Source organism: Chiloscyllium plagiosum, unplaced genomic scaffold, assembly GCF_037043375.1.
Source record: "Chiloscyllium plagiosum isolate Xiang-an unplaced genomic scaffold, Cpla_swu_hap1 HiC_scaffold_52, whole genome shotgun sequence".
NCBI lineage: Eukaryota > Metazoa > Chordata > Chondrichthyes > Orectolobiformes > Hemiscylliidae > Chiloscyllium > Chiloscyllium plagiosum.
In genome coordinates this window covers 1,549,527-1,693,705 of record NW_028270190.1, presented here as the reverse complement: position 1 = coordinate 1,693,705, position 144,179 = coordinate 1,549,527, and positions in this window count along the sequence as shown.

The following is a 144,179-nucleotide window of genomic DNA, read 5'->3' as shown; positions in this document are numbered from 1 at the left end:
TATTTTTGAAAGTATGACCTTTTTAATTCGTTCTAAGTTTTCTTGGCAAAATTGAGAACCACCTTCAAATCTCAGAATCTCTTTACCAATTTTAAGAACAATTTCTTTCACTTTTACTTTAATCAACTACAACTCACCGAAATTAAACAATTCATCACGACGAAGTTTTATTTAAAGATCTGGGACACTAACCTGCAAGTGTTTAATCTCTGGGGCTTTTTTGTACCCAAAATCAATTCAAATCTGTCCAAACCTTAAATTGCATCTGTTTAAACATTTTCAAAACGCGAATCCAAAACCCTGCCTGTTCAAATTCTGGCAACGAGCCCCCTAACTGTTTAAATCCCGGACGAGCCCCCAAACGGGGTAAAACCCTCTGCTAATTTAAACCATAAACACAGAAAAAGATTCACCCCGTGCTGCAATCTGTTAAACTTCGAGAGGCAAAGAACTGTCCCCAAAGTAATTATTTAAAGTAAACATTTCAAAGGTTATTCTTTAAATAAAACAGAACGTTCACGAATAACTATTGACAACTTCTTTTTCTGAAACTTAACTTTTACCTCCCTCTCTACAATGCTGGTCCAATAAAAATCCCAATTAATATGTATATGTCGAATGTCGGTTTTCCTGTGTAGAATCTCTCTCCAGGTCGGTTTAAATTTTTTTTTGTTTCCGTGAATACTCCTTCTCCAGATAGGTATTGGTCAGAGAGCCCTGACGAACAGCCGACATCAGTTGGTCTTTTGGCAGTTCTCTTTGCTGCTCTGTCTAACTGTTCAAAATGTCGTATATCTATATCCCAAAACATCGGATTGCTTCATTGGTTTAAATGTTATCAAAACATGAAGTTCAATTTCGTATCTTGGGGCATAATTTAAACAGATTGGCCGAATTTGAAATTTGTTTTTGTCTCATGGCAACTGAGCTACGGCTATCTTTTCGACCAAATGTTCCATTTGTTACTTTGTTTAGATCGCTTTGTTCTATGTCGGGTAGTTTTGCTCACTTTTTGGGTCTCTTCAATGTGCATTTCATCTCTACACCTTCTGATTAGGAGACAGGATTTTGGTTAAAACAAAAGGTTCAAAGGATAAGATGAATCTGTTCCAGCCATTGCCAAATCGAAAGGGATCGTTGCACCTTTCACACAAGAAAACCATTCATGAGGAACACATTATGTAACAGGGCTGGGCAGGAAGCTGCCCATTGAAGCTGCAGTGGTCTGTTTCTGTCGGCAGCATTGGATTGGAGGAAGCTGCGGTTACATCCTGAAGTTTGTCCCTGTTTCACTCCGTGCAGAGCAAGGGGACCGAGAATTATTGATGGTGTTTGTATCCAATCACTTCACAGGTATTAGTCAATTAAATGTCAGTACGTAGTTGGTGGAATTGAATTACCTGAAATAACTGAAGCTCAGTTCATTGGTGGTTTAGAACCACTAAACGTCCAGTTCATTGATGAATACTGACCAATTGAGAAATAGAGACAAGCGCGAACATGGCATGTAAAATCCCTTAAAGCACGATGACGGCGGGGATCTGAAGGGCCGTTGGACAGCTGGAGCTCTCAGACTCTTGTCAACAACTTTCCGACTTCCATCACCGAGCATGCCAGAGGCCTGAGGAGCCGCAAAGACCCGAAGAAAAGAAAACATTGCAGGGTTGAAGTTGCCCAGCCATTTCATGGTAACCGTCCTTGGTCCACCAGCAAGAGAATTGGTAGCAGTGGAATTCAAACCCGTGATTCGGTAAAAAAAAATCACGTATAAATCCAACGGCTTTGACCATCCAACCACGTGAAGCTACACTGCAAACGTTGTTCTAAGTACAAGCTCCTGGCAAAGCCCGGCAGGTCTGGCGACAGGAGCGAATCAGAGTTAAGGTTTTGGATCGAGTCACTCTTCCTCAGAACGGTGTCATATTTGGAACAATTTCACTGTTGTTCTACGAATATGGTTTCAAATTCCATGCTGGTTGCTCCAGGAAACTGATAGGAAATCAACAATCATGATTGACGGGTATTTTCAGTGTGGGATAAGATTTATGCGTCTGTTTGCTGCGAATGACAATCAGAACTAAATTATGTTCATTGGGATTACTCTGTTACTGTTGAAAGGGTACAGCTCATTTATGAATCAAATGCATCAGATTTTTATTGTACATGCAGTGGTTTGACGGTCTTTAATTCTGGAAATCATATTACTTCATTTTGAAGAGCTTTTGTTAAGTTTTGTCTTCTGCATCCTCACCTTCAAATATTGTGACTGTAACTTACAGAATAAAAACTGGTTAACTGGCATTATCTTTTCTGTATCTTCATACATGATCTCTGCTGAATAAGAATTTGATATGGTGAGAGGAGGACGTTTGAAATAAAAACGCAATATGTTGGAAATGCTTAATGGTGTGATAGAGAGAGAAACAGAGTTGCCGTTAATGCTTGCAATTAAGTCAGTGTAAAGTATAAAGTGGTCACCCAGTCTGTTTTTGTCTTCCCATTGCAGAGGACACTGCATTATGAGCAGCGTGTGCAGTAGCTAAAGGGTAAAGAAAGCTGTCAATCATCTGCAAAGACGATTGAAAGTCTCGGACAGTGAAGGGGGGTGAGAAAAATAGGAATACTTGTACCTACTACATCAATATGTAAACATGCTGAGGAACAGACTGGTATTGAGATCTTAAAACCATTCAAATGAAATACCTGGATTTCAGCACACCTGTTCACATAACACAGGAGATCAATTCCACCTTAAAGGCACCTCTCATCATGTTAAGAACAGGAATTAAGTTTGTTACATAAAAGTTAAAAAACAAAAGAAAGCTAGAAACATGAATGCTTGAATCTTAAAATAGCAAGCAAAACATTGCTCTATGCGAGCACAATTCAGCAAATCAATGCTGGAGGGATTGCACCTTTACCTCAAATATTAACATTTTCCGTACCCAATAATTCCAGTTATTTTCTCTGAACTTTCAGATTTTGCGACATGAATACTTGCAAATCTAAAAGCTTGGACATGCTCAATAATTGAATGTCCCATAGATTTCTACACAAACACACCAAGTCAGGAAGTTACAGGAATAAGGACAAACATTGCATTCTAAAGTATTGTGCTTTCCTTGAATTTGACTGTTTTCTAAGTGTCTTCCAAAACTGCCCAAATTGTTTCCATCTCCTGTGTCTCAGAGTGAAAACATATGTTCGATTATCCTGAAACAAACGTGGGCGTCAGTGTTTTCACACCCTGTCCTAAATATGAAATATAAAAATAATCGACCATTAAAACTCTCTTGACATATGCGAATATGATGATATTCCCAAAATGTCTGTAGAACCTGCCTGGCCGTTTTTACAGACGCTGCATAATTGTAATCAAACCCCATGGGCCAGTATTTCAAAATCCAAGTTCTAAAAATGAACAAAAGTATAAAGACGATTGTAATTTGTCTGATATGGATGAGGGTGTATACATTGCCAACGGATAATCATAACTAATATAACCTGTAATTGACATCACGAAGAGATGTTTTACTTCAAGTGTCCGTTTTCTTAAGTGTGTTGAAAATATACAAGAATACATGCAAATCAAGCTTCTACTACATTGATAGTTAACGAACATAGAAATATTTTAAATTGCGAACATATGCATGTAATTTCATCAAAGTTGTTTTGTATGAAAGGTACAAAAATGAACCTCATGATCTGCTGACAGGCGTTCATTAATGTGTCACCTCGAGCGATGAAAATAGATATTGAAAACCAAAAAAAAACATACACAAGTGTCCGTAGAATAGCATCTAGGATAGAGTGGTGCTGGAAAAGCACAGCTGGACAGGCAGCATCCAAGGAGCAGGAAAATCGACGTTTCGAGCAAAAGCCCTTAATCAGGAATAGGGGCAGGAAGCCTCCAGGGTGGAGAGATAACCCAGATAATAATCTAATAGAGATTACTTCCTTCAGATGTGAGAGTAAAGTTTATCTCCCATCATATGGAACATGTCACCTCTGCTCAATTTGGTTCCAGTCAGTACTACAGCGAAAACGCCATCATTTATGGTTCCCTGCTTCTGTCTTATCCAGTCCCGCCAGGACATGACTCCATGAGTCATGTCCGACCTTAGACACTCTACTCTCCGGCGGTAAAAATAAGGACTGCAGTTGCTGGAATCCAGAGTCTAGATTAGAGTGGTGCAGGAAAAGCTCAGCAAGTCAGGCTGCATCCGTGGAGCAGGAAGGTCGACGTTTCGGGCAAAAGCTCTTTATTAGGAATATTCCTGATGAAGGGCTTTTGCCCGAAACGTCGTATTTCCTGCTCCTCGAAAGCGGGTTGACCTGCTGTGCTTTTCCAGTATCACTCTGATATAAACTCTGGTTTCCAGCATCTGCAATCCTCATTTTGCATCTATTAGATTTCTGATGAGTACAGTGAAATTGTCAGTTAATTTGTCACTTGTGGTATAACCCAGATGCTAATGATAGAGAACCATTTACAAGCAATATCGTCTTTATCACTCGTGAACATTGTGTTCAAATATCTTGGCTGTAATTTGGACAAATAGACTAGCTGTGGAATAGAATGGCTAGTTCATGATAAATGACTCTACTTTAGAGGTTTAAGCATTTGAACAAACATGGATATTTTACGCCATTTTAAAACTGAGCTCTCAACTTACAGTGGAGCCCAGCGTTTAAAAATGAATGTATGCAAGAACTCAAAAGCTGAAGCATAAATGCCACTTCAACTAGAATGTGTGTTGAAAAATTGGAACTGGACCAGATGTATAAGTAAGATTTGCAATGCTGACACAGAGAATTGCTATGAAAAATAATATCATAGAGTGAGATTGCTGGAGATGATACAAAATTCAATAATACCATTTCTTCATTTCTGGCTCATTGAATATCTCATTTTTCTGGACCCGTAGTCTCTGTGGGCTCTGTTTGCCGCTAGAATGTGTCTCAAAATCAAAGCATTTCAGCAGCGAAATCAAAATGAATGGGAGGCAGAACATTAACTAAACGAATCATATGCAACCATGCAATGATACGCAAAATATTACTTTTATATCACAGCGACAGGGTACTTCATTCTACCCATGACAACATGGACATGATTCCCATAAATCAAGCTGCTGATTTCTCAGTGCAAGATTTTAAATTCAGTTTCTGAAAACTTTAGCCACAAATCGATTAAAGGCGAAAGCATCAAACAAGCAGAAGTGTCAGTGGCTGCAAAAATGTAAATCATTGTGAAGATTATACATAGCTCTGATTGTCAGTAAACCGCTTAGGAAACAAATCTCAGACATGCGATTTAATACCACAGCTGAGTATGATGAAAAATTCTAACGTTGTCTGAGACAACAAGTAGGAAATGATGCATTTAACAAAACACAGTGTCAGAAGCACAACTAGGTTGGCTATAATAGAGAGAGAAATTGTTAACTAGAAACAAAAATGCTTCTTTGTCTCCTAAAGAAATCAAACGTAAAGAATTGCTTGTAAAGTTTAGAATTTAAGGCTCTCCTCCTGAGGGCATTATGTTTTTCTTTGGGTGAAGTATAGTCATGAGAGTTAAAGTAAACTCAATAAATAGGACAATAATGTAAAAAACAAATCTTGTGATCTCATATATAAAAGAGAAAATTGATGTTCACATGGAAAGCAAAATAAAAATAACACTTCAGGAAAGTTAATCAACTAAAATCTTCGGAGCTGAAGTGCACTATATGAATTGGCTGGTGATGGAAGCGTCTTCACAGAAAGAAACAGATTATCTGTGTTGGACTGCACTGTCTAGAAAAATGACCAATTCTACGCCAATTTTCTAATAAAGTTGTGACAGTCGTGCCATTGAATCGGACAACTTTCTGTTTCGAAGTGAAACAATTTGATTTTAAACCTGAAATATTCTGAATGTGAAAATGAATCAATTCCTGAAGAAGGGCTCATGCCCGAAACGTCGATTCTCCTGCTTCTTGGATACTGCCTGACCTGCTGCGCTTTTCCAGCAACACATTTTCAGCTCTGACCTCCAGCATCTGCAGTCCTCACTTTCTTCCCTAATGTGAACCTCACCCAGTTTCAGTCAGAATCATTCTGAAATAGAAGTTGGATCACTTCTAGAAAGAATCATATTCATCCACATCTCGATTCTGATAGAGTCTGAAAATAAATGAAAATCATTTTCAATATTAAAATAAATCTATTTAAATCTTAATCGGAACTTTTCTCATTGTGAAAATTAACCAAAATCAACCTGACTGTGAATCGGCATCAATTACAGTGCTGCAGAATCATACTGAATTGCGATATTGATCAATCTTGAAGGGAATATTCATACTTCTGAATTAGAACTTGTTTTAATTTTATACATTGATTAATCACAATATTCGGCTGCAAACTAATTACTCTCAGTCTGAGTTTAAAACATAATGAATATAAATTTAAATCAATGGTAGTCAGAATAGTTTAAAATGCGAATCAGAATCATTCTTTAAAAAGTCTGAACTCATTACTGTATAATTCATAATCATTCAGAATGCAGCTGAATCAAGCTGAAATTACACCTGATCAGGAACTGAATCTGTCCTAATATGAATCAATCTGAATGTGAAACTTATTTGATGTGAATCTTGTTACTTTTGAATCATTTTGATTATGAAATTGATTCCATCAGAATGAGAACAGCAATTATTCTCAATGATAATCAATCTTCTTGTCAATCTTAATTCCTTGAACTGAAACGGTCAATCTCAATTTGAAAATGAAACGAGTTGCAGAGGTGTCTGAAGCAGGTTCAAGTGAATTTGAATAATTTCAAACGTAGATTTGCATCAGTCTCAAACTCAGTCGTTCTGGAGGTGTATTCGAGCAATAATAATCTGAATAACTTGCACTCTAAATGCGAATCTGAAGCACGATTCTCTATAATAGTATCAGTATTGAATTGAAGGTTGAATCATTATGGTTTAATTTCGTTTTGATGAAGAGCTGTTTTGTTTTAAAGCTAGGTGCGATACTTTCTGAATGAGGAATGCGACCAGTCAAAAATACGATTCGTTCCTATATATCTAGCAACAGTAGCTGCACTGTAGCGTGAAGAATACATAATAAAATAATCGCAAACTTGTCCAAGGTACAGCAAGGTGATCTTTTTTGGTAGTTAACAATAAAGTGTGGATTGAGTTCATGATGTTGGCACAGATAGCACTGAGTATGATTTCATAGGTTGTTTGACAGACAGTTCTTGAGCAGCACGATATAATCGTAAGCAAAAAATTGACACCAGGAAATAAGTCTACAGAAGTTAACATCACATATAAGAAAGAGCGAGCGAGGGAGAGAGAGAGGAAAGCAGTAATGAGCCCATGACGAATATGATCAGTTAACTCACAGAGAATGTGTAAAATAGTAAAAAGAATTTCGTTACACCGTGATAACAGACTGAGACTTCAGTTTCAAAAACAGAGTCAATGCAAGTAGCCTGTACTTACACTCAAGAAAAGAATTGCCAACTCAATCTGCATTGCATCACAAATCTCAATGAAATTGATTTAAAATATTGTGACACTATTCTAGTTCATTATAAACAATAGTGTCCATAACGGTGCCTAAAGTTTGCATGGGGCGATGTCAGCAGGAAACAGAGGGGACAAAGCATGGTGTTCTCTTTCGATAGTGGATTCAGGTGGGATGTAACAAAAATAACTCTATTCGTTCAGTGACCCAGATTAACACGTTTGCTATTTGGTAATATATCAATAGACATATAATAAAATCTTCTGCTATATACTTTAGATTCAGGAGAAATTTATGAAACCAAAATGTGAATCTTTTACCTCAATGCCTTCTGGCCATAATCGACCAGGCTTTATGATGGCAGGTTTGAAGAACTCGAGTTTCCAGGAATCTGTCACAATCTCAGCCTGAGGTATGCTGAAAATGGTCTCTCGCATTAATACTATCTTTGTTGCTTTCAGTGCACTCCAAAAAGTCAATTTTGCATAAAACTATACTTCAGCGGGCCGTGTCACGTGGTTTCCTATCAGCTGAAAATACTGTTGCGGACTAAACCAGTAAACTTTCCAATTTTCTTCAAGTGCTGTTTGTCACGTCCAATTAACTCTTAATTAATTCTTAACTAGCTGGTTTGAAGATATCATTGTAATCCTGTCCCGACACAAGGTAAATAATGATGGACTGGTCTTGTACTTTGACACTCTCACCGTGTTGAAAACAATTTTCTTCCATTCAGGCAGACGGGTAAGAGGGAATCGTTTCAGTTGTGGCTCAATATTCCCGTCCTGGGGCCCTAAACAGCTGATTCTTCTCTATTTCATGTCCTTGTGGGCAAATGCTCCACAGGTGTCAGTGAAGTTGCATTTTGTTAGAGAGGTTTTAAGGGTATACTTTCAGGTTTTCTTCTGAACTCATATGACCGCTTAGAATTTGGAAACCCGGAATGGAACATTTGTTTGAAAGTCTCGTGTCAGCACGCAGATGATGTGACTTGCCCCGCACAACCAGTGGTAAGTGACTCGTGCCTCAATACTGGTGATATGTTTGCCCTGTTGATAAATCTCTTGAGATTTGACGTGTCTTCAGTACGTGCTTCAAATTCAGGAGGGTGGGTATCTCGGCTGTTGTGTCGAGAATAAGCTTGGTCTGTGATTTATACTCCTGAACTTTGAGTGCTTTATCACTCAGATCATTATCACTCAGATCGTTATCACTGATAAAACCAGACAAACTAGATCATGTGAGTCGAAGGCATACGTAATGGTCTTAGAGCAGTGCTAATTGCAACAATTGGGCAGACATTTGGCAGATGGACGATAATACAAAAAACATGTGGGGTTTGGGAATGTTTTATTATGGAGGGACCTAAGTCTCCTTGCAAGTTAGCAAGCATGTGCAGCGAGCGATGAGGGAAACTAATGTGATGGGGTATTGCAAGAATTGTAAAGCAGTGAGCCAGGGAAATCTTCAAAAAAGCAGAAATGTCAATTCTAAGACAGCAACTGAACAGCTAGTTTGTCAACTCATTACTTCAAGTTTGAATGGAGACAGTTCAAAAATAAGAAAAATTTACTGGCATGGTTCATCACATTGAAGTGCGAAGTTAGAGATTACAGCGAGGTAGATGATTGCTTCTCATTACTGTTAGAGGAATAAGACGTAATGTTACTTACAGGGTGCGTTCTAGGTAGATGAAATTAAAATGATTAATAGTCTCAGATAATTCAAAAAGGCTAACAGTTGCAGTTCAGCAATTAGGTGGCGCTTACTAAGAAAGATGTGAGGAACAATTTCTGTTGTCACATTGTCATTTGGCTTTCGAATTCTCTTGCCTCCACTGCAAAAGGAAACAAAGTTGAGATGAACATATGGAAAACAATGGAGGATTTCGAGCTGCCATAAGGACTGAATTGATATCTTTGTCAAAAGGCCGAATAATCTGAAAATTATGTTCTCAATGCTCGACTAATACCATGCTCATAATGGATTACAGCGGTTTTCTGAAGGCAAGATGCATTTGAATAATCCCTTCTTTATTGAAGAGACATGACAATTTGCATCTATTTAGTTTGCTTAGGTTTTCCATGTTTAAAGGAGACTTGAGTTTTACAAACAACACATTTATAGTCTTTGTCAATATTTGTTTTAAACCATTAAATTTTCGTTGTCATGTCTCCTGTAAATCATCGAATCCTACACAAATCAACCTATTGTATATGTAGCACCCAAATTACGCTACATGCACACTAGTTCCAATATCAAGCATTGTGCCCATAACATTGAATATAATATTCTGAAAATTATCAGTCCACAATAATATTAGCAGTGCTGGTCTACCGTCCATTGCATTGAATATGCCTGGCTGCTCTGGTTCAAATCCTTCCGCATAAATATACCCCCAAAATTTGAAGTGACCACAAGTAATTTCGCTTCAGTGAGAGTGACATGATTTGGAACTATCCTTGCATAAACCTCACTCGTAGTGAATGGAAGCCCGCAAATTGGAATAAATGCAAGTAATTATTAACTGTGAAATACTGGACAGGTTTACATTTATTTTATTCGAAGAAACTAGAGACGGATGTGCAAAAAATGATGGTAATGAATGCATTCTGTTCTTACAGAAAGCAACTGAGCTTCACTGCATCTGTCCCCAGTAAACTGGTGTTGTTAACTTAGGGTGTAATGGCAAAATATGGAGACAGATTGATTCAAAGTATCGAGATGGATGCGTTTACGACAAATCCAGAAGAAGAGAAATAGGCATTTCAAAGGTGAGAGCGTTTTGGTACACAGTTGTATTTTTGGTGTTCTCCTCAGTATTAAAGTGATTGCTGAGTTTTCTTCCATTCACAGTTTGTAGTATGTTGAAGTTTTTGCTACAATCACTGCGTGATGCTATAATCCCTCCTCTGATTTTAATGAAACAACGCACAATATTATCCTCGCTCTGATTTGTGATTTTCTGGGCACAACCATCTTCGGTATAATGCCAGTCTACCAGTGTGCACTTGTGCGAATGATATCTTTCTTTTTTTTCCGTTCACAATAATGACCGGCAATTAACTTTCTAGCAGCAAAATGTGAGCTTATATTTACTTTCCAATTGCACGAAAAGAAAAATGGACAGGAATGTTGAAATATAAATGACTGTACACGACTCCAAAACTGTTGACTGGTTATTCGATTACTTTTACGAGCGAATTCCAGGCTATTAACTTCATCTTCAGACTTCTTTACTCCCTCCAAAGATACAGCTCAATTGGTATCCAACTATCGCTTTTTATCAAGTCACTGCTAATTAAAGAATAACGTATTGGTTTTCAACATAGTATCTCCTCTAGCATGGTTGAGAGCGTAGTTTGTTGTAAATCATGCTTGTCGTCCCATTGACACATCCAAGTATGTGTGATATATAGTTCCGGTTTAACTTGACGTCAGAGTCCACAAGCAGAACTGTGTATTAGGAAATATTAAATTACAATTCATTTCAGGCAGACAGTCAAGAATAGAGAGAGAGAAAGAGACTTTAAAGACTCTGAATCTAACCATGGCAAGATTAATGAAGAACTAAACACACACACATATGCACGCACTCACACATGCACACGCACACACACTGGAAATGTGCATATGCAGCCATAGAGACATGAAGAAGTACAGCACCCTTCGGAAACATACCCTTCGGTTCAACCCGTCCATGCTGACCATGTATTCCAACCCAATCCAGTCCCATCTGCCAGCACCTGGCCCATTTCATCTTCTGTTCTGGTTATGAACTCCATTTTATTCGTCTGGCTCCAACCCATCAGTCGCCAATAGCTGAGGCTGCAGCAGACGTATCACATATGTGGCGACCCATTTGGTCATGTGTTGATTCCCATACCCTGCCCATTCCTAATTGCATCCAATCTGCTGTTTGACCCTTGAGCTGTAAAAGTCAGCTTGATGATGTTAATAATTTGCTACTGACTCTCCCAGCTTTCAAACTGCTGATGCAAATCTGAGTCGATACTCCATGGCCTTTATCCGAACTCACACCGATATCCCATCCACCTGTCATTCTTGTGGGCACTGATCGATATTGTTATTGGTCTGGCCATGCCTTTATTTTAAAAGTTTAATATTCACAAATATATTATCATTTCTGCCCATGAAATGTTCCTCAGTTTCTCTCTGTCGATTACCCAAACCCTTGGCAGTTGCTCATATTTTAAATCCATTCCTCCACACATAGACAGACACACACAGTAATGTAGTGAATGCACAGCAGCATAATACCGGCAATGGATTGGAATGTTTCCATGCTGGCAAGATAGTCCAGTTACTGAACAATATGCAAGCGTAGTCTGCAAAACCCTTCATGTCGGGCTTCCATTCTTTCCCAGATTATGGTGTCTGGGCTGGTTCTGTGATGCAGATCCAGGATTTGATGTAATAAAACAATGCAACTTTACTGGCAATATCTTTATTCAATGTTCTCATTCTTGTGATTGGACCCTGTAATGTCTCACTCCATCAGTTAATTCCACTCCACTGTTTTGTGCACGTTTCCACAACGTGGTCTCAGTTAATTAATTGTCTGTTTCTGTCTTCAAAGTAATTTTTTCGGTCTGTCTGTATCTTTCCCTGGCCTTGAATTTGGCTCCTGCGTGTATCGAGTGCGGTCATTGTGAAGCTCAGAAACATGAAATGGTGTATGTCGGGCTGTTGTTCAATTCTCATTGTGTCCTGTGTTGGACAGGGGCTGGGTTTGAGCAGCTTTGACTCACGTCTTTGATGCTTGGTCTGTGCATGTCCAATGAACGCATGTGTTTGTCCCTCAGAAGTTGATCATGCAGTCAGTATCACGAGGAAACACCGCGAGTATTATTGTAAAGGAACAGGTATCTAACCTATATCTGAAGGGCTTCGGACTGACACCTATTATTGAAAAGTTAATTGAGGTGCTGGGGATGTTTTGCTGGAGGTGGTGCTGTGAACAGACATTCAAGGAATGTTGAGTATTTGGTGACTGCACTCTGGATGGAGCATGGGGACAGTAGTGACAGCTTCTGAGTCTGCATCATGAACAACAAATGAAGCAAAGGCTGCAGAGAGGGGAATCTCTGAAACCATGGAGTGATTGTGTGTCGTGAAACCGATCTGCCGTATCCACCTCGGGGTTTCCAAGAACACCTTCCCAAGCTACATTTAACCGACGAGCAGAGTGGCAGGAAACCCTAATTGAAAATTAATGATGTTAATACCTCGCAACTGTCCCAGCTTCAAAGCTGCTACGGCAAATCTGACTCGATACTCCATGGCTTTTATCCCATCAGCTGGACACAGACTAGTGTCACCTTATACAACACGATCGGCAGCTTCACACCGGGGTGCGGATGCTACAGCCAGTGACTGTAATGGGGTTAGTTTCAATCAGCTTCTATGATCTGCGGCTTCGGAGGCAGGAGTGCGTGGCATATCTATCATCTCCCAGCCCTTCAAAATCTCTGTCACGGTTCGGTGACGGAGGACATATATGGTAGATGAGATGAATACAATGTTTTCTCACTTAGCAGGGAGCTGCCGGCTGTATCCTTATTTTCCTGGTAAAGTGGGATTCCTGATGGTGTATATGGGTCTGCTTGGTCACCATAACAAGGAGGAGAGGTAGAAGAACTAAAAGAACTCACATTCTATTAATTTTGCAGAGTGACCATTCACAGTGAATGAATACCCAATGCCCTGCAGCAGCCACAGCCTCTTCATTCAGAAACCGTCAGCCAATGCCATTGCCTTCGGGTCTCCATGGAGAATCAAAGGATGGCATCTCAGATAAAGGCTCAAAGCACACTCTCTTTCACCACTTCCCACCACCAAACAACCACACTAAAATATACCCTGCAACCTGAGAGCAATGTAGCAACTGGGAAACTTCAGGGCGCACACCATCAGGGAGATGGAGCAACCGTTCTGATGTCTGCACAGGTCTTAGTGAACTCTTCAGTACACACAATAGCACTAAGCTCTGGAATCTCTGTTTCAGTAACATACTGCCTGCCATTCTCTGTGAAAAAAGACAAGTCAAACATTATGTTAAATTCCTTCTGTCGAACTATTATCCATTCACTTTGCCTATCAATAGCCATTTGCAGACACTCCACCTTCTCTTAACAATTTAATTTCATTCTTTTCTTAGTATCCTCACCAAACTTACTTACAGTACAATTGTTCCACTTCTCCAAATCATTGATATAGACTGTAAATATTTGATGACCCAGCACTGGTCACTGTGTGTCTCCACTGGTTACGTCTGTCAAACTGGCCAAGACTAATTTAACCCGACTGTTTGCTTCCTGTTTGATAAACGGTCCACCACCATTTCTATGTAACACATTTCAAAGTCTGAATAAGAATGAGGAACATCTGTCGGCAATTCAGTCCTTTGATGCTACGCCACCATTAAACACAATCATGGCTGATGTCATCTTGACCTTAGTTCCACTCTCCTTCAAGCTCTTCATAACCTTTAATTTACTCTGCGGCAGTGAGTTACACAGATTCACGACCCTTCGACAGAAGTAAGTTCTCCTTACTCCTGTTTTAAGTCTGCATTCCCTTATTATAAGGCTCTGATCTCTTGTTATGGATTGGCTCACATGAGTAAATATTCACTCCACATCGACATTGTCAATCACGGTTAGCATCCTCTGACGTCAGTGAAATCTCATCTTATTCTTCTAAACTCTCGAGAGTGGAGGCTTGAACTGCTCAATGTCTCTTAATACAATAAACCCCACATCTCTGGAATCAATGTAGTGTTCCTCTTCTGAACTACCTCCAATGCAACGATATCCCTCCTGCAGTCAGGGCTCTAAAACTGTGCAGAGTAGTCCAGATGGGATCTCAAAAATGCCTTGTATTTTTGCAGAAACATCTCCCTCTCTTTATAATTTAAGAATAAATGCCAAAATTGCACCTTTTTTCATGACCTGCTGTACCTGATATGTTCGAGTTCACTCACATACCCCATTGCACTGAAGCAGTCTGAAGTTTCTGTCTATTTGGAAATAAGTTGCCTTTCTGTCGCACTCACAAAACGGATACACTCATACTTCTTTGTTGTCAGTTTCATCTGCCAAATGTTGACCTCCAGTATCCATATCCATTTTCAAAATTCTTGCATCTTCATTGCAATTTCACACCAATGTCAGTGTTATCTGAAAATTTAATTTTCGCATGCTATCGCCACAACTAAGGAATGGTGTCGAGTGCAAAATGTTATGGCCTAAGTGTTACGACACGGGGTGAACCCCTCTGCTAATTTAAACCAGCAATACGGAAAAAAAAACCTCTCCCTGTGCTCTAATTTGTTAAAATTCGAGAGGTGAAGAACTATCCCAAAAGTACGATTTAAAGTGAAAAAAATAACAACTTTTTAAAAGTTTAACAGGGAATAATTGTGACACAACTGCTTACAATTCCTTTCTCTAAACTTAACTATTACCCTCCCCTCAAATACTCTTCAAATAAAAATCCCAATTGTGATTTATAATTAAAAAAAAATCAGGTTTCAAAACCAGTCAGCTTTTCAGAGTGCCCTCTACAGATCTTCCTGTGTGTTCTTTTCTCTTTGGGATGCTGCTTCACAGCTTTTGATAGATAAAGGAAACTTTAGGAAAGCGAAGCGTGCTGCAAGCAATCTCTCTCGTTGTTGGTGCTGCCTGCTCTTTGCTGCTCTGGGTAACTTCAAAATTACTGACATTTATACCGGAAAACATCGGATCATTTCATTGGTTTATTGTTGTCAAAACAATTTATTTTTTTAAATCGATTGGAATTTTGAAATTTGGGGCATAATTAATATGATTGACCAAACTCGATTTTGTTTTTCTGTGCTGGCAACACAGCTCTAACCTATTTCGAACAAATGTGACATTGTAACCTTGCTCTGGACCTTGATTCTCTAAGGTCTTGGTGGCTTTTTGACACTGTTAAAAATAGCCTAAACGTTTATGCCGTAAGGACTGAGTTCTATGGTACCCTTAGCGTTGTATTTTGTCAAACACAAAAAGACCGATTAGTTGCATCATACTGCACTTTGTAAGTTACTTTTAATCACTAGCGACCTTATTCTGCAGATTACTCTTTTTAGCCCACTTTATTCAATGCGTTCTGGAACTCAAAACATTACATCTGCAGGATCCCCATTATCCAGCTTGCTTGTTACTCCTTTAAAGAGCTCGAGAAAATAATTGAAACACGATTTGTTCTTCATAAAATTACGTGGACACTGACAGATTGTGGTTGACTTTGCAAATGTCCTTTTGTTACTTCCTGAATAATAGATTCGAAGAGACATTTCTAAATTCAAATGGTTTTATCACTACTTTATTCCATCGTGAAGGTGATCATTCTAAATTGTTAAGTCTCTGTAATTCCCTCTAATCCTGTATAATTGGCATATGACTTGAAATGAACTACACCAATTGCAGTCGAAGAGGCATGAGCGGGTGAATCGACTCATTCTCTTCCATGTGTACAAATCGATGGGCTGATGTAGTTCTGGTATTCCCACATTATCATCTTGATACCCTGAATGTTTGCCTCCTGTGGAAACGTAAAAGGCTGAAGGGTTTCTGAAACCTTCGTGTTGATAAGGAACAGTTTTAAGGGCTTAAGAGCCTCCTCATTCCTCTATAATCGGCTTGAGATACTGAACACTCTTTTCCTGCATCCCTGAAAAGGAACCGAGGGAGTGATTGGTCTTCTTCTGATCCTACGGACCCGTCACATGAGGCGAACGTCGTCGTCCTTTCCCAGAAGAAGCCGCATATAGTTTGTACCATTCTGCAATTCCCCTGCAACAGGCTCGATGGGCTGAATGGTCTCCTGTCATTCCAGTGCACCAAACACCAGCCACTTTGTGACTGCTTCCAGTTTCTGTGTTACAGATCTGAGGAGGCGATATGGAGTGTTCATGTTGCTGTGCAAGGTATACTGGTCCTGCATGGCATACTCTGGGTTCAGTGTTATAGCTCGAGGGGCTAATTGGCTTCCACCTGTAACTGCATGTCAGGCTCCAGGGGCTGAATAGCCTCATCCTGTTCTGGTGTAAGAATGTCAAAAGCCTGAATATACTTTTGATATTCATGTATAACAGGCATGGAAAGCGGAATGGATTCCTCCACTTGCTGTGAAATTGCCTTGTCTTGCTCCCTCCGTCCGGTGTTGGAAGTAAAAAAATAAGATCACCGTTCTATCTTGTAAACTCCAAAGGGTATTGGATCAACCTGGTCATCCTTTCCATATAAGTTAACAGCATTGTGTCAAGCAGTTGAGGGAACAATCTCTAAGTTTCTTCGAGTGTAAAAATATCCTTTCTTCAGTGAGGAGACTAAAGTTGTACACATTACACCAGATCTGATCTCACTAAGTTCCACGACGGCAGCAGCAGCACTTTAACAACCTGCTGTAAGGTTCCCACCCAGGGTCGAGCAGTTTCACCTCTCTGGAGGGATGCAGAGCATTGCTGAAAGATCATTGTTCTTTTCTATTCCACCAGAAGAAGGAAATCTGGTGAAAATCTCACAACAACACTTGAGAGGAAGAGGTGAGGTGTGATCAATAACCAAAGTGTGGACATAGGCCTTGCCAAAAAAAACACAAGCCTGAATCTACCATTAATCACCCCAGAGCTAATATCGCTCAGATTCCACTGAATCTGCTAAGGCGGAGGTTAGAAACAGCAAGGAGAAGCAAACATACATATCAAAGTGAAAACAGCAACACAAATGTTGGGTATGTTATAAAACATGAAATTAAGTATACAGGTTTGAGGTTACCACAGTAATAATGGACCAATTGAAGCTGCATCCAAACTGTGTTAACCCAAGTGAATGCTAATGCTGTAAAAATGAATTTCATGAGCGTGTATGAGATGGTTTGCTTTAACATTATTTTGAGCACCGAGCGGGAGATCAGGCTGTTTTGGAGTTTGTGTTGTGTGATCAAAAGAGCGAATCGCATGTCTTACTGTAATGGAGCAATTGTAAGCCGTGAGCAGACTATACTGAATTTTTAAATGATGTCTGAAAACAATTTTCTTTTGTTTTAATATTACATTTGTAAACCCGACTCATGTAAATCACGAAGATAAGAGGAACAGGCTGGCTTCAGTGAGTTGAAAGTTATATGAAAAAGATTTAATGCAAGGTTGGCAATGTCTGCAATTTATTAAAAAATACTGTGAAGTGAATAGTGTGCGCATATCTCTGAGGTACAAACAGCAAAAGGGAAAGGTGATGCAACGATGGTGAACAAAAGATATTGAAGTTTGAATTCGATCAAAGAAAGTGACTCAGAAAAGGCCAGATGTTTTGATAAACTGTGAATTCACACACTTTGGACGGAAAATAGGAGGACCAAGTCAATGATAAAGAAATCAAAAAGAGGTCAAGAATGTAAACTAACAAGAAATAGAATAAAACCTGCTGAAAAAGCTTCTATCAATATTTGAAATAAAAATGAATGCAAAGTCAAATATGGAACAGTGAATGAGTGGACAAAATAATTTGCTGTAGAGGACAAACAAATAAAATGGAAACTAAAAAGTTGGGTTGTGTCTGTCTTCAAGCAGGAAGATTCTAAAAATCTCCCCAAAATTCCATGTGACCCAAAGATTTGACCCTAAACAAAGACTAAAATCATCCATATCAGTGACGAGGTAGTCTTTGGAAACATAGCTGGATTTACCATGACATATCTCAAGGATTAGATGCACTTCACACCAGAATTTCTGAGGAAGTAGCAATAGATATATTGATTGCATTTGGGATCACGTGTTATTTTCCTATAGATTCTGCAAGGGCAGGAACTCATTCTGGAGAACTGGAAGAAATTATACTAAATAAAACTAAATCAAAGATTTTCAGGGTGGATATTTGCAAATGAATGCGTAAAAGTGAATTCGACCTTCATTTAAAGGGAATAGGAGTATAGAAGTGAAGGCGTTCTGCGCAGGCTGCATAGAGCGTTGTTGAGGTTCGATCTGTGCTCTCTCCTATTTCAAAAAATAAAATGTAGGGTCAGAGGGAAGTGTAAAAAATTACGCACTAGACTGACTAATACAGGGACATGGAGAAGTTGAAGCAGGCAAGACTTGGGGAAATCCCAAGATGTTTCACACGAACATCAGGTAGAACAGAATAACCAGGGAATAGTCAGGCTCTATTAGCAACCAAGGGGGAAATCAATATGTGAAGCTGGAGAATATTGATTGATTGTTACCTGTGAACTTCGTATCTATTTCACTTGGGAGAAGGTGGATGAAAGTCCAGAATTCTAGGAGGTGGACTGTGAAGCTCTCGAACATATTGATACAGGAATCAAGTGTGATTGATGATTTTGGCTTGTGTAAAGTACAGATGTGTTATATCTCAGAATACTTTTGGAGACAAGAGAGGAAATCTCTGACCCAAGTGGGTAAGTCGAATGTGTCCGCAGGGGCGATGTCAGAGGGCTGGTGAACAGCTAATGTGGTCCCACTTTCCAAGAAGTGTCTTCGAGATCGACCAGCGTCCGGTGGTGTACTACAGGGATGAGTGTGGTGTATCTTATATTTTGTGGTATTCATAAATGATGTAGGAGTGAATGTGGAGGGGGGCAGTTATAAGTAAGATTGCGTTTGACAGAAAGATTGGCCAGTTCGTTGGCAGTGAGGAGGAATGTTTTCATTTACAGAAGATATAAAACGAACGGTCAGGTGGGCAGATAAGTGGCAGGTGGACTGTAACCTTGATTAATATGAGCTAGTGTAATTTGGAAGAAGGTATCAGATAGTGGAATACACAATGAAGACAGTAACTGAGGAAGCTGAGAGGGTGTTTCTCCGTAGATCCCTGTACGTGACTAAACAGGGTAATAACGTCATCAGTGGCGACCTCCAAGTGAAGCAATGGTGATGATGTTACCTAGCCAGGTAATGAAACGTCTGGATATCAAACTACAGTTCAGCGAGCAAACTTACACCCTAAATCTCAACTTGAGCTACAAACCTTCGAAAACCTTACTAAGCAGGAATATATTTCCAATTTTGCTGATAGCAGTAAAGGATGTCGGATTCTGAGTAGGTAAGGAGGATGTTAAAAAAAAGCTCCAAAGTGGTTGAGACATTTGGAGTGAATGCGCTATTGCATGGTAGGTGATGAGCAGTGTTCGCAGATGAAAAATAGAATGGCAGCCGACCATTTTTGAAAAGTCATTGGTTGAAAACTGTTACACACTGAAGGGACTTATGCCCCTCTTCGTTTTATTTTCATTCTGCGCAGACTTGCGATGTCCTTTTAGAGCAATGAGTTCTGAAGCAACAAGTCAATACCAGGAATGAGATTGACACTCTGACTAGTGTACGTAGACTCCATCAAGTAGTTATCTGGCGCATTTAAAATGATCTGGATCTCCCTACAGATCAGTGACTGAAAGCAATATTGCAGGAGCAGAAATCTTTGAGAAGGATACATGGTGCATTGACCTTCCTTACTAAGGGATTTGAGAACGTGAGTAAGGGTATCCTAGTGAAGCTGTACAGGGCCTTGGTGAGACTCCATCTCGAACATTGGGCAGCATTTTGTGCAGCTTTGGTCTCCTTTCCTAATAAAGGATAAAATCTGACATTGAGGGAGCGCAGCGAATGGCATGACTGGCTTACTGTGGGAAAAGTGAGGACTGCAGATGTTGGAGATCAGAGTAAAAATTAGATTGGTGCTGGAAAAGCACAGCAGGTGCTTATCCAAGAAGCAGGAAAATCAACGTTTCGTCAAAAGCCCTTCATCAGACTTTTGGATGCTGCCTGACCTGCTGTGCTTTTCCACCACCACTCTAATCGAGAGTTGCTGTAGGAGCAGAGATTGGGTCAATCCATGGGGTGTAGGAAACTATGCGGAGATAATAGAAAAACACATAAAACCCGATAGGGTGAGGCAGCTTGGCAGTAGGAACGATATTTCTCTCTGGCTGAGACGTTTAAATCGAGGGGCCACAGTATCATGTACAGGTATACAACTGTGCATTGAGATGAGAATAAACGACTGCACTTAGAGAGTTATGAACTTGGGGAATTTTCTACCACACAAGCCTATGGAAGACAAGGCGCTTCATATCAATAAAGATTACCAGACACTAAAAAGAGCTGGAGTATGGTTTAGAAATAGAGTGCCAGCTATTTCAATTGTAAAGGAAACTTGATTGACCAAAGGGACTAATTCAGTTCCTATTTGATATTGTTATGATGGATAATCACATTAAAGGATACGTACATTGCGTAGGTGAAGTGCTTTGAAGAGATATTCAAACTGGAATGGGCAAAGGCTGAATGTGATGAATGCCCTACTCCTTTCCCGATGTTTCTGTGCGGTCTGTGGGAAAGTTCTGCTAATGTTTAGATTAGACTCCATCCAGTATGGAACCAGGTCTTTTGGTCAAACAGGTCCACACCGACCCTCTGAAGAGTAACACACGCAGATCCACTCCCCTACCTTATATTTACCCTTGACTAATACACCGCATACTGCGGGAAATTTAGCATGGCCAATTCACCTAATCTACACATCTTTGGATTGTGGGAGGAAACCGCAGCACCTGTCGGAAACCAATGCAGGCAAGGGGGGAGCGTGCAAATTTCGCGCAAACAGTCGCCCGAGGTGAATATCAAACCCAGGTTCCCGATACTTTGAGGTAGCAGTGCTAACCACTGAGTCACTATGCAGCAAACGTTGTTACCATCTGTCACATGGTGGGAAGAAGGTCTCTACAGGGTCGAAAGGACTGTGTTTCCCAATAACTTTTCCGACACAGAGGATGGTGCCAATGCTCATTCCGGTTTCATCCTTTAAGACCTCAGAGCAGCTTGATGCAATTGATGCCTTGCTTGACAGTTGAAGGGACAGTTGAAGAATTTATCATCTGTCTCTGCGTCTGGAGTCATTGTTAGGCCAAACCAGAAAGACTTGCTTCCTGAAAGTACATGGGTGAAGAAGCAAATTGTGCTTAGAATCGACATTTGCTTCAAGGTCACTATTACTGACAGCAGATTTTATATCTCGATGTTTTATTAATTGTTGTTAACTTCCATCAGCTGCTAGAGCATCAGCCTTGCCTGTATTGGTAATTCAGTCATATTTCCACAATAGTATCATCTGCACATGGGGACCTATTAGAAACCACACTGAGCAGGGTACTTCAGTGCTGCTTGACAGTTCTGTCAAAAAGTACTTAGACCGACTTGACTACCATAATGGAACTGAGGTGTGGCAATTTTTTTTTATTGTAATTATTCTTCTCCTCGGGAAGTGGACACTTTTGAGTGATTTTCCACATTGCCAGGTAGATATCAGAGTTGGAGCTGGAATGAAGCAGCTTCCCCATGGACATTGCTGGTTATGCAGTACAATTCTTCAGTTCAATTGCAAGAATGGTGTCAAGGCCAATTGCCGCTCTTGTGGTCTACTGTATCCAACTGCTTCTTCATGTCACATGCAACAGATCGAATTCGTTGAAGACTGGCATCTGTGATTCTGTGGGCGACAAGATGAGGATGAAATAGATCATCCACTCAACACTTCCAGCTGAGGATCGTATATATATGACATCCTGGTTTTTTACACTAATGTACAGTACTCGTCCATTATTTAGGATGGTGATATTTGTGGAGGGTTCTCCTCCAGTAAGTTACTTAGTAGTCCATCACCATTTATGACTGGATGTAGCAAGACTGCAGAGTATTGATCTTGTCTGCTGTTCTTGCCATCATTTCGCCCGCTCTATCAGATACTCTTGCAGCTGTTTGGAATGTAAGCAGAAAATTGCGGTTGGTTGAACGGCTTGTCATTTGTTTTATGTACATATGATTCTGACTCTGATAAATTCACCTGCACTCGTCACTGGACCATAGATTGACTTGTTGGTAATGGTAGACTGAGGGATTATCCTGGACCAAAATTACACATCGTGTTTGAATATGATTCTGCTTCTGCTGTTGCAGTGGTCTTCATTACTTCATCAACTGTAGGACGTCTATTTTGAAAGTAAGGTAAGTTTCATCATTGAAGAGAGTTCTTGACCTCGAAATGAATTGACGGCAACAAAGAATTGGTGATGAAAGTGGAGTTATTGAGTCATAGCTTCTTAGATTCACACAATATGCAAACAAACTTTTGGCCCAACTTGTCCATGCTCTGTAGGTTTCCCAACCTGAACTAGTTCTCTTTGCTTGCGTTTGGCACAAGTCCTCTAAACATTTCCAATTCATGGACCCATCCAATTAACTTTAAAATGTAGTAATTATACTCACCTGCACCACCTCTTCTGACAGCTCATAACATACATTCACCACAGTCTGTGCAATAAATTTGTCTCCGATTTCTTTTTTAAATCTGTCGCATCCCATTTTAAGCCCATGCCCTCTGATTTTGGACAGCTCTACCATGGGGGAAGGACCTTGGCTATTCACTGTTTCCATACCGCTCACGATTTTATAAATATCTATAAGGTCACCTGCCAGCCTCCTAAGCAAAGTGGGAAATAAAATCCCCAGAACGTCGTTATATCTCAAAACGTCCAGCCTCTCTCACATCATATTACCTATTTTGCACCCTTTCCAGTTGATAATTTCCGTCTTATAAGAGAGCAACAAAAATTGAACTCAGTACTCCAATTGTGGCCTTACAACTGTTTTGTACAGCCACAACATGATGCCCCAACTCCTGTACTCAGTGGTCTGAAAGATGCAGGTGAGCCTACCTAACCCCTTCTTCACCATTCTAACTAACAGTGATGCCACGTTAAACGAACTATGTAACTGCACAACTGGGTCTGCTGCTCAACTACACTCTCTGGAATCCTATCGTTTTCCATGTAAATCATGCCCTGGTTAGGCTTAAAAATACAACACGTCGCATTGATCTGCATGTTGTTCAATTTGCTATTCGTTGGCGCACTGGTCCAATTATTCAAGTTTAAAATCACGCAACACCAGGTTATAGTCCAACAGGTTTATTTGGAAGTTCGAGCCTTCGAAGAGCTGGTCCTTCATCAGGTGGTTGTGGGGTATAAGATTGCAAGGCACAGAATTTATTTCGAAGGTTTACAGTGTGATGCAACTGAAATCATATATTGACAAATGTTAGTCCTTGCCTTTCCGAATGCATATAAATCATGTTTCTTGGAATCTCCTCAATACACTAACCCATCCTTGCCCTCAGACTCACCGGCCTGTTGTCCCCTGGCTATTCATTTACAACTTGTTGAAAATAATGTTTGCCAGTCCTCCAGCAGCTCAGTCGTGGTTGTCAATAATATATTTTTTTCAAAACATTGCGGGTTCTGTAAATCAGAAAGAAAAACAGAAGTTGCTGGGAAAACTCAGCATGACTGGCAGCATCTGTGCAGAGTAATCAGAGTTGATATTTCCGTTTCGGTGCCCCTTCCTCAGAACTCTGAGGATTGATACAAATACTTCAGCTAGGGGCCCTGCAATTTCTTCTGTAGCTTTCCACAATGACCTGGGTACTCTTGAACAGGTCGCGGATATTTATCAATGGTTTATACATGTGAAGACCTCTAAGACTTCATCTGCAGTAATGTGAAAGAAAGTGAGGATTGCAGATGCTGGAGATAACAGGCGGAAAGTTTGGCACTTGAAAAACTCAGCAGGTCAGGCAACATCCTAGAAGGAGAGTCGACATTTTGAACGTAAGTCCGTTATCCGAAAATATAATATGTCTTAACATGCATAAACCGTTGATAAATACTCAGGACCTGTTCAAGAGTATCCCAGGCTATTCGGGAAACGGGGGGAGGAACTGAAGGGCCCCAAGTTGAAATATGTGCATCACTCCTCAAAGTACTGAGGAACGGTCCCTGGACCCTAAACATTAACTCTGATTACTCTGCACAGTTGGTCCAGTGCTGCTGAGGTTTCCCAGCAGTTCTGTTTTTGTTTCTGATTCACATAAACTGTTGCTCATTTGTATTTTATTTATTAAGACCTCAAACACTTGGACTGCAGGAATATGAAAGAAAGTCACGGAAATTTGAGGGTTCGTACATTAGGTTTACCTTACATGGGGATCAATGGTCGGCACAAAATCGTGGGCTGAAGGGCCTGTTCTGTGCTGTACTGTTCTATGTTCTATGTTCGAAAGTGAGGATTTCAGACGCTGGACATTGCAGGCAGAAAGCGTGGCGCTGGAAAAAACTCAGCAGGCCAGGCATCACCCGAGGAGCAGGACAGTCGACCTTTCGAGCATGAAGGGTTTATTTCCAAAACGTGGACTCTCCTGTTTCTCAGATGCTGCTTGATCTGCTGTGGCTTTTCCAGCACCGCATTTTTTACTCTTTGTAAAGTGTGTTTTTTTCAAAAGATCACTGTTTGTTAGCGAGTTTTGAGAAGATTTGCAGCTCAAATTGATATCCTGGATGTCGATTTGTTCGATGAGCTGGAAGGTTCTTTTTCAGATGTTTCATCAGCAGCACCATGTTACATCATATCTGAGCCTCTGGGTGAAGTACTGGTGCTTTGGCCCGTTTTCTATTTCCGTGTTTAGATATCGTTGGTTTGGTGATGTCATTTCCCGTGGTGGTGTCACATCAAATGGTGACGTAACTGTTTGTTCTTTTCTCAGATGTTGGCAAATGGGATCCAGGTCAATGTGCTTTTGATGGAGTTCCAGTTGGAATGCCATGCTTCTCAGAAATCTTGTGTGTGTCTCTGATTGGCTTATTGTAGCGCAGTTGATCTTCTGTAATTACACCGGCACCACTCCCCACCTCTTCCTCCGCCACATTGATGACTGCATTGGTGCCACCTCGTGCTCCCGCGCGGAGGTTGAGCAATTCATCAACTTCACCAACACATTCCACCCTGACCTTAAATTTACCTGGACTATCTCTGACACCTCCCTCCCCTTCCTGGACCTCTCCATCTCCATTAATGACGACTGACTTGACACTGAAATCTTTTACAAACCCACCGACTTCCACAGCTACCTGGATTACACCTCTTCCCACCCTACCTCTTGCAAAAATGCTATCCCGTATTCCCGATTCCTCTGCCTCCGCAGGATCTGCTCCCAGGAGTACCAGTTCCACCACAGAACACACCAGATGGCCTCCTTCTTTAGAGACCGTAATTTCCCATCCCACGTGGTTAAAGATGCCCTCCAACGCATCTCATCCACATCCCGCACCTCCGCCCTCAGACCCCACCCCTCCAACCGTAACAAGGACAGAACGCCCTTGGTACTCACCTTCCACCCTACCAACCTTCGCATAAACCAAATCATACGCCGACACTTCCGCCACCTGCAAACAGACCCCACCACCAGGGATATATTTCCCTCCCCACCCCGTTCCGCCATCCGCAAAGACCGTTCGCTCCGTGACTACCTGGTCAGGTCCACGCCCCCAATAATCGACCCACCCACCCTGGGACTTTCCCCTGCCACCGCAGGAACCGTAAAACCTGCGCACACACCTCCTCCATCAAATCTATCCAAGGCCCTAAAGGAGCCTTCCACATCCATCAAAGTTTTACTTGCACATCCACTAATATCATTTATTGTATACGTTGCTCCCGATGCGGTCTCCTCTACATTGGGGAGACTGGGCGCCTCCTAGCAGAGCGCTTTAGGGCACATCTCTGGGACACCCGCACCAATCAAGCACACCGCCTCGTGGCCCAACATTTCAACTCCCCCTCCCACTCTGCCGAGGACATGGAGGTCCTGGGCCTCCTTCACCGCCGCCCCCTCACCACCAGACGCCTGGAGGAAGAACGCCTCATCTTCCGCCTCGGAACACTTCAACCCCAGCGCATCAATGTGGACTTCAACAGTTTCCTCATTTCCCCTTCCCCCACCTCATCCTAGTTTCAAACTTCCAGCTTAGCACTGTCCCCATGACTTGTCCGGACTTGTCCGACCCGACCAGCTCCTTTTCCACATATCCACTCCACCCTCTCCTCCCTGACCTATCACCTTCATCTCCTCCCCCACTCACCCATTGTACTCTATGCTATACTCTCCCCACCCCACCCTCCCCTAGCTTATCTCTTCACGATTCAGGATCACTGCCTTTATTCCTGATGAAGGGCTTTTGCCCGAAACGTCGATTTCAAAGCTCCTTGGATGCTGCCTGAACTGCTGTGCTCTTCCAGCACCACTAATCCAGAATCTGGTTTCCAGCATCTGCAGTCATTGTTTTTACCTTGTCCTAGAATGGATGTGTTGTCCCAATACAAGTGGTGCCCTTACTCATCTATATGTAAGAATACTAGTGAGTGTTGGTCACGTCTTTTTGTGGCTCCAGATCTTTTTGTGGCTTTTGGTGTATCCAGGTGACTAGATTTCTCCCTGTTTGATTAATGTAGTGTGCGTTACATTTCTTCCAATGTATATGGGAAATGACGTTAGTTTTGCTTGCTATCTGTATAGGATCTTTCAAGTTCATTAGTTTTAATGTGTAGTTGGGTTTGTGGGCTTCAATGTTGCCAAGAGGCCTTAGTAGTCTGCCAGTAATTTCTTAAATGTCGTTGATGTAGGGGAGAGTGGCTAGGGTCTCTGGACGTGTTTTGTCTGCTTGTTTGGGTTTGTTGCTGACAAGTCAGCGAACTGTGTTCATTGGGTACATGTTCTTTGAATACATTGCATGGTTGACTTTCCTCTTCTCTTCATTGTTCGTCTGTGTTGCTGTGTGTGGTGGCTTGTTGAAATAATTTTCCAATGCACCTTCGCCATGGATGTTGGGATGATTGTTTCTGTAGTTCAATATTTGGTGGGTGTGTTATTTTCCTGCAGGCACTGGTTTGACGTTTCCCATTTGTTGTTCGCTCTACTGCGACATCTAGGAATGGCAGTTTGATGTTGTTTTCTTCATCTTTCCTAAATTTTATGCCAGCAAGGGTATTATCGATGGACTTGAAGTTTTCTCTAATTTGATTCGTTTCTTGATGGCATGGGGGTCATCCACGTAGCGGACCCAAAGTTTAGGTTGGATGGTTGGCCGAGCTGCTTGTCCTTGTATTACTGCCTCCTTTAGGAACTCTGATATAGGAGATCTCATGGGTTTGTCTGCAGGTTTTTGTTGTTGACAATGAAGGGGGTGGTAAAACATACATCCACTAGCTTGACGATAATGTCCTTGCTGATGAAGTTGGTGGTGTTTGGTGTATGTGTCTTTGATTTTTCTCATAGTGTAGTCAGTGGTTCCTTGACCAGGTTGATGTTGATGGTGTGAACAGGGATGCTACCCCAAAGGAGACTATCATTTCATCTTCTTCAATCTTGGTGTCTTTGATGGTCTTTAGGAATTCGTGGGTCGGAGTGGATTGTGTGGCGTGAGTCTTCTACGAAGTGTTTTAGTCTTTGTTGTAGCTTCTTGTCCAACTTGTAAGTTGGTGTTCCCGATAGCGAGACTATGATTCGAATGGGGTGGGGCTGTGGGGTTGTTTTCTGCTTTGAGAATTTTGGATAATCTGTAGAAGTGTGGTGTGTTGGATCTGTTTGGTTTCATTTTCTGGAATTTGGTATAACTTATTTCTCCAATTTCTAAAGTTTTTTGAGTTCGACTGTGATTCGGCTTCCCAGTTGTGGAGTCGTGTCTATCGCCACTTGTTGGTACGTATTGGTATCTGCAAGTAGTGCATTCGTTTTCTCAATGTAGTCCCTTTGCTTTTCGAGGGCTGTCAAGCGTCCTTTATCTGCAGGCAGGATAATCATTTTTTTATTTTTGTTAAGTCTTTCTCGTGCTGTTTTTCAGGTGTTTTGAGTCTGTTTCATTCCTTTTTCCTGCTTAATCTTGGTCCGACTGTTTGATGGTTTGCTGGTTCTATTCTGTGAGTTGGTTGTTTTTCCGTGTTGATTCTAATGCTGCTAAGAACTGTAACATGCACGACTTTGGACAAATAGGCTGAGAGCTAGCCATCAGGATACATGAACATCAAATAGCCACAAAAACACAAGACACACTCTCACTAGTATCCTTACAAACAGATGAGGAAGGACACCTCTTCGACGGGGACAACACATCCATCTTAAGACAAACCAAACAGAAACACGAACGAGAATTCCGAGAAGCATGGCATTCCAACCAGAACTCTTTCAAGAAATGCATTATTTGGAGACGCCGGTGTTGGACTCGGGCATACAAAATGAAAAAAAAACACCCAAGACCAGTATATAGTCCAACAGGTTTATTTGGAAGCACTGGCTTTCGGAGCGCTGCTCCTTCATCAAGTGGTTGTGGAAAATAAAATTGTAAGACACAGAATTTATAGCAAAAGTTTACAATGAGATGGAACTGAAGTTATATACTGAAAACGACCTGGATTGTTTGTTAAGTCGTTTCGGAGTCGTGCTCCGAAATCTAGTGCTTCAAATAAATCTGTTGATCTATAACCTGGTGTTGTCTGATTTTTGACAAATACGTTGAGTTGGATCCCATTTATCACCGCCTGAAAGAAAAAAAATGACGTCACCACATGAAATGACGTCACCACGGGAAATGTCATCACGAACCCAAGGAAACCTAAACACATAAATAGAAAGTGGGCCATTCGCTAATGCTTCATCCAGAGGCTCACTGAAGACGTTACCAAATATGGTGATGAAACTTGTGAAACGAACCTTCCAGCTCAGCGAGCACAACTCCATCCAGAATTGCTGCTTATTTCCTTGAGTTTCCATGACTCTCTGCACCGTAAGTACTGACGTGACATATTTCTGTGGGTTCTCACCAATCCAGCAGGCCGTAAGACAGCAGAGTATGGGGAGGTCGTGACCTTCTGAGGACTGTGAACCCAGCATGACCAGGCGCTTATGGTATGTGTTGCTGAACTTTTAATTGTATTTCTTTGCTTTTTTACACTTCAACCGGAAGAATGTAAGGTTTTACATGCTACCTTTCTTTTCTTTCTTTTCTGTTCTGCATCGGGTATGTGTTACCTTTGTATCGAAGATTGCGTCACATGTGGAAACTTGTAAACTATTTCACTGTACTCATGTGAGTACATGTGACAACAAACCTAATATATCTAATTAATCTCCTGTGGTTCCGGACATAGATGGCTCCTCCATTCTTAAGGGGCCTTGGTCTCCTCCTAGTTTCTCTTTTGCAGCGAGTCGTGAGTTCATGGAATGCCCTGCCAGTAGCAGTGGTGGACTCTCCCTCTTTATGGGCATTTAAGCGGGCATTGGATAGGCATATGGAGGGTAGTGGGCTAGGTTAGGTTAGGCAGGCTTGGATCAGCGCAACATCGAGGGCCAAAGGGCCTGTACAGCGCTGTATTCTTCTATGCTCTATGTTCTATGTGTACCCAATTTGCCAGCTTGCCTGGGATTCCATGAGATCCAACCTTCCAGAACAGCCTGCCATGTGGAACCTTATCAAAGGCCTTTAGGCTCTATTTCTGTTTCCCAGTTATTATTTGTCCTTCCACTTCAAAACTACTTCATCCCTTTGAATTCCATTTAATTCCCAATTTCCTCGAGGATCTCTTGCTGTGGCATGTCTCCTTTAATCAGCGTCATAATGCAATGCTGGATCCGAAACAGGTACATCCCCAGTCAGTGACCAATGTTGTTGTACCAACAAACACTGACAAAAACGTTCCACAAACTCCATCCAGACGACGCCTGCCGCCCTGCCCTTCTCAACTTTGCTGGTCACTTCATCAAAGAGCTCTAACAAATTTGTGAGGCATGATCTCCCATCCACAAAGCCATGCTGACTGTTCCAAATCAAACCCTGTTCCAAATCAAACCCTATCTTTTCAAATGCATGTACATCTTATCCCTCACAATCCTATCAAGTAATTCACCCACCATAGACGTTAGGCTTATTCGTCTATAGTTCTGAGGATCTTTGTCCCCTGTAATTAGTAATTTTCTTTTTATCTTCCACCCAGAAATTAGAGAAAACATTGATGTAATATCTGTGCCATTCCCCTGTTCTCCCATATCCCCAGGTTTGGGAGGGAGGCTTTTCATTGGGGTACGTCTCTGGGTCTATAAACCCCACCGGTCCCCCCAGGCTACCTCCAGGAGCGCGTCCCCAATCCAGCCGCTCCACGTCACCGCGGCTCGGGGGGAATCCCGCGCCCGCACATTCGAACTCCCTGTCGTTAGCCACCAACCGCCGCAAAATGTGTGTGCGCCCGTCAGAACTACAATTCCCATTAGGCCCCGCGGCCCGATCCTCCACGACACTAAGCTCACCAGCCCTTACTGCGCAGGCGCAGTCTACCAGAGCAGCATGGGTAATGTAGTCCACTCAGAGTGTGCTGCGGGAACTGAGTTGCTGAGGGCAGTTGTATGGAGAGAGAAACAGTTAATGTCTGGAGTCTGATCTAACTCTTATTCAGAACTGGAAGGAACTGCTGGAAGATGCTGGGTTTGTGGTGTAGACCTGAGGGGAACAGATGGTGAGAGTGCCCAGACCTAAAGAATATGCCTTTTTGTTGTATATTTGAGGCTGTTCCTTCCCATGTTTGTCCCTGATCATTTGCAGCCAGACATTTCACTGTTTCCCTGTTTATCTCAGGCAATGCTCCCTCTCAGCTTCAACTCATGGCATTCTGCTTCTGATCCCCAGTTATTGTTTGTCCTTTATGGGGATCACTTTAAAACTTCGTCATCCCTCTGAATTCCATCTTATTCCCAAATTCCTGGAGGATCTCTTCCTGTGACATGACTCATTTCCTCAGCTTCATGATGCAATGCTGGATCTGAAACAGGTACATCCCCAGTCAGTGAACAAGGGTGTTGTACCAACAAACACTGACAACAACATTCTACAACCTCCACTTCGGGATCATTCTTGCCAATGTGACTGACCCAGGCTACATGAAGATTGAGGTCCCCCACAATCGCTTCCTTGTCTTTTAACAAATCCAATAAGTTTGTGTTTAATGCAGTGCTATTAGGCAGGCGCTAAACTGTTCTTCCCTTTGCAATTCCTGGCGCATCGCACTTCCAAATTGCTTTTCTACTGGCTTTATTTCATAACCTGAAGATAAATAATTTCTCAGTCTTGCTTTTGTTATTCCTAACTAAAATATTCCTCCTCGGTGTATTCCCATTCTGCCTATCTGTTTGAAAAATGAATACTCCAGAATATTTATGTCCCACCTTTTGTTCACGTTAATCAAGTCTCCCTGGTGATCAGATCAGTCATTCACTCATGTCCAGCTGTCTTATTGCAGATACTTTGCACATTCAAGTAGAGAAAGTATACGTTTTACTCTTATCAAAAGTTTAACTTGTCCTTCCCGTTCCTTTCTGCTTAGCTTCAGCCACATGATCATGTTATTCCCATTTTTCAATCTTTCTCTTTGTTTTCGGAAATATCCACTGACCTGACACCCTGCTCCTGTGTCACCTCTGTTAGTTTACATCGCTATCCATAATCGTATTCATATGATTGGCCAGGACACTGATTCCAGCACTGTTCTCGTGGAATCCATAACAATGGGATATCTCGCTTTTCCTGAATACTGAGGCCAGGCACCCCCCACCCCCCACCCCCAACATGAATGAAAACCACTTCTGACAGTGTTGTTGATTCCCAAATCTTCCTTCAAGCTTTTGGGGTCAGTCAGTAACTCTGCATGTGGTATCCATCACTGTGTGGGTGGAGCTGCTGCGTGCTGGAGATGAGAGTCAAGATTAGGGTGGTGGGGGAAAAGTACAGGAGGTCAGGCAGCATTCGAGGAGCAGAAAAATCGACATTTCGGGCATTTGCTCCTGCTCCTCGGATGCTGCCTGACCTGCTGTGCTTTTTCAGCGCCACTCTATTCGTAGCTGCTGCCTCAGTCTGCCAATTTCTGTTGCAGCTGTTCTGAGATCGTGGGCCCACATAATTTTCCACTCTTGAGAGAAGAGCAGAAAGATGATGTAGCACAGGCCAGGAATGGAGATTGGGATTCTCCAGATCTCCATGAGACTCAGTACCATTTTATCTGTGTAATCCTCACAACGTCAGTTTAATTTCTGCATCTGTCTATTTCTGCGTCTCCTGTAGCTGCTAGGAATTCCTGACTTAGCAGAATTTCCAACTCTTGTCTCACCCAACACCATATTAAAGACAATGAACCTGCCAGAAAGATGAAGGAGAGTAAGATCTGCAGCCTTCAATAAATTCTACAGGTAACTTCACTTGTGTCGGATAAAGTGGAGATGAATTAGAGGGCTCAAAGCTGTAGGCCCACTAACGTGACACTGCTCGAGGACACTGTCAACAGAGGCCTGCTTTCACCACTGCTTTACTAAAATGCACTAAGACAGCACATGCCACAATTGATGACTGGGATGTTCACAGGCTGTTTTAATGAAGCTACGTTCAACAGGTGAAAGCAGGCCTCTTAGGAGAGGCTGGTAATAAAGTTTGCTATATTTTTATTCTATTCTGTTCGCTGTCTTCAACCCGGTATTTATGTCATGTCTTATAATCCTGTGTGTTTCATCTTTGAAACTTCTATAACAGCCCCAATCTCTGCCACCTCCTCCAGTCCCGACTACTCTCCCTATCTCTGTACCTTGCACCAGTCTCTAAAACGTGCCCTATCTCAGCAATCTCATCTTCCAATCAATGCAATAGTAACTATCTTCCCCTTCTCCTCCAGTCTCTGCAACCTCCGACAACCCTCCTCATTTGAGCACCCTCCTCCAGTCTCTGCAACACTCCTTCCTCCCATCCTACAGCAACTCACTACGTCTGTAATCTCCTACCATTAATACAAACCTCCCGATCTGCTGAACGTTCTCAAAACACAACATCATTCCCTCCATGTGTAACTTGCTCCAGTCTCTACTACATTCACTATTCATATGACCTCCTGAAACGACTTTGACCCTCCCCATGCCTGTCACCTCATTCAGTCTCTACAATGTTCTCTATCTTTCACCTCCTCCCGTTGCTATAGTGTTCCCTATCTCTAGTTCCTCCAGTCATGACTAGCCTTCCTCACGCTGTCATCTCCTGCAGCCTCTAAAACTATCCATGTTCCTGTAACATTCTCTTATTTGCTGTAATCACCTCCAGTCCCCACAGCTGTCTTTTTGTCACCTCCTTCAGTCCTCCATTGTCTACAGCCCTCCATGTCATGAACGTCATCCAGTCTTGACAACCATCCCTATCTCTGTAATCGCCTGCAACCTTCCTATTGTTGTAACCTTCTTCCATCCTTCCAATAAACACTAATTTATAAACCACTTTCTACGCTACATACTATGTCTCCTTCCTCCTCCTGTTCCTGCAACCTTTCTGAACTCTGTAACCTTATCCAGTCTGTACCGTTGTATCTAATTTGTCAACCTGCACTGACCCCATTCATGGATCTATAGACGTGGACGCCACAACCCCTTCGTACTCCACAGGAATTGAGCATTCATTGTGTATGTCCTTAATTTCCATTTGCCAATGCCCTGCCCAATTTACCAGCTGACCAGTATCAGACTGGGACTAGCCTCCTCACTATCAACAGCGTCACCGATTTTTGTGTCTTCTGCAAACTTGCGAATTCCGCCTTCTGCATTCACACAGAGTCAGAGAGTAATACAGCGTGGAAACAGGCCCTTCAGTCTAAAATAGGCCATGCTGACTATAACGCACTCAAAGCTTATTCTAAGTGTCCACAATTCTTCCATATCACTCTCAACTCTTCCAATTCCATGCACCTATAAAAATATATTTTCCAAAAATATTGCTGTGGTACCCGCCTCAACCATTGCCTCTGGCAGCCCAGTCCATATACGCATCGCGCTCTGTGTGACAAAGTTACACCTCAGGTTCGTCGAAATCTTTTCCCCTCCCACCTTAAACCAATGCCCTCTAGTTTTCAGTTCCCCATCCCTTGGAAAACAACTATATGCATTCATCCTATCTGTACCCCTCATAATTGTATACACCTCTGTAAGGTCACCCCTCATTCTCTGAATTTGCAAGAGATAAAGTCCAATACTGACCAATCTCTCCCTATACCTCCGGCCTACCTGTCCGGGCAGCATCCTCAAACATTTTTTGCATTCTTACCAGTCTTCCAAGGAATTCATATAAACAGCAAGCAGCAAGCATCCCAGCTCTGAACAATGTGGCACAATGCTGGTCAGAGGCTGTGTTACTAAGACAACGCTGCACCAACATCCTTTGTCTCATATTTGTGAGCCAAGTTTGAATCCAGTTTGCCAACTTGTTTTGGATCCCTTGACGCTTAATGTTTTGTACCAGCTTTCCATGTGGGACCTTGTCAAATGCCTGACTTAAGTTCATGTCAACCACATCAACTGCACTACCCTAATCAATATGTTGTGACATGTTTTCAAAAACTGAATTAAATTAATCTTCCTCCAGTCCTGTTATCCCTCTTTTTCACTTTGCCTCGTTCCAACTACACTCCCTGCCTCAGTAAATTGTATAATTCCTAATATACTTCTCGTCGATATGAACCTCTGTTCTTGCAATGCTACATATAACTGTAAACTCTTACCATCCTGAGAAACCTTTATGACTCGAACATTTGTCATTCATGACATTATTCCCCATTCACTGTTAACTGCACGAGCCTCTAAAACTGTCCCTGTCTCTCTAAACCGCATCTAGCTTGTACAAACCTCCCTTTGGCTGCAACCTTCCCCTCAGTCCCTACAAAGCTGTCTATCTGAATAATGGTGTCATGCCTCGACAACCCTCTTGATCACTGTAAACTTCCCATCACGACAGCACTGATTATCTCTTGTAACCTCTTCCCAACTCTACAAACTTTGCTGTGTCTGTAACCTCCTCTCGTCCATACACACATCCTACCCCTGGAAGCTTTTTTAGTCTCTCAAATATTCTGTTTCAGAATAACTTTATCGAGTCAATACAATCATTCCTATCTCTGTAAACACCTCTGTAAGCAAGCCTGAAAGAGGCGTTTACTGTTCCTCTGGGAGAGGAACACTAATAGAGGGAGAGAGAAATGAAAGAAAGAGAAAGACTCAGAGAAAGATAGAAAGAGAGAGAGCATCAATGAGTGAGTGACAGAGAAAGTGTGACAGAGAAAGACAGAGTGAGAAAGAATGGCAAAAGCAGAGACCTGGAGAGAGACAGTGGGAGAGGGAGGGAAAGTGGGAGAAGGAGGGACATTGAAAGAGAAAGGTGGGGGGTTGAGAAAGTGAAAGAGATACAGATAGTGAGTTATAGATAGAAAGATGTAGTCAGAGACAATGAGAGTGAAAGAGAGAAAGAAAGTGAGATACATAGAGATTGATAGAGAGACAGTGAAACAGACAGAGAGAGAGAGAGACACTGAGGGGGACAGAGTCAGAGCAGGTTAATAAAAAGCAGAAGGAGTGAGAGAGAGAGACTGGCAGAGTCAGTTAGAGAGAGAGAGAAAGACGGTATGAGAGAGACACTATTAGAGAGACAGAGATCTAGGAGAGAAAGACAGTGAGAGAAACAAGATAGAGAAAGAGACACAGTGTGAGAGAGAGAGCGTGAAAGTGAGAGAGAGAAATCACAGAGAACAAGGCAGACAGAGAGACAGACAGACAGATTGATGATGACAGAGACAGACAGGCAGTGAGTGATATAAAGAGTGAAAGAACAAGAGAGAGTGAGAGCGAGATAGTGAGAGTGGTAGAGCAACACAGAAAGAGAGAGGGGGTGAGGGAGGTTGTATCAAATGGAAACAGGCAGAGAGAGAGAGAGAGAGAAAAGTTTCACCAACCTGAACCACCTCTTCTCTGAATTAATTACCGACTCTGCCCTTGAGTCCTCTATCGATGTCACTGTCCCTGTTGGCCAAAACCTTCGTTTGATTTGGGCAAAAATTTATACATTGCAAAACAATGACCTTGGCCAGGCGAACCACAAACATCCAGCCAGCTCTTGTGTCAACAGGTTCGAACGCCAAGTGCAAAAGATAATTTAGATTGCAGTTGTACATTCCTTTCCTTCTGACCCATTTGATGTCTAAATCCTGGTAACTGTTTCCAGACCGCGCTAAAGCAATACATTAGTTCATTGTTTAAACATGCAATGGAAATAGGATGCCTCTGTATAAGTACTTGTCAGAAGGCAAGTACTTCATCTGAAGAAATACTTTTATGTTGATCTCTCCACTGGAGCATAACCTTCCCTCATAAGATCAGCGATACTGTGCACTTTACTCAAAGGCACAACCCAGCTGACATCTGGCAAGCGGACAACTGACAGTGAAGCATTGCCTCCCCCCGCTCCTGATAATGCGACAGTCTGTATATGCTGTAGTCTCGTTAGCCTCCATTTAAATCGCAAATTTTCAAGATTTCATTATTTGTAACAAATTTGAATTCCAATAATGAGCAAAAGCCTGAAAGCGATGCAGTCGTGGAATACAGGGGAAGGTAAAGAGTGTTGTCAATAAAAGGAAGAGGTGTACAAAGCTGATGGTGGGTTGTGGGGAGCGTTTTGTGGTGCAGTGGTAATATGCTAAATGTATAAAATATATATAAAGCTGACGTTAAACCCCGGGCCTGGGGACTCGGAGCATTTTCTAATTCCATAAAGCAGGGACTAACAAAATAATGCATTGAGAGAGAAAATAACATGGAATTAAACTAGTGAGAGATATAAACATGTGTTTGAAACCACTTTCTGCCTTTTGCATTCGATCCCTGTTGATGCAAGAGGTGGCTGGATGTTTGTTGTTCGTCTGGCCGAGATGGTTGTTTTGCAATATATAAGTGTCTCGCCAAATCAAAAGAAGGAGTGGGCCAACAGGGACAGTGACATCAATTGTGGACTCAAGGGCAGTGTCGGTAATTAGTTCAGAGAAGAGGTGGTAAAACCTTTCTCTCTCTGTGCCTGTCTCCATTTGATACAATGGCCCTCAAGCCTTTTCGCTCTTTCTTTGTGTTGCTCTGCCATTCTCACTAACTCGCTGTCTCACACTCTGACTCTGTGTTGTTCTGTCACTTTTTATATCACTCACTGTCTGTCTGTCTCTTTCATCATCACTCTGTCTGTCTGTCTCTCTCTGTCTGCCTTGTTCTCTGTGTTTTTCTCTCTCACTTTCACTCTCTCTCTGTGTCTCTTTCTCTATCTTGCTCTCTCTCACTGTCTTTCTATCCTAGCTTTCTGTCTTTCTCTCTACTACTGCTTCTCTCACACTGCCTTTTTCTCTCTCTCACTGACTCTGCCAGTCTCTCTTTCTCACTTTTTCATCCCTCCTTCCTGCTTTTTTACCCACTCTGACTCTGTCTCACTCAGTGTCCCTCTCTCACTGTCTCTCTATCACACTTTCTATGTATCTCCCTTTCTTTCTCTTTTACTGGCTCTTTCTCTCTGACTATCTCTTTCTTTCTATCTATTGCTCACTATCTGTATCTGTTTCCCTCTCTCTTCTGCACCTTTCGCTTTCACTGTCTCTCCCTCTCCCACTGTATCTATCTGGGTCTCTGCCTTTGCCATTCTCTCTCTCTCTGTCTGAGTATTTCTCTTTCTTTCATTTCTTTTTACCATCTATTGCTATTCCTCTATCCCTCTCTCACTGTTTTTCTCTCTTTCTCTCTCCCACACACACATTCTTGCTCGCTCTATCACTGTCTTGCTCTCTTTCACTGTTTCTCTCACGCGCTTGCCGTCTCTCTCTCTCTGTCTCTCCCCCACCCTGTCCCCTCGCTTTCTCTCCCCTCACCACCCCGGCATTGAACTATCCCGGAATTATCTGCATTGAACTGCATTTCCAACTCCTAAGCCCGCTTCGGCAGTATATCCAAGTCCCCCTGCAACTGCAACATTCTTCCACACTGTCCACCACTCCACTGACTTCAGTGTAATCTGCAAACTTACTAACCCATCCACCGATGCCTGCGTCCAAGTCATTTATAAAAGTGACAAACAGCAGTGGTCCCAAAACAGATACTTGTGGCATACCACCAGTAAATGGGAAGTTGGTAGGAACAGAAGGTGAATGCACGGATAGGGAAGTTTGTGATGGGAAGAGATGTTTACAGAGATGGAAATGAATGTATCGACTTGAGAAAGTTATTCTGAAACAGAATATTTGAGAGACTGAAGAAGCTTCCAGAAATAGGCTGTGTGTATGGACTAGAGGAGATTACAGACAGAGCAAAGTTTGTAGAGTTGGGAAGAGGTTACAGAGATAATCAGTGCTGCAGTGATGGGAAGAGTTTACAGAGATCAAGAGGGTTGTCGAGATATGAAAACATTATTCAGATCGAGAATTCTGTCGGGACTATGGGGAAGGTTGCAGCCAAAGGGAGGTTTGTACATCCGAGATGAGCTTGCAGAGGCAGGGACAGGTTTAGAGGCTGGAGTAGGCAACAGTGAATGCAATTTACTGAAGCAGGGAGGGTAGTAGGAATGAGGCAAACTAATAAAAGAGGGATTACAGGACTGGAGGAAGATTAACTTATTTGAGTTTTTCAAAACATGTCTCAATATATTGATTAGGGTCGCGCAGTTGATATGGTTTACATGGACATAAGAAAGACATTTGACAAGGTCCCACGTGGAAAGCTGGTACAAAACGAAATGGCCCAGGGATCCAAAACAAGTTGGCAAACTGGATTCAAACTTGGCTTACAAATACGGGGCAAAGGGTGTTGATGCAGCGTTGTCTTAGTAACGCAAAGCCTCCGACCAGCAGTGTACCACATTGTTCAGCGCTGGGATGCTTGACGTTTGTTATTTGTATTAATGACTTGGAAGACTGGTAAGAGTGCAAAGAAGATCTGAGGATGTTGCCAAGCCAATTAGCCCTCAGTGAAAGGGAGAGTTTGGCCAGTATAGGACGTTATTCCTTGGAATGTCAGAGAATGAGGGGTGACCTGACGGAGGTCTATAAAATCATGAAGGGCATTGATAGGATGAATGCATATGAGTTGTTTTCCCAGGGATGGCGAACTGAAAACCATAGGGCATTGGTTTAAGGTGAGAGCTGAAAGATATAAGAAGGACCTGTGGGGAAAGGTTGTCATTCAGAGAGTGGTGCGTAGATGGACAGGACTGCCAGAGGACGTGGTTGAGGTGGGTACAATAGCAATATTTTTGTAAAAAGCATTTTTAAGGCACGTGGATGGGAATAGTTGAGGGGGATATGGAGAAATGTGGGCACTTGAAATGAGCTTTGTGGGCGTCATAGTCAGCATGGCCCAGTTTGGACTGAAGAGCCAAGAGACTGTATTACTCTCTGCAGACACGAGGAAGGTCGTAGGATTTTGAAGAGATTGGAGGCAATTGGAGACTACTGCAATGACTGGAGGATGAGATTGCTAAGATCGGGCATGTTTTAGATACTGGAGCACGTCGCAGAGATAGGGAGAGCAGTCACGGCTGGAGGAGGTTACAGAGATTGGGACTGTTATGAAAGTTTGATTAGATTTAGATTAGATATGATTAGATTACATTACAGTGTGGAAACAGGCCCTTCGGCCCAACAAGTCCACACCGACCCGCCGAAGCGCAACCCATCCATACCCCTACATTTACCCCTTCCCGAACACTACGGGCAATTTAGCATAGCCAATTCACCTGACCTGCACATCTGTGGACTGTGGGAGGAAACCGGAGCACCCGGAGGAAACCTACGCAGACACGGGGAGAACGTGCAAACTCCACACAGTCAGTCGCCTGAGGCGGGAATTAAACCCGGGTCTCAGGCGCTGTGAGGCAGCAGTGCTAACCGCTGTGCTACCGTGCCGCCCCCAAAGATGAAACGCGCAGGATCAGAAGACGTGACCTAAATACTGTGTTGAAGACAGAGAACAGAATAGAATAAAAAGATATCAGACATTTTTATCAGCCTCTCCTAAGAGGCCTGCTTCACCTCTTAAATTGAGCTTCACTAAAACATCATGTGACAATCCCAGCCATCAACTGTGGCCTGTGCTGTCATCGTGAATCTCAGTAAAACAGTGCTTAAAGCAGGCCTCTCTTGGCAGGATGACAATGGAGCCTTTGTGCTCCCACATCAGCCCTCTGGCTATTTCACATTTGTGGGCCTCCATCTTTGAACCCTCCAGTTCATCTCCGCTTTGTACAACACAAGTGAAATTACCTGCAGGATTTATTGAAGGCTGTAGGTCTCACTCTCCATCCATCTGGCTGGTTGATTATTTTCCATGTGGTGTTGCACGAGACAGGAGTTGGGAATTCTGCTTAGTCAGGAATTCCAAGCAACTACAGGAGACACAGAAATAGACAGATTCATAAAAAAAACTGATGTTGAGAGGATTAAAAATATGGAATGGAACTGAGTCTCACGAAGATCTAGAAAATCGCAGTCTCCAATCCTGGCCTGTGCAACATCATCTTTCTGCTCTTTACTTGAGAGCAGAGAATTCTGTGGGCCCAGGATCTCAGAGCAGCTGCAACAGAAAGTGACAGACAGAGGCAGCAACTACACCCACACAGTGATGTATTCCACATGCAGGGATACAGGTCGATCCCAAAAGCATGCCAGAAGATTTCAGAATCAAACAACACTGTCAGAAAAAGTGTTTTTATTCATGGGGGACTGGCATCAGTATTCAGGATAACCGATATATCCCATTGTGATGGATTCCACGAGAACAGTGCTGGGACCAGTGTCCTGGTCAATCATATGAATATGATTATGAATAGCGGTGTAAAGTGACAGAGGTGAGGCAGGCGCAGGGGTCAGGTAGGTGGATATTTCCAAAAACAGAGAAAGATTGAAACATTGGAATAACATGATCATGTGGTTGACGATAAGCAGAAAGGAACAGGAAGGGACAAGTTTAACGTTTCATAAAAATGTAAATTATACTTTCTCTACTTGAATGTGCAAAGCATCTGCAATAAGACAGATTGACATGGGTGGATGACTTGGATCTGATTCACCAGGGAGACTAGGTTAACATGAATAAAAGTTGGGAAATAAATATTCTACAGTATTCTGGATTCCTGATCATGTACTGAGGATATATCTACCTTTATTAATGTTAAGATCTGCAGCACCACCTCCTCTGGAATATGGACTGCTTTCAAGACATCACTATTTATTTCCCCAAGTTCCCCAGCTTCCAAATCATGTTGAGTTTCTGGTGAATGGTTATTGAGGATATTGAGAGTGAGGGTGTTAGTGACGGTAAAACCATTGGATATAAAGGGACAATGGTTAAATTGCTTCATAATGGACATAATTTTGCCTGATATTTATTTGGTGTAAATCTTAAAAATAACTTTTAAATCTAAGTCAGGATATTGTCCAGATCTTTTTGCAAACGAACATGGGCAGCTTCAGGATGTGAGGAATCCGGAATGATGCTGGGCATTGTGATATCGTCGTTGGACATCCCTGCTTTTGAGGGAGGTTCATTCATGAAGCAGCTGAAGCTGGCTGGGTCTAGGACAACCTGAGGAACTCCGCAGAGATATCAGTCTTCTTGCTTATGATATGGTTTGAAGTTTCATGGACATGGATTTCAGCCCCTCAAAAGTCGGAGCAACATAGATTTAACCTTAAAAACTAGTCAAAAATGTTCAACTATTACTCAAATGTATATGGTATTTGTGCATAGAATGATGTCCGCAAAATGTTGTTTTGTTTTTGCTTGGTTTTTTGAACCCACCATGTTAAATGTTAACGACCCCCTGATGCAGAAGCTCTCACACCCCAACTTGTAATTTCTTTCTCATTGTGTATGCAATTGTTTATCTAGGGACATCTATTGTACTTCTCTGGCCCTGTGTAACCTTACACTGTTAAATGTGAAAGTCAAATCTCTCAGGTAACTTTTCTATCCAGAAGCATCTTATTTACAGAGCAGAATCATATCCTGCTTTGACTTCAAAATCTAATTTTATGGGTACTTGTGGAATATAAATTTGCAGGGCCATAGGGAATGCAAATTTATTGGAAATGGGCTTTCAATGTCGAAACTGCAGAAGACGCTGATAAATTAGATTGGTGGAATGCTTCCCATTAAGCCCAATGACGTATGAATTTAAATAAGTACTTATTCTTAGAGACTAACAAATGGAAACATTGCTTCAATACCAAATTTCCAATTTGACCAGATTGTGGTTTCCACATTTCTGTTGATTTATGTATTTCTTCGAAATTGGAATCCTAGTTTTCAATTCATACTATTCTGTGAAATCTCTCTACTCGTGTTTATAATTCTATTACAATGGCATACAATGACAGTGTCTGCATTAATCAGGTGTTAGTGAAATAACCATGCAGTAAAATCAATGAGACACAAAATAATGTTCACCCTTTCCTAGTTGTAATCATGCCCCAGTTGTAATCATGTCTGATTCTACAATACAGGGCTGACCATGCCGGACGCACTGACGGAAAAGGCAAAACAACAATGTTTTACTTGATGTGAGATGCAACGTGCTCAGCTCATGATGAGCTGTGGGGATAATCTTGCTGGATAACTGCACCGACACCGGAAAAGGTAGGAATTAGAAGCAGGAATAGATTATTCAGTGCTGCCTTCCTCCCCCCTCCCCAACCATGAATGAGATCTTCACTGAAACACCACAACACTATCTTCTGGCAGTACACTGTAATATCTTTGGTGGTTTGCATTTTCCACACTTTTATTCATCCACACTTAGCTTGTATTAATCATTTATTGGCGTTTTTATGCTCACCTTGGAATTGCATTCTCACTTTACATCATCAGCTAACTTGTAAATCTTACATTTGTTCACAAAATTCAAACCATGCATACTGATTGGGGATGGTTGGTGTGAAAAGGTTGGTCCTTTTGGAAGCATTCTGGTCACAACAACCTAACCCGAGAATGGCCTACGTATTCCTATTATTTGTTTGCTGGCCATTAAATTATGCTGAATGCTAACAACTTTGTTGTCCATAGTTACATGCTCTCTGTCATATTGGATACCAAACCCTCACTATTTACATTGCATGCATTCTGCCAGTTAATTCTTCCAAAGACGGAGCTCTATCGAGTTTGTGAAACAATGTTTGTCTTGATAAACTCGTGTTGACTCCATCCAATCAGACCATTTTATTTTCAAACGTCCACTTAAATCTTCGTTTTCAATATATTCTGATATTTCACTGGGGTTGATGCCATACCAACATCATAGAACCTGCAGGAATGGTTCCAAAGTTTCCAAAATTTGGAAAGATAACCAGCAACATATGTACGATTATGCACTATCCCTACAACCAATAATCTGCAGATTCACAGATGCTGATCTTCAGATTCCAGGATTATATTATTTTCTCCAGTACTACAAGGCATTTGATAAGTTTCCCCACAGTAGGCTCATTCATAAAGTCAGGAGCAATGGGATACAGAGAGAGTTGGCTCTCTGAATTCAGAATTGGTTGGCTGACAGAAGACAGAGAGTTTTTGTGCATGGAAGGTATGCTTCCTGGAGATCAGTAGTACGTGGGGTCCTCCAGGGCTCTGTTCTTGGCCTCTGCTCTTTGTAGTTGTTATCAATGACCTGGATGAGGAGGTTGAGGGGTGGGTTAGTACATTTGCCAACGACACAAAGGTTGGAGGTGCCGTTGATGGTATCGAGAGCTGTTGCAGGCTGCAGCACGACATTGACGGGATGCAGAGCTGTGCTAAGAAATGGCAGATGGAGTTCAGCCTGGATGAATGCGAAGTGATGCATTTTGGAAGGTCGAACTTTATGCTGAATATAGGATTAAAGACAGGATTCTTGGCAGTGTGGAGGAACAGAGGAATCTGGGTGTTCAAGTGGGTACATCCCTCAAAATTGCCACCGAAGTGGGTAGTGTTGTTATGAAAACATATGATGGATCGATGAGTCAAGTCTATCCCATATGATGTTATCATTCAATGATTTGTAAGTTAACTTTCAGAATTAGTTTCTGTTTTTAGATTAGATTAGACGATTTACAGTGTGGAAACAGGTCCGACAGCCCAACAAGTCCACACCGACCCTCCGAAGAGCAACCCACCTAAACCCATTCCAAGACATTTACCACTTCACCGAACACTAAAGGGAAATTTAGCATGGTCAATTCACATAATTTGCACCTAACTAATTTTTGTCTTCGCTTTGAAGAAGTATTAACTAGTGTACGTTCAAGCTGTTGTGATGGTTACTATACACTTCTGGTTCTGATTCAGAGAATACATTCACAGATAGATGTTGCCAAACGAGTTGCAAAAGTGAATTAAAAGGAAAGCAACAATATAACCATGTTGAGTAGAACACCTCTGAACGAACTCTACAACGAGAGGCATTGAATGACCGATTAGCCTCAGCAACAACAAGTGTCCTCAGCGAAAAGAAGTGCAAAAAATTATATTTTGGGGACTAATTGTGAGAGAAATAAAGCAAGTCTTGTTGGTTGAAGACAACCTGCAATTCGCATTTGAGACCCAAGAGGATCCAATTAATTCAGAAATTGGGTTATTCAAATTGACTTAGTGAAAAACATCATTGAAGTAAACCTGTTGGGATAATTTGGTTGTTGAATATGATTAAAACGTTGAAAGTGTCATCATAATTTCCCAGTGGATATACCACACAATATAAAGTAAAGGCTCCGAAACTGTATTACCCCCAATTCGTAATAATGCTCCAATTCCAACAGACAAAGAGCTGCAGCAAGGGAGAGTTAGTGCCACAAACAATAAAATGCATCTTCCAAGGCAAATGGTCAAAAAAGTTTACCACACCATCATTGCTGTTGTTGGAGTTCCTGGTAAGTCTTGGAACCACTCATGTTGTACATATCTCTGCATCTTCCAATTAGAATTATTCGGAATGTGGGTTCCTATTCAAAGGTGAACAAGTAACCCCAGTGTCCAAGTGTTACTGGGAGCATCACTCAAAGTAAAATTACACTGAGTGTGGGTTACTAACTGGAGGGGAACAACTTACCCCAGTGGCTTTGTGTACGTAGGAGTATCTATGAATATAGAATATAACTGTTTGTGGTGAACCGAATTCAAGTGAATATCTGACTATGTTCATAACCAGGACCATAATTTGACTGTAAACGTGGAATGCTTCTTTCATAATACATTTCTAATTTCTGATGTGTTCACTGATGAAATTGTCATTGTAGATTGTAAATACGATTGAATGCAAATTAGATAAATCGTTGATGTGTATATTTGGTACTAAATTTGCAAAGTTAAATGTTCCATTGGGGGTACACATATGTGACTCATTCGCATATCATGAGAATAACAGAATAGCAATGTCAATTCACTCATTTGTTCGATGGACATATATTGTTTGATATTCCAGCCTGGTTCGGGCAAGCCTGTATCATGGCTACTACATTTCTTTATCTAGACGTTAATAATGAAGGATCTGGACTAACAAGTATTGACACTATTTCGCACCTGTATCTGGTATTAACAATGTTTGAACCGGTTATTCATAATCTAAGCGCAGTTGATATTTAAAGTGATCACTGTCCATTACTTTGTGATGTGTGTCCTCCTTGGGAGGAAGAGGTTTTGTTAAGGAAGTTGCACCAGTTAGTTTTAAGGCAATATTATTAAAAAGCTGAATAAATTTAATAGGAAAAAATTCTGATGCAATAAATAATGGGCATCAGCACTTGCAATATTATAGCTGTGATAAATAATTGAATTAGAGAGGGTTACAGAAAAGAAAGAGAATACAATAAAGAGTGTTGAATAACAATACAGAAAATCGTGAACAAGGTTTTTGACTTCAAGCATATTGGTGAGATTCTGCTGGCCGTTGACATAATTCATGTTACTGGCAGAGCTCATAAATCTAATTTTCCAAGTAGAGAGCATTTGTCTTCTTTTCGTGTGATAATGATAAACGTTCTGACTCTGCCAGATGTCCAACCTCATCACATAACCCCAATTTTTGTTCCACAGCTTCTGACCATTCAAAATGACCATGTGTTAAACTCTAAAGTGCGACAAACTCCGGATTGTTTGCCTTGCAATTACAAAATATTTATTCCTTAATCAGATATTCCTATTTAAATAGATTTTTTTTTATTAACTGAAATAAAATCTCCGCGTTCTTAACGTATAAATTATAAACACATACTGACAACAGGAAGCCTTTAAGAAACTGGAGTCAATGCGATTACAACTCTCTTTATTATTGCACTGCCTACAGATAAGATTTTCCTGGCACTAAAAGGACAATAATCTCAGCTGTCATACATCGATGCACGAATTCTGCAAGGTCGTGTCCTTGGCCCCAAACTCTGCAGTTGCCTCACCAATGCCCTTCCATCCACTTGTCATGTCCAAAGCGAAGATGTTTCCACACAACTACACCACGTCCAGCACAGTTTGCAACTCCTTGTGTCATGAAGACATTTGTGTCCCAAAACTTCATGATAGCGTCCAGCTTGGCATGGTAATTGATAAATAACATTCGCACTCCGCAAACATCAGGCAATAATAATCTTAAGCAGTACGAATCTACCAAACATCCATTGGCCTACAATGCCATTACCATCCCTGAATGCACGATGAGCATCATGGAGTTGTACGAAGGAAACGCACACTTCAGTCAAGCTTATCCATACCGACTAAGTTCTGCATTTCATAGAATCCACATCGTGTGGAAACAGGCAGCTCAGTCCAAAAAGCCTGCATCCAACCCCCCTACGTTATCCCCTGCATTTCCAATGGCTAACGCACCTAACCTGCACACCCCTGAACGCCAGGGAAAATTCAGCATAATCATACCACCTGACATGTGTATGTTTGGACTTTCGTAGGAAGTTGGTGCATCCGGCAGAAACTGACGTAAAACACGGGGAAAACGTGCAAATTCCACATCGACAGTTGCAGTGAGGCTGGAATCTAACCTGACTCCCTTGTACTGTGAGACAGCAGTGCAAACCACTGAATCACTGTGCCATCCAAAGCCCCCTATACTTTTCCTATTCATGTACCTTTCCAAATACCTTTTGAATATTACATCTGTACCGGTATTTATAAATTCTTGCGGCAGTTCATTACAAAACTAAACCACCTTCTGTATGAAACAGTTGCCCATCAAGAGTCTCCGATTCGTTGTTTTGCTGATTCCGGGTGTGTGTGTGTGTGTGTGTGTGTGTGTGTGTGTGTGTGTGTGTGTGTGTGTGTGTGTGTGTGTGTGTGTGTGTGTGTGTGTGTGTGTGTGTGTGTGTGTGTGTGTGTGTGTGTGTGTGTGTGTGTGTGTGTGTGTGTGTGAGTGTTTTGTTGTGGGAAACTACAGCTAGACAGAGTAAACTGTAAAGCAAAATAAATTCCTTCTCCCCACGCACCCCTCACCTGCCCCCAAAAAGACGTATTGAGTACCTGGTCGTTCTCTGAGATTAATTTTCTGCCCATTTGATTGTGTTTGTCTTTTGAAAGTGCAAGTTATTTCACTTGAGAGAAGCTACTGTCGTGGTTCTCATGACATTGTACTGAACAAAAAGAAACCTGAGTTCTAAAATTCAACATGTATCGAGAAAATTTAATGAATCTTTTCTAATCTATTTTCTTCAAAATTCTTTCATCTTACAGTTAGTCTGGTGGCAATTGCATTCTTTTCTCGGAGCAAGTGTGGACTTTCAACATGTTCCACTCGCTATTTCGTAGCCATGGCAGTGTCTGATCTACTGTTCATTATTTGTGATATCATATTTGATGAGTTTGTTTACTATTGTTATCCGCAGTCTTTTCTGGACATCACTCCTGTTTGTAGTGTTGTCCACGTCCTGAGCCGCTTTACTGTTGATTGTTCTGTCTGGTTCACTGTTGCTTTTACATTTGATTGATTTGTAGCCATTTGTATTCATCAGATGAAATCTCAGTATTGCACAGCGAAAACAGCAATGAGATTTCTAGCAACAATCTGCATTTTCTTCTCTTTAAAGAATATTCCCAATTATTTGAAATTTGAATCGGGAAGGAACATTAGAAACATTCCATGGTACTGTTACACAAGAGACAGTTATTATGACAATGTACATTGGGTGAGTTTTACATATATTGAAATATTTTTAACACCATTTCTCCCATTCATTTTTATTCTCTTTCTCAACATTCTGACCGTCAGGCACATCTTTGAGACAGTTAAGGCACGGAAAGGACTGAAGGGTCAGAGAAAAACAGAGAATGACCCAGAGATAGACAGCAGAAAGAAATCTGTGATATTACTCTTTGCCATATCCGCCAATTTTATCCTTCTCTGGTTTGTGTATATTTTATATATGTTCTATCTTGGTGATTACGTGGATGATTTTTATCTCTTTGAACAAGTTGCATACATGCTGCGGAACCTTAGTTGCTGCACAAATGCATTTATTTATGTGGTGACACAGAAAAACTTTAGAGACCAGTTAAAGTATGCCGTGAAATATCCAGTTATAAAAACAATTCAATTGGTGAATAAATCCAAGTGACTGAGAGCCAACATGAGGTGCAGCAGATAATGGAACGAGGTGTCCACGTGAGGATGGACGAAGGGGAAAAAGAGGAGTAGCAACAGGATTTTGTTGTTTTTTCCAATGAGAAAGAAATGACTCCATCCAAGGAGCAACATGGAAGAGACTAGAGGAACAAAGTCAAAGTAAACTGCTGATAGCAATGAGCAGCAGAAGATAGAAAGCTAAACAACAAAACCAAAACCGACAGAGGAATGATTCATGCCTGAGAAAAAAAATCTCCCAAACAATCACTGCACAGTAAGTGAAGCAGACACAAAAATAAACTATCTGGTGAATGTATCATCGCTCACTGCAAGCCAGAGTGGAAACTCTTTCTCACAGAACTCTCGGATCCACACATCTGGACAAATTGCAAAAACACGAGAAGCTTCCAATTACAAAGATTAAATAGCATCCTGTATAAAATATGTTTTTAAATCATAAATGTGTTTCCAGAGATACTTTGTTTCCATTCAGTTCCCCCGGCTTGATCCAGATATCAGTTCCTTCCTTTGATTATTTTTCTCATGATTCATGTAATCTGAGACAGAGGACCGGAAAAAAAATTACTCTATGATCTAATCCATTTTTTCTTTAGGTATTTAGGTATCAGAGGTCATTTGCTCAAATTCCAGGAGCAGCAATGTTTTCTAAGCTGTTGCATTGCTTTGGAAATTTTGGGGAAAAGAAAGATTAGAAGAAAAATGACACTTTAAAAAAAAAAGACAGAGAGACAATGGCAAGAACCTCGTGCTCATGGTATTAAAGGAGAAAGAAACCGACACAACTGTTTCAGGGAAGTATCTTTGGACATCGATGTGTGTCTATGAAAAATTACGCTACAGTCAAATTCCAAAATGAACTTGAAGGAACCTGCGAGAGAGAGCTCGCAGTACAGGAGCAGCTAAGTGCATAGTTTTTAAAATATTTAAAGTGGAACCTTACTGCCTTTTTTTTGGAAGTCTGCAATAGTGAATCGAGTGGGTTCTTTGTGATGATATGTTTATTGAGTTCTGCCTCTTGATTAAATTTAAAAATACAAAATATTGATACTGAAGTTGCCTGGAGCAGTTCTTTATTCCAGCAGTAAGACTGCGCTATTTCTTCTACCTATAGATTGTTCAGGTGCAAAGATTGCCTTTAGGAGAGTGATGTTCCCTTCCTCTACGATGTGAGGGGTGAGGGAGAGTTTCCATGCTACTGTTGAGTATGTTGGCAGTAAGAGTGTTTGGTTATGAATTCAATAAGATTAATCTGATCAGCTGGAACGGCAGGTAGAGGCAGTGAAGAATTTACAGGAGCATAACAGTTATAGGAAGGGAGAAAATCCGCAGATACAGTCATATAGATGGGTTACGTCTATTAAAGTTAGGAAGAAGAGGCAGGTAGTGCTGGAGTTTCTGGTGGCTATCCCCATCTCCAACAAGTATGCTGCTTGGGATGTACTCGAGACGGATCTCAGATGAATGTAGCACCAGCAGTCAAGTTTCTGTCACCAAGCCAGGCTTTGATGTAACGTAGAATGTCAGGTTCCAAGCGATTGGGTGTGATAGGAACCTCTAAATTCAGAGGTACAAATATTCTGCAGGGGATCAAGCGAATGGCTTGTTGCCTCCCCGGTGCCAGGATGAAGACTATCTCTGACAGGGTGTACAATGCGCTCAAAGATAAAAACATTGACTGCAGATGCTGGAAACCAGATTCTGGAATACCGTGTTGCTGTAAAAGCACAGGAGTTCAGGCAGCATCCGAGGAGCAGTGAAATCGACGTTTCGGGCAAAAGCTCTTCATCAGGAATACAGGCAGAGTGCCTGAAGGGTGGAGAGATAAATGAGAGGATGGTGGGGGTGGGGAGAAACCAGCATAGAGTACAATAGGTGAGTGGGGTGGGGATGAAGGTGATAGGTCAGAGAGGAGGGTAGAGTGGACAGGTGGAAAAGAAGATAGGCCGGTCACACAGGTCATAAGGACGGTGCTGAGCTGGAAGTTGGGAACTGGGGTGAGGTTGGGGAAGGGGAAATGAGAAAACTGATGAAGTCCACATTGATGCCCTGGGGTTGAAGTGTTCCGAGGCGGAAGATGAGGCGTTCTTCCTCCAGGCGTCGGGTAGTGAGTGGGGGGGGGGGGGGCGGTGAAGGAGGCCCAGGACCTCCATGTCCTCGACTGAATGGGAGCGGGAGTTGAAAGGTTGGGCCACAGCGCGGTACGGTTGGTTCGTGTGGGTGTCCCAGAGATGTTCCCTAAAGCAGAGCGTTAAAAAAAGAAAGCAGGTGAACCCTAAGGCATAGTAAGAAAATGGAGCAAAAGAGGACAGGGAGTTTCATTTTTGATAAGGGATAGCATTACATCCAAAGGTAGACCTAAGACGAACCAGTACGGGATATGAGAATTCATTGGCGGATCAAGGAACCCCCTAAGGCTATAGCATCATCACGAATGAAAGAATGACGAGAGTAAGATTAGGGCTAATGTAGCATAGTAGTGCAAAGTGGTTTGTGGAGTCAGAGGAGATAGATTCAGCTCGAAATGAACATGTTTCGTCAGTATTCACACTAGAAAAAGACAATGTGTGCGGGGATAATACTGAAATACAAGCTACTAGTGGGCGGCACGGTGGCACAGCGGCACAGCGGTTAGCACTGCTGCCTCACAGCGCCAGAGACCCGGGTTCAATTCCCGCCGCAGGCGACTGACTGTGTGGAGTTTGCACGTTCTCCCCGTGTCTGCGTGGGTTTCCTCCGGGTGCTCCGGTTTCCTCCCACAGTCCAAAGATGTGCAGGTCACGTGAATTGTCCATGCTAAATTGCCCGTAGTGTTAGGTAAGTGGTAAATGTAGGGGTGTGGGTGGGTTGCGCTTCGGCGGGTCGGTGTGGACTTGTTGGGCCGAAGGGCCTGTTTCCACACTGTAAGTAATCTAATCTAATCTAATCTACTAGACCAGATGGGATTGCGGTGCATAAGGAGGAGGTGTGAGCAGTTCTGGAAACTATGAAAATAGATAAGTCCCCCTGGGCTGGATAGGATTTATCCTAGGATTCTCAGAGAAGTCAAGGAGGAGATTGCCCGGCCTTTGGGTTTGATTTTTATATCGTCATTGTCTCCAGATTCGTGCCAGAAGACTGGAGGATAGCAAATGTTATTCCCTTGTTCAAAAAGGGGAGTAGAGACAACCTTGGAAATTATAGACCTGTGAGCCTTACTTTGGTTGTCAGCAAGGTTTTGGAAAGGGTTTTGAGAGACAGGATTTATAATCATCGAGAGATGAATAAGTTCATTAGGGATAGTTAACACGGTCGTGCATCACGAGCTTTAGTGAGTTCTTTGAGAAGGTGACCAAGCAGGTGGATGGTGGTAAAGCAGTTGATATCGTAGGTATGAATTTCAGTAAAGTGTTTGATAAGTTTCCCACTGTCGGCTATTGCACAAAGATGGAGACATGGGATTGAGGGTGATTTAGCAGTTTGGATGACAAATTAGATAGCTTAAAGCAGACAGAAGGTGACAGTTGATGGGAAATATTCATCCTGGAGTTTGGTTATTAGTGGCGTTCTGCAAGGATGTGTTTTTGGGCCACGGTTTTACATTTTTATAAATGGCGTGAATGAGAGCATCGAAATAGTTAATAAATTTAGTAAATTTGCGGAAGACACAAAGGTTGGTCTGTTGTGGGTAGTGGTGAAGGATGTTGTATTTTACAGAGAGATATAGATAAGCTGCATAGTTGGGCAGACAGTTGGCAAATGAAGTTTAGTGTGGAAAAGTGTGAGTTGATTCACTTTGGAAGAAGTAACAGGAATACAGAGTACTGGGCCAATGGTAAAATTCTTGGTCGTGTAGATGAGAAGAGAGATCTTGGTGAAAGGTACTTAAGATCCTTGAAAATTACCGCCAAGTTTGACAGGGGAGGAAGAAGGCAGACAGTTTGTTAGCTGTTATTGATCGAACGATTGAGTTTCGGGTCCATGAGATCATGCTGCAGCTTAAAAAAAAACAACACAGGTACAACCACATTTGGATTTTTGCGTACAGTTCTGGTCACCGCATTATAGGAAGGATGTGGATGCTTTGGAAATGTTTCAGAGGGGATTTGCCAGGATGTAGCCAGTTGTGGAGGGAAGGTATTACGTGAAATGGCTGAGAGATCTGAGGGTGTTTTCATTGCAGAGAAAAAGATTGAGAGGCGACCAAATTGATACATATAAGGCAATCAGACATTTAGCTAAGTTGGACAGTGAGATCCTATATCCTCTGATGGTAATTGCTAGCACGAGGGGATGTGGCTTTAACTTGAGGGGTTATAGATATAGGACGAACATCAGAGGTAGTTTCTTTACTCAGAGAGAAGTAGCGGTGTGGAATGCACTGCCTGCAACAGTGGTAGACTCGCCAACTTTAAGGGCATTTAAATTGTCATTGGAATAGGCATATGCACGAGAATGGAATACTGTCGGTTAGATGGGCTTCAGGGTGATTCCTCAGGTTCAGTGCAAAATCGAGGGACAAAGAGAACGTAACGTTTGATGTTCTATGTACAGAAGGAGGATGCACTTGGTAACACATCCAGGGATGTGGAGCGGGAACTCAGAAAGGAATGATTACCTTATCTGGATTGTACTGTACACCCTCCAATAATCAACTGGAAATTGATAAACAATCTTGCAAGGGGATCGTAGTTATCTGTAAGAATAATACAATGGTAATGGTAGGGGATTTTAACCTTGCAAACATAAACAAAAATTGCCATAGTTTTAAGAGTTTAGACGGAAAGGAATTTGTCAAGTGCGTGTAAGAAAACGTTCTAGTAAATTATGTAGATGTTCCGACTAGAGACAGTGAATAACTTAACTTACTCTTGGAAAAGTAGGTTATACCGGGGAAACTCAGTGGATGTGGTCTGCCTCGACTTCCAAAAGGTCTTTGATAAGGTGCCACACGGGAGGCTGCTGAGCAAGGTGAGGGCCCATGGTATTCGAGGTGAGCTACTGAAATGATTGAGGATTGGCTGTCTGACAGAAGGCAGAGAGTTGGCATAAAATTTTCTTTTTCGGAATGGCAGCCAGTGACAAGCAGTGTCCCACAGGGTTCAGTGTTGGGGCCGCAGCTGTTCACATTATATATTAATGATCTGGATGAAGGGACGAGGGGCATTCTAGCGAGGTTTGCCGATGATACAAAGTTAGGTGGACAGGCAGGTAGTACTGAGGAAGTGGGGAGGCTGCAGAAGGATCTAGACAGTTTGGAAGAGTGGTCCAGGAAATGGCTGATAGAATTCAATGTGAGCAATTGCGAGGTCTTGCACTTTGGAAAAAAGAATACAAGCATGGACTACTTTCTAAACGGTGAGAAAATTCGTCAAGCCAAAGTACAGAGGGATCTGGGAGTGCTAGTTGAGGATTCTCTCAAGGTAAACATGCAGGTTGAGTCCGTGATTAAGAAAGCGAATGCAATGTTGTCAATTATCTCTCGAGGGTTGGAATATAAAAGCACCGTTGTGCTACTGAGACTTTATAAAGCTCTAGTTAGGCCCCATTGGAGTATTGTGTCCAGTTTTGGTCCCCACACCTCAGGAAGGACATACTGGCACTGAAGCGTATCCAGCGGAGATTCACATGGATGATCCCTGGAATGGTAGGTCTAACATATGAGGAACGGCTGAAGATCCTGGGATTGTATTCATTGGAGTTTAGAAGATTAAGGGAAGATCTAATCGAAACTTACAAGATAATACATGGCTTGGAGAGAGTGGACGGTCGGAAATTGTTTCCGTTAGGTGAGGAGACTCGGACCCGGAGACACAGCCTTAGAATTAGAGGGGGTAAATTCAGAACAGAAATACGGAGGCATTTCTTCAGCCAGAGAGTGGTGGGGCCTGTGGAATTCATTGCCGCAGAGTGCAGTGGAGGCTGGGACGCTAAATCTCTTCAAGGCAGAAATTGATAAATTCTTGATGTCACAAGGAATTAAGGGCTACGGGGAGAATGCGGGTAAGTGGAGTTGAAATGCCCATCAGCCATGATTGAATGGCGGAGTGGACTCGATGGGCCGAATGACCTTACTTCCGCTCCTATTTCTAATGGTCTTATGGTCATTGCTGACGGAACGAATGCTGTCGGAAGTTCAATGCTCAGTCGGTGGTAACTTTTGGAGGGTCATTCCTCAGGGAGTAGGTGCTGTCCGAAAGTCATTTCTGAGGGAGAGATCAATGTCAAAATGTCAGTGCTGAATGAGCGAGTACTGTCACATGGTCAGTATTAACGGAACAGGCACTGAGACAACACCAGTGTTCGGGAGAGGGCACTAACAGAGGATCAGTGCTGAGGGAACGGGGCTGTCATAATGGCGTACTGTCACAGGTCAGTGCTGAGGGAGGACTTACTGAGGGAGGCAACACAGTCAGCGGACAGTGATGTGGGAGTGGACGCTGTCGAAAGTCAGTGTTTTGGGAGCGGGCGCTGTCGGAGGGTCAATGCTGAGGCAGCAGGAGCAGTCAGTGCTTTGGAAGCAGGCAATCTCGGAAGGTCAGTGCAAAGGAATTGGGCGCTGTTGTAAGGTCAATTCTGAGGGAGCAGGCACTCCTGGCATGCCAGTGCTGAGAGTTTGTACTTTATCTAATTCTTGCTGATATTTGCAAATAAAAAGAATATGCTGGATATGAAACCTGTGCATCAAAGCATTTCATGGTATGTCTGACATAATTGCATGACGTATAATTTCTCCCATATTTGGAGACATACACAGACCGCCGCTCTCGGTCTCACACACACTTTCACTGTCATTCTCGCATTGTCTTTCACCATCTGTGTTACTCTGTCTCTCAAACACTCTATGTCTCACTATTTCACGCATTCTGCCTTAAACACACACTCTTTTTCTCACACTTTCTCTCTCTCACTCTAACACTCTCTCTGTCTATTGCACATACTCTGACTCACACTCTCTCCCCAGCTCCTACAAGCTCTGTGTCTCTCACATTGTCTAAGTTTCACAAACTCTGTTTGTCTCACACACTCTCGTTCTCGCTCATACTCTCTTTCTGTCTCACACATACTCTATTTCTGCTTCTCACCCTCTCTGTCTTGCTCTGCCTCACACACAGACACTCCCGCTCTGTCTCACTCACGCGGTTTCTCTTTGTTTCACATTCTTGCTCTCTTCGTACAGAGCTTCGTCATTATACAAGGGAGAGAGGGAATGAATCATTAACCGTAGCTGTTGCCTCAAAGACATTTCTATCATCTCACGTGAAGCTCATGCCAATGCTCAGCTACAACCGGACAAGACCTCAGTTCCCACTCTCTCCATTCCTGTAAGCTCCCTGTGTCCAAAACGCCCTCAGTGATATGAATGGGTAACACGGTTTGAACTTGGAGCAATCCAGTATTCACTAGCCCATCCCAATCCCAACTCTGTCTCTGCACTTGGAGCAGATTGACGTGAAAAACCAGTGCAAGACAGAAAGACACAGTGTCAGACATGTACAGCACAAAAAGCAGATCCATTGTTCCAACTCGTCCATACTGACTAGATGTCATAAATAAAACTCTTCTCATCTATTAGCATTTTTTCCATACCCCTTTGAACCATTTCTAATCATTTACAAATCCCGATGCCTTATGAGTGTCTTAATTGTAATGCTCCTACCAGGGAGAGTGGAGCACATAGGTGTGAAAGAAGATTGAAAGGCTGGACAGTTCATGAGGATAATGCTGAGCTGGAAACCTTCGAGAAGGCAACTTCACGGAACATCGCCATGACACCCGCACCAATCGACCCACCACCCCATGGCCGAACATTTCAACTCCCCCTTCCACTCTGCCGAGGGCATGCAGGTCCTGGACCTCCTCCACCGCCACTCCCTCACCACCCGCCATGTAGAGGAAGAATGCCTCATGTTCCGCCTCGGAACCCTTCAACCCAAGGATATAAATGTTGATTTCACAGGTTTACTCATTTCCCCTCCGCCCCACCTTACCCCAGTTCCAAACTTCCAGCTGAGTACCATCCTCATGACCTGTCCCACCTGCCAATCTTCCTTCCAACCTATCCTCTCCACTCTCCTCTCCGACCTATCACCTTTACCCCTTCCTTGTTTTATCTATTGCACTCACAGCTACCTTCTCCCCAGCCCCAGCCCGAGGCTTCCAGCCTCATTCCAGGTGAAGGGCTTCTGCCACACACGTCGATTCACCTGCTCCTCGGATGCTGCCTCACCGGCTCTGCATGGCGAACTCCACTCTAATATTGAAACGTTTGAGTAACGCTGTCTGCAGCTGGTAACGTTATCAAATGCTAAGTAAACGCGTGGGTGACTCGAGAACGTCCAGTGAAATGACAGAGTCAAGAGGGATACACACGAAATATTTCACTCCTTAATTAATTCTATTCCCAAGAAAAATTAAGTACCGCTTATTCCATCACAATAAAAGTCTTTTTCGATGCAGGGCGAATACATTAGAGAGACGTGCTTCTGCAAAGGGTTCAGGGTAATTTGTGTCTGGTGATGTGTAATGTGGCATGCTTAATAATCAGGGTAAAATGATCCCAAGAGAACCGTGATCATCAAGCGGTAGATTGAAAAATATGGGATTGTGGTTGGAGATGTGGTGTGAATCTAGGAGAAAAGTGAGGACTGCAGATGCTTGAGACCAGAGTTGCAAAATGTGCTGCTGGAAAAACACAGCAGGCCAGGCAGCATCCGAGGAGCAGGTGAATCGACGTTTCGGGCATAAGCCCTTCTTCAGGAATTCCTGAAGAAGGACTTATGCCCGAAACGTCTATTCTCCTGCTCCTCGGATGCTGCTTGGCCTGCTTTGTTTTTTAGCACCACATTTTTCAACTCAGGTGTGGTGTGAATTCATGTTTGACATTTTGATTGAGTTAAAATCATATTAGGCCCGTGTTCCACAAGGCTCATATCTCGTGATTTTAAACAAGAATCTACAGAGATTGAGAATGTATTCGTTGTAAATTTCCAAACATCATCAGATTGTTGAATAGTCATAGCAGATGTGGAAATGTCAGTGTGTTGACAAGGTGAGGAAAGGGCCTGGAATCTGACAGATACAAGACTGGGGATGTGGTGTCGCAATTATACGGAGTCTTGGGGAGGACACATCTTAAATATTGCTTGCAGTTTTGGTCTACTTTTCTGGGGAAGGATGCTGTTACTTTCGCGGTAGTGCAGTGACGTTTACCAGGCTGATTCCAAGGATGGATTAAGAGACGTATGAGAAGAGATTGACTGGGTTGGGATTGTTTTCGCTAAAGTTTAGAATAATGAGGGGGGAAATCTCTCGGAAGCATATACAATTCTAAAGGGAAACGCCAGGGGAGATGTAGGGAGCACCTTCTCGATGGTGGGTGTGTTCAGACCCAGGAGTCAAAATGTAAGGATTCAGGTGGTTCACTTAGGAACTGAGGAGACAATTAATCCTCCAACGTGTGGTCGAGCCTCTGGAATTCATTTCCAAAGGACGTAGTTGATGCCTTACCATTGAACGCATTGGAGAGGAAGCTGGATCTCCCACTACGGGTGAATGGGATCCAAGATTATAGGGAGAAAGCAGGATTAGGCTATTGAGTTGGTCGATCAGCCATGATGGTGATGAAAAGTCCAGCAGGCTTCACGGGCCGAATGTTTATCAAACCAGATGAGATAGTGATTCAGTTAGAAGTTCGCCTCTCATTCACTCCGAAAGTTTGGAGGACCATCCGTCCAGCTCGGACATGCTGACCCGTCCCCATGCTACCATTGGTGCAGAATCACCTTTATTCACCTGGAACAACGCTGGATGGAGCTTCCGCTGTGTTGGTGTTGGTTGTCCACTCAGATTCAGATGGAACATCATGGCAGCCTTATCACCCACAGGTTCACAGTGAAGACAGGATGGTGCCAGCAGAAAACTTTCGGAGGTATGTTTAACACGTTGAGAATAATATAACCACTGAAAGCTGCTTAGGCTTTCGCACCAGGGAGGTCGCCATGTTTACACAAGGTCATTGGGGACAATGCGCATTGTCAATCCTGCTGACCAAAGCAATGATTCATTGCAGTTCCTTCTCTTGCCCCAGCCTCACTGCGGCGTCCGGTTCTGTTCTGCGTTCTGAATGTTTAGACGAGAAAGTAATGATCCCCCAAGACCTGCCTCACCCCCGCATCGGTGCGGAAATGCAAGAACAAGCTGCAGCTCCAACAGTTACAATCCCTGGCCCTCAGTAGCAGTCTAATCTTCATGGGCGCTATCTTGATATTATGAGCAGCAGAACGGATGTGGAGGCATCTTATTAATCCAACAGTGGACAAGAGAAATGTATTGAAGAAAGTAGTATAACCAGCAAATTTTGAAGATCACAGCAGGTCACACAGCGTCCATGGAGAGTCAGCAATCTAATGTTTCCAGGCCAGGTGACTCTTCTTCAGAGCCAAAATGAAGTGTAGAGGGGTCGGGGTTTATGGTATAGTTTGGCACGAGGCGTCAGTGTGGGTATCGGATGGAGGATGCTGGCGGAGAACATATGCTAGTCGTCCAGATTAAGAGATTGGACGGTGAGAATGGCGGAACTGTAGTTTTCCTCCTACCAGACCTGAAAAAACAAACAGTTGCACTGTGATGGGGGCAGGGGAGAGAGGACATGATAGCAGAATGTAACACGCAAAAAGAGAAGGAAACAAACGATTCACAAGTCGAAGGCATTCCCATCCATTAGGTTGTGAATTGCCTGGTATGAAGATGAGAACTTGTTCCTCAAGCTTTTGTTGTGATTCATTGAAACACTCCTCTCTTGTAAATCTGATCCCCGATAGACAGTAGCCAACCCAAACTCTGGTTAGATATGTAGACAACATATTTGTAATGAGTAAGAGATCTGAAATCGAGAACACACACTAGACTGTCCACACCATGCTCACAGTTACCAGATTTACGAGAGAGGAGAAACCAACAAACAACTCCCATTCTGGAAATACAGGGGCTAAAGTGTGACTTGACAGTGGTCCACAAAATTATAAGAGTCGTACATATGGTGGATGGTCAGAGGCTTTTTCCCAGGGTGGTAGAGTCAACCTCAAAGGTGTTCAAGGAGAGGACAGTTTAGTAGATAATTAGAGGGAAAATGTTTCACATAGAGGGTGTCAGGTGCGTGGAACGCACTGATCATAGAGTTGGTGGAAGTAGGCATGTCAGCAACGTTTAAGGTGTACCTTGTTAGCCACATGACCGGGGGTTTAGCAGAGGGAAAGTAACCACGTGCGGTCAACAAGTAGCAGATCTAAATGAGGATTAGGAATTCGCTCAGGCCTCTTGGGCTGAAGGGCCTGTTTCTGTGCTATATGGAAAAATATTATACTGTATTAGATAAGACCAAAAAGATCAGAACAGGATGAGGCCCGTTGAACCTTCTCTGTCACTCAGTCGAATCGTGACTCATCTGATATTCCTCAGCTCCAATTTCTGCATTTTCTCCATAACTCTTAGCTCCCCTCCTGGTCGACAACCTATCACAGCTTAATTTAACATAAGGTCTCTGCCCTAACAAGTCTCTATGGCAATGAGTTCCAAGCACTCCCAACCCTCGGAATTGGGAGCTGAGGAAATTGCACCTCAGCTCAGTCAGAAGTTGGCTGTTTTATTTCGAGACTACACGATCTGGTCCTAGACTCTCCCGTGAGGGGAACTGCTCTCAGCGTTTATCCTGTAAAGCCCTGAAAGATTTAGAGATGTTTCAAAGAGATTACCTCTCAATTTCCATGTCGATTTGATGCAATGGGGGACGAGAGAGAGAATAAAGTTTCTTGAACTATCAAAACATATGTTCTGGATTTCTACCTGGTACTTGCAGTAATAACTTTTGTCAAGGTCTTTTACAGGGTATTAAAAGGGGAAGATTAGCAGTCAGAAATCTAAAAGCACAAAAACATCTGAAAAAAATGACACACTATTCCTGAACCCATTCTGTCAGAATGTTATACTCTTTGTATGCAGAATCAAAACCAATGCGATTGCAATATTGCATAGGCATGTATTGACGATTTGTAGGATTTGACAAGGAATTGGAAGAAATGATTTTTTGATATTTTGGATTCGAAGATTGTGGTAAGTGAGATACCACAATGGATTGTCTTGGTCGACAGAGATTCACAATAAATGCCAATTGTTTTCTTGTTTCACGTTTCCAAAATGTCCAGAAGGATGTGAGTGTAGGCACTCTGGACCCAGCAAACAGGGGGGAACAGATCATTAAGGATTTCCATCCTGGAATGACAGGGATAGAGTTTATTATTAAATATATTATGGCATATTATATCATAATGATATTTTGTTATATATTATGATATGTTATGGCAAATATGTCCTTCGAATTCTGAATATGTCGAACATATTGATTTAGAAAGGATGTTTCCATTTGTTGTTCTATCCAACATTGGGGGCCATGAGTAAATGATACAGTGAGAAATATTTTAAAACGATGTATCATTTTTCAACATAAAGCTGATTTCTTTGACGATCCTCAGAATATTAGCGCTGATAACTCGGCTTGACTTTATTAATATGAACAGAACAGATCGAATAAACATGTTTCAGTTCTGGATGTGATTTGCAGCAGAATCAGAAACAACAAGGGTTGTAACTATTACTGTCAGTTGGCTCGTGTTTCAGAACCTCAGAATATTGTTCTGGGAAATGGGATGTGTTGGCTTTTGGGGGTTATGGATTAATGTTAATGAATAAATTGCCCTGGTGTGCCAATGTGTTTGCAGATTGGATCGGAATTCAAACCCTTCCCGCACTCCCCACAAATCCAGTTTCTTGCCAATGTGGCATTGGGTTATTTTCAAGAAAGCCTGTGGCCTAGCAGATTCTCCTCGCTGTGAATGGCGCATCCACCGTCGATGCTTTAAACTCCAACGGTATTGAATTTACATTAAATTAGGCATATCTGTCAGATACTTTTGTTATATTTGGAATGTGTCCTAACTGTACTTCCTCAATTTATAAAACACTGTGGAATTGATCTAAAACAAATAAGAACGTGCGAGAAAACGTACACATTGCAAAGAAGCTTGTCAAATAAAAATGAATTAATCCAGTAATTGATGTTGTTGGCACTATGCAATAGTGAATAAAAAAAGCTGCCGGATTGTCATTAAATAACCAACTTGTTCACTCATGTTGTTCAGTCAATGGATCCTGTCATTCACTCAGCACAGCCATCTATATGACGTAAGAGAGCACAGGGAAGTGGCTGGGAACAGTCCGTGGGCATTTTATACAGTCAGTGACAGAATTTAAGACCTCTGGATAGCGACCTGACTGAGTTTCTTCTTTGCTGTTTTGTTCAGCCAATAAATAATCCAATCAATTTAAAGTAACCCAAAATCAGGAACCAAATCCAAACAATGGAACGGGAAACGTGAAGATGCCTAAATCGGAAAGTGTTTATCAGTGTCTGTGAGACACTTTGTATCCTGAGGGTCCAATATTACTGGAAGGTATCAAGTCTACTGCTGGTCACTGCAAACTTCCTCTCAATGGACAACCAGGCACAGATAAAGTGTCAGAGAAGAAACAGACAGTGCCAGGAAAATCAAATGAAGGCCACAGTTGAGTAAGCTATGACCTTGCGAAATGGGAGAGCAGGCTTGTTGGGCCAAGTGGCTTCACACATTCTCCTATCTCTACTGCTCAATTAGAGTAACCGTCCTCATGCATTCTGCACATTTAGCTTCTACAAATTAGTTCTAACCAAGTGAAGATCATCCAAATTCACAATGGCCATCGCACTGCACAGATCAAAGTCTGGAATATCAGTCATATGTCACCAAATGTTGGGGAGCTGCCTCTTCATGTAAATGCACAGAGGTTGCAACCTGTCAGAGTGAATATATACACGGCTGGTGGATACCTGATTGCAAACTTGACTGACAGCCTGGATGGAAGTGAAGCTGCTAAAAAGGAAGGATAATCCTAATGTTCACGTTCTTGTAAGAATCAAGAATGATGAGGCACCGATGTAAGGCAATTGGCAAGGAACCGCATGTGACATGAGGCAAAACGTATTCATGCAGCAGACGTTTAAGTTTAGGAGTGCACTTACTGCTGTGTCGACCTAAATAGCTTAAATAAAGTGCTATTCCATTATCTGCCACGGGTGTTCACCTAATATTCTAAAAGGGGTCTCTACCAATCCGTGAATGTGAAAAAAAAACACCGGATGGATCATGCAACGTTACCGAGAAGATTGAGATTGAACACCTGGAACCCTTGTTCACCGTAGCGAGTGACGTCAAGCAAGCCAATCTCAAAAATGTGGTCCAACAGTTCCACTAAGCAATCACCTCCAACCAGAGGTCCAAATATTCTTGACAATCAAATATACCTAACATTCAATACCCCACACACATTTCGGATAACCCGACCAGAATGCTGTGTTTCTACTCCCGACTTACACTGGAAATTGAAGTTCAAGGATAATTAACACAAAATACTGAAGTGTTGGTCTGAGGAAACAGAAGTTTTTATTTGGAATCGCTTAGAGAGCGTGCATTGGTTTATATTCAAGAAACCAGTGGCGAAATTGAAATCATTTGCCACTGCCATCACAGACTTCGTTACTCAATATATGGATGACTGTATGCTGAAGAGGTGATTCTGGACGCTCTCCAAGCGTAAACCATGGCTTAACCGAAAGACCTACTTCCGAATTAAGTTGCAATGTGAGGTGTTCATGTTGGTAAAACTGACGTATGCAGGGAATACTCGAAAGATGTTTGCAAGGTCATCAGGGATGCCAAGGAATAACACCGAACTTAACGGCATTAGCCAGACTAAGCAGATGGACACCTAATATTTGAGTCAAAGCTTAACAGTAGACAAATTGAAGTCAAAGAGTATCGCTAGGAACTAATGATGCCGATGCCAATGAGTTCTATGTATTCTATGCTCACTTTGCACAGAATGAAAATTGAATTATGTCACCTGCACAGAGATATTAGGATGCACCTGTAACCTCAGTGACCACGACAGATGATCAAATTGCCTTCTTGAACCTCAAGCCTTGGAATGCGATGGGTTCAAATGGAGTGCTCAGCTGAGGACTCAGACACTGCGTGGACGAACTGACAGGGTATTCACAGACTTTTACAAGGTCTCTTGAATATGACCTGATGTTCCCCGATGAATAAAGAACAAAGAGCAAAGAAATACGAGCACACCAACAGGTCTATTGACCGTTCAAATCTGCGCTGATCCAGAACCTGCATATGAACCTGTCGCCGATTTCCTTAAGTAACCATATCCCTCTGTTCCTTGCCCACTCATCTGTCCGTCAAGATATATCTTAAATTATTCTATAATGACTGCCTCTGGTAGCTCTACGAGCAACGCGTTCTCGGCACCACAACGCTCTGTGAAAAGAACGTTCCACTTAAATCTCCCTTAAACGTCCACCCCACCTTGAACTCCACACCCCTAGTAATATAGTGCTCCACTCAGGGATAAAAAGGAAATCGCCTTGCTCTCCACCCTGTTTATATCTCTCATGATTTCGTCGAGATGAATCAGTTCCGTCCTCAACCTCCATCTGTCTAATGAAAATAATTCTCACCTACTCAAACTCTTATTAGAGCTAGCGGCCTCCATAACAGGCAACATCCTGGTGAAGCTGCTTTGCACTCTCTCCAAAGCATCCATACCCTTTCGGTAATATGGCGACCAGAACTGTAGGCTGAATTCCAAATGTGGTCAATCCTCAGTCCTCTCCAACTTTAACATGACATGCCACCTCTTACACTCAATACCCCGCCTGAACTTGGACGGTATGCCTTATTACTTCTTAACCACTCTAACGAACTGTGTTTGTACCTTCAGAGAACAATGGACCTGAACACCCGGATTATTCTGTACAATAATTTTCCCCATGGTTATTTCGCTCTTTAACTGGATCTTCCAAAATGAATTACTTCTCATTTGCCTGGACTGAACGCCTTCTGCCTTTGCTCCACCCAACTATCTTTTCCATTTCCTATTCTGCTGCATTTTGTCTGACAGTCGCCTTCACTATCTGCTACTTCACCAATCTTAGATGCTTCAAAATGATTACCATCATTACAGTAACGAACAGAAATTATGCAGTTTACCTCGCTGACTACCACTCGGTTGCTCTGATATACACAATTATGAAATGACACGTTGGTTTGGTAATGGTTCACTTGAAATCTCAGATTGCCCTCATTTCTTGTAATTCGCATAATTGTGCAAACGATGCAATGCTATTGTATTTTGTAATACCGTGCAAGGACAGTAGCAAGCGCTACATTGGAGAAGCAGACAGAAAACGTGCCGCCAGAATACATGAACACCAACTAGAGACAAGGTACATTATCCACTAAGTCAGTTCCTGACATATGGATGAGGTAGGACAACAAATCCGACTCGGACAACACATCCATCCGATGTGAATTCATCCCTTAAGCAATTGGCCTGTCAGCCTGACTCTGAACAGCAAAACTCGATGTGAGTGCCATGTACCCTTGCGGAAACACTGAGTCGCTGGCAGGAGAATTCTGAGAAGCATGGCATTCCAACCATTACTCTGTCAAAAAACACATCAAGTTAGACCCCATCTACCACCCCCTTAGAAAAGGAACAGGAAGTGAATTCACCACAGCAAATAACATCACCACAGGAAATTACATCATCAACCCAAAAAACCCAAACACATAAATAGAAAGCAGAAATTTTCAGCATTGCTTCGCCTGAGGCCCACTGAACATGTTACCTAGTAGGGTAACGAAACGTATGGAAATGGACCTTGCAGCTCAGCGAGCGAACCTATATCCAAAACCTCAACTTGAACAACAAATCTTCTCAAACCTCGCTATGAATAAAGAACGTTTCGATGAAAACTGCGTGGTAGACAATTCGAAACATATCTGGAATGCAGCGCCCGATCCTTGCCTTGCAAAAATAAGATATTCCCATAATATTCCCTAGGTGGGAGGATCAGGTGTAGTTGTGAGCTGTTCTGCCTTGCTCTGTAGCAGTAGAAATACCAAGTGAAAGTCTGTCTTGAGACTATGTCTTTCCGGTATGATCACATCACCGGAGCAGACAAAGGGGAATCGTTACATTCTGACTTATCCCTCTCCCATTGCAAGTATATTTGCCATAGTAAGGAGATATATTATTTCAACAACTGACTTTCGGGCATTCACGTCAAGTTAGAACTAACTGAATTCCTAACCTAAGAACGTTTCTCAATCATCTTCTATCTCTCTGGCTGCTCCTTCCTACAATACCCCATAGGTATTTTATTTAAAAAGAACCGTCACTCCATTACGTCCTGATCACTGCTCCCCGCACAGGCACTTCATTCCAGTTGCTTTAAATGTAGCAATGCATGCAAAATACCGTCTTTCCTTAAGAGAGTAAAACAACCAGCAGTGTGGAGTGGTGGTGAAGGGAACAGGGTATGCGGTGTGTGCAATGTGATTTCACTTTTAGAAGTGAAACTCAGACAGTGTGGACTTTTGTCCAGCTATTTCCCCACTGCGGCCACCAGCCATCACCCATTCCCACTCGTCCTCTCCAAATAACGGACAGCCAGAGGATCTAAATTCTAAGCTCTAACCTGAATGCCAGCGACTCAGTGTTTCCACAAAGGTTACATTACAAATCTAGTTTTGCTCTTCAGTGTCAGGCTTACAGGCCAATCGCTTATGGGATGAATTTACATTATTTTGAAAGCTATGTAATATTTATATTCATACACCATTGTATGTTAGGCTTCCAATTAGCAGTTGCAATCAAATAACCAGTTTGTGAAGAATACTTAGGGATTGAGTTTTGTTTAAAGTTAACAATACTTTCGACATAGATTAAGATTTGGCTGTTGAATAAACATAAATGTTAATTGAGAGCCAGGAAGGAGGAGGGCGAATGTGTTGGATTTTGGATAAAATTACAAATAGATTTGATGTTTAATTGGGTTAAGCTATCAAATGTAACATTAGATTGATGGACAGGATTTCAATTAGTATTAAATCTAGTATGAGTATTAAATTAGATTTTCAGTTGCAATTGAACATTGGTTTAACAATGATGGATTTCAATTAAGAACGGACTTACACTTCAGCAAAAATATGTTAAAGAAAGATTCTTAAAGGAAGATTTGTGTTCAGCATGTAACTGGAGTTATTCTTTGTGTGATTCAGTGTTTGTCTAATTTTACATGATACGCTTGATTTTAAGGAAGGTCACCATGAGTTTTCGTGTTGTGCGAAGTGTGGAGCGATTACTTCTGAAAGAAAGAGATGCTAACTAATCCCGGGTAACTGAAGGAAATAATTTATCACGAATGGAAAAAAAAGAATGACGTATTCCAATTAAGATTCATCAAAAACTTTGACAAAAGCAAGTGGTGTGAAGTGTGTACTGGGCACAATCTTTTGGCATTCTCAGCTACGGGAGAGGTGTCAGAAGACTGGAATATTAAAAACACTTTCTTCAAGAAAGGTTGCATGTGGAAGACCAGAAATTACAGGTCGGACAGTTTAATAAACTAAGGATTGAGGAATTGTGGAAAGAATTGCCGGTAACATAGAAAACAGCAGCTTGATTATAAAGACATGTCATGGATTTCCTAAACGAAACTTGGGTCTTCAAAAATCCAAGCGTTTTGGAAGAGATAAAAGAAACATTGGATGAGTGTTACCCAGTCTCCCATCACGTTTTGATGGAATTTCAGAATACATTGTCATGCTTTTAATTGAACATCTCTGACGTGGTTTTAAAGTAATAGACTGAGAGCAATGGGATACGTCAGGAAGCTCCTCTCAAATATTCTGTTTATTAATCAGATGAAGCATTAATTTGATGGGATATTGGATTGCACGCTTCAGCTGCTCTCTGAATTTAGACTGAGTTGCGCCATAAATAAATTTATTCGTGCAGCAACTCAGATTGCACAGCATGAATCCAACTCTTTGTAATATAAATTCAGAATTGTTATAATTCCTTGTACTTCTTCCTGTTATGCTATAATATAAGACATCTATAACATGCACCAACCACAGTAAAATGAAGCTGATGGATATGCTGAAGAGTAAAACCATAGACTTCCTCCTACTCTCCATTTCTGTATCATTACAATTATCTTTGTTATTCTGACCTCTCAGTCTCTTCCGGATGTGACTACTTATTAATATGTGTCTAACTGTGAGAATGTTCAGCCACGAAATTAAAACAAATGGGAGCAATGGTGTTGAAACCACATCGAAATAATTAAAGAATATCCATCCATGATCAGTATAATAGCTAAGATACATTAGCTATTACATATCCAGGTTTTTCAAACAAAGGAGGGCACCGGTGGTTGCTCGAACTCGACCTGCGGTTCTCTCAGTGCAGTACTTTGCTCTTAGGCACTGGCAACAAATGGCCACAAATCGATCAAAGGTGAAATTAACAGTGAACCAGACTGACCATTCCTCGGTTGCCCGACGCAAAGCATGGATCACACTACACACAGGTGTAATGAGAAAGAAAGACGATGGGAAATAAAATTAAGTCATCCGCCACAATATGACCTCTGTAATAATGAATAGTAGATCCACCGTTGCCATAGCCAACAGGTAGCGACTAGTACCCTTTGACAGACCGCATTTTCCATGGGACAGGATCACTATCGCTACTAGATTCACTGTAAGGGAGAGAGAGAGAAACAGCAGTACTGTGTGTGAAGACATTCACTGTTGTATATTGCAGCGCTCTCACTTGTCTCGGGTTGATCACAACTTACACATGCAAAACTCTCTCATGAGGTAGAGTATAAACAAGAAACATGGATTAACAAAACAAATTAAAATAATTTATATGGGTAATTATATAAGCTTCAAGGCCGAGTCAGTGAAAGCTGATCACTCTTGCTCAGTGGAATTCTTGACGGTGATTTGAAAGCCTTAAGAAGGGAATGTTCACTATAAATTATTTGTTTTCTCGTCAGAAGGACTGGAGATAACCAATAGAGTAATTGCAGTTTATTAGAGTCATATAATCATGGAGTCATAGAGTCATAGAGATGAACAGCATGCAATCAGACCCTTCGGTTCAACTCGTGGACCAGATATCCCAACCCAATCTAGTCTCACCTGCCAGCACCCGGCCTATATCCCTCCGAACCCTTCCTATTCATATACCCATCCAAATGTCTCTTAAATGTTGCAATTGTACCAGCATCCACCGCTTCCTCTGGCAACTCATTCCGTACACGTGCCAGCCTCTACGTGAAAACCTTGCCCCCTGCGGTCTGTTTTGTATCTTTCCACTCTCACCCTAAATCTATGCCCTCTAGTGCTGGACTCCCCAACCCCAGGGAAATGATTTTACCCATTTACACTATCCATGCCCCTCATAATTTTGTAAACCTCTATAAGGTCACCCCTCAGCCTCCGACGCTCCAGAGAAAGCAGACTCAGCCTGTTCAGTGTCTCCCTACAGCTCAAGTCTTCCAAACCTGGCAAAGTCCTTGTAAATCTTTTTCTAACCCTTTCAAGTTTCACAACACCTTTCCAACTGGAAGGAGAACAGAATTGCACGCAATATTCCAACAGTGGCCCCACCAACGTCCTGACCGGCTGCAACATGACCTCCCATCTCGTGTACTCAATAGTCTGACCAATAAAGGAATCATCTCATGTTCGCAAACCTCATGAGCTATAACGAAGATATACAACAAAGCACATCAGTTAAAAATGACGTGGGAGTTGATACGAAAGCAAAGTACAGTGAAGTGGATCTTAGATGTATCCAAGCTGCTTGACAGAAGATAAGACGTTCTTTTCTGCAAGGAATTGCGATGAGTCAGTTGTCCTTTGCAATTTCCATAAACAGTGTAAAACGGAAAAGCAGAAACAGATTTTTAAATTAAACAGACTTATAAAAATTGAAATTCTGCTTAACAAGTACAGAAAATGAAACAACTATCCGCATTGTCAATGAATTTTCACAAGGAAAGTTTAAATATCATGCCTTTTGTGCATAAAATATTTTTTGTATGTTGCAAAGATCCAAAGACGAATGTTCCAAATTGTCCCTTGGAATTTTCAGACGTATGAATTAGAATTAGTCACATTACATTCAGATCGTGCAGGTTTCTCTGTCATCCATTCGGTAAATGGCTGATCTAATTGAAAATCAAATGGACATTCACAACTGCAAATGTTAAACTCGATTTTATCCACATTTACCCTAAATATAACTGAGAAATCAACATTTACCACATTTCCAGAGAGGTAAGTCGAATTATTCACGATTTTGAAACAATCATTTATGTCTCTTTAAATAAATGAAATCTTGTTTATCAGAACATTATCATGCTGTTGTAGATGGGCCAGTACGTGAAAACGTTCTTGTAACTTTTATTCTTTATACTGCTATCAGGGTAGCACATGTTTCAAGCAAATCGGCTGAATGTCATAAATCTGAGCGTTAGATCACATCTTACTGCGGCAAGTAGTAGGTTATTTTGCAAGACATTTCCAAAATGTACAGCTCAGTCGGTTCAGGTATTATTCTGATAAACCGTATTGAACTGGCTTCAATACATTCACACCTACCTTGAATAAAGTGAACAATATGAGTTTAGTATTCTGGTGGACCCTCATCGTTCCTCTGTATAACGGCAGATTTCAACATAATTAAATATGATGTGCTACTCACACTGTATATCAGGCTGGTAATCGAACTCCCCTTTTCCCAGTGTCAACATACGACTTTTAATATTTTCGAACACACGAAAACTTCCATAATTTGCCTGACCTTTAGACCCTACTTAATATCAATCGCTGACTAGGTTTTCCTATGACAGGAAGCCATGTTTTGTTTTTAGAAAGGGGTGCCGTGGGCCGGACAGTACCTGCCTTACATCACCAGGAATGCGTGTACAATTCAAGCTTTGTGCGAGTGTCAGTGTGGAATTTACTGCGGTTGCGTGGCTGCCTGGTTTCCTCCCACACTGGAAAGATGTGCAATCTCGGTAGATTGGCTACGATAATTTGGTCTGTGGTGTCCAGGGATGTGCATGTAGATCTAGCCATGGGGATGTGACAGTAGGCACTTTGAATGGTCAGTGAGCAGCGCAGACTCTATCTGACGTGCACGGATTCTATCAACTGGATCCAACTTACAGGTAAACAATTTTATGCATTCGGTACTTAAGATGACATATGAATACTGTAAATTCGAAGTAGCAATTTATAAAATTAAGTTTGCATTCACAACGAATGCAAAGGTTCTATTTTTAGGAAGAGGTTAAGAACGGGAAGCGCCCTTCAGTTGTTTTTATTCTTGCATCTGTTGATGAGATGACCCTTCTGACTCTTCTGCTGGCTAACTGTTTCTGCAGCTCTTTCCATTAATTTTTCAACTGTTTCCTAAAACAGAAGGTACCAGATCAATTATAAATATCCCTGCTTCAGCAGCTAAAAACCATAGTCTAAAGCAATTATTGCACGAAATATAATTTATTTCCTTCTGATATCCAGTAGATTGTGGCAGCAGAAACTCAAAACATTCTTCTCCGAGCTGATGAAGAACTAAATAATTCCTTCCATTAGGATTTCTCCCTCGACCCAGTCCGATTAATTCTATTCGCATCAATTCAAAATTTGTTGACAGGCACACTGTAATGTATAACCGATCACCTCGTCCAGAAACCAGTGGGCTTCTTACCATCAGTAAAGGCTGTATCTCTATAGTCTCTTGCATATAAATCATCTACGACTCAACCTTCAAATAATGTTTGTTCAAAGTATTGGTTGGACAATACGGGCAACGACTACTAGATTTGTTACTTTCTCGGTAAACAGCCATCTCTTCAATTAGAGTGATTTTATAAACAGTTCTTTGTCACTTTTGACCAAAATGTTCATACACACAAAACATAAATGCAGACATAAAAAGTGCAGTGAATATTCTAACATCATTCCCGAATTACTTACTGTACCCACACATGGGAGTTTTGCGGTTCCTGCACGAGGCCGCTCAGCATCATCTGCCTTTCCATGGTCTGCAATAACTGAGCATTCAGAAAATCTGCTGCTTTTCGTATTGTCCCTGCAAAATTTTATAAGCCCAGATTCCAAACAATTTACACGACCTTCCATGTCTATGCATATTGGTGTTACGTATTACATTGTTGGTGTGCTCATCTCTTCACATATGTGAACTATAAGTAGTTGGGATCCCAATCCCTGCATGAAACCACTCATTAAATCTTGCGACGATGAGAAGGACATAATGAAACATATATTTGTTACTGTGGCCAACGAATTAATTAACCATGCCAAATATGAGCACATATAATATGAGCGTTTAATTCCAGCAATAGGTTACTACATCATATCCGATCAAATGCCTTCTGGAAGTCAACATTCATCGACCGATTCGGTCACGTTGACCACAACATCAGTTACTATCGCCAAACATTTCATTTCATTAATTCAGAGAGTCAGGCAACAGGGAAAAAGATCGTTCGGTCCAACCAGCCCACGCTGACCAGAATCCCAAATTAAACTATTTCTACCTGCCTGCGCTTGACCATATCCCTCCAAACATTTACTATTTGTGTACTTACTCAAATGATCAAACGCACTTTCCCTGTCAGAGAATCCTGCCAACTCCCTCTGACGAGCGGTGTGGTGGCTCAGTGGTTACCACTACAGACTCATAGCACTAGGGACCCAAGTTTGATTCCATCCTTGGACAACTGGCTGTGTAGTGTAGCACATTCTCCCCGTGTCTGCATGGGATTTCTGCAGGTTGAACGAGTTTTCTTCGTCACTCTCAAGATGTGCAGGCTCCGTGGATTGGCATTGAAAATTGTCCGTAGTGTTAGGTGCATTAGTCAAAGGGAAGTATATCCGGACGGGCTGCCTTTCGGAGGGTCGATATGGACTTGTTGGTCCAACAGGCCTGTTGCCACAGTGTAGGGAATCTAATCTTATGTGCTGAACATTCAATTATTTGTCTCCTTTTATAATTAACGAGTAACAACAGCTACCTTCAAATAAAATGGAACCTCTCCAAAAGCAAGAGTAATTTGGAACATTTAAAACAATACATAACGGATTCCAAATGCGATTTTGACCTCAGTGCCATTGAACTATTGTTTGAGAGTTTTCTCAGTTCCTCCATCTCTTCCTTTATTGTTTTATTGTGATTTCTTCGAGTCTATTTCTATCTCTTACCAGGAAGATTGATCGAAGCTATCAATTGAATTTATTTGCCTTTTTCAAACGATCCAATATTAACTCTCGAGTGTCTTGTTGCAAAAAACATCTTGCTCAATGTTTTCTTCTTCCACTATTTTTAGTAAAATCTCATTATATACTGATATATTAATGTACATCATCTCCGTGCTGTCATTTTTGATTTTGTTTTATGTCTTTTTGTTCATATATGTTGTCCAATCGTCTGATCACCGTTAGCTTATGCACAATTACGTGGATTTTTCTTACTTTCCAGTCTGGTAAAAAGTCTACTTAAATGATGGGCCTATCACTTGGACTTTACTCTTTCCTTGGTCTTAATGATCTAGATTTTACATTGACCAGACAGTTTGATGATTCTGAATAGTCGTGACATGGAAACAGATAATCATTTTTGATAGAAAACTATTAACATGGAAAGAAATTCAGGACATTTGTTTCCACACAAAAATGTCATTTATTGGTACCTTTATAACGTAAATAGTAAAAGCAGAAATAACGTTATCCAATACACAACGAAAAGCAGGTTCCAGCTCACAAAGAAATTGACAGAAGTTCCATGACCCACTTACCAGGTAAGCCAACAGCAGCAAGTGAACTATAATATATTTTCCAGACATTGTCAATTGGATAATACATTTCTATTGAAGGGATTTGTCGCCTTTTGATGCAGAGAATCTCTCTGTTAACTATGTTAAAGCCTGAGTCAGTAGGCTCTGAAATCATTCAATTTATATGCTGTTGATCTATAACAGAACATACAAGATTAATTATGAAAAGTGGCAGTCATGTATTGTCAGTCAATTCCCTGCAGAGATGAAATATATTTTGTAACGAGTTTCAGCTGTCGAACTCTGATCACAACAGTTAATTATTTGTTTTTTTAACTGCAACATGCTAGCCGAGATGTATTTAGTTCAGAACCAATAGATTCAACTTTATATCTCATGCTGCTTTAGAGAAAAACAAATTAGAGTATGACCATGCAGTAATAACAATGCAACTGTTTGAAATTTCTTGTTCATTGATGTTCTCCGTCAGGCCAAGATATGTTTCAATGCATAAAACGATGAGTTTCTTTCAATATTCGGAGAATGCCTGGAATTCTGCAAAACATTATTAGTCTGGTGTTTCAGGATTGAATATTCAGGAAAATCCGACTTACCGTGCCTTGAACAACAGGTAAAATACATTAGGACTCGTTTTTAAGGGTTTCAGTTACTGTGACCAAAGAGTAAGCTTACGCAATTCAATATTTTGCTCAGGACGTTTTTCTGTAAGTAAAATGTTCAGTGCACTTTGAGAGAAGCTTCTTCGTATTTGATTCTGGAGAAGATGGAACAAAAATATAATTCTGAATGATGGCAGGAACAGAAAGGTACGGAATAGAAAGTGCCAATGATAATGTGGGTGAAAGCCAATTTCAATACATCAAAAATGGAACCGCCCTGCTGGAATAGATAACAATTCTCAAGGGAAAGGTCGCAGTTGGACAATTTGTTAATTTGAACCTAAAATCAGAATATTTTAACTGAAAATGAAGAACAGAATCAAATAAAGTACGATATATGAATAGAACTTTCACATTAATAGTCGGAAAATACATTTGAAATTTAAACATGACTAGAAACGTTGTAGATGGAAAACAAGAAAAAATCCACACAATTGAAATTGGATCATGGATATAGACTATGCCATCTTTTAGTGGCTTCGAATGCAAGTGTTACTTCATGTCTATTAAGGAGAAAAAAAGTGCACGTATTCCACCAGATTAAAACTCTCTAATGCTTATATCGACAGAGTAAAGTATTCTTAGCATTGCTTTGACACATTGCTCTTCCAAACATTTTTTCTTAAACCACATTTTGTAGGTAATAAAGACTTTCCTTTTACCTCTAAATCGCTTCCTGCATCTATGTACAAATGGACGCAATTGCACTAGCCGAGACAAACATCTCTCGAAAACCATTTCTCAAATCTCTCTACATTTAAATAGTTGATGCTACTCTGTTTTTTGCCTTGCAAAATGGATATGTTCCAAAAGCTCCAATTACACTATTGTTTCGTGCTAAACATGTACCGACAACTTCCCCATTCAATGTTCCTTTGTAAAATCTGTCATTCTATCCAACAATTTATTGAACGATTATCTGTATGTATTAAATAATCGAACACTAAAACATTTAGTTCCTTTGTCCAAAGCATTGTCGTAGGTTAAAACTGGCTTAAGATCCCATATTGATCTTTGAAGCATTGCAAAGTGTTCAACTTTTCGACCTGAAAATAAAAAAGGCCTTGATTTTCTTCTTCCTGTTAATCAATCAGAGCTCCTCAGTTCTTAAAGCAGCATAAATGAATTCAAAGATCTTCTGTAGCAATATGTAATGCACACAGACAGCCGAGTGAACTCGTATTTTTTTTTCTGCGTGACACTTTAAAGGACTGCACTGTTTCCTCCTGCCTCATTCTCAAGGTCTGGTATGGCTGAATGCTGTCTTTTGGTTTCACATAATTGTTATCTCTTTATTCGAGCAAACCGTCCATATATTCAGCCTTAGCTACTCTTTGGGGAAGCCATTAGATACGTCCTTATCCTTGTCTGAAATTGCAGACCCAACTTTTCCTTTTTGCATTTTCACTGAATTGCCTTTGCTTTTCCTTGATGACCTTAAATATTATCCAGGATATTCTAAGACTGACTGACTCTGAGTCATTATTTCAGAAATATTATGTGAAACATTCTATTAAGAGCATTCTCGAGAACATTCTGCAACTGACGTTCTGTGGAAAATTCAATAACCTACTTCATGTGGGACCATCTATGATTAACCATTGCTGGAATATTCTACAATCAGTGTTGTAATTGAACGACTGGATGTCATTTAATTGAACAGAACTGAGTATTCAAAGGAATATATCTGTTCCAGGGAGAGGGAGACGGTGTTGTCAATACCACTGAGGCAATTAAAGCTGTGAATATATTTTTCTCGCATTTGCAATATGTTGCAAACAGAATTTAGGCTAGCAGGTAGAAATTTCCATACTCAACCTGTCTTTAAGGAACTGGCAAAGATTCTTTCAGGATAGCAACGTTCACACCTATCGTATTAATAACATCGATATGGTGGTATGCCTGCTTTTGAGTATTCTCATGCATTGGATGTTTCGAAAAAAAATTCTTTCTTACAGGTCAATGTAGACAGATGATGTTTCTTGAACTTTACTTCATTTTGAAACGGTTCAGGCATTCGCCTTTGTTATTTCAACTGCATTTGTTTTAATAAATCACAAAAAAACAGTGGCACACAATTTAAAATCCCAACAGGTCCTCAACGCAACTGCAATCTTTTCCTTCAGGCAGATAACCTTCTTTTTCATTTGTTTACTTTCCACACCAATAATATAGTAATGGTTTCCCATCTGACTTGTCAACACCGTAATTATTTCCACGTGTCAGTCATCCTATTCCATGGCAGCCGCTGATCTTTTCATGGTTATGATCGACCAGATATTGAGACACATTCTGATATTTCGCAATGAATTTAGTTGGCATTGAGGTATGCTGGTTATCGCTGATGCCACACAGTACCAGAACCCGAGAGCCATTTCAGCCTGTCGTGACTGTTCTTGTAAAGTTTGCACTTTATACCCATTTCTGTGGTGGATTTCGTCGGGTGTACCAGTTTCCTTCCACAGTCAAAAGCTATGCCGTTTAGAGTGGCTGAGCCATGTCAAATTGTCCGATAGAGACCAATGATGTGTAGGCCAAGTTCATTAGCTGTGCAACAACGATGTAAAGTAGAGAGAACTTCGTTTGTATTAGGTGGTCTTGAGAAGGTCAGTGCAGGCGCGATTGGCTGATTAGCTTCCTTGCACACTGTGGCGATTCTTATTTTCCTGAGGTGCAATCTAATGTAACGCTCACACATCTTGCGTTAAGGAGTCATCGATTTTTCTCTCTGACCCACTGCTACAGATCTTGACCAGAAGTTGACATTTCAGGGCAGCAGTCTCAAAACAGCGGCTGTGGTTCTGGGAATATTGACCGTGCTGAGCTGTTTTAAGATCATGTTCTGGTAAATTATGCTCAGTTCTCTGATGCAACTGTCGATGTTTATTAATTTGGAGACTGGACCCCAAATGCGTTCCTCCACTGCATTCTAACCCCGACAATCCCATTTCTCTTAATTCTGCGGTTCAGATTTGAAAACGCCAGGCACATTTTAATGACGTTGGAGTCCGCAAGAGACTCTGTGCTCAGAGAAATGATAGTCGAAGATGAAAATCATAAGTTAAAAACTTGTCATCATGACTAATTTCGCGCTTTTAATGTCAACGTTAATGCTTATTCAATAGGAACCGGACGCACAGTTTGTGATATCATTCTGTGCAACTGAATTGGTGTGTGACAGATTTGGGCTTCATGCTGGAGCTCATCAGTTGTTGCACTATCACTACAACTTATACCATTACATACGAAAACGTCAGGCAGAAACTGAGGCATGTGCTGAAATACCCTTTCACTCAAATGAATCAAATCAAATGCAACAATGTAGTAATAAATCAAGGATTTTGTCATTTTAATTCAAATTTTCAGCAGTGAAACGGTCGAGCACTGAGGTAATAAAGTGAAGAGGTTGCATGATTTTCTAAGTGACAACACCCGAATAATATAAGGAGCTGCATGATTATCTGAAACAAATTCAGAACTTGCTCGAGAAACTCAGCAGTTCTGGAAATAAAAAAAAATACCATTTCAATTTGACTCACAGTTTATCTGATTGGCAACAATAAATGTTCACTCTAATTTTAAATGTGAACATCTTAAATAAGGAGCTGTCTTTGCGAGAGACTAACAAGGCACCAGATGCAGGTCATCTCGAAAGATGAAGTGACCATAGTGAATCTCAACGATCGGGCTGTGGATTAAGGTTATTGGGTTAAAAAAACGGGCCATTTCCTTTAACACAGAGGTTGGTGCATGTGTGTAACACATTGCCAGTGGAAGTTTTAGATATAAGTACACTTACAACATTGAAAATATATTTCAAAGAGTACATGAATGGGAAAGACTTTCGAGGGATACGGGTGAAATGCAAACGCATGTAAATATTTCCATTTGAATGTGACTGTTCCGAACGGGCGAGTTAGACTGAAGGATCACTTTATTTGCTCTACAACTGTCAGATTCGAGGAATTGGGGTGAAGTAACTCCCTATTAATTTTCACTGGTCATGTCACGTATTCAAAACTCTCCATGTATATCTCCATTTCAGCTTCTACCGCTCTGTCCTTTATTACAATCTATCCTCCTCCACACTTTCTTCCGTTTTCTCCCTTCTTCACTGAATATCGGAACACTGCCTGTTTATTCATTGCCAGCAAATTGCCTGGACCTAATTTGCCAAAGATTAGTGAAGAGTCAACCCCATTTATTTGTGTGTCTGAAGTCATGTGCAGGCACAATCATGTAAGAATGATGGATTTTCCTCCCAAAGGGACATAAATGAACCTTTTGGAGTTTTCTGCGACGCTCAATAATGGATTCACAATCCGCGTTAAACTCTTAATTCCAGAGTTTCATTGAATTCAAACTTCACGACTAGACATAGTGGCATTCGAACTCCTGTTCTTATAAATTTATCTGAGTCTCTGAATTAACCGTCCAATGATAATATAAAAAGGCCATCCCCTCCCCTGCACTCGATCTCCTGGTGTACCTCCAGGGCTCTGTACTACTCACTTTCTCCCACAACTTCCTCACTTTCTCTTTACCTCTATTCCTTTGACCGTGTTTCCCACCTTTCTTTATTTCTCTCCTTTAATTTTGCTAAAATCTCATAACCGTCACATCTCGCACATATACTGTCACCTTATCAGTCTCTTTCACCTTTTAAAAAGTCCTTTTCACACACCACTTCAAGGTCCATTTCCCTCCCTCCATAGTAGGTTTATTGCATTATTCTTCACTTCATTTCAGCCTTTTCGGAAAGCTGCTCATTTTTTTCCCTGAAAGATGATCCTTTTCTCAAGGGTACTGTCCTGTTGTTCATTTTCAGAGGGGACTTAAACAGTCCGGGCTTCGAAATGACTTGTTTGAGATCAAGATGAAAATGGTATTGGGTAGCCTCTTTGTTTATACGTAAAAAGATGAGACTTTAGACTACAGATTTCATGGTTTTGGAAGCAAACTATGTCATGAAAGGAGGGTTTCAATCCTGAAAGCTGAAGTCTTGTTTGAGTCAGTTCAGTCGTAGGCTGCTTGTATCCCTCTCTTTCTGCCCTTCTAAATTTTGCCTTTGTTTCATTTTTGCTCCGTGTTTCAGGCGTTTGTTTCGTGGGACTGCAGGGATTTTTCAGAAGAGCATAGTTACGTTTAGTTTGGATGGACTGAGTTCTGTGGGTATTCCGTATTCTGTTGTTTGTGTTTCTTTCCGTAATTTTGTAAATACATTTTTATCTGTTTTAAAACCTGGTAGACAGCCTAGGTAAATTATGCCAGGCAATTTTCTTTGTACATGTATCGAAACAATTTGCTTACTTAAGAATCTTTTGAGTGGTCTTGCCAGTCCAGAGCATGCTTTCATCTCCGACTTTGTCGCTCTCTCTGTTTCCATCTTTTAGCATCTCAATTTCAATAGCCAGTCAAACTCCTCAACGTACAATGGGTTATATATACCACTCGGCCATCTTGACTGGGATTCTCTTGGGATTCCGGCAGTAGTGCGGAAACGGCCGGAACTGGAATCTCATTCAACTTACTCATTGTCTCCAAGCCTCGTGCCCAACACAGTTGGGCAAGTCATAGCCTTTTACAGATCTTGGAAACCGGGGTTTACTATTCTTTATCTGACTGGAATTGACTTTGGAGGACCCGACGGCATGAATGTATCATTGATATTTTGTGTCCACCACTAGTTTTTGAAGGTTTGGTTATCTGGTTTCTTGACCTGTTTCAGTCTGTGAGCTGCAATTCGTACCCAATTACCTTAGGAAGTGATTATCGGGATTTGGACTCAAAAGCAATAATAAAAATGGCTACTCAATCATAAATCAGGATGATGAATGGCTTGTTGAAGAAGGTACAATTGTGGTCCTTGCACGTTTCTTTCGTTTCCCGACATGGTCGTTGTCAGCAAGAGTTGGTGCCAGTGAATCAATGGGAGTGAGGCTGCACGCCATTGCTAATGCATTAGGGTGGGTGCAGGACTTCAGACTGCTGATAGTTAAGCAGAAAAGGTTTTCAACCCAGGAAATTCCTCGAGGACCAATGTGCCGGTTGCACAGCACGCTTGGGAAACAGAGGGTAAGCAGGATGCCAGCTTGTTGCGCGGTAAATACTGTTCAGGGTGCGTCCGTCGGCCGAAGGAGAATAGCATGGAAACATTGCAGGAATCAATCATGATGCAAATGGGGACAGAATATGACAGAAACAGCCATATATTGTGGTTGGGTATATTTTAATGGAAAAGGGATTTGGTGCAGAGCAGAAAATTGTGACCTTTGGAACAGAATTAGTTGACTGCTTGGGTCTGTGGCTTGTTGGATAGATTAGGAAATGGGGAACGAGACATTTTTTCTGGGAAATTTACCGGAATGGGACATTAGTCTATTTATATGTGATAGATTGAAAATAAAGAATAACATAATTTCTCTGTGGCATACGTGAATTTGGCCCAAAAATGATTTATCTAGTTCACAGTGTTTAGAGGGCCTGAGAAAGATATTATGCAAATATGAAAGCACAGCAAGTGGAGTTGATTAAAAGGCGAACAGTGGTGGATTGTCACTGGAGTCTGTTGGTCGGATAGCATAGTAGAATCAGGGTCAGCGATTATTGTTCAAGGAAGGACATCAGTGTTAGCAGGGGCATGATTCCAGGGAAGAAAAGATGAAGTTATTCTGGACTCAGTGACTCGATGGACTAAGTGGAAGTGACGGTGGAGCCTTTTCCTGGGGGAAGAGTGTGGAGTGATGCTGAATCCTGTTTCTTTTAAAAAACATAGGAGGAACAAGGCGAGATTCACCTGATGTGTGCTGTCATGGAATCTGTTGCTCAATAAAACGGGAGAGAGGTGGACAAAAGACTGTTGCTCAGGGAATACAATGGGAGTATCTAATCCACTGCTAATCGCTAATGGAAGTGTGTGGCAGTGGGTCGTTGCCTGCTGGTGTGGGAACACTGTTGGGAACAGAATTGCATACTATTTTTTGGTGAATATATTGCCGTGTGGTCTGAACGTGTTTTTGGGAAACACAACAGAATGCAAAATACGAGTCTTTTGGTAAGGGACGGTGAGGAGTGAGTAAAAATCTTTTTATTGTTGTGTCATGCTGGCTGTGAAGTGAGACTGTTACTAGGGAAACAAAAAGGGAATGAGTCAGACATCTGTTGCTGGGAAACTAGGTTTGACGTTGGAGTGGCAATGGGGACACTTGCTCCGGTAAGGGGTGGAATTGGCTTGGGGCACATCAATGTGGAAGAAGAGTGGAAATGGAGGAAAGCCGATCATGGAAATGGAGCAAAATGACATCCCGGTCGGAGAATGTTGGTATTGGAGCAAGGTGGGATTGTGGCTGGGGAATACTGAGTGGGAGCGTCACTGGGGTTAGTTGTTCGTGGAACAAGTACAGTGCTGAGCTGCTGCATATTGTGCAGTATTACAGATCAGGCCAGACTTCCGCCAAACAACTGAAGCAGGGAGACCATACCCTAGTTATTCTAAGCAGGTATAAGAATGTGTAAAGTGTATATTCCGGGAGTATTGTAGATTGCCCACTCAGCTTTAAACAAAACAAATTTCTTTACAGATTACTGACTGAAACACCAACAAAGAGAACCCAAATTAGAATAGCGTCATCGATCTAAAAACCCGCTACACTCGATTGCGTTTTCGAAATGCTGTTCCAAATACTTGAAATATCCCTATAAACACGCCTTTGGTAAAAAGAAAGGAAGTTAAGTGTTAACACAAATTCTTACAGGAGACATGTCAGGATCGACCTGTTTACTTGACGAGCAGTTTCAAACAGACTGCGTGCTAACACTAAACAAAGCCAAACCTTGAATTGTCAGAGTAGACCACTCCGCCTTCGTTGTACAAGTGTTTTAATTGAAAGACGGAAAAGCCTCTCAAGTAGATATTTCCAGATGTTTCGGAAACTCTGCCTGTTCGAGCCTTCATTAAGCTTGTGAAATGAGCAGCATTGTCACATCTGCCCCGGTTACGAAGACATGAATCATCAATATCCAAAGATGGTTTCATTTCGAACCTAAATAATCTTACACTGTTCGTACCCGACAACACAGAGACATTACATTAGCTATAAACATGCAAATGTGCACCACTACATTGTGTTTCATTTGTTTAACTCCTGCAAACCAGCACCTCCATTTCCTGCCACATGCATAATTTTCGAATTGAATGGCTGTAACAAGAGGCTCCACCTTGACAGGCTGGATTTCTGTCCTTAAATGTCTCCACAAACTTGAATGGAATATGATCAGTGTATATGATTGTCGAGGGGACATTATTGGTAACGTGAATATTGAATCACGAATCTCGATGCCTCCTTCTCAAACGGTGAATATTTCTACTGATGAATATGCATTTTCCTGCAGAAATACCCAATAGGTCTTTCTGTCTACTTGGCGTATTCTTGTAAGAGCATGGCATAGACACCAGTATGACTCTGTGGCTGATATTGGAAGAGTAGTTAACGCAACATTCTGGGTGTCAAATGGCTTCGGACAGTCTTTTGTCCACTGAATCATTACGCCATTCTTTAATAACTCAGTGAGTTGAACAGCCACACTGCTAACTTTAGAAAGAATTTCCCATAAAGTCTTTCAATCTCTCGAATCGGAGTCCTACTAATCTTGTCGGTTGGATGGGAAACTCACCAATTTCCTTTATTTTGCATTCCGTAAGGCCATCCGTACATGTCTGAAAACATGGTCGTGGAAAGTGACTTGCGCTTTGGCAAAGTCACACTGAGCCAAATTTATCAAACAGCCTGCCTCCCAAAATCAATTGAACAATTGTGAGAAAGGTTACAAATGTTCCTTCCATGTGTGACTAACAACACCAGTCAGCAGTACAAAATACGAAAATGGCTACTTCTGAAATGAGCTCATTTGTTGGATTTAAAATGTGGCTGGCGGACTTGTCATGCCAAATGGAACAACTTGAAATAAACAATGTCCATTCGGCGTTTAATCAGAAATTGCCATCCCTATTTCGTACAAGAATACCGGCCAGTATGCTATGATCAAATCCAAATTAGAAGTATAAGTTGCCTGTATCACATTTGCAATACAGTCTTCCAAACATGGAATTGGACACGAATCAGATTTTGAAACTGAATAGACTTTACGATAGCCTACTTGTAATTATTGGGTCCCATTTGGTCTTGGCATCATTGCTATGGGTATGCTCCAGTCACTGCAAAATATAATGATCATGTTGTCTTGGAGAATGGGTTTGAACTCCTTTTGTCCCTGAGCCAACTTAAAAGGCTTATGCCGAAATAGATGTTTCTTAATCGGAACAGTATTCCCGATATCTAACTCATGAATAAATAGATTTGTAATTCCCATCATATTTTCATATATGTCCACATGTAATAGGAATAACACTTCCATGTAATTTCGATTTTCCCCTGAAAGTAACTCAATAATTTAGGAAAACTTTGACAACATGCTGAGTGTCGAATTTATTTTGAAGAATGTCTAATTCTAAATCTTGTTTATTTGGATATTGCATCTTAATTACAACCAATAATACAATCACCATTTGCTTTCCTTCCCGGTCAAAATACGTTTTGAACATTTTTGCATGACACATTCTGTGAGATATCATTCTGCCTGGAATCCTTATCAAATAGTTCACTTCACTCAAAGTCCTTCCGACATGATACGTTTCAAGAGCCAAGAGTAAAGTGTAGCTTTGCGTGTCAATTCTACTTTCTACAACTGGTACAGTAAAAACGAGACAGCCTTCCCTAAGACTCAGGTGCTGCATGGACAGCATAAATTACACGATTATGAAGAACATACGACGTGTAAAACACGCAAGACAGCACAGTAATTCCTGCCACGTCAAAACAATAGGCGCACTGGTGTTCAAATTGCATTGTCATGAAAAAATGATAATCATTCAAACATTGTTCCAGCAGCAATTTGAAATCGGGCAAAGAGTTTCAGATAGACTACGGTCTGATCATGCAGTGTTATGTGGTCTGGTGGCTCCACGGAAGAAACTGCTGCATACTCTGCCTGTGAAAGACCAAATGTTCTGGTATCATCTGCCAGAAGGCAGGAAGGAGAAGAATATGTGCGAGAGATATATGGAGACTTTCACCAAGCTCTTTGTCGTTCTGATGCAGTATGTGTTGTAAATGTCTGTAATGGAGGGAGAGAGACACTGATGATACTCCCAGCTGTCCTAATGATCTTTTGTCGAGTTTTACAATCCGAGTGGGTGCAATTCCCAAACTATGCAGCGATGCAGCAGCTCAGGGTACTCTCAATTAAACTTCTGTAGAATGTGGTGAGTATGTGAGGTGGGAGATGGGCTTTCTTTATACTACGTTTCTGAGCTTCCTTGTCTCTGGAGATGGTGTTGACAGACCAGGTAAGATTCCCTGCCAGGTAGATTTTAAGAAACGTAGTGCTCTTAACTCCACGGGGGAGCCGACGATTTCCAGCAGAGAGAGGTCGCTCCTGTCCTCCTGACGTCAATAACCATCGTTTTCGCTTTGCGCATGTTAGAGACAGATTGTTGCCCCACACCCGTCCGTTAGCCACTAAACCACATCTTTGGACACTGACTCGTTCCTCTTAATGAAATGTACTTCACTCGTGTCATCAGCAATCCTAATGGTATGATTAGAGCTGCGCATCGCTGCACAGTCATGTGACAGCACTGTGAACAACAGGTCCAGACCACCCTCCTGCTTAGTGTGATGTCGTTGGAGATGCTGTTCCAAATCCGGACTAACCGAGGACTCTCAGGAAAGAAGTCCAAGAACCAGTAACAAAGGGATATATGTAGGCATAACAGACTCAGCTTTCCAATCAGATCCTAATGAATGATAGTGTTCAATGCAGAACTGAAGCTCCTGAAGAGTAATCTGACAGAGGCGTCCATTTTCGACAGGTGTGTGACGGCCAGACAGAGGATAATGGAAATGGTATCACTTGGTGAATGGTTTGGACGATATATGATCTGCAGGGTGTCCTTTGAGGTGGTCAACAGGGTCTTACCATTCTTCATCACAAGCCTCTCGCAACACTTCATAATGATTGCTATAAGCACAATGGGGTGGTCGTCCTTCAGACAGGATTCTGGCGACTTCTTTGATTCAGAGACGATGGCAGTGGCCTTTAAGCATTTTGCAACTATAGCGGAGCTGACAGAGATGTTCAAGATGTCCACAGATTCTCAGTATTCTATAAATTTCAAACAGTGTTTGTGTAACAATTGTAGATTGGAGAGACGACGACATTTTATCTCTGGAGCATGTGGGTGAGGGGTGATTTTACCGAGTTGTCTAAAATCTTGAGGGGGATAGTTAAGTTAAGTGACAAGAGTATTTACTCTATATTTGGGGAGTTAAAATTATGAGGTATATTTTTTGATTTTGCGAGGGGACAGATTTAATAAAGACATGAAGGGCAAATTTATACACTAAGAGAGGTTCGTGTGTGGAATGAACTTCTGAAGAATGTGATGAATGCGGGACAGTAACAACGTTAAAAAAAGGTATTTGGATAATGACATGAATAAGAAAGGTTTTGCGTAATGTCGGCTAAGTGCAGGTGGAGGTGACCATTTCTGTTTAAATGGACTGTTTGTACCGAAGATCCTGTTTCCATGCTTTATGACTTCATGATTCTGTGACTTGACCATGTTTGGTGAAGCAATTAATTGAGGAGATGGGAAGAGGAGTCTTGTTCATTGTTACAGTGTCTTGTCTGGAGTCTTTTAAATCACTGGAGTTTTGGGAAAGATCACCCGAAGGACAGATCTTCCCAATAAAAGAACGGACTTCTGGAATCGGGGGCATCGAGAAAAGTGAACTTTAAGAAACGCTTATCAGATGAAAATTCAGACGGAGGTCACATTTTCAAAGCAAAAATGGGCGAGTGGAAGTTTCGGTTTGTGGGAGCATGGATGTTGCATATGTATACACTGGTTAGCGATTAGAATTTGCAAGGACTTTATTTTGGGGTCATCGTATGTAAGGTCAAGTGAAAAAGGTGCACAAAAGTTATCGATGTGTTTGGGTTTTAAAGGGAAAATCCAAAATGGGGCCAAGCACGTGAACCAAAACCATGGATATTCCTCCTGAACGATGTGTAAAAAAACAAGAACATTTCAGGTGCTTGAGTCTTAGCACATGTACAATGAGTATCTCCAGTCCAAGCTCCTGAATGTTCGGGATTTCAGAATTGGAGCAATGCAGGGAATACAATGGGACATCTGCGAGGCTGCGGGAATCATCGGTAACACGGACAATGGCGGGGTAATTGTCACATCAAAAGGAAACACTCCAAGGATAAGAAGGAAAATGGCAGAGTAAGATGACTGGGAGGGTAGAAATCCCTCTGTGGCCATTCCCCACAAAAACAGAGGCACCATTAGAGGATTGGCGAAATACCAGAAAACAAAGATTGTCGATAATTTGTTGTTTTTCTGGTTGGCATTCAAAGCTAGTGGTGTGCCTCAAGAATCAGTGTGGGGATCGCAATTGTTTCCAACTTAGATCGATGATTTAGAATTGGCGGCCAAGTGTACTGTGTCAATGGTCGCAGACCACAGTAACATGAGTGACAGAGTAACGTGTACAGGAGAATCTGAAGGTGTACAGACGGACACAGATATGTTAAGTGCATGGCAAAGGGTCAAGCAGATGAAAAACAATATTGGTAAACGCGAAGTCATGCATTTTGGCAGGGGAACAGCAAACTAGACTGTCATTTAAAATTTCAGCATGCTGTTGTGCAGAGGGACCTGGGTGTTCTTGAGAATGAATCACAGAAGGTTGATTTGCAGGTGAAGAAGGTAAATTAGAAGGCAAATTGATTATTGCCCTTAATAGCTTTCTGGACGGAGGTTGAAAGACGGAGGTTAAGCTGCAGGTGTTTAAGGTTCTTGTGAGGCCAGTTTTGGTCTCCTTACTTGAGCAAAGATATATTGGCATTGGAGGGGATGCAGGGAAAGTTCATTATATTGCTTTTGGAGTAGAGAGGTTTGACTGATGACAAAAGGAAGCGTAAACTGAGACTATTCTCATTAGAATTTAGAAGATTGAGGGGAGGTTTTATGGACACAGGTAAAAATATCAAGCCAAAAGATAAGATACGAGCAGCGAAGTTATTTGCTCTGGCTAATGAAACTAAAACTAGGGTCATAGTCTCAAAATAGTCGGACCAGATTACGGACTGAGTTGAAGAGCAACTTCTTCCTCCAAAGGGCTGTGAATCTGTGCAATTCGGTCCCCAGCTACGAATGCTTTTAAGGCAAACAAAAATAGAGATTCGACCAGTGAATCAATCAAGGATTATTGTAAACTGTCAGGGAAGTGAAGTTAAGCACCAAAAATCATCAGTCACAATCTAATTGAATGCCGAAGCAAGCTCCAGTGGCCAAATGAATTATTCCTACTCCTGTTTCTTATATTCTTCTGTTATAAAATTCTTCTCCTACCATCTGGCGTTCTTATTAAATCATTCAGCTCGCCGTACCTCCTTTCATCGAGTCATAGATTTCCAATGCACGGAGACAAGTCATTTGGCACAAACTGTTCTGTGCCGAACAAATTGTAATCCATGATGAATACATTTTTCAGTGGTTGACCCATATTCTTCTAATTATTTCCTAACTGTTTATTTTTCTTAACATACCAACCACAACCAGCTCCGCTAGCAGCTCATTAAATATACATACCGCCTATTGTGTAATGCAGTCGCCCCTTACGACCCATTTATTTTGTCGCACCTAATCTTAAACTTATGCCCTCTCGTTCTCGATTCCTCTACCATGGGAAAAAAGACTGAGTGTATTCACCCTATCGATGCCTCTCAACGTCTTATGCGCATTTGTATAAGCCCCCTCATTCTCCTACACAATAAAAGCACATGTCTAACATCTTCCAATAACTCTGATATTGAGTCCATATAATATCCTTGTGAATTTTATCTGCACACTCTCGACTTCAATAACATCTTTCCGATAACAAGGTGACTAAAAATGAACACAATAGTCAAAGTATGGCTTCACTAACATCCGATACAACTGCAAAATTTCAGCCTAACATTTATACTTAGTGCTCTGACTAAGAGAAGCCAATGTGTCAAAAAGAAAATTCCGTGCCCTGTGTGCCTGTGCTTCCACTTGCAGAGAGCTGGAAACCTGAATGCTAACATTGTTTGTGCGTGTAAGAGTGTGCACATGTGTATGTGTACTTATTCCTTTGAGTTTGAGTATGTATGTGTATGAGCGAACTCTGTCTGATAGTGGGAGTGCGTGCATGTGAGCGAATGTGTATGTTTGTGTGTGAGTACATATGTGTGTTTATGAGTGAGCGGGGGTGAATGAGACACAGTGTGTGAGTGAGTGAGAGTGTGTGTGCGTGTTTATGAGTGTGTGTGTGTGTGAGAGAGAGAGAGAGACAGAGTGAGAAAGGGAGTGCCTGTATGTATATATGTGTGTTTGTGTGTGTGACTGTGTGGTCACCTCTCCCGAAAAACATCAGAGCCTGATTCTCAGGCTGTATCTCACCAGCAGACTGCAACGGAACGTCTGAACTTCACGGACATTCACTGTGATTAATCACAAAGTTCAGCAGAAGAAATGTCCTTGAAATTTTCAGTGAACCCAACGTGGAGCATCAGAGTGCTGAAAGCAGTTATTTGCTCCACTGACCCTGTGCTTTCCTTTAATCTGAACTCGAGATCACACACTCTCCCTCTCTCTCTCTGAAGTACACAAAATGGAGAATGACAACTCAGCGATACAAACCCCACAATTATCGGAAGAGGCTGTGGTCTTTACGCTTTTCGTGACGACCTTTATGTGTTATTTGACAAGTTTGCTCACTGTCAGACCAAGATGCTGGAAAGTTTCGCTGATTGCATTCAAGCGCCTGATACATGTTGTAATTGTATCTGGTTCTATTATTTCCTTTGGAAATTCGGTCGATGCACGTAATACCCTGAATAGAACATAGAACATAGCACATAGAAGAGTACAGCACAGAACAGGCCCTTCAGCCCACGATGTTGTGCCGACCACTGATCCTCATGTATGCACCCTTAAATTTCTGTGACCATATGCATGTCCAGGAGTCTCTTAAATGTCCCCAATGACCCTGCCTCCACAACTGCTGCTGGCAACGCATTCCATGCTCTCACAACTCTCTGTGTAAAGAACCCACTCTGACATCCCCTCTATACTTTCCTCCAACCAGCTTAAAACTATCACCCCTCGTGTTATGTTCCCCTGAATCCCATTCCTCCTGACCTTCTGAATGAGCCTACCATGGGGAACCTAATCAAATGCCTTGCTGAAGTCCATATACACCACATCCACAGTTCAACCCTCATCAACTTTTCTAGTCACATCCTCAAAGAACTCGATAAGTTTTGTGAGGCATGACCTGCCCCTCACAAAGCCGTGTTGACTGCATTTAATCAAGCCATGCTCTTCCAGATGGTGATAAATCCTATATCTCAGAATCCTTTCTAACACCTTGCAGACGACAGACCTGAGACTTACTGGTCTGTAATTGCCGGGGATTTCCCTATTTCCTTTCTTGAAGAGAGGAATTACATTTGCCTCTCTCCAGTTCTCAGGTACGACTCCAGTGGAGAGCAAGGATGAAAAGATCTTCGCAAGTGGCGAAGCAATTGCATTTCTCGTTTCCTAAAGCAGCTGAGCACAAATCTGGTCTGGCCCTGGCGACTTGCCAATCTTAATGTTTGACAAAATTTTCAGCACCTCAGCTTCCTCTATCTCTATCCATTTCAGCATGCACAGCTGCTCTTCAAAGGTTTCATTCACTACAAAGTTCGTTTCTTTCGTAAAGACAGAAGCAAAAAACTCATTTAGGGCTTCCCCTATCTCCTCAGTCTCCACACACTAACTCCCTATGCTATCCCTAATCGGCCCTAATCTTTCTTTGACCATTCTCTTATTCCTCACATAAGTGTAAAATGCCATTGTGTTCTCCCTAATTCGTTTTGACAAGCCTTTCTCGTGCCCCCTCCTGGCTCTCCTCAGACCATTTTGAAGCTCCTTCCTCGCCTGCCTGGAATCCTGTAGAGCTGAGCTTGACCCGAGCTACCTCCACCTTATGTAAGCTACCTTTTTCCTTTTGACGAGAATCTCCACCGCTCTCATTATCCAAGGTTCCTTTATCTTACCACTTCTTGACTGTCTCAGAGGGACATATTTATTCATTATTTGCAACAACCGTTCCTTAAACAGTCTCCACATGTCTATAGTGACTTTACCATGGAACAATTGCTCACAATCCATGCTTCCTAACTCATTTCTAATCGCATCATAGTTTCCTCTTCCCCAATTAAATATCTTCCCATTTTGCCTAATCCTCTCCTTCTCCATAGCTATTTAGAATGTGAGGCAGTTGTGGTCGCTATCACCAAAATGCTCTCCAACAACAAGATCTGATACCTGCTCCGGCTCGTTTCCGAGCACTAAGTCTAGAATGGCCTCTCCCCTCGTCGGCCTGTCAACGTACTGAGTTAGGAAACCCTCCTGAACACACCTTACAAAAACAGCTCCATGCAAATCTTCTGCTCGAAGGAGGTTCCAATCAATATTGGGAAATTTCAAGTCACCCATTACAACAACCCTACTACGTCCACACTTTTCCAAAATCTGTCGAGCTATGCTTTCTTCCATCTCCCTGCTGCTATTGCGGGGCCTGTAGTAAACCCCTAAAGAGGTGTCTGCTTCCTTGCTGTTCCTAATTTCCACCCATACTGACTTGGTAGGCAGATCTTCCTCGACAATGGAAGCTTCTGTAGCTGTGATACCCTCTCTGATTAGTAGTGCTACACCCCTTCCACTTTTCCCCCTCCCTATTCTTTTTAAATGCTCTAAACCCTGGAACATCCAGCAACCATTCCTGCCCCTGAGAAACCCATGTCTCTGTTTTGGCCACAACATCATAGCACCAGGTACTGATCCATGCTCTAAGTTCGTCACTTTTATTCCTGATACTCCTTGCATTGAAGCAAACACAGTTTAACAGATACCTTGGTTCCTTGCCAGGAAAATCCTTCCCACTAGTTGGTCTACCTCTTGCTACTGCCTCATCTGCACCAACTCTCATCTCCGGTGCCCAGCTCAGGTTCCCACCCCCCTGCCATACTAGTTTAAATCCTCTCGAACTACTCATGCAAAACTTCCACCCAGGACATTGGTCCCCTTCCAGTTCAGATGCAACCCGTCCTTCTTGTACAGGTCCCACCTTCCCCAGAAGGCATTCCAATTATCTACATATCTGAAGCCCTCCCTCCTACACCAGCTGCGCAGCCACGTATTAAGCTGCGCCCTCTCCATGTTCCTCGCCTCGCTATCTCGTGGCACCGGTAGTAAACTAGAGAATGCTGCTCTATTAGTCCTGCTTTGCAGCTTCCATCCTAACTCCCTGAAATCACTTTTTATATCTTCGATACTTTTCCTGGCTATATCATTAGTGCCAATATGTAACAACATTTCTGGCTTTTCGCCCTCCCCATTTAGACCCTTATACATCCGATTGGAAACGTACCGGACCGTGGCACCAGGGAGGCAACATACCTTCCGGGAATCCCGATCCTGACCACAAACTCTCCTGTCGATTCCGCTAACTATCGAGTCCCCTACCACGAGTACTTTTGTATTTTGCCCCCTTCCCTTCTTTGCCACAGTGTCAGTCACAGTGCCAGAGCACTGACTGCTTTGGCTTTCCTCTGGTAGGTCATCCCCCCAGCAGTATCCAAAACGGTATACTTATTGCTGAGGGGAATGTCCACAGGGGATACCTCCACTGTTTGACTGTCCCCTTTCCTCCCCCTAACTGTAACTCATTTATCCTTGTCCTGAGCCTTAGGTGTGACCAAATCCCGGTAACTCCTCTCAATTAGTCTTGCTGATATATATGCTTTCCTTCTCGGCTGCCCCTCTGGTCCTCGTCACTTCACCCGCTGCTCCCGCTCCTTCTGTGAAAGGGAAAACACCGCTGTCCGCTACGGGTAAGTAATTTTTAAAAAACTGCCTTACCTTCGCTGCAGTCTTCCGGGTTCGTCTTATCTCCGCTGCTGCTCGCACTCAAAATGCGATTTTATTTTATTTTATTCCGAGTAAAAAAAAAGAAACGTGTTTACTGGGGTGTCTCCACAAACGTTACATTCTATTCCTTTCTGTTTCTTAATCAATCACACAGTTTATGGGCATTTAAACGGGCATTGGATAGGCATATGGAGGATAGTGGGCTAGTGTAGGTTAGGTGGGCTTAGATCGGCGCAACATCGAGGGCCAAAGGGCCTGGACTGCGCTGTACTTTTCTATGTTCTATGTATTGTGTCTGTGATTTTTTGATCCATGGTAATTATAAATGGACCATTTACTTTTGGATTAAGGCCAAATGATCAGAAATGTTATAGCTTCAACATACATAAACTGTGCAAAAATGTGTTTGCTGCTTCAGAAGTATATTACGGAAGTGCAATGTATTAAAAGTAAAACCTTTAACCTTCTTAATTTAGCGAGACGAACGACCAGAGTAATCCATATTTCCTTAACGTGTTCAGAACAGATGTGGCCAGTCACAGTCATTAAATTGACTGTTGTTGTGGTGGAGGAGACTTCAGTGTATTACCAACCTCTCGATTGCCTCTTCAGAGCACAGTTACATGCAGCATTATATGTGGATAATACAGCAGAATCATTTTAGCGTGCAAAGAGTAAGCGTCACCTTTCTACATTGCCTGTACAATTATTGGAATAATTGGAGATGAGCGATAAAACCAACATCAGGCGATGTCAACATTCCACGCAAACCAAGTATTGTTGTCACACTGAAACGGAAAGAGTTAATTGGAGCTGTTGGTTCAGTGACTGTGATTGATAAAAATCTCCACGGATCACAATTATGTGACTGGAGGTTTTCCCTGTTCTATTTATACGGGACTTTTTTTCACTGTGTTTTTCCCCAGTATCAGTGGCAGCGTCATCCTCAACAGGTTTGGAATCAGCAGCTCCACAGAGTGGGAGAGAAAAGGAGCTGAGTAGAATCAACTGGAATGTTCCAGAATGGATCTGAATCTGAGTCAAACAGATTGGGATGTTCTAACAATGAGCAGGGGTTTATCTTTGGGTCTTCACTGGCTTTCTCTGTCTGGAGTATGGTTAGAAAAGCGGATACATGCCATACTGCTGATTATTCAGGCAGGTTATTATCCCATCCTCGCTATTGCTGGTATTCCTGGTAAGTCTATTTATGCCCATTTATTCATTCTGTAAACTAGTTTGAACGCCAATGCTAGTTATGCTTTCAAGAACGATTTAAACTATTGCATTTCCTTTCAGTCACAAACCACATTGCTTTTCTATGAATTTCATACCCTTCAAATACAACCATCAGAGGAGGAACAAACGTGTTCGTGACCACCTGACCCCATTTTGTCCTGAGCTAATTGATGTCTCAATATCCCCTCTGTCACCCAACCTGTCTGCTACCACCTCCATAATATCCTCATGTCTTCACTTCGTCCTCACTGCTGTTTCAGAATAAACCAATATCTGCACCTTGCCGGTTGCAGTTCTCTTTTGGTCATTGATCCAGTTACTTATCCTTGTCTCAACATGGACTTATGCCAGGGGCAAATTGTGAACCCAGTCTCAATCTCAAATGTAGTTGTTGTCGGTTAAAAAAAGAGAAGGTTTCAAATCGAGAAATCAATCAGATGTCATTTATTAAACAAACGCATTTGTGGGACACAGACAGCAGCTTTACATTGCTCAGTTCACTGTATTGTCGGTTTCCATTATTATCGAATGGATGGATTACTCATTCTTTAAACCTTACAGTCTGCTGATGCTCTCTTTGTTGCTTTGCTCCATATGCGAACGGAATTCTCCCAAGAAATAAAAATCGCATAAATCCGTTCCAGAGAAAGAAAATTAAAAATACACAAAGTCGTTTCACACACTTTAAAAACCATGGAATTTTCCATGGCTGCGAGAACAAGCTGCAGGCGTCATCAAATCAGGTTTTGGCCAAGTGTCCCAAAATACCCGAATTCAGCACCCCTCCCACCCACGCCCCCATAGCCCCCACCAACCCGCATCCGGCTTCAAAAGCAAGAAAGAGTGTGGACTCTAGACATTTACAAACAAAGCTCCACTGTTTGCCAATCATCCTTCTGGAGGAGACGAACAGTAACGTCAGAATGTAGACTAGATCTTGTCATAACACGAGCAGTAAGTATTTTACAATATGAATTGAAAAGGTGTCATAAAGACACAACAAACAATTACAATATCAACGAGGACAATCATCACATGGAAAATATAAGCGCTCCAATATCCGCCGGGTAGCCAACCAAGAGAGGCAGGTGGCTTATAATCATGGAATTGACCCCCCCGCTCCCCCCGCGCGTTCTAATCTTATCTGCCTAGTGTAGTGTGTCGTCAGCCAAATTAGTCATATTATGCAAGGCATCCAGAATGTAAATGCATCAGTCGGAGTCTATAAAAGCACGTGTAAAACTCTGCAGGCAAATAATGGAGGACCAGACTTTTCTGCACAGCAACAGAGTGGGTGGCAACAAGCCCAGCCGTAAAATCAGAGATGGCAGTTCTAATATCCTCAACGCCCTCGGCAGTGTTGTTAGCCAATTTTTACGAGATTGGGGTCATATTATTCAGTTCCCCCGCTCCCTTAGCTGTCCTATACACAGGGAAGGCGATCATAAACAATCGCTCAGTCTCAGTTCTGAACCATTTCAAAGGTAACAGGTGGATATTCAGAGGAGGGCGAGCAGACGGGACCACGGAGGCAAGGTAGCAAGTTCTACAACTGTTTGGACGGAGCCGGGGTAGGCGTTTAGGCCACAGACAAATTAGGTACAATTGTCAATTCCAACGTAATCATTCTGAATTGCAATCCAAACTGTTTTCAACATTTTACATGTCATCTTATTTACAAATCCAAGACTCATTATACTCCCAGAGAAAATTGATCGGCGACCGGATGGAGTAAGGAGCTGGGAATGGGATTGCATTGTATTGCCATGCAACCCACGCCTACTCCAACCCACTGAGCATTTGGATTGAACAAAGCACTCACAGACGCACTTATTCAACCAAATCTCCTGCCGTTTCCCCCCCTGCAGGTTCCCCCTGGAACGTTCGCTGGGCACCTAAAACTCCACGTGCAGCAGAAGAAACCCCACAAAGAAACCCCAGTTGTCCCATCCATCTTGCATTGTGGGCGATGCTGTATGGTTGAGGAAGCCTGAACAGCGGGCACAGCGGATAGCTTCCCATGAGTTCAACCCATGCGTGTGATGGGGACAAAAGACAGAATTATGATGACAAAGATGCTTAGTATGTAAGGTCACATTCCCATTCACCACAAAGGGTTCACAGACCCTGATTCCCATGCAGCACAGACTAACATAGCTATATATCTAGGCAATCCATTAACTGCCAGTCCCTCTGAAATGGCAAGTGCAACATCGGTCACTGATCATCGTCTTGGAACTGGGAGACCACCCCCGAGTGAAAGCCCCCTCGTTCTTACAATAAATGTCGAAGTCTTTACTCACACCTGGCAATCCCGTTCTGGGGCTGACTTTAACATGTCTTTCAGTTTTAAAGAGGAGTCATCTTGCTGTTTCGTGCCTTGGGAGGTTAATTGTCCCAATTAAATAAAAACCTTACTTTTGTCAGCCTGTGCTCGTTCGGACTGGCTTTTAACCCTGTATCGTGGAAGTATTTGAGGATTAATTACAGAGCTTCCTGATGTCCCGGATTGGACTCAGAAGGCAGAACAATGAAATCGACACATTGGAGTTTTGTCCTGCTATGGGATAAATCGATGTCGCTACGTACATTACTCATTAGACGTGAAACATGGCTGGACTATTATGTAAACCTTTGGAAGTCTAATCCACGTATATAGTTTATCCAAAAAGATAAATGCAAACTTATGTTGGGAATCACGATGGAAGGCGATAGACCAGAATCCATTTGCAATATCCAGTGCAGAAAAGATTTTTTGCGAAAGGGGAGAGTCCAGTTAAGGTTATGGATGGACTGGCGACTATAATGAGTAATTTATGATGACCTTAATTAAGGCGGTGTAAACAATTTTCAGTCGGTAAATCCGGTCAGGTTTACGGACTGGTCACGTGGGGAATTTGCAGTACACGTCGTTTCCCGGGGAATTCCCTTTTCCACCAGTCCACTTACAATCTCCATATCAGCCCATCAAGCAGACGGTTTTAAAGGAGGTTTCTGATGCAGCTTCTGTTCAGAGCCCTCCACGACATTAGGGTCGATTTTACTGAAGCTTTTCTCTAGTTTACTTTCTGCCCATGCACCGGAGCCACAAATAGCATCAATGTGGTTGTCCTACAGTTGCCAATCACATCCTATAGGGGCTGTAGTTTGGACGGTAGCCAGGTAACTCACATAACTCGTCATTTCGTTTCCTTTTTCCCATCGGAAAGGGGCTAGATTAATTTACCCTTCCCACAATTTATAAGGACCTCGTAGACCATAATTAAATGATTCCCGAATTATTTTTACATACATAAAATCAAATCGGTACATACAGGTTATTGGTCTCTGCTAGAGTGGTTTAGCTCAAATGCACAAGGGTTAGATGTTCGTAATTCCCTGCTTCAGAAACCACTTTGTTCGTTTTGAGCAGTGGTAGATCAGTAATAAATATAGCAACTCCCGTGTCGACAAGCATCTCACATTGTCTGCCTCCAACTAATGCAGACACGTAAATCCTACCTTCCTTATCACTCATCACCGTGGGTGCTGGCGGACGTCAATCTGATGTGTTCTAGTTTGTTAGTTTGCTATGTTTTACCCAACAAGTGTCTTGAGATTGGATGCTTTAGTCACAATACTGATCGACACTTCCAGACTTTGCTTTGCTCTGTCTCGGTTCCTTTCAAGACTTGGTAAAGTGGCCCTTGTTGCCACAATTTCAGCAAGAGCGTTTTGGATTTGTTTAGAGTCATTGCGTCATAGAGATGTACAGCATGGAAACAGACCCTTTGGTCCAATCTGTCCATGTCGACCAGATATCTCAAACAAATTTAGTCCCACCTGCCAGCAGCCGGCCCATATTCCTCCAAACCCTTCCAATTCATACACCCACCCAAATGCCTCTTAAATATTGCAATTGTACCAGCCTCCACCACATCCTCTGCCTGCTCATTGCATACACGTACCACCATCTGCATGAAAACGTTGCCCCTTAGATCTCTTTTATATCTTGCTCCTCTCACCCAAAACCTATGCCCTCTAGTTCTGGACTACCCGACCCCAGGGAAAACACTTTGTCTGTTTATCCTATCCATGCCCCTCATAACTTTGTAAACTCTATAAGGTCACCCGTCAGCCCCCGACGGTCCAGGGAAAACCGCTTCAGCCTGTTCAGCCTCTCCGTGCAGCTCAAATCCTTTCTGACAGGGCGCCCACTCTTTCGAGTTTTATTCGCCCGGGTTTTCTTATCTTCCATCCCTTCGTTAACACCCGATGCACATTCTACCAAGGCTTTGTTGCATTTGAAGACAAGGACTCCCATCTTTAGGATTGCCTGTTACGCGAGTGACATACCGTTCTTGAAAACCTGTATAAATGTTTGGTCAGAGTGATTTGCCTGGGGATTTCCTAAACTTGCTTTATAGACATCAAAGAGTTGTTGCTCATATTCGGGCGGATTACCTCCCTTCTCTTGTTTATTATTGCTTATTTTAGACAAACTGGTGAGCGGTTTGCACAACACTCGTTAGAGTTTGGCCCTACATCTACCAGAAGCTTCTTGTTTGTCCTCCATTGATGTACTGTTAGGGACAACTTTGGCCATCGACCATTACCATCGTCATATTTTCTCTGTTTTACAAAATGACATTTGACAGTCCCGCCGGTGTGAAGCGCGACTTGGCCTGTCGATCCGCAGCCCAGACAGGTTGATAGATATCCTTAAGATGTAGTTGGTGGCGCATCCAAATCATATCTAATTCTGACCAGAATTTGGCATTCACGCAATCGGTCTTTCGGCAGCACACGAGCCATTGTTCACAAGTGGTGAATGGTTTGTGATGGAACTGAGCATTCTCTCCATCGTCCCAAACTTGCATTGGAGTCAACTTTACCTCCTTAGACGGCTCGTTCAATATTGGAAGCGGTATGGATGGAACGTCTCCAGAACTATAAGGTGGCAATGATCTTTACTGATTATAGTCCAAAAACTGGATACACTTTTTCAATTCGCCCATACCGAATTGAAGGATTTTGTTTCCTTTGGTCCATTTCTTTGTGGATTCCAACATTTGACGTATGAGGCTGGTCAATTCGTGAACGAAACAGACTGCAACTTTCTTGGTCCTATCTTTATTTTCGCCCGAGAACAATTGTCGCTGTTGATCTAGGTTTTGGAAGGATTCCTATCTCTCCCTTTCTAATTTGCTTTATCAATGGATGTCTGCCGGTCATATATAGATTAATGTGAAAACCCAGGGTCCACTGTCCAGTCACTGGACAAGAATACTGAACAGTTTTGCAAAGAATCAGACGTCAGTAATTATTGACTTGTTATAAGTGAATGCGAGAGTGGCAGCCCTGTGGCGTCAGATGTGAGAGCAAACAAACAGGGAATCTCTTGACGCTGAAGTAGTTGTCCCCATTTATATTCGTGTTCTGCTCTAATAAGGAACGTTTTTACTCATGCACTTTTGTCCAACAATCGGATTTACCCACTGACCATTAATGTTGTGTGTTTTTGCACCGGCTGCATCTCACTTGAGATCGTTCCTACTGAAATTGATCTCTCCTGGATTGCACAAATTTAATCTGTGTCTATTTCCCAGAAACGAATACTAACACTGACATCAGAATATCATGTCTCCAGTGTCATTTTCCAGTCTCCACTCCTACCTTAGCGTGAAGAGTTTCGCACGGGGTATCTCCCCTTTGAACTACCTCTCGGACTAGATGCGAGGGAAAGAAGTCCTTCCCTGTTTGTTTGCGCTCACCTCTGACACGACAGGTCAAGTCAATAATTTCTGACGTCTGATGCTTTGCAATGTTATTCAGTACTCTTCTCCAGTTACTGGACAGTGGCCAGCTGTCTCGACCAGTAGACAGGATCCTGCCGACTACACCGATTTGTTTCAGATAGAATAAATAATTCCACAAATTTGAATCTGGAAATCAATCAGATGCCATTTACTACACACAAGCGTTTTTTGGAAACACACACCAGCGTAACATTGCTTAGTTCACTGCGTTGTTTATATCCCCGATAACATAATGGATGGAACTTATATTTTTTAAAACCACAAGCTCTGTTCAGTTTCCTGTTGTTGCTTTGCACCGTATGCGATCGGAGTTATACGAATAAAAAAAACATAGTAATCCATTCTATGAAGTTCTCAGGCAAAAAAACACAGAAAGTCGTTTGACATACTTTAAAAAACCTAGAATGTTCCACGGCTGAGAGGCGAGCTGCAGGCGTTAACAATACCAGCTTTTAGATTACATTCCCTCCAATACAGAAACAGGCCCTTCGGCCCAACAAGCCCACGCTGACCCTCCAAAAAGTAACCCGCAGGCCCATATTCCAAATAATTATGCAACCATCAGTATGGGCAATTTAACAAGGCCAATTCACCTAACCCGCACGTGTTTGACCTGTTGGTGGAGACCAGAGCAAACCTACCCAGACATGGGGGAAAATGTGCAAACTCCACACAGATAGTCATCTCAGCTGGAATCCAAATTCGGTTTATGGCGCTGTGAGGTAGAAGTGCTGACCGCTGTGCCACCAGGCAACCCTTTTAGCCGTGTCTCTGATAATTCACCAGATGGCCAGGTGTCACAAAATACCTGACTCCAGATGTTTTCACAGCTTTGTGTCACCTCTTTCAGCATAACCTGTGACCTCACATTAGGGGGAGGACTGTGCTGTCAGTGACCTTGAAGTGACAGTTTCATTGTACTGTTGTGACTCTTGCACTTTCTGAAGATGAATGGGTACCATCCTCCTGTACATTCAATTGGTGATGGAGGCTGCCTTGCCCGCTGGGGAGGAAAAATTGGTTCCGTCACCACACAGGAAGGCTTATAAATTTTTCCAGAAATGCTGCAGGAAAGAGTGACTGATGAAAGTGAGAAACTGGGAGATTGGAATTAATAATGAGCACCAGCTCAAAGAACAAGTTTAAGTGAAGTTTGGTAAGTTGCTGCATGAGATGTGCTTCATCCCAGAGTTTTCAGGGAGATGGCAATGGATCCAATGAAAAAGGAACAGCGTCATGCAGTGCTGTAACAGACCCTTCGATCCCACCAATCTATGCCGACAAATCCAAATCTAAACATCTAGCCTTATGCCTGAGTTTGTACGATGTTGGATATAAAAGAAAGAATGTTTGAATATTCTTCAAATTTCTTTGTATTCTTAAAATTCTCATGCCAACAGACTAGAAATTAGGTATTTTAAACCTAAATATTTAAATATTTAAAACGATAAATTGAGAGGGAAAACAGAAAAAAAAAGTTAAATATTGCACAACTTGATGTCAGATGTAAGAAACATATCTTTTGTAAGGAACATGATAACTAGACACTTGGGGATTCACGATATGACTTTGAGGAAAAAGCTTAAATTCAGGAAAGGGAAGTCAGAGTGATAAACCTGCGGGGTTTGTGTTTGTTGAGGTGTCCACAAATGAAAGCCAGTTTTATTGGTTTACTTGAATTTGCAGAATACTTTTCACAAGTTATTGACACTTAAGCAAAGGTCTATGGGTAAGGGGCTTAAGAATGCTACAAGAGTTGTGAATTGGTAGGTAGAAACAACTCACACAGATTAGCGTCCTTTTTCTGGACTGACAGCCGTTGCTCATGGACTACCACGTGTATCAGTTTTTTAAAATGCATATAGGCGGTTTGGATGTAGTAAAAAAAACATACATCTCATTTTGCATTTCGGAAATGGTGCCAGATTAGGAAAAGTTGCTTTCCCAAGTGGACTGCGTGTCATTGATCATGAGGCAACAAAAATATGACATATAGGGCGCCAGTAATTGGGTCATAAATTATAAGTTTTCCTTTAGTATAAGACGATTCAGAGACATATGTTAATCCGTCTTCCAGCAATTGCCGAGTATGGATAAGAGAGTTTTAGGGGCACTGAGTACAGTTTTACTCATCTTTGTAAAACTGCTACAGATACAGTTCAAACGACCTTCACCAGTCTAATACCTGAGAAGATGGTACAATGAGGAGAAAGTGAAGAAGCTGTTAATTTAATCTGTAGCGCTGCTAGAGAATAAGAAGAGATTGTGTTGAAATTTGAAGTTTGGTTGCGAGCACTTATGTCTACAAAGACAATGCCCGGGTGAGAAATTACATACTTACTCAGGATAGGACATTCTAAAAGTTTATCTGCCTCTGCAGAGCCCCACGTCGATTGATAGAGAGATACAGGCTCTGAATGAAATCTCCCCACATTAATGTTCAATTGGTGGTGGACCCAGCACTGAACATCATGATGTCACAGTCCCAACAACTATCTTTCTGAAACAGTTAGCTATTGCCAACAGCTTCTACCTTTCAGTATCTTGCCGTACTGAAACTTCACGCAAAGCGATTCGTTTCCCTCGTCACTGCGACAAAACCATGTTAAAATTCCACATATAATCCACGAGCAATGGAGCCGCGGGAATAATGCGGAGCAGTGTGTCTGTGCTAAATCTAATCCATTTATGATGGAGCATCATGATGGAGCATCAATACAGAATAGGTCCCTGTACCAATGAGTCGAGCGGCAGAGTGGCTTTCTCCTGCACCTGTCTAAGTAAATCAAACGGCTCTCCAAGGTTTCTTCCATGTCCGATTGCAAAGGGTCTAGGCCCTGACTAGCTCCCCATGCTTCCTGATTAAGATCTTAATGTGCTTACGCTTCTGATGATGTTAGAGCTCAAGAGGTTATGTTGCCCTCGTCTCTTTTAAGAAAGACATTGAACGAGAGGTGCTGAGCTGCGTATTTAAGAGCACCTGGTTAAATATCTTGGGAGGCCTTGGGTTTATTATACTGCAACCTGAATTGATGTGGCCAACTCGCGTAGAGGAGGATTTCGAAGTGTTTTTTTCTCAGTAACATTGGGGAATGTTAGCTATTGGGGTCTCACAAGAATTGAAAGCTTCAGTGAATGTCTCTTGGTTGCACTCTCTGCTCTTTCTCAGGATTTTTCCCTGCTGGATGGGAGAATTGCACATGAGAATCTGAATCTACTTTTTTTCTTTTTTAATCAAAGGCTGTGTTTATGCGATGTTCCTTTATTCGAACGCTTAATTACTAATAGTGACAATTTATACTATTCTGTTGAATTTTTGAAGAGTTACGTTATTCGAAATCGCTCTTTCTTTGATTGTATTTTAATTACACTTGTTAAATTCGTTGTGTTTTGTTAACATTGAGTAGTTTGAACAGATATATAACAACTGGAAGAGGTATTTTACATTTACCTTGAAAATAAGTAAATGTTGGAATCCGGGCTGTCTTCTTAAAATAGTTTTGAGCGGCTCTGATCCAATCCAAAATACTCGACGCCTTCTTTGACTATGTTATAGGCATGGGGAAGGAATGGACAAACCCTCTTCTTTTCTAATGGTTTCAATAGGCTGAAAGGTTCCTCATATTGCTGCAAAGCCAACGTAAGTTGTTCAATTAGCTCGTCGTACTGTGGAAAAGTGCATTATCTGCTAGTACTATTGCAGGAATGTTACCACTGATTTAATATCACAAGTTTGAATGTTATACAGGCTATCCTGCACATGGATACAGAGTGCTTCAGGAGCTGAGGTGAGGCAAATTGTTTGGAAGAATGTGTAATCTTCAGTTAACATCTCCACGCCTGACTTTCTGTTGGAAGAAAAACAATAATTAAGGAGTTAAAGATGTTTGCACTGATGAAAATATCCCAAAGATGTCTTGCAAAGATCGCCTCGGATTGAGGGGATTGAGATCAACGAACCAGAAACGACTTCCTTTGTACTTAAAAACACTCCAACCCGTGTCGGTATTGCAACTAATTGCCATTAGTACAAATTTGTTGAGATCCTTGATGTCATCCTCAGTGAAAAAGTGCCTTGACATCAAGCTCAGTCACTCCTCAATGAACTCTTGTGTTCACTTATTTTGTTCATGTCAATAGGGAATAGAACATTATAGGGCAGTAGAGGCAATTCGGTCCTCGACGTGGCACCGACCTGTGGAACCAATCTGAAGTGTATCCATCCTACAATATTACATTTTCATCCGTATGTTTATTTAATGACCAATTAAATGCGCTTAAATTGGCCAGACTACTGTTGCAGGCAGCGTGTTCTACGCCCCTACTACTCTCTGAGTAAAGAAACTCTTACAGCTGTCCGATATCTATCACCCCTCAATTTAAAACTATGTCTCCTCGTGCTAGCCATCACCATCTGGAGAAATTGGCTATCACAGTCGACCCGATCTAACGCTTTGATTATCTTATGTGTCTCAATTAAGTAAACTCTCAAACGTCTTCTCTCTAACGAAAACAGTTTCAATTCCCTCAGCCTTTCCTCATACGATCTTCCCACCAGACAAAGCAACATCCCTTTAAATCTCTTCTAACCCCTTCGCAAAGCATCCACATCCTTCCTATAATAGGGTAAACAAAATTGTATAGGTTACTCCAATTGTCACTGCACCAGATTTTTGTCCAGCAGCAGCATGACCGCGTGGTTGCAAAACGTAATCCCTTCACCAATAAAAGCTAGAAAACTGTATGCCTTCTTCACAACCCGATCAACCTGAGTGGCAGCTTTCAGGTCCAATGTTCATGGACACCAATATATCTGTGCTCATCTATATTACCAGCAATCTTACCATTCTCGCTACTCTTTATTCCTGATGCTCCTTCCAAAGTGAATCACATCACGTTTTTTTCCACATTAAACTCAATTTGCCGCCTCTCAGCCCAGATCTACAGCTTGTATGTGTGCCTCTGTAGCCTACTACATCCTTCAGTACGATTCAAAAATCCAGCGACATCAGTGGAATTCGCATTTCCTCTTCCCCCAAAACCCGGTTATATATAAAAATGAAAAGCCACAGTGGACCCAAAACAGATCCTTGTGGTACGCTACTAGCATCTCAACTCCAGGGTGAACATTTTCCAGCAAACACCACACTCTCTTCTTTCAGCCAGCCAATTTTTGATCGAAAGTCGAAATCATCCTCAATCTCATGCCTCCGTATTTTATGCACTAGCCGACCGTGGGGCACCTTATCAAACGCCTGACTGAAATCCATGTAGACAACATCAAGCTCTTTACCCTCATCTACCGGTTTGTTCTCAATATCAATGAACTCAAAACTATTTGTGACGCACGACGTACTCTTCATAAAACCGTGTTGAATATTCTTAATCAACGTATTCCTCTCCAGATGATTATGATTCTTATCTCTGATAAATTTTTCCAACACTTTACCACAATCGAAGTAAAGTTCACTGGTCTATAATTACCAGGGTTGCCTCTACTCTCTTCTTGAAGAAGGTGACAACATTTGCCCTGCTCCCTTCTTCTGTCACTATTCCTGTCGACAAGTACGACATAAAGATCAATGTCAAAGGCTGTGTAATCTCTTACCTGGCTTCACAGAGGATCCCAGGATTAATCACCTCCGGCCCAAGTGACTGATCAATGATCACAATTTTCAGAATTACTAACACATCCTCATTGTCAAACTAAATCCTGTCTACCAAAATACTCCTCGACAACTTTGTCTTTTTTCAGTGTGAAAACTGACGAAAAATATTCATTTAGCGCTTCCCCTATTCTTCTTGGATTCCATTACTATCATTGATTGGACCTAATCTTTATCCAGTCAATCTTGCATTCCTTATATACGTATAGAAATCTTTAGGGATTTCCTTGATCCTATCTGCCAACGATTTCTCATATCCTCTCCTCGCTCTTCTTAGATCTCTCTTTAGGTCTTTCCTGGCTATCTTGTAAAGTAAAACCGTCCTAACTGAGTCCTCACTTCTCATCCTAACATTTGTGTTCTTCTTCCTCTCGAAAAGACATTCAACTTCTTGAGTAAACCATGTCTCCTTCGGTCGATCACTTCCTCCCTGCCTGACAGAGAGAAACTTAAAGACACCCAGTATCTTTGCCTTGAATAAACTCCACATGTCAATTGTGACTATCCACTGCAGTTTCTTTCCCCATCCGATGCATACAAAATCTTGCCTAATCGCATCATAATTGTCTTTCCCCAAACAATTTATCTTGCCGTGCGGAACATGCCCATCCCTTTCCACAGCGAAAGAACGCAGAAATGAAATATAGTCACTATCACCAAAGTGCTCACAAAAATCTAATAACTGGCCGGGTTCTTTACACTGTACCAAATCCAATGTGACCTCACCCCATGTGGGTTTGTCTATATACTTTGTCAGCAAGCAATCCTGCACGCATTGGACAAAAAACTGATCCATCTAAAATACTCGAAGTATAGTATTTCCAGTCAATATTTGGAAAATTCAAGCCCCACTTAACAACTACCCTGCTACTTTTACTTCTATCGAGATTTATCTTTGTTGTCCTTTTCTCTACGCCTCTGGAACTATTCGTAGGCCAACATGAAACTCACAACACGATGACTTTACCTTTTCTGTTCCTAACCTCAGCCCATACTGCCTCAGGAGACTTGTCCACAACCGTCCTTGCTGCTACCGAAATACTGCCCTTGATGATCAATGCGACATCTCCCCCTCTTTTAATTTCTTCTCTGTTCTTACTGAAACATTTACGTCCAGGAAATTGCAACCACCATTCTTATCCCTGTTGCAAACGCGTCTCGGAAATGGCCTCAACATCGAAGTCCCAGCTACCAACCCGTGCTGCAAGCTCATGCATTTTAGATTAGATTAGATTACATTACAGTGTGGAAACAGGCCCTTCGGCCCAACAAGTCCACACCGACCCGCCAAAGCGAAAACCACCCATACCCCTACATTTACCCCTTACCTACGGGCAATTTAGCATGGCCAATTCACCTGACCCTGCACATCTTTTGGACTGTGGGAGGAAACCGGAGCACCCGGAGGAAACCCACGCAGACACGGGGAGAACGTGCAAACTCCACACAGTCAGTCGCCTGAGGCGGGAATTGAACCCGGGTCTCAGGCGCTGTGAGGCAGCAGTGCTAACCACTGTGCCACCGTGCCGCCACGGATGTTCCTGCCGTTTGAGTAGAAACACTGCAAACCGCTTTTTTGCTTGCCGGTGAACTTTTGCTACCTTGAAACCTCATTTCTGAGCTCTCTACTCTCCACCTCCTGGACACTGGAAATACAACTTATTTTCCCATCTCTCTGCTGAATTGATTTGAACTCTCCCGAAGAGCATGAGAAACGTTCCACCAAAAAGATTATTCTACCCATTAATTTAAGTGTGGACCATCCTGTTTGTAGAGATCTCACCTACCCCTGAATAAACACCAATAATCCAAATATCCCAAAACCTCCCACCTGCAACATTCCTGTACCCACGTGTTTAACTCATATCTCTCCGTATTCCTTGCCTCACCAGCACATGACATGGGCAACAGAACCGTGGATAACAACACTGTTTTTTCCTAGCACGAAGATTCCACTCACCTTTTATCTGTCCCCCTCACTATGGATTCCCCAGTGAATCATGCTGTGCTCCTCTGTCCCCTTCAGTTCTGAGCAACATGGACAGTCTCTGTGCCAGTGACCTTTACCCTATTCTTTACTCCTGGTAAGTCATACACCCCAACAGTATTCAAAACGGTGTACTTTTTCAGGGGAGTGGCTGCATCAGTTGCCTGCATTATCTGCTGGTTCCTTTTCCGACCCCTGACTGTAAACCCTTTTGCCGTATTCTTGCACCTGAGGTGTGACTACCTCCCTGTAACTACTCTCAATAAGCCCCTCCGTCTCACAAACGATCTGAAGTTCATTCATCTCCAGTTCCAGTTTCCTAATGTGATTTTGCGGATCTGTGGCTGGGTGCACTTACCGAAGAGGAAGTCAGCAGGGATACATGTGATGACTTTTACCGCCCACGCTCTGCAGGAGGAACATTCAACTGCCCTAACCGATATTCCCATGATTTTAAACTCCTAAAGAGATGTAGAAAAATAAAGACTATAATAAAACATTATTTTTCCCAATTAGGGGCACATAAACCTTCTTTAGTTAGACGAGGAGGGTGGATGGGCGACATTACCTAAGTTGCGATTCGGATGACGAAACTACCCAAATAAAACTGTTCAATTGCCCAGCAGTTTAGTGTCCGCTCCGACTTGGCATGTGCTCCAAAGTAATTTTTCATCAGTGATTCACCTTCAAGTCAGCCCACTGGTCGAGGATCCCGCTGTTTCTGCAGCTGAACCAAAAATAGGTCAAGGTGTAAGGACAAGAAATGTTTTCTTCAAGCAGAGGGCAGTGAATATCGGAAATTCGCTAATCAAGCGAGTTGGGGAGCAAGGTCACTTCAAATATTTAAAGACAAGAAAGTAGATTTTTATCTATCAGACAGTTGAAAGCAATAAAAGACTTGTCATTTAAGAAAATTTGGGAGCAAATCACCCATGATGTTATCGATGAGCAAGGGTGGCTTGGGGGTGTGGCAGCGATGAAAATTACCTGCTTCTGTTTCTAATGTTCTCATGCTCTGTTATTGGAAAGTTACCAGGTGTTATTTTCCTGCGGGTCCTGTTATTAAATGTTGCAGTCAGTGAAACAAATGAAGTTTGTGAACCGTCTGTGAATGAAGCATGAGAGCTGTACTCACAGTGAATCTGGGTTTACAAACGGTCCAACAGATGAAGCACAAGTTGCAGAGAGTGTAAAGAGAGAGATGAAGAGCTTCGTTTGTAACCAGCTTGAACTTTCTACTTGCATTTCCCTAATACCCAAACCATGTGCAACAATCTTGAGGTTCTAAATGATCTCCTCTGTTTCTGAACACGAGAGTTATTCTCCTCCAGCTGCTGCTGTCCTGTAGATTTGAGGGAGTGAATGGAACATAGCAACGTAGGACTGAGGATCAAGAGTGGGCCTTCAACCGCCGATATTAACTTTCGATCTGATCTGGTTGTAGTCTCAGCATCACTTTCATGTCGATATCTCATAATCTGTGACTCACTTCTCTATCAAATGCTACTTCACTCAGCTTTAACTAAATGAGAACAGAATTGCGCCATTAAATTGTGGTGAAGAGAGTCGCCAATAGAAAGGCCCCTTTAGCTTTTCTCCTCATACCTCTCAGAGATTCCGGGAGTCATAGAACATGGAAACAGATCCTTTAGTTCAACTTGTCCGCATTGACCAAACATCCCAATCTGTTCTCGCCTCATTTGTCAGCATGTATCCCATGTCCAACTAAATCCCTCATAGTCATGTAACCATCCAAATGTCTTTTAAATGTTTAATTCTACGAGACTCCACCATTTCTTGTGACAGCTTACTGTGAACACGCACTACCCTATGCGTGAAAATGTTTCTGCTCAGGTCATTTTCAAACTTTTACCGTCTCACCTTAAAACTATGCCATCTAGTTAAGCACTCACCTGTGCTGTGGAAAAAATACCTTGCTTATTCGCACTCTTTATGCCCCTTATGATTTTATGAACTTCTATCCGTTCGCCCCTCAGCCTCCGAAAATCCGGAGGAAGGCCTCAAAAAATTTGTCTTCTCTCACACCTCTTGAACACATTCGACATTCTTGTGAATCTTCTCCGCACCCTCTCATGTTTTACCACGTACTTCTTTTAACCAAACAATCCTAGCTTGTGGTTACATTCTCAAAGTGGTCTCACCAAGGACCTGTTCAGCTGCAATGTGATCTCCCAACTTCTATGTTCAACGCTTTGTTCAATAACGGCAAGACTGCCAAATGTGTTCATCACCACCCTGTCTAACTGAGACACAACTTTCAAGGAAACATGCACCTACAACGTTATGTCACTTTGTTCAGAAATATTCCACAGGTTCAAACCATTAACTGTATAAGGCTTGTCAGCTTTACATTACCAAAATGTGTCTAAATTAAACTCCATCTGCCACTCCTTGGTCCATCAAACAATCTGATCGAGGACCAGTTATAATCGGAGATTATATTCACTCTCAACGATACCATGTTGACCTCCAACACGCCGTTAGTTACAGGCTCGAGAATGAAAAACAAACCTCTACCACCACTCCGAAGTTTACTTTTAAGCCAGTTTTGTATTCAATTGGCAAGGCACCCTGGAATCCGTGTGTCCTAACCTCACTAATGTGACTACCAATCTTGTCGAAATGTTTCCTGAAATTGATACTGACAGCGTCTACCATAATGCATTCATCCAAATTCTTTGTTACCTCTTCAACAAGCTCAATTTAGTGAGACATGATTTGACATGCACAAAGCCACATTTATTATCCTTCCAAGTATCTGTACATAACTTCTCCAGTGTTTTTAGATTAGATTACTTACAGTGTGGAAACAGGCCCTTCGGCACAACAAGTCCACACCGACCCGCCGAAGCGCAACCCACCCATACCCCTACATTTACCCTTCTTACCTAACACTACGGGCAATTTAGCATGGCCAATTCACCTGACCTGCACATCGTTTGGACTGTGGGAGGAAACCGGAGCACCCGGAGGAAACCCACGCAGACACGGGGAGAACGTGCAAACTCCACACAGTCAATCGCCTGGGTCGGGAATTGAATTCGGGTCTCTGGCGTGTGAGGCAACAGTGCTAACCACTGTGCCACCGTGCCGCCCATTGTTATTCTCCCATTCAGGAGAAATATCCATCAAATATTCACTGGCTATGTTATTTTCAAGACATTAAATAATCATAAGAAGATCTCTCATTATCAGATCTATACTTAATAAACTAAGGCCTTCAACCCCTAGTGTGGAAAGGGAAACATCTTTGAAAAATTTCGAAAGCATTTGCGTTTGTTTTGCCAGTTTCAGGCATCACAACTACACACATTACAACCGCTGCTTTCTCTGAATTGCCCTTTACAGACTCAGAAAAAGAAAACTTTAAGATCATATCCGAGACCCTTTGCAAGAAATAACATTATTCAATTTCCTGCTTCTTCAGAATAACCCGATGTTACTCATGTACCAGGATGCACAAATTGCTCTGTAGAACACCAAGTTAGAACATAGAACATTACAGTGCTGTAGAGGCCTTTCGCCCCTCGATGATTCGTTGACCTATGAAACTAATATGAAGCTCATCTAACCTACACCATTCCAAAGTCGTCCACATGCCTATCCATTGAGGATATAAATGTCCTTAAATTTGGAGAGTCGACGAGCAGTGCAAGCAGTGCGTTCCATACCTCTACTACTCTCTGAGTAAAGAAAATAAATCTGATATGTGTACTAAATTTATCACCAATCAATTTCAAACTGTGCTTTCGTACTAGCCATTGCCATCCGTAGAAGAAGGCTCTCATTGTCCAACCTACCTCACCCTCTTATTAGCTCATATGGCTCAGTTGAAGTCGCCTCTCGGCCTTCTTGTCTCTGATGAAACCAGCAGCAAATCCCTCAGCCTTTCCTCGGAAGATCTTCCCTCCATAACAGGCATCAAACGAAAAGAAAACTCCTCTGAACCCTTTCCAAAATTTCCACATTTTTCCTATAATTCAGTGATCAGAACTGGACACAACACACCAAGTGCGACTGCACCTCGTGTATTGTAAATCTGCAGCATTACCTCATGGTTGCGAAACTTAATCCCTCTACGAAAAGGCCTGACATAATGTATGCTATTGAATCAACGCTATCAAACCTGGGCGGCAACTTTCAAGGATCTACGTAGCTGGACACTGAGACCTCTCTGCTCATCTACACTACCAACTATCCTACGATTAGCCCAGTACACTAAATTCCTGTTACTCATTCCAAAGTGAATCATCACACACTTCTCCGCAAAAACTCAATTTGCCACTTTCAGCCCCGCTCTGCAGATTATCGATGTCCCTCTGTAGCTTAAAATATCATTCATCACTATCCACAAATCTAAAGACCGAAGTGTCTTCCGTAAATTGACTAACCTATCCTTCTATGCGTTCATCCAAACCACTTTTAAAAATGGCAATCATTACTGAACCCAAAAGTGATCCTGAAGTAAGGCTCACTGGCCTATCATTACCAGGGAGCGTTCTGAGTTATAGCTCCACTTATATAATTTACTGATTTATTATCCTTTCCCCAAAACATAAACTTCCCCTTAAGCACGTACTTTTTGTTTCGTTGCCGATGTGCTCAGTAATCTACACTGCCTTTATCACATTGCAGGCGTTCTGCCTCCACCGAACAACGTATTGAACGATTATAGAGTCATAGAGTCATAGAGATGTACAGCATGGAAACAGAACCTTCAGTCCAACCCGTCCATGCCGACCAGATATCCCAAGCCAATCTAGTCCCAGCTGCCAGCACCCGGCTCATATCCCTCTGAACCCTTCCTGTTCATATACCTATCCAAATGCCTTTTAAATGTTGCAATTGTACCAGACTCCACCATTTCCTCTGGCAGCACATTCCATACACGCAAAACCCTCTGTGTGAAAAAGCTGCCCCTTAGGTATATTTTATATCTTTCTCCACTCACTCTAAACGTATACCCTCTAATTCTGGACTCCATGACCCTAGGGAAAAGACGTTGTCTATTTATCCTGTCAGTTCCCCTCATAATTTGGCAATCCTCTTTCAGGTCAGCACTCAGCCTCTGACGCTCCAAGGAAAACAGCTCCAGCCTTTTCAGCCTCTCCCGATAGTTCAAATCCTCCTGGCAAGATGCTTGTAAATCATTTCTGAACTCTTTCATGTTTCACAACATCTTTCCAATAAGAAGAAGATCAGAATTGCACACAATATTCCCACAGTGGCCTGACCAATGTCCTGTAAAGCCGCAACATGACCTCCCACTTCCCGTACTCAATACTCTGTCCAATTTAGGAAAACATATCAAAAGCCGTCTTCACGATCCTTTCTACCTGTGACTCCACTTTCAAGGAGATGCGAACCTGCACTCCAAGGTCTCTTTGTTCAGCAACACTCCCTAGGACCTTCCCATTAACTGTATATGTCTTGCGAAGATTTGCTTTCACAAAATGCAGCAACTCGCATTTATCTGAATTAAACTCTATCTGCCACTTCTCAGCGCATCAGCCCATCTGATCAAGATCCTGTTGTAATCTGAGGTAACCTTCTTCGCTTTCCACTACACCTCCAATTTTGGTGTCATCTGCAAACTTACTGACTATACCTCATATGCTCACATCCAAATCATTCATATAAATTATGAAAAGAAGTGGACCCAGCATCGATCCTTGTGGCACTCCATTAGTCACAGGCCACCAGTCTGAAATATGAAATACAACCCTCTACCACCACAGTCTGGGTTCTATCTTTGAGCCAGTTCTGTTTCCAAATGCCGCGGTCTCCCTGTATTCCATGAAATTTAACCTTGCTAACCAGTTTCCCATGGGAACCTTGTCGAACACCTTCCAGAAGTCCATATAGATTACATCGACTGCTCTGCCCTCATCAGTCCTCTTTGTTACTTCTTCAATAAACTCAATCAAATTTGTGAGACATGATTTCCCATGCACGAAGACATGTTGACTATCCATAATCAGTCCTTGTCTTTCCAAATACATATACATCCTATTCCTCAGGAATCCCTCCAAAAAATCTTGCCCACTACCGATTTCCCCTGTTTTAGATTTCCGATATCCACGATCCTATCATTTGTTGAAAGTTTGTTCTATGCCCATTCATTTCTGGGGAAACTCAGCATGCCTGGAAGTATCTGCCCAGACAGCGACACCAAATTAACATTTCAAGTCCAGCATGACCCTTCTTCAGAACTGAAAAAGAGTGGCAAAAATTAGTTCTTTCGACAGTCTGCAGTATAAACAATACAAAAAGAAGACAAGGTCATAGCGAAAGAAGGAAGGAGAATGTATGAACAATGGACAACAGGAATTATGGGGACAGGCTGTGTAATTATGGAACAGTACATTAAGTCTTACAGGCTGTAATGTAACAAAGTCTCAAGCGAGGTGTGACCATATCTTACGTTGAGCTTCATTGGAACACTGCAGCTGCCCAGATCTGAGATGTGAACATGCGAGCAAGGGAAGTGATTGGATTGGGAAGCAATTTGAAAGTCAGGGCTATTCCGCAAGGGCTATTCTGCAATTTCACATGAATTAGACATACTGGAATGATGAGATGTTCAGGGTAATGGAGGGTGTCACAAAAGGAAGGTTTGATTTTAAAATTGGACGGGAGGTGAAGGTGTGCTTCATTGAGCTGTACTGTTCGAAATGGTGGAAGTGACGGAGAGTGACCGTTTTGAATGTGGACTCTCTTGCAGTGGGAAATTTGGGACAAGTGGATTTCTTTCAATTTTCTGGAAACGAAGGGTGAAGGTGAGGGGAGGAATTACGGAGATGTCTCAGTCACAGCGAAAGGACGATCCACAACTACACAGTTAGGAGTTGGTGATCTCTCAGTAAGGCGTGTCATATACATGGACTTTATTAAAGCGTTTGATAATGTTCCCCATGGTAGGCTAATGCAGAAAGTGAAGTCCCATGATGTGCAAGATGTTCTAGCTATGTAGATAACGACCTGGTTGAGCAACAGGAGACAGACAGGAGTAGTTGAAAGGAGTTTCTCGAAAGAAAAGAAAGGTGACCAGTGGTGTTCCTCAGGGATCAGTGTTAAGGCCACTTTTGTTTATTTTATGCATAAACGATGTGGAAGAGGGCATTGTTGGTATGCTCAGCAAGTTTGCAGATGACACGGAGATTGGTGGAGTAGCAGAAAGCATAAGGGTCTGTCACAGAATACAGGAGGGTATAGAGAGACTGGAGTGTAGGGCGGAAAAGTGGCAGATGGCTTTCAATCCAGAAAATGTGAGGTGATGCATTGAGGCAAGACGAATTCGAGAGAAAGTTATACAATGCACATAAGAGCCTTGGGAAACGTTAATGAGCAGAGATATCTGGGAATGCAGATCCATTGTACCCTGAAGGTTGCTGCACAGATGCATGGACTGAACAAGAAGACATTTTGTATGCTTGCCTTCAATGGATGGGGTATTGAGTATAAGAACTGGCAAGTCATGTTAAAATTGTACAAGACATTGGTTCGGCCACATTTAGAATACTGTGTACAGTTATTGTCGCCACATTAACAAAAGGATATAGACGCTGTGGAGAGAGTACAGAGAAGGTTAACGAAGATGGTGCATGGTATGGAAGGTGCTGGCAATGAAGAAAAGTTGAGTCGGTTAGGTTTATCTTCATTCGAACAAAGGAGATTGAGATGGGACCTGATTGAGATTTACAAAATCATGAAGGGTGGATAGAGGCAAACTTTTGCACAGGGTGAAGTATTTAATAATGAGAGTTCACCCAGTCAAGGTGAGAGGTTGAACGTTTAAGGGGGACACTCGCGGCCGGTACTTCACACAGAGGGTGGAGGGCGTTTGGAACGCGTTGTCAGCAGGGGGAGTAGAGGCAGGCATGGCAGATTCATTTAAGAAGCGTCTGGACAAATGCATGTGTAAGTTAGGAGCAGAGGAATATATATACTTTATAATTGACTGACAGGTTTTGACAGTGCATTTCGATCAGCTTAGGCTTGGAGGGCCAAAGGGCCTGTTCCTGGGCTGTAAATTTGCTTTGTTTTTTATTCTTTGTTCTCGTTTATCTCAATGGAAGGAAAGGGAAGTCATGTTGGAAACTTTCCACTGGAATGTGGTACACTTGGGTCACAAGTGACAGAGAAGGCTGGGACAATTGTGTTACTCACAGCTGATCATAGGTTCGACCACATGTAGAGGTTCCCCTCAATCGATTGGAAGGCATATGGCGTACTGGCTTTTATTGGTAGAGGAATTGAGTTCCGGAGTCCTGAGGTCATGATGCAGTTGTCTAAGACTCTGGTGCGGCCGCATCTGGAATATTGTGTGCAGTTTTCGTCGCCATACTATAGGAAGGATGTGGAGGCACTGGAACGGGTGCAGAGGAGGTTTACCAGGATGTTGCCTGGTATGGAAGGAAGATCGTATGAGGAAAGATTGAGACACTTGGGGCTGTTTTCATTAGAGAAAAGAAGGTTTAGGGGTGACTTGATTGAGGTGTACAAGATGATTAGGGGGTTAGATAGGGTTGACAGTGTGAACCTTTTCCCGTGTATGGAGTCGGGTATTACAAGGGGGCATAGCTTTAAATTAAGGGGGGGGGGGTAGATATAGGACTGAAGTTAGGGGTAGGTTCTTCACTCAGCGAGTCGTAAGTTCATGGAATGCCCTGCCAGTAGCAGTGGTGGACTCTCCCTCTTTATGGGCATTTAAGCGGGCATTGGATAGGTATATGGAGGATAGTGGGTTAGTATAGGTTAGGTGGGCTTGGATCGGTGCAACATCGAGGGCCAAAGGGCCTGTACTGCGCTGTATTCTTCTATGTTCTATGTTCTATGTAACCAATTGTCTAAATTGCAAAATTTTTGTCTTCTATCTTGTCGAAAGCAGGATGCGAAATTCGACCCAGGGAAAGTCATTGGGTGAACAGTAGCAGAAAAGTAAGGAAATATTTCGTAACGCACATAAATTATTCATTCTGATAAAGAATAGGACTCAGTGAGACGATGATTGTTTTGAATTATTGTCACGTGTGCCTAATTGAAGTGAAAAACTTTGTTTGTGGTCAGTGCAAGCAAATCTCAGAGACCAAGAATAGACCAATCATCGGGGACAAAACATAAGCTCAAACAGCTTAACCCAAACAGGTTCGACGACACAGGACCTGCACTCGGCAATATCATCATTAACAAGATGAGCACAATGTGAAGTAACGGAGTCCATTCACTAGTGTAATTACTGTCGGGAAGAAATTGTTCTTGAACCTGCAGTTGAATTTTCTGAAGCTTCTGTATCGTCTGCCTGATGAAAGAGGCTGTAGAAGAACATGAACGGTATTAGATGGGTCTTTGATGGTGTTGCAAGCCTTTCTGCGACTGAACCGTATGAATGGAGTCCATGGAGGGAAGGATGGCTAGCATCATGATCCGGGTTGGGCAAACAAACTTCTGTGGTTGCATAGAGTTCCGGGAAGTTCTGTTGCAGTACCAAGCCATTACCCATGCATACGCCCTCCCAAGCAACGTGTACAGCATGCCTTCAATGGTAGATCTGTAAAAGCTAGATAACGTCCGTTCAAAGTTAACTTAAATGAGGCACCTGAGGAAGGAGGAGCGTTCTTCGCCTTCTTCACTGTTGCATCTGTGTGAGAATTCCAGGACGGATTGTCTGTGATCGTCACTCCGAGAAACTTGACGCTATCCAAAGTAGGAGAAAGTGAGATCTGCAGGTGCTGGAGAGTCAGATTCGAAAATTGTGGCATTGTAAATGCATAGCAGGTCAGGTACCATCCGAAATACAGGAGAATCGGCGTTTAGGGCATTATGCTCGAAACGTCAACTGCCCCGCTCCTGGGATGCTACCTGACCTGCTGTGCTCTCCACCCTCTCAACTCCACTCCATTGATGTAAAATGGCGGGGTAGCTTCAATTTTTGGCTGCAGTCAATGATAATTTCTTTAGTGTTGCCGACATTGAGAGCGCGATTTTTCTCATTGCAAAACGCCATGAAGTACCCATATACTTTAGGTATTCTAAGACACGTTGTTAGATATCTGTTGTACAACGTTGGTGTTGGCAGCAAAACTGCAGATGGTGTTTGTTCAGAATTTGCTAACACAGTAGTGAGTGTGCAGGGAGTGCTGTAGGGGGTTGAAGACATACCATTCCAGGGCAAGAGTATTGAATTATATTGTCCTGAGTTGGAGAGAATGTAGAGGAGATGCAGTTACGTATCCTCACTGATTGTATTCTGTGTGTTCCGAAGCTGAAGATCCAGTTGCAGATGCCAGCCTTTGTGTGGAGCCACAGAAAATGGGGGAGATACTAAACAAATATTTTGCATCAGTATTTACTGTGGAAAAGGACATGGAAGACACAGACTTTAGGGAAATAGATGGTGACACCTTGCAAAATGTCCAGATTACAGTGGAGGAAGTGCCGGATGTTAAAGGTGGGTAATTCCCCAGGACCCTTGAAACAGTTAAAGGAGAATAAATCTCCAGGACCTGATAAGATGTTCCCGAGAACTCTGTGGGAAGCTAGAAAAGTGGTTGCTGGGCCTCTTGCTGAGATATTTGTATTATCAATAGTCACAGGTGAGGTGCTGGAAGACTGGAAGTTGGCAAACGTGGTGCCACTGTTTAAGAAGAGTGGTAAGGACAAGCCAGGGAACTATAGACCGGTGAGCTTGACCTCGGTAGTGGGCAAATTGTTGGAGGGAATCCTGAGGGACAGGATGTACATGTATTTGGAAAGGCAAGGACTGATTCGGGATAGTCAACATGGCTTTGTGCGTGGGAAATCATGTCTCACAAACGTGATTGAGTTTTTAATGAAGCAACAAAGAAGACTGATGAGGGCAGAGCTGTAGATGTGATCTATATGGACTTCAGGAAGGCGTTCGACAAGGTTCACCATTGGAGACTGATTAGCAAGGCTAGATCTCATGGAATACAGGGCGAACTAGCCATTTGGATACAGAACTGGCTCAAAGGTAGAAGACAGAGGGTAGTGGTGGAGGGTTGTTTTATAGACTGGAGGCCTGTGACCAGTGGAGTGCCACAAGGATTGTGCTCGGCCCTCTACTTGTTGTCATTTACGTAAACGATTTGGATGCGAGCATAAGAGGTACAGTTAGTAGGTTTGCAGATGACACCAAAGTTGGAGGTGTAGTGGACAGCGAAGAGGGTTACCTCCGATTACAACAGGATCTTGACCAGATGAGCCAATAGACTGAGAATTAGCAGATGGAGTTTAATTCAGATAAATCCGACGTACTGCATTTTGGGAAAGCAAATCTTAGCAGGACTTATACACTTAATGGTAAGGCCCTCAGGAGGGTTGCTGAACAAAGAGACTTTGCAGTGCAGTTCATAGCTCCTTGAAAGTGGAGTCGCAGGTAGATAGGATAGTGAAGAAGGCGTTTGGTATTCTCTCCTTTATTGGTCAGAGTATTGAGTATAGGAGTTGGGAGGTCAAGTTGCAGCTGTACAGGACATTGGTTAGGCTGCTGTGGAATATTGCGTGCAATTCTGGTCTCCTTCCTATCGGAAAGATGTTGTGAAACCTGAAAAGGTTCAGGAAAGATTTGCAAGAATGTTGCCAGGGTTGGAGTATCTGAGTTACAGGGAGAGGCTGAACAGGCTAGGGCTGTTTTCCCTGGACCGTCGGAAGCTGAGGGATGACCTTATGGAGGTTTACAAAATTATGAGGAGCATGGATAGGATAAATAGGCAAAGTCTTTTCCCTGGGGTGGGAGAGTCCAGAACTAGAGGGCATAGGTTTAGGGTGAGAGGGGAAAGATATAAAAGAGACCTAAGGGGCAACCTTTTTACGCAGAGCATGGTACGTGTATGGAATGAGCTGCCAGAGGATGTGTTGGAGAGTGGTACAATTACAACATTTACGAGGCATTTGGATGAGTTTATGAATAGGAAGGGTTTGGAGGGATATGGGCTGGGTGCTGACAGTGGGACTAGATTGGGTTGGGATATCTGGTCGGCATGGACGGGTTGGACCGAAGGGTCTGTTTCCATGTTGTATATCTCTATGACTCTATGACACTATGACCAAAGTCACTGTGTTTTTTGATCGTCTGGAGGGAATGATGGTGTTGAAGGTGGAGCTATATTCGATGTGAAGCAAACTGACATAGGCATCCTTTTGTCAAATGTTCAAGTAATACGTGCAGGACTAGGGAATTGGCTTCTGCTGTTACATTGGGAGGAAATGTTTCGGAACCATAAGGTAATATAAAACGAAAGGAAGGAAAATAAATACCATGGAAGTAAATTGGAAATAAATATAAAAACAAGTAGCAAGACATTTTCCGTGCGTAAATAAAAATGTTCAAATGACTATGTGAGCGTTGGAAGAAAGGAAGTCATCAAAGCAGATGTGGTTCACTTGAGTGATGCAACAAGGAAAAGGATCACGTAAAATAGAGAACAGACAGGTAATTTAAATCAGTATTTTGCATGGATACTCACGGGGCAAGGTAGTACTAGCATTTTACAGATATCAGCAAGACTGTAAAGGGAAGAAAGTGCCTAGATTGTCTCGAACACAAGGGACAAGGATTGTGATCAGCAACAAGGCTCTGGGGAATAAAGCGAGTAGAAAATGACACCCAGTACACACATATGTGCTTGCAGAGTGACTAGCAGCACTGTTGAAATATCCGAGAAGTTCCTGGATTTCAGGAGTTTTCTAGCGAAGCTGTCAAACCTCTAATGCGTCAAGCAGGGAGGAAGACGGAACGGAGGAAGATCGAAATAAAACTGGAAGATCTGTGGATGCTGTAAATTAGAAACAAAAGTGCAGTTGGTTGAAAATCTCAGCAAGTCTGGCAATGTTTATGAAGAAAAATCAGAATTAATCTTCTGGCTCCGATGAACCTTCCTTCAGGCAGCATGTGTTAGTCCAATTTGCATGACATTTACTGTTGGGAATCTGCTTGATTCTAATTTTAAAGGATTGCAGGACGATTAAGGCAATCAGAGTCTGCATGGGTATATGAAGGATAACTCGTGTTTTGCCATGTAAAATCACTGCAAAGATTTGTTAGAGTTCACTGGAAACATAACAAAGTGACTTGCTGAAAGGGATCGACTAGACAGTGCATTTGGCTTTCCAAAGGTTATTGATTATGTATACAAAATAAAATTTTGTTGAGAGAAGAATGAGAGTCGAGATTTATGTTTTAATTCACAGGCTTTGCGCGTCTCTGGTTATTCCAAATTGCATATCATTGTGGGTCTAGATTCACATCTGAGCCAGTTCAGTAAGGCGAGTTCCTTCCCCAAAAGATATTGATGAAGAACTTGTGAGTTTCCTCGAATACTTGATTCATGGTTACCATCAAACTCTTAATTACAGAATTTAAATCAAATGCTACCACTTGCCATAGTAGGATTTCAAAATAGGCACCGAAGACAAGCCCTGTAACATTGTATTAACACTCCAACGAAGACGTCAGCACCCCATTATCAACACAGGAATGCTGCAGAGTTTAGAAAAGATGTATCCACCAGGCTTCCACAACTTTCGGTCCTGCAGCATCAGTCGTTTCTTATCTACACAAATGGATTGAATGCGAACTCTGCCTTAAAACTACATAAAACAGGACACAATACACCTTATACAACCACAGAATCATTACATCTGTGTTCGCGTTTTTGGATGTTTACTGGTTTCTTTCTTGGAGGTGGGGTATATAATGTTACAGTTGGCGAGATCAGCGGACATAATTGAATAAACACTGAGTGAGGTTTGTCGGCTGTATTCATAACGAAACTGGTTCTGCATTAACATAAATTAGGCATGACAAACATCTGGAGTAAACGTAGAATGGGCAAGCTGGAGTAACCCAAGAGGAGGCTCCTCCTGAACTAGGCTGGATGCTCCCAACTATATTGACCAACCTACACCAAACCATTTGAATAGCCTTGAACTGCTCTTCGTCGCATTTCTGAAGTGCTGCATGGGACATCACAATGCAGGACTGAATAGGCCAAATGCATTTGACCCTTTGACACTATTTCACTCATAACAAGATCGTGGCTCATCATGCTGATCTACACTGCCCTGCTTACCTATCACCCTGTAAACACTGAGTTGCACTTTCCCATTCAACCATCACACCACAAATCACTGATCGACGCTGCTCCGTTTATCTTTCGATCCTGTACTCACTGACCGACATTCTCCTGTTCAATCATCACCCTGTGCTCACTGACGTACAATATCCAGGCTATACGTCACACCAGACCCACTGAATGACAGTCTTCCGTTCACCTGTCACCCTTGTGTTCACTAACCAACACTGAGTCATTCACCCATCACCTTTGGACTGAGAGGCTTACACTGTCCTGTTCAGCAATCTCCCCTTTACTCAGTGGTCGACACGAGCCCCTTCACCCACCATCCCCATATTCACTGACCCAAACTGCTCCGTTTAACCATCAATCCTGGACTCACTGACCTGCACAGTCCCATTCAACTGTCATCCCAGACTCCTTGACCTGCACCGTGTCTGCTGTTTTAATGCTTCCATTTTAACTTTCTCACTAATGTGGAGTGCTCTGTATTGTCTCTCTTCGAATCGGTATAGTATTCATACCACTAATCCCACATATCATTATTTTATTCATTTCCTTGTTTACGCAGTGCCAAATTCACATAATTTGGTGAAGGGCAGTTGGAAAACAAAGGACTGGGAATCATAAAAATATGAACCGAGGACAACGAAGAAAGAAAAAAGAAGGAAGAAGATTACACGTACGGGTAAATTAGCCGATAATATTCAAAAGGATTGCGAGAATTTCTTTAGATATCTAAAGGGCAAACCAGAGGGACAAGTAGGCATGAGGCAGCAGGAAAACTAGGCTGGAGAAGGAAAAATCGAGAACAAAGAAATGGCCGAGGAACTGGATGCGTCAATTTCCACGGTGGAATACACGTGTTATACCCCCCCAAAAATCAAGTGAGTCACAAGGCAGGGATGAGTACAGTGGTCATTACCAAGGAGAAGGTGCTGAAAAGACTGAAAAGTCTGGAAGTGAATAAACCACGTCGACCCGATGGGGTACACATTAGAGTTCTGAAGGAGACAGCATATGAGACAATGGCGGTTATGTTAGTGTTCTTTCAAGTATTACGGGATTCAGGAAGGATCCCAGAGGATTGGAAAATTGATTATGTTGTGCGCCATATATCAGGGAAATTGATGTGGCCCTGGAGAGGGTCCAGAGGAGGATAATCCAAAGAATGAAATGCATAACATATGAGGACTGTTTAAGGTTTCTGGGATATACTCAATGGAGTTTAGAAGGGTGAGGGTATCTAATTGGAATTTTGCGATAAGAATGGATTGGATAGAGTACATGTTAGCAAGATATTTCCATTGTGAAAAGATACAAGGACCCTAGAACACAGATTTCTGGAAAAGAGAAGACCCTTTAGAACGGAAATAAGGAGGAACTTCTTTAGCCTGAGAGTGCTGAATCTGCGAAACCGATTGCCACAGAAGGATGTGGATGTCAGGTCATTGACTATATTTAAGACGACGATAGATCAGCCATTGATTGTAAAGGGGAGCAAAGGCTACGTGGAGAAAGCAGGAACATGGGTTTTTCAAACCTATCCGCCATGATTGAACGGTGGAGCAAATTCGATGGGCAAGACCGCCTAATTTACGTTCCTAACCCTTATGGTATCCCTTATGGAATGTCATTGTCTTATTCTGTTTTAGTAGTGAGTATGGTATCCTCTGGTTTTCTCCCTGTCCATGAATTTGAACTCTGCAGAGTAGTTACAAAGTTCTGAAATGATGATCTTGTGTTATAATTCCTTTCCGAGTGTGTCGCTTTATGGTGTTCCATGAGTCTCAGATTGTTTGAGGAAATTTGACTCACGTCGTTGAAACTTTACTGCGTTTTTCCATTGAAGATCTGTGTTAGACGCTATTGCGCAATCATGGGATGACAAATCCCATTGAAGCATTGTGCAAATACTGGCGTCAAACCAACAGCATTTGACTGACTGTTGATTTTTGTGGGAGGTGGTAAACGATACACCGATGTTTCATCGCGTTTTGAAGATATCTACTCTGATCGCTGAGGTGAAGATCCGTTTGTGTTTAATAAAATCAGTCAAGGTAAGGGTCGAATCAAAAGCTAAGACAGGAAAAGTGATAAAAACTGATAAATGTAAATTGAAAATAGATATAAAATCAAACAGAAAGGTTTCCTGTGAATGTAAAAAGAGCGCGAGTACCTCAAATGCATGTGGAACCCAGAGTGGATAGAACTGAGGAATTCATAATATGAACCCGAAAATAAGTTAGTCATTTGGTCATCACGATTCGGTACAATAGAAATATTTCAAAGAGAGATAAGCAAGGTAATAATGGTAGGAAATAACTTCAAGTCTCTTTCATACAAGGGACAATGTTTGAACAAAGTTATTGGCCTGACGGCAAGATAGATCACTTTGAGTTTATGGCTTGTGTCTATAGGTTTCATGTGATGGGACTGCATGGAAAATGGAGGCATGGGTTGAAATATTCCACAGCATGCTGGATTCAAGGAGGGTTCCAGTCAATTGAAAAATCGTGACAGTGATGGTTTTGTTCTCGAACGGAGCTCCACAGGAAACAGGAAATGAAAGGACAGAGCTTCATATCGATTGGTGGAAACATTCTTTCTCCCCTTAATAAGGTAGCAATTGCTCGACATATAATAAAACCTAAACATTATGAAACAGATTCAACAAGGTGTTGTGAAAGAGAAACGATTTTTTGAAACATTGGCTTGAATTTTTCTAAGGATCAGAGACGTCGGCTTGATAAAGGGGAACGGTTGGATGTTGTTTATTTGAATTTACAATACTTATTCGTTCCAGTAATATATTTTTGCACGAAATGGGAGCTGTTAGTTTAGGAAGTCATACATGAGGATAAGTTAAGAAAGGGATCACAAACAGAAGACAAATTTGCAGTGAATGGATCTTATTTCAGGTTGGACTGACGCAATTAGTTGAGTACCAAAATAATATGGCTGGGATCCTCAATTATTTATGATCTATAAGAATAACAGACACGGGGAAGAATGCAATGTACCCCTATTAGCCTATAATGGTAAAAATGGTAAGTTATATAGTTTGAGTTAAGACATAATCTCTCATGAAATATAGATAGATTGTATAAGGGAGCACATACGTTGTTGATGGAGTTCAATGTCGCAAAAGGCTCATTTTTTCGGAGGAATCAACATTGATGTTTGTCGGTTAAATGATGAGACTTCAAGGAACTCAAAACTTTAGCGTCCAGGTGCAGCAAGTAATTCAGATCGAAAAAGGAATTTTGGCATTTATTGAGAGGGGGCTGGAGTTTTTAAATGTAAATCTTGTTATACCTGTAGTGGTTTTTCTGTGACTATACCTGGAATACTGCAAACAATTTTGATCATATACTTTGGAGACGATATTGCCAGCATTGGAAGCTGCGAATAGAACTTCACGATGCTGAGACCCTGCAAGAAGATTTCAACTCTTTATGAGTTTCAGATTAGTTATTCCTCTCTGTGGCATTGATTGTGGGCATTGATTGTGTTCGTAAGCAGAGGGATTGAATTCAAGAGTCGTGAGGTGATTTTGCAGCTGTACAGGATCTTGGTAAGGCCACATTTGGAGTACTGTGTGCAGTTCTGCTCGCCTCACTTTAGGAATGATGTGAAAGCTTTGGAGAGGGTGCAGAGGAGATTTACCAGGATGTTGCCTGGAATGGAGAATATATCGTACGAGGATAGGTTGAGAGTGCTAGGCCTTTTCTCATTGGAACGGCAAAGGATGAGGGGTGACTTGATAGAGGTTTATAAGATGATCGGGGAATAGATAGAGTAGACAGTCAGAGACCTTTTCCCCGGGCACAACAGAGTGTTACAAGGGGACATAAATTTAAGGTGAATGGTGGAAGGTATAGGGGCAATTGGATAGGAACATGGATAGGTGCTTAAGCTAAGACAAATGCTCGGCACAACATTGTGGGCCGAAGGCCCTGTTCCGTGCTGTATTGTTCTATTAGATTAGATTACGTACAGTGTGGAAACAGGCCCTTCGGCCCAACAAGTCCACACTGACCCGCCGAAGCGCAACCCACCCATACCCCTATATTTACCCCTTCAACCTAACACCACAGACAATTTAGCATGGCCAATTCACCTGACCCGCACATCTTTGTGACTGTGGGAATAAACCGGAGCACCCGGACACGGGGAGAATGTGTAAACTCCACACAGTCAGTCGCCTGAGTCAGGAACTGAACCCGGGTCTCTGGCGCTGTGAGGCAGCAGTGCTAACCACAAATGTTCTATTCAAAGTCATGATTCAGTTTGGTGCTTGAAAGGAATATATTGACAGGACGTTTCCACTCGTATTTGAATCTGGAACTTAGTTAAAAAAATTAAGGACCACTAATTGATAACTAAGATGTGAAGGCAATTCTTCTCATAAACGTTAATGATTGTGTTGAATTCTGTAACACAGAGAGTTGCGAAGGCTAGATTTCTGGAAGTATTTAAAGAGGAGATGGATAGAATTTTGAAACTGTGGTAATGAAGACCTTGAAATCAAAGAGAAGCTGAGGTCTGTTAAATTGACTGTTGGTACAAGGCTGAGGGGCTGAGTGGTCTCCTATTATTGCCTGAAGTCCTCATCCGTCCTTGCCCCAGTTTTGTTTCCACCTATATCCTCCTCGAGCAGTGCCAAACTACGCCGGAAGGCGCTACTTGAAGCGTGGTGTAACGTTCGACAATGTGGAAGGCGTTATGCAAAAGCAAGTTATTGTTGCTCCTGGAAAGGCACTGAAACTATCATTCAATGACTTAGAAGTTTACCTTATCCCCGGTTGGGTTCCTCAAACCCAGTTCATTCTGAACATCCCCCTTACACTCTGTTTCAATCGTGAAAATGCATGCACACTGCACAATAATATTCCGGACATTGTTTTGTTTAATAAGAAGCTGTTTTACTGCCAGATAGCCTTGCTGTTGCTCTATCCCATACCTGAGTCAGTAATCACTCAGTTCGCTAAGTTTATGTCTCACATACATTTTTCTTATTTATTACGTAAAACGTAGAACACAGAGATGGAAGAACTGTTTCCCCTCAATCTGTTCAATTCTTCACATTCCATCATGATCATCCTCCCACCCACTTCGTCTACAAATATTTGTATTTTCTATTCATTTCTCCTTCAGATACTGGCAAATCTTTCCTGTCAAATGTATGGGGTCATGGCAGCACAAAAGAAGGCTTTTAGGCCCATTGTGTCCGTTCCGACTATATCCGTATGAAATCTGCCTGTTTTGATCACGCAATAACAAACTCCACTTTCTGCCCTCGCTCTTAATGTTATTCTTCAACTGTCTTTATTAATAACACCATTTACTATTAACCCTTACTCCCCCACAAGTGAATAGCACCTTCACTACATCTACTGAGCAAATATCCTTGTTAATTTTAAAATAAATTAATCGGTCGTTTTTCCGGTTTCTTGTTCTTGAATGAAAGTGCCTCGAAGTCTTCAGTTATTTGTGAAAATTTAGGAGCTCTCATTTTTTGCTGTCATATTTTACAATCTTCTTTGCAATCCCTGTTAAACCTTATTTTCAATCTACAGACCAGACCAATGCACATCGCTCCCACTCCGGTCTGACCATTGGAAGTGATTGAACAACCTGCCATGCAGTAACAGCTGGGATCCTAATCGGAAGATTCCATCCTCCTTTTGTTTTCCTTGTACAATTACCTGTAAATCTCTCTAACTTCAATGATGTTGACAATATGCAGAAGGTTGGGTCTGTATCACTTGGAGATGCCGAAGTTCAGATGAGATTTGATGGAGGTGCTCAAAATCGTGAAGGGGCTGTTCAAAGGAGAGAGAGAGAAATGGTTTGGAGTTGATGGAAGAATCGGGAACAAAAAAAAAACACAGATGTAAAATAATTGTCAAAAGAAACAATAGCAACTCAAGCAAAGATGTCTTCGAGTGAGTGGTTACGATCTGAAATGCTCTGCTGAAGAAAGTAATGGAAGGCGTTTCATTCCAGTAAGCAAGAATTATTGTCTGAAAAGGAGGAATGTGCATAGTTATTGGGAATGGCAAAAGATGAATTGCTGATTAACAGTGTCAGAAGAGAAACGATAGGATTAATAGCCATCTTTCTGTGACGTAACAAGCTGTGTCATGTAATATAGGAAGGGAATTGACTACATTAAGGAATTGAGGTCAGAGAAAATTACATTCTGTCTGGAGTTGTGCGTGCGGTTTGGTGGCAAAGTCAAGTGTCAACATCATTGCTTGATTTCAGGGCTTTGTCAGTAGATTTTCCTTATACTGCAAACTGCACATGAACGAATCCTACTGCCGCTTTCCTGTACTTTGGAGTTTTGCTTCCAAGAAAAGATCTGATAAATTGTCCTGTTCTGTTGACAAGAAGAAGCGATGCTTGGGAAACAGATAATGGAAACTGACTTTGAATGCATCTCTTTCCAGACTTGAAGCCTCACGAAACTGTACAACTATGAACTTACAAAAGAAATAAGATGCATAGGAGCCTTGATAGTCTACATGTGGAAAGATGGTTCATTTTCTGTGGGATTCTGGAATCAGATGACGGATTCTCAGAATACGGTGTCGAGCATTTGAGGCAAAAGAGCGGGGACATTTCTTTTCCTATCAGATGGTAGTGAATCTGTTTAGTCGATTGACTCTGTCAGTGGGATGAATCGATGGTTTGTAAAACAGACGGATGCCAGCAACATGCCTTCAATTTTCTTGCTTGCTGAGATTGCCATGGGTGATTCTACATCTCATCCGCTCACCTTGCCCGATACGGGGTGATCCTCAATTTATTCCACAAGTCATCTCTCTAATGAGAGAACATCCAGATAATCCCACAGAATTGAGATACCTTTTCCTGATTTAACTCCACAGTGGCCAGTATGTCTTCATAAAATCACTGTTTCTTTACTTGTGGATAGTCGTTGACACTGATCTAGCTCTCTCAGAGTTGCCTCTCAGAGCGAACCTCTGATTTTCTTGTTCATGTCAGTCAGCCAAGGCTTCCTAAGTGGCCAGGATTTGCTGCCTAAATCTGCGCACTCTCACACTGATTTCCAGCTCGCTGACCGTATTCCAATTACTAGATTTATCTTTCTTGATTCTGTGGAATTGGACATCACAGTGAGTTCATGAGGCTGGTTATTAAATAAATTAAAGGCAGGAATAGGCAGATTTTTGTTCAGTAATAAAATCAATGGAACAAGAAAGGAAAGGCTAATTGCGAGTTATCAAATCAGCTTTTTGGTAGAATGGCCTCCTTCTTCTACTTTGTCGGATGGTCTTATCACAGGCATCATCCTGGTGAATGTCCTCTGCATTCCTTTCAGTGAATCACATCCTTCCTATGGCGAAATTGCCAGAACTGAACACAGTATTCCAATTGTCGCTTAACCAATGTTCTGAACAGCTCAACATAACCTCCCCGCTTTTAAAAAATAATTTCTTGAATAATAAAGCATCCTTTATGCGTACTAAATTATGTTATTCAACTTGCCTGTCACTTTTAGCGATTTAACTTTCTGCTGCGGCTCCGCCTCCACCGCATTATCTGTCCCTCCACTAATCTTTGCGTCATCTGCAAGCTAAGCAACAATTCCCGCAATGACTTCGTCCAGATCGTTGATATACAACGTGAAAAGTTGTGACTCCAACACTGACCAAATCGAAGCTCAGATAGTCAGTGGCTGCCATCCTGAAAAATACCCCTGTATTCCAAATCTTGGCCTCCTCCCACACAGCAAAACCCCCGTACATTCTTTCAGCATGGGCACTTATCTTAGTCAGCCAACTCCTGCAATGCCACCTTATCAAAAGCGTTCAGGAAATCCAAATGGATCACATCCACTAGCTTACATTTGTCTAATCCGTCAACGAATTCTAACAAAATTATCAGGCATGACCTCTGAATTACGAAGTCGTGCTGACTTAGCCCTATTTTACCATGCACTTCCAAGTACTTTGTAATATCGTCGTGAGTGATGATGGAAATATCTAACCGTCGAAAGAGGTCAGCCTTACCAGCCTATAGTTTCCTTTCTTCTAACTGCCAGCCACCGTAAACAGCTTGGTATATCAGTCAATACCTCTGTTCTGTCTCTCTCAAATTAGAGTGGGTTTTACTCCGAGGGTGTATTTCTGCTGTGTATCCCGATTTACTGCCAGAAACCCCAGCCATTGCTACTCGCCAAATTCCCTAATATGTTTCATTTCTAGCTCTGTCATTTACTCTGTCATATATTTGTCGCTACATTTAGTCAACATAAAATTAATTCTGATTTTAGATTCACGTTCTCAAACTGAGGGTGACAGCAATCAGTGTCTTCTAGTGGCTACATCACTTGCAGATCCCTAAACAAGTCTCTGTCCTCATTCATCCCCAAATCCAGAACTACCACATGCTGATCAAAAACAAAATCTCGTATATGTCACAAATTCATTTTCTTTAAGATCTGTGACCAAGCTGTGTTTCCAAGTATAACTGTATATTGAAGTCCACCATGAATTTTATACATTGTCTTTCTGACAAGGCTTTCCCACTTCCCAGTGTATTTTCTCCCTCACATCCTGACTGCTGCTCGTAGGCCCGTATACAAATCCCAACGGGACAAGTTATTTCACTTTGCAGTTCATCAAAAAAGCCCACTCGGATTCTACGTCTTCTGACCATCATTCTCTTTGGGTTAATAGGTTCATTTTTGTTTCTTGCTAATGGGTGTCGCTGCCTTCTCCGCCCATCTACTTGTCTTTCAATACGACATAATTCCTTGAACATTTATTTCCCTGCCCTGATCCCTTTGCAGCTAAGTCTTTGTGAAACCCAGAATATTGACGCTGCCAAATTAAATCTGGGCAAAATCTCATTTATCTTGTTTCGTGCATTGAATGAGGTTCCGTCTAATCCCTTCAGTGCTGCGTTAACTGTCTCCCTTCTCATACTTGCCCCTGATCTCCCGTGCCTGAATTGAAATGGTTGATTTGCTGCATACTCTCTTTCATTTCAATTGGTATGGAAATTTGCATAAGCTCTCCTGAGACCTGTTTCCTTCACCAGTGACCACATTGTTCAACCTTTCTGCTTGGATCCTGGTCGCCAAACCGTTCACCTCCGAATGGTCCAGTTGCTTCTTGGTTCAACACATATGCCAATTCCCGGGGAATGGAACTCTTGTTTCCACTCCAGAGATTTGAACCCTTCTTACTAATTCTTGATATTCTCCCTACAGGAATACAATTTATTTTATAACGAGACCAGTAATTATTAGATGTTATTGAACAATAAAATAAGGCGAGTCAAATCATTTAACAACATCTCCTAGTTAAGTGAATTTTGAGACCTGAAAAACAAGTGTATGTTTTTGATTTTTCTGAAAAAAGCTTTCGAAATATCATTCGAGTTTAAATCTGATGGCATATATCCCTGAAAGAGTGTATCTCCGCTGATATTTGCTTGAAGAAAATCGGTTTAGACGTGTTCGAGTTTTGCCTGGATATGACAGGAATCCAGAGAATAAATGACTGGGAGATCCTGCAGCATGGAGTTCCGGACACCATCAGCTCAGAAACAAACTTATTTAATAATGGAGTCGGTCTGTTAGTCTGAATGTCTCATGTTGGATTTTATTTGTGTATGTTTCTGAAGAAAAAAAAGTTCTGATCCTCTTTATGTGCTACATACTGGAGGACTGATATTTTCCTGAATCTGGGAATATGATTAAAACATTATCTGGAACATTCTATATCCGACAATATACAAATATTTTTGTGATGAACATTCCATGGAGCATTCTATAGCTGACATTATTTGACAACGGCCAGACATCAGTGAGTTGAAAAACAAAAGATCCACAGGGAAGAGATCCCGTTTTAGGAATAAAAAGACACTGTTTTGAAGTCTGCTCAGGTATTTAAAGGAGTGAATACGTTTTCGCTGCTTTTACGTTCTTTCACGATAGAGGAACAACCACAGTTTAGACTAAAAGACACAAATGTCCAAACCCCGTTTGTCGTCAAGGAACTGGGAGAGAATCGTTCAGAACGGCAACGTTTTCTCCATCCATATTGAGCAATCGCACGTGTGGGAATGTTCCAGAAAACATTTGTTTTAATGGATGTGTGCCTGCGTGTTTGGGAAGGCTTTGTGTCTCATGCTTTACATCACATTTTTGTTAGAATCCAGAATTTTCCATATTTTAGTTCAGTTTCAATTACATCAGTAAGTCTCTGTATACAGTGAGAAACTTGCAAATCTTACTCAGTCCTCAACCAAACTGATAACTTTACATCCAGAATGGATTATAATTCGTTTGTTTTCCTTCCTCACAGTTAATGTATTGACGATCTTTGTGCTGCTTTACAAAGACTGCGGACTGTCTCCATGTGTCATTCGTTACCTGGGGGCCATGTCAGTGGCGGATCTATTGGTCATTGTCCTCGACTTGATACTGAGACACATTCCCATTGTTTATCGGGAACATTTTCATTTCCTGAAATCCATCCCCGTGTGTAATATCCATGCCGTTCTGCTTTATGCAACCACTGACTGTTCTGTCTGGTTCACTGTCACTTTCACCTTTGATCGGTTTGTGGTCATTTGTTGCCAGAAGCTGAAAAGTAAATATTGCAGTGAGAAAACGGCAGCTGTGGTTCTGGGAGCAGTGACTGTGCTGAGCTGTTTAAAAAACATATTATGGTATTTTATGCTCACAACTCGGTATCTGCTGAAGAACTTCCCTTGGTTTTGTCGTGGAAGAAACGCTGTTCTTTTCTCTCAGGTCTGGGCTACAATTGAGTTCCTCCATCACATTCTAACGCCGGGTCTCCCATTTATCCTGATTCTGTTACTCAATATTTTCACCATCAGACACATATTAGTGACCAGCAGAGCCCGCAGCAGACTCCGGGCTCATACCAATAGGGACGTTCAGTCTGATGCAGAAATGAAAATTCGAAGAAAATCCATGATTTTACTGTTTGCGATTTCTGTCAATTTCTTCCTGTTATGGTCAATGTTAATGCTGTATTTTATATGGCAACGGATGCGTTATATTGGATACAAATTTATATTTCTACATAGCTTTGTGCGGGAATTGGGCTTCATGCTTCAGCTCCTCAGTTGCTGCACAAACACCACTATTTATGCAGTGACCCAGACTAAGTTTAGACAGCAGCTGAAGAATGTGCTGAAATACCCCTTTACCCAAATTCACCAATCAATCAGATTCACTCATTAATCAATCCATTCAGGATTTTCTCATTTCAATTCAATGTTCCTGAGATGAAACAACCTGTCGCTATGGTAACAGATTGACGGTCCTACTGGTTTTCCAACCTTATCCCACAGATGGTTGCAAGGACACATTGAAATATCTCTCTTAACTCAAGGTCCAGTGAGAAAATATGCCATTCGACTGACCACATCTGTAACTCAATTTGATAGGAATAAATTTTCCTTAAAAAGTGATGAGCAGCAGAGTGAACAACGCGTCTTTGTGTTGAAGACTCTGAGGTAGAGAGAAAAAGAGCGACACTTGGTCCCAAGTTCTGATTGGCAGGAAAGGAAAGGAAACCAGAGCCACGGTTGATTTCGGTTGAAGTTATGCAGTTCTTGCTTTCACCTCTGTATCACTCACTCTGATCTGGCCGCGGCATAATTCATCTCTCTCCCTTGTTCTGTCACCCTCCACATCTCCGTCACACTCTCACATTCTTCCTCTCTCTTTCCTCCTCCTCCCATTTATGTATCCTTCTGTTCAAACGTCATTCGGCCAAAACTGCTTTGTGTCTCTAAATGCATTTTTTGAAGAGTGAGACAGTGGTGCAACCTGAGACATTCACAGGCTGTCAGACTTTCTCCCTCCCAAAAATCAGCCGCTTTTGTCGTGGCGTAGTGAGGCCACCAGAGGGCGGCAAGAGGGTGGGAGATACTCTAAGCCATTGATATATCACTTTTCAAATAGCTCATTCATCAACCCAAACATCCCTCCAGTTATTTACATTGCAGCCAGGGATAGACCTACAGGTACAAACACACAGAGACCCACATGTGGAGACACACCAACACGGCGATTTTATGATGTTAACCATAAAAGGGACAGAGAGAGGGAGAAATTGAGGAGGGGATTAAGCACATTTGAATTGCTTCACCCCTAAAGGAACAGAGAGCCCACTGCACAGAGACACCGGCACAGAGATACAAGCAGATACAGAAACACACACTAATACACACACTCAAATGCATTAGCCTATACACACAACTACAAACACACAGAGGTGATTTGACAGAGATAGACAAACGCAGAGATACAGCAATGGAAACTTCTTAAAACCAGAAAAACATACAGCCACATTTCTACACACAGACATGTACAGACAGACATAGAGAGACACATGAATGTGCAGACATACAGAAAGACACTGACACACACAGACAATCACACAGAAACAAACATACATCTATGGTGAATCTGGCACACACAGTCACACTGACAAGCATATACACACGCAGAAACACACGCATGCAAGCAATCTGACGCACACGGATAAACATATAGAAATACGCACAGACACACTGACACAAATACACGCACAGAAAGAAAAATACTGACACACTGACAAGCACAGACTGACGGAAAGAAACATGGACGCAGACAGACACACAGTTTGTGTCAATCAGATAATTCCCAACTTTTCCTGATGAAATGTCAACGAGAAAGTGTGACAGTGCGCTGATTTCCCTCCCTGTATTGTCAGGGAGGTGGTCCAAGTGTTTAATAATCTGATTTTAAAATGTACAATGAACAAACATTCACTCGTCCAACAGATCCATGTAAAAATTTGATATCCATCTGCAATTGCATTGATATTCATTCTTAGAAACATAATAAAAGTAAACTCGCCGATTTTACTGTTTAAGTTTAGTCCCATTCGCTTCTTGTGTTGATTTGTTTGAAGATCCTGTATTCCACTGTGGGACAAATCTGTGTTCTCTGTCTGCAGAATACTCTGTTCCCTTGCCTGAATATTGTGAATAAGCAGCACTTTTCCTGCACTTCTCACAGTCGCGACTCCCAATGTTTCCTCCTCGATAAACCAACATTTTCCTCGCTAATATCAGTGCTGAGGAAGGATAATTGTATCTGAAATCTTAACTCTTATTTGTCTTCACAGTTGGTGCTAGACCTGCTGACCTTTTTCATACTCGTCTGTTCTTATCTCAGAAATCAAAATGGATGTTTTAGCTGATTTAAAATTTCAGGTTTGTCTGTGTGTGTGTGTGTGTGTGTGTGTGTGTGTGTGTGTGTGTGTGTGTGTGTGTGTGTGTGTGTGTGTGTGTGTGTGTGTGTGTGTGTGTGTGTGTGTGTGTGTGTGTGTGTGTGTGTGTGTGTGTGTGTGTGTGTGTGTGTGTAGCTGGGACCCACACAATGTTCAGTACCACCACTTCAGAATCTGTGTCTTTCCTGAAACCTTGTCTGTCACCGAATGAGGTATTCTCTATTTCTCTCTCTTTCTTTTCCTCGTTCTGTGCCACTGTTTCGTTTCTCAAGGTCCATTCGTTTGTCTCTCTTTTGATCATTTTCTCTGTCTTTTTCTCTATTTTGTCTCTTTTTCTGTGTTTTTCCTGCCTGTGTCTCCATCTCTCACAAATATTTTGCTCCTCATAAAATGTTTATGCCTGTCAGTTGCTATTCGTGCCCCGTGCAGCTTCAGAACCCTGCTAGTTCCTCCATGATCACCCCCACCGTAAATGGAGTCTGTATCTCCCTCCACGTACTGTATTCCCCAATCACTCCTCCACTCAGTGAGTGCCGACCACCACCCTAGCGGTTGTTCGACACAGGGACTACAGTCAGAGACTCACTGGCCTTTTGATTGACTGCTTTTCAGCACCGCAAGATCTCAGTCGCCATTCAGACCCTCCTCAGTGAGAAAGATCCTTTATCGAATAACGCCCTTCCTTTTTTCAATTTAGCGAGAACAGTATGGGCTTAAATCTCAGCCGGAATGAGATATCGGACGAAAACACTACATTACAGATAGACAAACAGACAGTTAAGGACAGAGGAGGAAATGGGGAAGCTGGAGGGAGAGAGAGACAGAGGGAGACTGGGACAGAGGGAGACAGGAATAGAAGGAAGTTCCCAAGGCAAACCCTAGTCAACAACACTCCAGCAGCGAGTTCTAATCTGGCCACGGACACAGACAGAGCACAGGGAGATATACTGTGCTGGACAGAGAGAGGACAAAGAGAGTAATGGATAGAGCGATAGAAGGACTTACAGAAGAGGAAGAAACATGGACAAAGAGAGTGCGAAACCCGAGGCATGGAGAGAGAAAATAGACAAAGATTGAGAAAGAGAGCGAAACAGACAGAGGTAGTAGAGAGAGAAAGATCCCATGGAGTGACACAGAAAAAGAAAACCAAGATGGAGTGAAGGAGAGAGAGAGAAAGAAACAGAGCAAAAAAGAAAATAAACATTTGGGCAGACATAAGGACAGATGGAACAAAAAGAGAGAAAATTCCCATTGACAACAAGGGAAAAAGCAGAGAGAGTACAGGAAAAAGATGGAAGGAAAGAGAGGAATCGAGCCATTGAAGAGCAGACATAGATGCCATTGACATCCAGTGATGGAACAACGGGATGTAGGGGAAGGGAAAAGCAGAGAGAATGAAACTCTGGCAGCAAAGTAAGGGTCACAGAGGGCAGAGACAGAGAGAATGGTGTGGTGTTAGGTGAATGGGCAAAGTCGGAGAGCGGTAAGCCTGTACTATCGTACAGTTTCTGAAAAACTGGGGAGGTGTCTGAGGTAGTGGGGGGAGAGTGAACGGGGAAATGTGAAGAAGGTAGGGGAGACGGGGATTTATAGAAAGCTGTGGTAGAGACAGGTCGCTGGGAATATGGAGGCAGAGAGAGAGAGAGAGGGAGGAAGCCAGTGAAATCTGTGGGATAAGACTGTGCAGAAGACACCTCTTTACCAATTGTCACCCCAAAATCCCCACTCCAGAATTCACAGATCAAAAGCTCAGAGACTGCGTGAGCCACATAATTCTTTTCCCCATTCGTGTGTGAGTGTGTGAATGAATGACAAGATAGCGGGATGCTTTATAATACTACTCTTGGTCTGTGTGTCTCTGGTTCCAGCTCTTGTCTGAAAATTCCACATGACAAAATAAATTGATTCTTTCTGTCTCTGTTTTTTCTGAGTTTCATGTCCCAACTCAAATATCTTCAGGGGCAGGGGAGAGACTGGGAGAGTAACGAAAATTGATTGAAATAATAAATTTATTAACAAAAGAACAGCAAGATCCCAAAGTTCACTGCCTTTCACAATATTTCACTTTCCCGAAACGCAGCAAGATTCCCACTGTTGGCCTGAGCTGCTAAATCCAGTACAGCCCCTGCTACTAAACACAGACAACGGAGAACAGGAAAATATCTCAACCTGACTCAAGACTGCGGGAGTCTGCATCCCTCCCACCCCCCCCCCCCCCCACACACACACCGCTGTCCTCTCTCCCAGAGTCTGTGAATCTCCAACTGTCTGTATCTAGACTGATGTTAGTCTCTTAGAAATTCAGGGAGAGAGAGAGAAAGACAGAGAAGAGGATGGGGTGGGGCGGGGGAGAGAGAGCGGCTTCAAACTTCTTTTTGAAGGAAACCACATCGATCCGACAGAACCCAGAAAACCAAAGGTCCCTAAAATACAGGTTCACCCGGAGGAAATCAATCCACGAGGTAATAAAGAGACACAGATCACATGGGCGCTATGGAGACAATGTCTGCTCCTCCCTGGAGGAAACGTCTGACCAACGGAAGAGTTTTTCATCCCATTGTAGAACATAGAACATAGAAGAATACAGCGCAGTACAGGCCCTTCGGCCCTCGATGTTGCGCCAATCCAAGCCCACCTAACCTACACTAGCCCACTATCCTCCATATGCCTATCCAATGCCCGCTTAAATGCCCATAATGAGGGAGAGTCCACCACTGCTACTGGCAGGGCATTCCATGAACTCACGACTCGCTGAGTAAAGAACCTACCCCTAACATCTGTCCTATACCTACCCCCCCTTAATTTAAAGCTATGCCCCCTTGTAATAGCTGACTCCATACGTGGAAAAAGGTTCTCACTGTCAACCCTATCTAAACCTCAAATCATCTTGTACACCTCTATCAAGTCATCCTTAAACCTTCTTTTCTCCAATGAAAACAACCCCAAGTGCCTCAGCCTTTCCTCATACGATCTTCAACATCCTGGTAAACCTCCTCTGCACCCGTTGCAGTGCCTCCACATCCTTCCTATAGAATGGCGACCAAAACTGCACACAATACTCCAGATGTGGCCGCACCAGAGTCTTATACAACTGCAACATGACCTTCAGGACTCCGAAACTCAATTCCTCTAACAATAAAAGTCAGTACGCCATATGCCTTCTTCACCGCACTATTTACCTGGGTGGCAACTTTCAAAGATCTGTGTACATGGACACCAAGATCCCTCTGCTCATCCACACTACCAAGTATCCGACCATAAGCCAAGTACCCCATCTTTTTGTTACTCTTACCAAAGTGAATCACCTCACACTTACCTAAATTGAACTCCATTTGCCACCTTTCTGCCCAGCTCTGCAGCTTATCTATATCCCGCTGTAACCTGCCACATCCTTCCTCACTGTCTTCAACTCCTCCAACTTTCGTATCATCCGCAAACTTGCTCACCCAACCTTCTAACCCCTCCTCCAGGTCATTTATAAAAATGACAAACAGCAATGGTCCCAAAACAGATCCTTGCGGACCACCGCTAGTGACGGCACTCCAAGATGAACCTTTGCCATCAACTACTACCCTCTGTCTTCTTCCAGCCAGCCAATTCCTAATTCAAACCTCCAACTCACCCTCAATGCCATACCTCCGTATTTTTTGCAGTAGTCTACCATGGGGAACCTTATCAAACGCTTTACTAAAATCCATATACACCACATCTACCGCTTTCCCCTCGTCCACCTCCTTAGTCACCTTCTCAAAGAATTCAATAAGGTTTGTGAGGCACGACCTGCCCTTCACAAAACCATGCTGACTATCCTTGATCACATTATTCCTATCCAGATGTTCATAAATCCTATCCCTTACAATTCTCTCTAAGACTTTTCCCACAACAGAAGTGAGACTCACCGGCCTATAGTTACTAGGGTTATCCCTACTCCCCTTCTTGAACAAGGGTACCAAGTATCTTGTCGTTTCAAGATTAAAATTCCATTTCGGGCAGATGGAGAGGGAGAGAAAGCTGATACCGGCAAAAGAAAGTCCACTTTTAAAAAACTTACTCCGCAAGATACAATGGTTTCCTGTCTCTCCTTCACACAAAACATCGATCAACAATGTCTGGCTCGAAGCAAATTGTGGAACGCTTTGGGACATTGCAATTCCAGACCCTTCAGGCAGCCTTAAAGCGAGGAATTTAGTCAGTCATTGTATTTGTCACATGCTCCATGCCATCGAGACACATCAACTTCCTTACAGGCACCAATGCCTCAGGAACAAGCTAACCTCAATTTTTGTGATGAAATGCTGCATCTCCAGGCACTAACACGACTGATATTTAACAATATCGAATGCCTGTCTTTTTCTTTTTCGTGCTCCTCTCACACTTTCAAGCCATTATTTTACTCCTGCTGTCAATGTTCACCTACATACTTTGTTCATCTCATACCAGACTTTCACATTTAGGGTTTGAATTTCCTCCCCGCAGGCTCCTGAAATCAGACACTTACTGGGAGGGGGATTGATATGTTTGTGTTAAGTTCCTTTAACCTTAGGCATCAATCTTAGTTTTAAAACCACAGGGTCACAATTAGACAGGATCCAGTTAGCCAGGTATCCATAAAAACCAGGATCTCAAAGTGGAAATCAAACCTCAGGGTAATGAGCAGACACATCTAACATGGACCTCACGGCGGGCAACATGTCCAATAGCCCTCAGGGCAATGCTTCTGCTCTGGAGGTTGTTCTTGCTCAAAACTGTCCTGGCCTCAGACTTCTGGAATGTTCACATTGCAACTTTCCAAATGAACACCCCCCGGGATAAAAGATAAAAGACCAGTGAAAAGCGGAAGGGCCAGCAGTTTGCAGCAAAATTACAAAAGAAGAGCACAGGCTTATCTGCATGCCACCCAACATCGAATGTGTTCCATTGTATTATAGCAACATTAAAATACAGAGCAAATAACAAGAAAGCAATTAACCAAAGGCTTCAAATATTAATTATAAGATGCATTCAGCCAAGCCACAATCGCACCCACGCACACCTCCCCCCCAATGCACACACCACCCATACACACGTCCCCATACACACCTCGCCCATGCACATCCGGCCCACGCACTCGCTTCCACACGCACGCCCTCCTGTGCACTCCCACACACGTCATCACCAAAACACACCCCACGGTCACACCCCATATTCGTTAACCTATGTGCACTCACCCACACGCATTCATGCACATGCACTTCCTCATGCCCATTACCCAATGTGCACACGAGTATGCACACACTCGCATGTGCAATTCCCCACGTGGGATCTTCCTGTTGCCTTCCGCCATGTGTGTTCCCCCAAATGCACATCCGAACACCTAGCTCTCGATGCCCACTCCCCAGTGTGCATTACCCTATGAATAACATCGACATGCATGCACCACGTGCACTTCCCCACACGCACACCACCATATCCTCACACCCAACCCAACACCTGCACACACACGTCAATGACAAACACCGAAACGCATAACTCCTGCAAACTTACAATCTCTCACGTACACACTCCCTACACTAAAACTCCGAACACATTTCCACAAAAACAGACATCTCCACGCTCATGACCTTACATGCAACACACCACACGCACACCAATCCACCGCAAACATCTCTGCCACAACACACACCCGAACAACCCACACACACAGCATCACACAACCAGCCCCCAAAGATCTGCAGACACACCCCCACACGCAACAACCAGTACACACATCACATGTCTACAACCCATATTCGCATCTCTCCCACATACCCCCATTCACACCCCACACACTCCATGCACACAGCCTCATACACACCCCACTTCCCACAACGCACACACCCAAGACACACCGTCACACACACTACCCAAAAGCACACCGAACACACAGATCCCAAATAGATATACCATCCCAAGCACACCACTAGACATATATATACACGCTCACACATGAACACCGCGACATGCCTACCACTCACAGCCCATCCCCCACATAAAGCCAACGCACACTCCACACACACGACCTTCCCAAATAACCTCTCACACACCCAACACACCCACACACTTCCATACTGCCTACGCCACAGCCAGCGCACACCACAATAACAGGCCATCCCACACACATTTTACCCAAACACAGCCAACGCACATCCCTCCAAACTCAATTCCACACTTTCCCTTGCACACCCAAAGCAAATCCAACCCACGCATACAACTCGAAGCACACCCTCACAATGCACACCAACACACGCCACACACGCTGCCAATGCCCACAATACACATACAGACTACCCTACATACAGAGCCCACTCACACCCTACTTACACCTCCCACATACACACCGCTGGCACACTCTGAAGCACACACTCCGCGCAAACCTCCCACCACACATCCCCAGACACACTTGACACCACCCACCCACACAGAGCTCCACATAGAGCCCAGGCGGTACTCACAGCCTACCAAACACAAAAAACGAACCACACACCGCCGTCCCACTCACTCCCTCGTACACGCATTCTCCCATACTCAAAACCACACACAAACCCCAAGCACATACCGCCTCGTGCAATGCTTCCACACACCCACCCCTCACACATTTTTGCCACACTTAAATCCACATGCACCCCACACAGACCCACACACACAACCCTGTCACACTTGCAAACCTCCACATCCACAATCCCACACATGCCTAAAATAGGCATACGCACTAAATCTGACAAATCTGTTAGACATGTTTATTCTCAGTGTGGTGTTATCTGGCTCTAACTTTGCTTCCTTGGGTGGAGTCGTGTGAATGAGATCTTATGTTCAGGAGAGGAAGCTTTATAGGATATTCTTGTCCATTGAGATGGCAATTATTGGGCAGCAAAGCTTTACCATTCCTTCTTTTTCAAAATCGATATAAAGCCTTCTTATACCTACGTCAATGCAGTTTGAAAATTTTGAATGTTGCTACCACTCTTCCCACTCTTGCACCTAATACTGTGATTGACGACATCCAGAGAGATAGGAGTGGGAAGATAGAGTGTATAAAGGCTGAGTATGTTTTTGGATTTTTTTCTGCTGTCACTGGCGGTTTCAGAAGTTATCTCTCTCTATCTCTCTCTCTCTCTGTTCTGTCACAATCTCTAGCTCTCCATGTTCTGTATTCCATGGAACCATATCTAGCTTAACTTGCAAACCTTTATTTTCTTTTTGCTTAAATAAGTTCAGAGAGTTTGAGAATTGATAGCACTGCTCACATGCCTTCGAAGGCTTCTCAAATACCCACAAATTTTCACTATCCTCCTACACTTCAACACAGGAGAACACATGAAGGATATTTTAATCTATTGTGAATTCCATTTCCCTGCGCCCCATTAAATTCACCCCAGCGTCAGTGAAGAACATTGGATGCACTTTTTACAAAGTTGGTCATACGGTATAGTCAGTGAGGGTCTGAGCTCAAGTATTTTTGCAGAAATAAGTGAGCGACAGAGACGGAGACAGAGTGTTTATATGTGTACGAGTCTGTGTGTTTGCAAGAGAGAGACAGCGATTGTGTATGCGTGTATTTGTGTGAGAGAATGATAGAACATAGAACAGTACAGCACAAACAGGTCCTTCAGCCACGATGTTTGTGCCGACCATTGATCCTCATGTAAGGTAAACCTAATGTACGAACCCTCAAATCTCTGTGACCATATGCATGTCCAGCAGTCTCTCAAATATTCCCAATGACCTCGCTTCCACAATTGCTACTGGCAACGCATTCCATGCTCTCACAACTCTCTGCGCAAAGAACCCGCCTCTGACATCCCCTCTATAAGTTCCTCCAAGCAGCTTAAAACTATGAATCCTCGTATTGACACTTCTGCCCTGGGAAAAAAGCCTCTGGCTATCAACTCTATCTATGCCTCTCATTATCTCGTACACCTCAATTTGGTCCCCTCTCTTCCTTCTTTTTTTGCAATGAAATAAGTCCGAGCTTAGTCAACCTCTCTTCGTAAGATAAGCCGTCCATTCCAGGCAGTATCCTGGTAAACCTTCTCTGAACCCTCTCCAAAGCATTCACATCTTCCCTATAATAGGGTGACCAGAACTGGACACAGTATTCCAAATGCGGTCTAACGGAAGTTTTATAGATCTGCAACAAGATCTCACGGCTCTTCAAGTGAATCCCCCTGTTGATGAAAGCCAATACACTACAAGCTTTCTTAACAACCCTGTCCACTTGGGCAATTTTAAGGGATCTATGTACCTGCTCACCAACATCCCGCTGTTCCTATACACTGCCAAACATCTTGTCTTTAATCCTGTATTCAACTTTCAAGTTCGACCTTCCAAAATGCATCACTTAACATTTATCTAGGTTGAACTCCATCTGCCACTTCTCAGCCCATCTCTGCATCCTGTCAATGTCACTCTGCAGCCTACAAGAGTCCTCTATCCTGTCAACGACACCTCCAATATTTGTGTCGTCTGCAAACTTGCTAACCCATCCTTCAATCTCCTCATCCAAGTCATTAATAAAAATTACAAAGTGTAGAGTCCCAACAACAGAGCCCTGTGGGACACCACTCATCACTGACCTCCAGGTTAGAATACTTTCCTTCCACGACCACTCGCTTTCTTCTGTCGACCAGCCGGTTCTGTATCCAGAGAGCTACATTCCCCTGTATCCCATTTCTCCTGACCTTCTGAATGTGCCAATCATGGGGAACCTTATCAAATGCCTTGCTGAAGTCCATATACACCACATCCACCACTCGACCCTCATTAATTTGTCTAGTAATATCCTCAAAGAACTCAATAAGATTTGTGAGGCATGACCTGCCCCTCACAAAGCCATGCTGACTGCATTTAATCAAGCCATCCTCTTCCAGATGGTCATAAATCCTATCCCTCAGAATCCTTTCGAACACCTTGCAGATGACAGACGTGAGACTTACTGGTCTGCAATTGACGGGGATTTCCCAATTTGCTTTTTAGAAGAGAGGAATTACATTTGCCACCCTCCAGTCCTCAGGTACGGCTCCGCTGGAGAGCGAGTATGCAAAGATCTTCGCAAGCGGCGAAGCAATCAGGTTTCTCGCTTCCCAAAGCAGCCGACGAAAAATCTGGTCTCGCCCTGGCGACTTGTCAATCTTAATGTTTGTCAAAATTTTCAGCACATCGGCTTCCTCAATCTCTATCAATTCCAGCATTCTTAGCTGCTCCTCAATTGTTACATTCACTACAAGGTCCTTTTCTTTTGTAAAGTCCGAAGCAAAAAAACTCATTTATGGTTTTCCCTACCTCCTCAGACTCTAAATACAAGTTCCCTGTGCTATCACTGCTCGGCCCTACTCTTTCTTTGATCATTCTCTTATCCTCATATACTAGTAAAATGCCTTTGGATTCTCCCTAATCCTTCCTACCAAATCTTTATCGTTACCCGTCCTGGCTCTCCTCAGACTAATTTTGAGCTCCTTCCTCGCCTGCCTGTAATCCTCGAGAGCTGAGCAAGACCCTTGTCTCCTCCACCTTATGTAAGCTGCCTTCTTTCTTTTGGTGT